Source organism: Moschus berezovskii, chromosome 13, assembly GCF_049115385.1.
Source record: "Moschus berezovskii isolate FMDL1 chromosome 13, NW_MosBer_1.0, whole genome shotgun sequence".
NCBI classification, from domain to species: domain Eukaryota; kingdom Metazoa; phylum Chordata; class Mammalia; order Artiodactyla; family Moschidae; genus Moschus; species Moschus berezovskii.
Window position 1 is genome coordinate 54,258,209 of NC_142472.1, and position 144,179 is coordinate 54,402,387.

Consider the following 144,179-nt stretch of genomic DNA (forward strand, 5'->3'; position numbering starts at 1 on the left):
CAAAGGCTTTGGCATAGTCAATAAAGTAGAAATAGATGTTTTCCTGGAATTCTCTAGCTTTTTCAATGAGCCAACAAATGTTGGCAATTTGATCTCTGGTTCCTCTGCCTTTTCTAAGACCAGCTTGAACAGCTGGAAGTTCATGGTTCATGTACTATTGAAGCCTGGCTTGGAGAATTTTGAGCATTACATTGCTAGTGTGTGAGATGAGTGCAATTGTGTGGTAGTTTGAGCATTCTTTGGCATTGCCTTTCTTTGGGATTGGAATGAAAATGGACCTTTTCCAGTCCTGTGGCCACTGCTGAGTTTTCCAAATTTGCTGGCATATTGAGTGCAGCACTTTCACAGCATCATCTTTTAGGATTTGAAATAGCTCAACTGGAATTCCATCACCTCTACTAGCTTTGTTCATTGTGATGCTTCCTAAGGCCCACTTGACTTTTCATTCTAGGATGTCTGGCTCTAGGTGAGTGATCACACCATCGTGATTATCTGGGTCATGAATATCTTTTTTGTATAGTTCTTCTGTATATTCTTGCCACGTCTTCTTAATATCTTCTGCCACATCTTCTTAATGTCTTCTGCTTCTGTTAGGTCCATGTTTCTGTCCTTTATCGAGCCCATCTTTGCATCAAATGTTCCCTTGGTATCCCTAATTTTCTTGAAGAGATCTCTAGTCTTTCCTGTTCTGTTGTTTTCCTTTATTTCTTTGCACTGATCACTGAGAAAGGCTTTCTTATCTCTCCCAGCTATTCTTTGGAACTCTGCATTCAAATAGGTATATCTTTCCTTTTCTCCTTTGCTTTTCACTTTTCTTCTTTTCACAGCTATTTGTAAGGCCTCCTCAGACAACCATCTTGCTTTTTTGCATTTCTTTTTCTTGAGGATGGTCTTGATCCCTGTTTCCTGTACAATGTCACAAACCTCCATCCATAGTTCTTCAGGCACTCTGTCTTTCAGATCTAATCCCTTGAATCTATTTCTCACTTCCACTGTAAGGGATTTGATTTAGGTCATACCTGAATGGTCTACTGGTTTTCCCTACTTTCTTCAACTTAAGCCTGAATTTGGCAATAAGGAGTTCATGATCTGAGCCACAGTCAGCTCCCAGTCTTGTTTTTGCTGACTCTATAGAGCTTCTCCATCTTTGGCTGCAAAGAATATAATCAGTCTGATTTCAGTGTTGACCATCTGGTGATGTCCATGTGTAGAGTCTTCTCTTGTGTTGTTGGAAGAGGGTGTTTGCTATGACCAGTGCGTTTTCTTGGCAAAACTCGATTAGCCTTTGCCCTGCTTCATTCTGTACTCCAAGCCCAAATTTGCCTGTTACTCCAGGTGTTTCTTAACTCCCTACTTTTACATTCCAGTCCCCTTAATGAAAAGGACATCTTTTTTGGGTGTTAAGTCTAGAAGGTTTTGTAGGTCTTCATAGAACCATTCAACTTCAGCTTCTTCAGCATTACTGGTCGGGGCATAGACTTGGATTACTGTGATACTGAATGGTTTGCCTTGGAAACGAACAGAGATCATTCTGTCGTTTTTGAGATTGCATCCACGTACTGCATTTCGGACTCTTTAGGCCTGCGCAGAACTGCAAACCTCACCTTCCAATCAGCTTTCTCCATGCCCACAGCCCCCACACCCCAGTGCCTGCCTTTCCATCCCTCTTTGTGTGAATACCTCGCCCCTCGCCTTCGCTGGAGCGGGTCTGAGGCTTTGTCTGCCATCTTCTTGCTTTGATACCTTGTGGATAACCACCCCCGCTTTGCTGCACACCCCGGTGTCCCTGTGTTGTGGCTCCCCACGTGGCAGGCACCCGGACCTGGTTCATTCCTGTAACAAGGTGAGACAGGAGCTCTTTTTACCTGAGAACATTTATAAATTACGCGCAGGCCAACTCTGCTGTTGACTGGGTCAACAGGCTGGGTCCTGGGAGCAGGAGGCTGGGAGCGTGTGGATCTGCACCAGTGGCCCCGGGAGAGACGGGGGCCAGTGACTCCACACCTCCCGTGACCTCGGACACTCTCAGGTTGGTTCTGCATCCTGGGCGACAGAGTACTGTTTTATAGAATCCAAGCAAAGTGGAGAAAAACTTTGCTTTTTAACAGCTGCCTCCACCCTTGGAGCCTCCACGTTGGGTAGTCGTTGCTTCTCTTCCATCAGAGTCTAAGCAGTAGCACTTGCCTGGCCTTTCTAGGACTGGTGATCAGTCTGCGGGCAGTGCCAGGAGGTGTGGTTGTTGGTTCACCCCCTAAACCCGAAGCTCTTGGGGAAACAGGTGATAACTGATGGAAGTTGGTAAATAGGCCAGCTTCATTACTTGCAGGTGAGGGAGGGAATAGAGCTGGGGGAGTTTCTGTGCTCACTGCGGGGTGGGGGTGTGTGCGTGCAGCACCCTCTGGGTAGGAAGTGTGCCCCGGCCCACGGGCAGGAGTGGCAAGGCCCCCACAAGCTGCTGGTCTACTCCAGCACTGAAGAAGTTTCTGCATCTCTTACTTAGCTCTGTACTGACAGACCCTGGGCCCTGAGCATCTGTACCTTACTTCCAGAGAGGTTCCGCGTTGCCATAGAAACTAATTGGTAGCTTAGTTAAATGGCACAGATTTACACTGCAAAATAGCGAAGAGCTTTTTAATAAGGACTCTGAGGAGCTGAAACCTTCCCTTCAGCAAAGAGACTGACAGGAGAAGTTCCCTTTCTGCATTCCCAGCCTGTGACTAGGCGGCAGTCTAGTGACTTGACTCCACCAAGCTGGTGGAGGCTCTAGGGCTTCATGTATCACCAAGTACAGACAAACAGAGGAGAGTCTGGGTTATGAAAGAGGAAGTCAGGTGTTCTAAAGCAGTGATCCAGACCCGTCTGTATCTCATGCACACATAGGTGCTAGATAAATTCTTTTTTTAAAAAAAAACCACGTGGAAAAGAAACTCTTCAGTCGCTTGAAGGTGCTTGGGTACTTAAGGCAATTTAACCAGTATATGTCTGCATGCAGCTTCAACATCCCGCCCTCCACTTATTTGACACCTTGACTTCACTTGGCACTTTAAGAATAATTATCTTACTTAAGCTCTAAGCTTTAATACTGTAAACTGGTTAAATCTGAATGAATGGAGTTTCACTCTACATGGTAGAGTTTACTGCACCACTAGAGTTTCAGGCAGGGTAAATGGGATGATGCGGTCTTAGAAGCTATCCAGAGTGGTTAACTTCAGATTTCATTTTAACTATCCATTTGAGAGGGCTTCCCTGGTGGTTCAGCGGTAAAGAATACACCTGCCAGTGCAGGAGATGCAGGTTCAACCCCTGGGTTGGGAAGATCCCCTGGAGAAAGGAATGGTAACCCACTGCAGTATTCTTGCCTGGAGAACCCCATGGACAGTGGAGCCTGGGAGGGCTACAGTCCACGGGGTCACAAAAAGCCAGATGCAACTGAGCACGCATGCACACATCCATTTGAGAAATCGTAAAGCAGCAGCCCACTTTAATACACAGGAGAATGGAAATCGGGAAGTTGAAGCAATAGAATTTGGAGGCACCGTGGTCTTGTAGGGCTCCGTGGTCTGAAAACCAACCCTCCAGACCTGCCTCCCGACTCTTCCTATGGGAGCTGTCTCTGGGCTTAACACAAGTTGTCCTTGCTCTGGACAAGCTACTGACATTGATCTCTGCAACTGCCCCCTCCCCTGCATCCCTGCAAATGAACAACTGCTTTAGTGACTTCAGACAGCTTGGAAGGTGGCAACAAAGTGACCACGTGCTACACCCACACTTCTTTGAAACCTCTCCTGACATCTGGGCTGTAGCACCAGCTGCCAGATCGTCTAGGTCAGCAGTCCCCAACCTTTTTGGCATCATGGACTGATTTTGTAGATGACAATTTTTTTTTTAATTTATTTCCTTTTGGCTGTCATGAGTCTTCATTGCTGTGGGTGGGTTTTCCCTAGTTGCCACAAGAAAGGTCTACTCTTGTCACTTTGGCAGCTTCTCTTGTAAAGCATGGGCTCTAGGTCCATGGGCGTTGTTTCTCTGGGGCGTGTGGAATCTTCCCGGACCAGGGATGAAACCTGTGTCCCCTGCATTGGCAGGCAGATTTCTATCCACTGTACCACCAGGGAAGTCCCATGGAGGACAATCTTTCCACGGACTGGGGTAGGGAGGTGGTTTCAGGATGATTCAAACATTTATTGTGCAATTTATTTCTGTTGTTATTACATCAGCTCCACTTCAGATCATCAGGCATTAGATGCTGGACGTTGGGGACCTCTGGGCTAGGTGAATACGTTGCCTTTAATCCCCTTCTGGCCTGTTTCCTACATGTGTTGTTCTTTTTTTTTTAAAGGTATAATTTGTCCTACAACTTTAGCTTCAGGTGTACAAGATTTGATATTTGTATACATTGCAGAATGACCACAGTAAATCTGATTAATGTAGTCACTGTGTGTGGTTAGAACATTTTTCCCCTGTGGTGAGAACTTTTAAGATCTACTTGCTCAGCAACTCTCAAATAGAGAAACAGTATTAACTATAGTCACCATGCTGCACTTTCCATCCTCGTGACTTATTTTTTAATATTTTTTAAAATTTTATTTTGGAATATAGTGGGGCTTCCCAGGTGGCGCTAGTGGTAAAGAACCCATCTGCCAATGCAGGAGACATAAGAGATGCGGGTTTGATCCCTGGGTCAGGAAGATCCCTTGAAGGAGGGCATGGCAACCCACTCCAGTATTCTTGCCTAAAGAATCCCATGGACAGAGGAGCCTGGTGGGCTACAGTCCATGGGGTCACAGAGAGTTGGCCACGACTGAAGCCACTTAGCACACACAGGTTGCTTTACAGTGTTTCTGCTGTATCAACAGTGAATCAGCTATACGTATACAAATACCCCCTCCCTCTGAAGCCTCCCTCCCCTGCACCCCCCCACTGACTTCGTTTATAACTCCAAGTTTATACCGTTTGATCCCTTTCACCTGTTTCTCCCACACCTGCACCCCAACTCGGGCAGTCTGTTTTTAACACTCCACATATGAGATGGTTTGGTGTTTGTTTTCTCTCTGACTTATCTCACTTAGCAAGATGCCCTTGGGGGTCCATCCATGCTGCCCCATATGGGAAGATCTATTTATTATGGCTGAACCGAATTTCACTGTTTACATACACCGCCTTCCTCCACTGATGGACAGGTAGGTTGTTTACAGGTCTTGGCTATTGTGAACAGTGTGGTGGTGAAGATGGGGCTGTCAATGACTGTTCTCCTCATGTTCCTTGTGGTCCATGATGGTAACAAGAACTACTACTAATGGCAGAACTACTAACAGTGCCGGTGTCAGCTTTTCTGTATTTCACGTTCAGTTCAGTTCAGTCACTCAGTCGTGTCCATAGTTAGAAACTAAATCATCTGTTCAGAACAATCATAACGACTAATCGGAGAAGACAAGGAGGGACCACAACAGTGGTCACCACGTTAGACTGCAGGGGTGACTGGAGTCGACAGTGCAGGGCGGGACAGAGCTTTGGGGTGGAGAGGGAGGGTTGGAGGGAAGAGCACTTTACTGTGAGAAGCCAGACACACTTGGGCCAGGTGGTCAAGGGCAGCAGCGGTGGTCATAAATCCTGTTGACAGCAGGCGCCTTTGACAGGACACGGGGACATGGTGCTCTTACTCCCCCAAACCATAACCCATCTAATCACGAGGAACAGCAGGCAATGCTGGTGGAGGGTGCTCTACAATGTCCCTGACCATCCTCTTCAGCACTCTCAAGATCCTCCTAAACAAGGGAAGTTGAGAGTAGCCTCACAACCAAGGAAAGCCTAAGGAGACTTGACAACTGGTGGTTCATGGGACCTTGAAGCAGAAAAGCCCCAGAGACCCACATTTTCCCTCTGGGATAATTTGGGTTCTTCAGAAGGTACAGAATCTGGTATTTAATGTCTACTTTTAAAAATTGCTTGAAACAGTGGTAATCAAACATCTGCCTGACAAGTTTTCCAGTGCACATCCATGACTGTTAAAAAGTTTTATTGTTGTTCAGTCGCTCAGTTGTGTCCAACTCTTTGTGACCCCGTGGACTGCAGCACGCCAGGCCTCCCTGTCCTTCACCATCTCCCGGAGTTTGCTCAAACTGAAGTCCATTGAGTTGGTGATGCCATCCAACCATCTCATCCTCGGTCGACCCTTTCTCCTCCTGCCCTCAATCTGTCCCAGCATCAGGGTCTTTTCCAATGGGTCGGCTAATAAAATCTTTTAGGAGAGGCGCTCACCCTGAGCGGTTGATAATTTCTCAAGTTGATGTCACTTGAGCCAGGCCAGCCACAGTGACACAGGAAGACAGGGGGTGGGGGTGGGTGGTGGGTCAGCAGTGAGGCAGAGAAGGCGGGGCCAGGTGTTGGGGAGCCTGTCACGCGGTGCTGTCATTCTGCCAACACAGAACCACCGGTCTTGTGAATGGGGTGAGGACGTGGTCAGTGATGACTGGAGTTGGGGTTTAAAGTTACACTGATGGAGGGGAGTCTGGATTGAAAGAGTGGAAGCAGGCAAATGCTTGGGAAAACACATTTCAGGTTTGGAATTTAGGGGCCCTGTAGCAGTAGGATGCTTGGTCTACAGACTATGGGAGTTACAGGGCATCAGCGTGTTCAAAATGGCAAGGTGGCGATCAAAGATGGTACTTAGAATTATGCCTGGAAGGAGGTGCAATATTGGAGTCATAATACCAACACAAAGGCCTGCTGAGAATCACATGGAGGATCATTCTCTCGAAAGTGGGGAGTGGAGATGAAAGTGGGCAGCATCCAAGCTATGCCTCCAAATATGGGACCATGTGAGCAGGCAGAGAAGGAACAGCATTACAGGGACGCAGGAGGGAAGATGACCAGCGTGCGTGAGGGTGGGACCCAGGGCACCTGCTGGAGTGACGGGGATAAGTGTGGCTGCAGAGCCAGAGAAATCCTGATTGAGGTTGGACCAGAGGCCTCGGTTTGAGCTTAACTTACTAGGAAATTGGGAACCAAATTTCAACTAAAAATAACTTTTTTTAAATGCAGGCAGTACCCAAGGTTCTTCAAGGATGGAAACCCCAGTGAGGACTGCCTGGGAGGTGCTGTGAGAGGAAGGGGTGAGGAAACCAGCATTGTGTCCAACAGAAATGCAAGGTGAGCCACCCTGGAGATTTAGTTTCCTAGTAACCACATTCAAAAACTAAAAAGTTGGTGAGGTTAATAACTTTATATAACACAATACATCCAGGGTATTAGCACTTCCGCACGTGGCACCTGCCACGTTTCTGGTGCTCAGTGGCCACCCATCCAGAGGTCTGGCACAGGCTGACAACCCGATAGTCAGTAAGGAGAGAGTGGGCTCCGCCTTCGGCAGTGATGATTAGGACAGGTGTGTGATCCCAAGGCGTCAAGCTTGGGATACTGTAGTGTGACACAATGCCACAAACAAAAATAAGGACCACACATGAGTCTGTACCTGCGGTGCAAGAAAAGACAGTGTTGCTCTTGTGGAAAGGATGATTTTTATTTCCATCCTAAATGATTATCACATTATTATTTAAACACACTTGAAAAATCCTGAAGTAATGTAAACTGAAGGCACAGAACAAATCAACACATTTAACTGAAGCTTGAGATGAGAGAATTCGAGTATTTTTTTCAGTAACAATAAATTATGAACAAGTTTCCATCAGCAAACATCATTCCGACAGAAAGCTCTAGTCTTTCGTAATAAAACCAAATTAGCTTAAGCTGATTTCAAGATTTCCATGGTAAAAATAATATTGGAAAACAGCTGCCTTTCAAAATACTCATCTGACCTCTGGGTCCGCTGTAAGCCTTTTATTTGAAACAAAGTGGCGGTCAGGATGTTTGCTGATGGACTACCACTCCTCAAGGATGAAACATTTTTACAAAATGTTTTAAAATGTTTTAAACAATAGCAAAGTGGGCTACAAAATTCTGTTTGGGGAGCAGGGGGAAAAAAAAAAAAAACTTGTTCCATGTCAATTAGAGTAACAAAGCAGAGTAACAAGTAACAATACCAGACTGCTTCAGAAGCCAAGCCCCATGGAACAGTAACACACTGCAAGGGGCATTCCACTCTGTCTTGGTTAACTACTGACCTTAGAGTGTCATAACAGTCATTGTTGCCATTTCTTATTTAGTAAAGAGATATGTTTAAAAAAACAATTAAAAAACTAACTGGAATAATCTGTGACAGGCTACAGACACGATGTGATGGCTAGGTTTTAAAGTAACATGGTCATGCTTCACAATATACTGTAGTGTTCTGAAATACATTCTCTGATCATTAACACCATTTATTACAGAGGGCACTTGTAAACTAGCTCAGATTCTGAACTAGGTTTATAAATGAAACTTTTCAAGTATGCGTAATATCCATAAGGTAGAGCCTTTCCTCTTATTCACTGCATGTGTTCTTCCAGTGGACAACTGTGATGATTAAAGGATAAACAAAATGGACTGGTCAGTTTTCAAAAACATGTCAAAAACCATGAGACAGTCTAGTGACCAAGGACTGATTGAAAATTTTTTTTAAATCTGGAGTAGGTGGTTTCAGACATTAGTATCTTTCAGACTTTTTCCTGAAACAACTAAGTGTATAATATAAGTAAAGCAATAACGGGGGGAAATAAGGGCTTCTAAAACACTCAAGAGAATAAAATAAAAAAGGCCTATCTTCTACGTAGCTGTGATATATGAGTGTGCATTTAATAGCAATATGCCTTTATTTTTATCATTTAATTGCATAAATCACAAAAACATTCCCAGCCAAGTTTGCTGATAGAAGTATAATACAAACTCTAGAAAATGATTTTTAGCAAAAACTGCTTCAAAATTTTCCTACATAACAAAACATTCCTTTGGAAATGAATCTTTTAGACTGTCAAGTAAATACAGCTTTTACCATTTCTATCACTAAACTATAATTACCTCCCAAATTCTTTTTTCACTGGATAATATTATCTTTTATTCTGCAGTATTCTAATAATGGTACATTATTTTTAAAAAATGCCTTTACTGGTCAGACTTATGTCTTCATCGATGAGTACTGAGATGAAAGTAGATACAAAATAAGCCAGAAAAATCACCTTTTGAACGGTATGATTCAAAATGTTGGCACAGATGAAAATGGGGAGAGGCTTCTCCACACTGAGCAGGCGGCCGCTCACGGCACTACCCACCCAAGTGACAGCCCACTCGGCCCGTGTCGGGCACATGGAACTCGTTTTATGACTCACTTACTGAAAACAGAGCTACTGGAAGCCACCTGATGCAGCCGGCTGGCTAACAGTTTGGGCAGACTTCATTCTTTATTACAGGTCACAATCTGACAACTGAGAACCTGGATTCTGAAAATGTGACCCCATGAGGATTAGGGGAAGACGGGTTCTGAGCTGAGAGAAATGTGACAAACTGGGGGAGAGGGGGAGGCATTTGAATATTAATAACAAAAGGACAAGCCTAGTGGGTTTGGCCCTGCAAGTCCTAGCTGTGTCAGCAGGCCCTAACAGAAACTTGACAAAACCAAAGGGGTTTGACTTAACACAAATTCAAAATCTACACCAGGCTGCCAGGCCAACAGATGACGGTCAGCGTGACTTTGTTTCTCTGCTCCTTCAGCATGGGGACCAGCGCCGAGTGGCTCATGCCCACAGTCGACAGGCCGTTCACAGCCACGATCATGTCTCCACATCTGGATAACGACAGACAGAAACAATCACTGTTTTCACAGTATCAGAAATGTTCTGAGATGTTGGCTTTCCCTTGTCAACCGGGGACACCCCCATGCCAACCTCTCCTGTAACTGGTGGATGATTTCAAAGGAAAGCAGGGTAATTGTCACAGAAGCTTAAGCAATGTATAGTTAAGAGAATAAATCTGCTGCCTCCTTTAAAAATACCACTTGATACATTTGGAGGGGGCTGCTATTTTCATTGTTGATTTTTTACAGTCCATTCATTCGACGCTTGAATTAAATGAGACCCACACCTCTTTCAGCCAAGGATGCTCACTGTCCTTCAGCTGAATTATCATAAACGGATGGTGAATCTGAAGACCTTTCTATCTTTTATAATTTTTAGTCTTTATTTTGAATATGAATATGTTACTTTTTTGTGATCTAGTTCAACTTCTCTTAGGAAGTGGAAGTTAATTAGTTTATAATTTACACGAGACCCAGATTGGTTGAACACCTGGCTAAGAGTATGGTTATTTCATCCCTGCCTCCCACTCTTTTCTCCTGAAGTGATTTTTTCATCTCTACCAGGTGATAGTGGGATCTGGAGCACATTGACCCTGATGGATTTTCCTTGATATTCTCGAGCTGTTGCTTTGTGTTTGCAAAACGTAAACTCCCCGATTTGTGCAGCACTCTGACTAGGATGTCAGCATCTACTTTTTAAGAACTGTTTCTTGCATCCAAAACTAGGTCCTAAGAACCTGTAGTCACCTGTCTCCTGTCTGTATAATCTCTTAATGGAATGCCTCCTTCTTCTCATGGTGCCTCAGCTCTAAGAAAGGGGGCACGGAGGCTGAGAGGGTACTTTTTGCCCAGTGGTGACAACAGCAGGGGCTGAATGGCCAAGACTCCTAGATTAATTGCTGTCAACGACTTCCAGCTATTTGACTATGGGCAGCTTTTTAACCTGAATCCTCAGTGTCTTGCTTATAAAATAGGAACGCCAGCAGCACTTACCTCATGGGCTGCTAAGAAGGTGCAGTAACCCATAACAAGCACCTAGCACCACGCCTGGCACGCACATCATCCATCAACACTGATGAAACCTTTACTCTGAATGCAAGGCCCCGCGATGGCTGCCAGGGATCTAACACAAAATGCAACAAAATCCCTCCCACGTGGACTTGCATGAATTGAGCGTTAGGTTGACGTAAGTGCTGTCGAGAAAAAGTCATCTACTGACAGGACTGGACTCAGGTGCTCAGGGCAGGCTTCAGGTCACGATGTGTCCGCATGACTCTGCGTTACTGTTAACCTCACAACAGGCACTGGCCTGTGGTACCGAGATGCTTCAGTCTAGATCAGGCCTGGCAGATCTGTCTCTGTAAAGGGCCACATGGTAGGTCATTCCGGGCTCTGCGAGTCACTGGGACTGGCCACTTGGCTCTGCCATCACATTTCAGAAGCAGCCCGGGCAGATAGGTAAACGAGGGAGCGTGGGTATGTTCCAGTAAAACTTTATTTACAAGGATGGACAACAGGCTGGACTTGGGAGCTGACCTTGGTCTAGACCATGTCCATCACAGTAAATGCAAACCACATCATTAAACACAACAAAACTCACTTTAATCTTCCGTCATAATAAGCAGGGGTCCCCAGGACGATGGTTTTGATGAAGAAAGGCTGATTGGTGTGGTTCTCTTCGTATCCGCCGACAATACTAAAGCCCCAGCTTCCCAAGTAGCTTCTTCGTAAGACTATGTCATGGCAGCTGTGAAGGGCACTGTCAACACAGAGACCAAGAAACATTAGTGTGAGGGCTTTTTATAGCCTGTTCATCTTTGTTGTAACTCCACACCATGGTCCGTGCATCCATTACAGATGGGGAGCAACATACAATATGCTAGAACAGAGCTGCTCACGTGCTCTGGTTTCTTAGCTCAATGAGAAGCATTTAACAGAACACTGACAGAAGTTACTTGGCAGAAAGGAACGCTTGTGGTGTCACTACGTTTCTGGTCATTAATGTGTTAAAAATAAAAAGGCTTCCAGTAGAGATGAGTCCCATGCATTGGCCTGATGTGTTAGGACAGTACAGGTTATTTTCATTATTCGGAATCTTCTGCAGAAGATAAAACAATGCAAATAAGCAGGTGTGTGTACATGCCAGCACACACAGTGGAAGGGCCCCCGCCCCCACCCCACCAGGGAAAGCAGAGCTGTTGCCCCAAATGACAGCCCTTCTGACCCACAGTCATTGAATACTGGTTTGCATACAGTAGAGACCTCTGGGAGTCCACAGAACAGTGGCTGTTTAGTGACAGGTATTCTTTTGACCTATACTAAACTAGGTTTTAGTATCCTGTGTTTCTTCTTTTACATTGGAGTGTAGTTGATTTAGCTTCCCTGGTGGCTCAGCAGTAAAGAATCTGCCTGCCAGCCCAGGAGACATGAGTTTGATTGCTAGGCTGGGAAGATCCCCTGGAGGAGGAAATGGCAATCCACTCCAGTATTCCTGCTTGGAGAATCCCACGGGAAAAGGAGCCTAGCAGGCTACAGTCCATGGAATCACAAAGAGACAGACACAACTTAGTGACCAAACACCACCACAGTTGATTTATAATGTTGTTTAGGTATACAGCTAAGAGATTCAGTTATATATATCCATTCTGTTTCAGGCTGTTTTCCCATATAGGTTATTACAGAATATTGAGTACAGTTCCCTGTGCTATACAGTAGATCTTTGATTATCTGTTTTGTATAGAGTGATGTGTATATGTTAATTCCAAACTCCTAATTTATCACTTGTTGCTATGTTTCCCCTCTGGTAACTGTAAGTTTATTTTTGAACGTCTGTGGGTCTATTTCTGTCTTGTAAATAAGCTCACTTGTATCATTTTCTTTTTAGATTCTCATATAAGTGATGTTATGTGATATTTCTCTTAGTCTGACTTCACTCAGTATGACAATCTCTAGGTCTATCCATGTTGCTGCAAATGGCATTGTGTTCTTTTTGTATGGCTGAGTAATATTCCATTGTATTGTGTGCCACATCTTCATCATCCATTCCTGTCAGTGGACATTTAAGTTGCTTCCTTGTCTTGGCTATCGTGAGAAGTGCTGTTGTCAACACAGGAATGCGTGTATCTTTCTGAATTATAGCTTTGTTTGGATATATCCCCCCAGTGGGATTGCTGGATCACATGGTAGCTGTTTCTAATTTCTCAAGGAACCTCCATACTGTTCTCCATAGGGGTTGCACCAGTTTATATTCCCACCAACAGTGTAGGAACTTCCCTTCTCTCCACACACTCTCCAGCATTTATTGGTGGACTGTTTGATGTTGGTCATTCTGACTGTGAGGTGGTACCTCACTGTATCTTTATTTGCATTTCTCTAATAATTAGTGATGTTGAATATCTTTCATGTACCTACTGGCCATCTGTTTTTCTTCTTTGGAGGAATGTCTATTTAGATCTTCTGCTCATTTTTTGATTGGGTTGTTTTCTGTTGCTGTTGTTTCAGTGTATAAGCTGCTTATATCAATATATTTTCGAAATTAAATGCTTGTTGGTCATGTTTGCAAATATTTTCTCCCATTCTGTAGGTTGTCTTTTTGTTTATGGCTTCCTTCACTATGCAAAAGCTTGTAAATTTGATTCAGTTCAGTTCAGTAGCTCAGTCGTGTCTGACTCTTTGCGACCCCATGAATCACAGCACGCCAAGCCTCCCTGTCCATCACCAACTCCCGGAGTTCACTCAAACTCATGTCCATCGAGTCGGTGATGCCATCCAGCCATCTCATTCTCTGTCGTCCCCGTCTCCTCCCACCCCCAACCTTTCCCAGCATCAGAGTCTTTTCCAGTGAGTCAACTCGTCGCATGAGGTGGCCAAAGTATTGGAGTTTCAGCTTTAGCATCAGTCCTTCTAATGAACACCCAGGATTGTTCTCCTTTAGAATGGACAGGTTGGATCTCCTTGCAGTCCAAGTGACTCTCAAGAGTCTTCTCCAACACCACAGTTCAAAAGCATCAATTCTTCAGTGATCAGCCTTCTTCACAGTCCAACTCTCACATCCATACATGACCACGGGAAAAACCATAGCCTTGACTAGATGGACCTTTGTTGGCAAAGTAATGTTTCTGCTTTTTAATATACTATCTATGTTGGTCATAACTTTCCTTCTAAGGAGTAAGCGTCTTTTAATTTCATGGCTGCAATCAGCATCCACAGTGATTCTGGAGCCCCAAAAAATAAAGTCTGACACTGTTTCCCCATCTATTTCCCATGAAGTGATGGGACCAGATGCCATGATCTTTGTTTTCTGAATGTTGAGCTTCAAGCCAACCTTTTCACTCTCCTCTTTCACGTTCATCAAGAGGCTTTTTAGTTCCTCTTCACTATCTGCCATAAGGGTGGTGTCATCTGCATATCTGAGGTTATTGATATTTCTCCCGGAAATCTTGATTCCAGCTTGTGCTTCTTCCAGCCCAGCATTCCTCATGATGTACTCTGCATATAAGTGAAATAAGCAGGGTGACAATATACAACCTCGACGAACTCCTTTTTCTATTTGGAACCAGTCTGTTGTTCTATGTCCAGTTCTAACTGTTGCTTCCTGACCTGCATACAGGTTTCTCAAGAGGCAGGTCAGGTGGTCTGGTATTCCCATCTCTTTCAGAATGTTCCACAGTTTATTGTGATCCACACAGTCAAAGGCTTTGGCATAGTCAATGAAGCAGAAATAGATGTTTTTCTGGACCTCTCTTGCTTTCTCCATGATCCAGTGGATGTTGGCGATTTGATCTCTGGTGCCTCTGCCTTTTCTAAAACCTGCTTGAACATCTGGGAGTTCACGTTTCATGTATTGCTGAAGCCTGGCTTGGAGAATTTTGAGCATGACTTTACTAGTGTGTGAGATGAGTGCAATTGTGCGGTAGTTTGAGCATTCTTTGGCATTGCCTTTCTTTGGGATTGGAATGAAGACTGACCTTTTCCAGTCCTGTGGCCACTGCTGAGTTTTCCAAATTTGCTGGCATATTGAGTGCAGCACTTTCACAGCATCATCTTTCAGGATTTGAAATAGCTCAACTGGAATTCTATCACCTCTACTAGCTTTGTTCATAGGGATGCTTTCTAAGGCCCACTTGACTTCACATTCCAAGATGTCTGGCTCTAGGTCAGTGATCACGCTATCGTGATTATCTTGGTCATGAAGATCTTTTTTGTACAGTTCTTCTGTGTATTCTTGCCACCTCTTCTTAATATCTTCTGCTTCTGTTAGGTCCATACCATTTCTGTCCTTTATCGAGCCCATCTTTGCATGAAATGTTCCCTTGGAATCTCTAATTTTCTTGAAGAGATCTTTTGTTTTTCCTAGTCTGTTGTTTTCCTCTATTTCTTTGCATTGATCGCTGAGAAAGGCTTTCTTATCTCTCCTTGCCATTCTTTGGAACTTTGCATTCAGATGCTTATATCTATGCTTTTCTCCTTTGTTTTTCGCTTCTCTTCTTTTCACAGCTATTTGTAAGGCCTCCTCCGACAGCCATTTTGCTTTTTTGCATTTCTTTTCCATGGGGATGGTCTTGGTCCCTGTCTCCTGTACAATGTCACGAACCTCCGTCCACAGTTCATCAGGCACTCTATCAGATCTAGTCCCTTAAATCTATTTCTTACTTCCACTGTATAATCATAAGGGATTTGATTTAGGTCATATCTGAATGGTCTAGTGGTTTGCCCTACTTTCTTCAATTTAAGTCTGAATTTGGCAATAAGGAGTTCATGATCTGAGCCACAGTCAGCTCCCGGTCTTGTTTTTGCTAACTGTATAGAGCATGATTGCTGCTGCTGCTGCTAAGTCACTTCAGTCGTGTCCGACTCTGTGTGACCCCACAGACGGAAGCCCACCAGGCTCCCCCGTCCCTGGGATTCTCCAGGCAAGAACACTGGAGTGGGTTGCCATTTCCTTCTCCAATGTGTGAAAGTGGAAAGTGAAAAGTGAAAGTGAAGTCGCTCAGTAGTGTCCGACCCTTAGCGACCCCACGGACTGCAGCCTACCAGGCTCCTCCATCCATGGGATTTTCTAGGCAACAGTACTGGAGTGGCTTGCCATTGCCTTCTCCGATAGAGCATGATTAGGTCCCACTTATTTTTGTTTTTATTCCTATTGCCTTGGGAGACTGACCTAAGAAAACATTGATATGATTTATGTCAAACTATGTTTTGCTTATGTTCTCTTTTGAGTTTTATGGTGTCCTGTTTTAAGTCTTCAAGCCATTTTGAGTTTGTTTTGTGTATGGTGAGTGGATGTGTTCTGACTTCACTGATTTATATGCAGCTGTCCAACCTTCCCAACAATACTTGCTGAAGAGACTTTTCCTCATTGTATTTTCTTGCCTTCTTTGTCTGAGGTTGATTGATTGTAGGTGTGTAGGTTTATTTCTGGGCTCTATTCTGTTCCATTGATCGGTGTCTGGTTTTGTACCACTACCATGTTGTTTCAAGTACTGGAGCTTTGTAGTATTGTCTGATGTCGGAAGGATTATGCCTCCTGCTTTATTATTTTTCTTCAGTATTGCTTTAGCAATTCTGGCATTTTATGGTTCTATATGAATTTTAGAATTATTTGTTCTAATCCTATTAAAAATGTCATGGGTAATTTGATAGGGATAGCATTAAATCTGTAGATTGCTTTGGGTAGTATGGCCACTTAAACACATTATTGACCAGAGACGTATTAATGTCTTTTGTCATGCAAAAGTATATTGACCAGCTGCTACTGCTGCTGCTGCTAAGTCGCTTCAGTCATCTCCGACTCTGTGCAACCCCATAGACGGCAGCCCACCAGGCTCCCCCGTCCCTGGGATCCTCCAGGCAAGAACACTGGAGTGGGTTGCCATTTCCTTCTCCAATGCATGAAAGGGAAAAGTGAAAGTGAAGTCGCTCAGTCATGTTTGACTCTTAGCGACCCCATGGACTGCAGCCTACCAGGCTCCTCCATCCATGGGATTTTCCAGGCAAGAGTACTGGAGTGGGGTGCTATCGCCTTCTCTGATATTGACCAGAGGCATTTCAATATTCACTTACGTGACAAATTCCCAGCCACAGGTGGTGGTGGTGGTAGCGGTGTTCAGTTGCCTAGCTGTGTCCAACTCTTTGAGACCCATGGACTGCAGCACGCCAGGCCTCCCTGACCCTCACCATCTCTTGAAGTTTGCCCAAGTTCATGTCCATTGCATCGGTGATGCCATCCAGCCATCTCATCCTCTGATGCCCTCTTTTTCTTTTGCCCTCAGTCTTTACCAGCATCAAGGACTTTTCCTGGAATTCCCTTGCTTTCTCTATGATCCAGCAAATTTGGCAATTTGTTTGGTTTTGGTATCAGAGTGATGGTGACTTCACAGAATGTCTTTGGGAGCGGTCCTTCCTCTTCAGTGTTTTCAGAGTTTGAGAAGGTTTGGTTTAAATTCTTCTTTGTATATTTGGTGTGAAGCCATCTGGTCCTGGACTTTTGTTTGTAGGGAGTGGATGGGAGGAGAGTTGAGGGAGAATAGATACATGCATATGTATGGCTGAGTAACTGCTGTGCACCTGTAGCTATCACAACATTCTTAACAGGTTATATACCAATATAAAGTAAAAAGTCTAAGAGAGTAAAATTACAGATTCTATTTCACTTCTAGTAATCTAAAATTACCTATTTCTTCTTGATTCAATTTTGGTGGACTGTATGTTTCTAGAAACTTATCTGTTTCTTCTAGATTGTCATATTTGTTGGCATTTAATTGTTCATCGTATTCTCTCATGTTTTTTTGTATTTCTGTGGCATTGGTTGTTATGTCTTCTTTTACATTTCTGATTTTGCTTATTCGGGTTCTCTCTCTTTTCTTCCTGGTGAGCCTGGCCAGAGATTTGTCAATCTTGTTTATCCTTTCAAAGAACCAGTTCTTCATGTTGATTTTTTCCTATTTTTTTAAATATCTATTTCTTTTATTTCCTCCTTCTGCCAAATTTAGGTTTTGTTTGTTCTTTTTCAAATGTTTTCAGGTGGTAGGTTAGGTTATTTATTTCAGATTTTTCTTGTTTTTTGAGGAAGGTCTATATTGCTTTGAACTTCCCTATAATTTTGCTGCATTCCCACAGATTTTGTATGACGTTCTTTCACTATTGTTTGTCAAGGTATTTTTTAAAATTTCCTCTTTGATCTCCTTGTTGACCCATTGATTTTTTAGTAGCATGTTTAGTTTCCATGTAACTGATTTTTCTTCTTTTTCTGTGGTTAATTTCTAGTTTTGTGCCACTGTGATCAGAAAAGATGCCTTGATATAATTTCTATTCTCTTAAATTTCTTGAGGCTTACTTTGTGCCCTTGTATGTGGTTAATTCCTAGAGAATGTGCCATGTGCACATGAAAAGAAAGTGTATTGTGGGTTTTTTTTAAATGTAATATCCTGAAAATATAAATTAAGCCTAACTGTTTTGTTGTATCATTTAGGATCTCTGTTGCCTTACTGATTTTCTGTCTAGAAGATCCGTCCATTGATGTCACTAGGGTGTCAGTCTCCTACTATTGTATACCCATCAGTTTCTCCCTTTATGTCTGCTGGTATTTGTTTTCTGTATTTGGGTGCTCCTATATTGGTGCATATATGTTGATGAGTATAAAATCCTGTTCTTGTATTGATCCTTTTATCATTATATAGTGTCCGTCTTTATCTTTCTTTATAGCCTTTAAAGTCTATTTTGTCTCAGTATTACCCCCACTTTCTTGTGATTTGTTGCATGAAATGTTTTTCCACCCCCTCACTTTTAATCTATGTGTCCTCTGCCCTAAAGTGGGTCTCTTATAGGCAGCATATTATAGGCTCTTGTTTTTTTTTTAGCCAGCTGCCACTCTGTTTTTTTGACTAGAGCATTTAGTCCACTGATGTTAAAGGTAATTTACTAAGATATGTATTTTGTTGTTGTTAAATTGCTTACTCATGTCCAACTCTTTGCTACGCCATGGACTGCAACACGCCAGGTTTCCTGTTCTTCACTATCTCCCGGAGTTTGCTCAAACTCATGTCCATTGAATCAGTGATGCTATCGAACCATCTTATCCTCTGTTGCCCCCTTCTCCTCCTGCAGTCAATCTTTCCCAGCATCAGGGCCTCTTCCAATGAGTTGGCTCTCATTGGAAATTTTACAGTTTGTTGTGATCCACACAAAGGCTTTAGCGTAGTCAGTGAAGCAGATGTTTTTCTGGAATTCCCTTGCTTTTTCTGTAATCCAACAAATGATGGCAATTTGATCTCTAGTTCCTCTGCCTTTTCTAAATCCAGCTTGTACATCTGGAAGTTCTCGGTTCACATACTGTTGAAGCCTAGCTGGAAGGATTTTGAGCATTACTTTGCTAGCATGTGAAATGAGTACAATTGTGTGGTAGTTTGAACATTCTTTGGCACTGCCCTTCTTTGGGACTGGAATGAAAATTGACCTTTTCCAGTCCTGTGGTCACTGCTGAGTTTTCCAAATTTGGTGGCATATTAAATACAGCACTTTAACAGCATCATCTTTAAGGATCTGAAATAGCTCAGCTAGAATTCCATCACCTCCACTAGCTTTATTCTTAGTAATGCTTACTAAGGCCCACTTGACTTCATACTCCAGGATGTCTGGTTCTAGGTGAGTGATCACACCATCATGGTTATCTGGGTCATTATGATCTTTTTTGTACAGTTCTTCTTTGTATTCTTGCCACCTCTTCTAGTATTTTCTGCTTCTGTTAGGTCCATACTGTTTCTGTCCTTTATTGTGCTCATCTTTGGGCAAATATTCCCTTGATAGTTCCAATATTCCTGAAGAGATCTCTAGTCTTTCCCTTTCTATTGTTTTTCTCTATTTCTTTGCAAAGTTCACTTAAGAAGACTTTATCTCTCATTATTCTCTGGAACTCTGCATTCAGATGGGTATATCTTTCCTTTTCTTTTGCCTTTCGCTTCTCTTCTTTTCTCAGCTATCTGTAAGGCCTCCTCAAACAACCATTTTACCTTTTTGCATTTCTTTTTCTTGGGAATGGTTTTGATCACTGCCTCCTATACAGTGTTATGAATCTCTGTCCATAGTTCTTCTGGCACTCTATCAGATCTAATCCCTTGAATCTATTTGTCACTTCCACTGTATAATCATAAGGGATTTGATTTAGGTCATCCCTGAATGGCCTAGTGGTTTTCCCTACTTTCTTTAATTTAAACCTGAATTGTCAATAAGGAATTTATGATCTGAGCCACAGTAAACTCCTGGTCTTGTTTTTGCTCACTTTATAGAGCTTCTCCATCTTTGGCTGCAAAGAATATAATCAATCTGATTTCAGTATTGACTATCTGGTGATGTCCATGTGTAGAGACATCTCTTGTGTAGATGGAAGAGGGTGTTTGCTATGACCAGTGCGTTCTCTTGGCAAAACTGTTAGCCTTTGCCCTACTTCATTTTTTTTACTCCAGGCATCCCTTGACTTCCTACTTTTGCATTCCAATCTCCCATGACGAAAAGGACATCATGTTGTTTTTATTCTTTTGGTATTAATTCTAAAAGGTCATCACAGAACTGTCCAAATTCAAGTTCAGCTTTTTTGACATTAGTGGTTGGGGCATAGACTGGTATTACTGTTATATTGAATGGTTTGCCTTGGAAACGAGCAGAGATCATTCTGTCATTTTTGAGATTGCACCGAAGTACTGCATTTTGGACTCTTTTGTTGACTATGACAGCTACTCCATTTCTTGTAAGGGATTCTTGTCCACAGTAGTAGACATAATATTTATTGTAGTATATATGTATTTATTGTCATTTTAAACTTTGTTTTCCCATTAATTTTATATTTCTTCTTTGTCCCTTGTTTTTTCTTCTTCCTTTTGTGGTTTTTCTTTTGTATTATACTTATGTTCTCTTCTTTCTGGTTTCTGTGAATCTATTTTATATTTTTGATTTGTGGTTATCTTGTTTTTCAAGTATGTTACCCACTTCCTATATCTATTTAGACTGGTAGTCATACAGACTCAAACACATTTTAGAGGGAAAAAAATCTACATTTACTCTCCTCCCCACATTTTATATAACTTTGATGACCTCGTTTATATCTTCATGTTCATTCTTTTGTTGTTCAGTGTGGTCGTCATCACTTTCATGGAAATATTTTTCTTTTAAACATATTATCAACTGGGGGGGCATTGAAGAAATTTAACATCTGTGCCGGCAATTTGTTATGTAAGTGAATACTGAAACACCTGCCTTTGAGTTAACTCAAATCGTACCAGCAACTTTTTTTGCACTTAAAGTATTTATTTGAAACTTTGTACATGTCTTACTGTAAAGCATTCTAGTATTTCATTAGAGCATGGCAGGCAGTGTGACAGGTTCCTCTGTTCAGGGGATCACAACATCTATTACAAAAACATAGCGTTTCACTGTGCTTTCCCCTGGAAGAGCAGACGCTACATTTTCTGGTGGCATTTTTTTTTTTTTCTCCAGTCCTATGGGTGGTATTTCCTCTAGAACATGTTCTTTTATCTTCCATGATAGTAAACAAAGTGGATCTTTGAGGGGGGTTCTTTTAGAAACACAAAATTTCATGATGCATCAGTTTTGAAAGGATCTGCCTGCCAATTCAGGAGACCTAAGAGGAGTGGGTTCGATCCTTGGGTCAGGAAGATCCCCTGGAGAAGGAAACGGCAACCCACTCCAGTAAAGTTGCCTGGAAAATTCCATGGACAGAGGAGCCTTGCAGGCTACAGTCCAGGGGGCCATAGAAAGTTGGACACAACTGAGCATGTTAATTACTCTCTAAAAACATATGTCTCTGGTCAATGATATGTTAATCTGTGTACTGGCTTATATAAGTGATTTGTTTTCCACTTATGATTTTCTTTCCTGTAGACTGTTACTTTTTTTTTTTTCCTATTTAGAGAAGATCTTTCAATCTTTCCTTTCAGATATGTTTTCAGTTCAATTCAGTCACACAGCCATGTCCAACTCTTTGCAACCCCATGGACTGCAGCACGCCAGGCTTCCCTGTCCATCACCAATTCCTGGAGCTTGCTCAAACTCATGTCCATCGAGTCAGAGATGCCACCCAATCATCTCATCCTCTGTCGTCCCGTTCTCCTCCTGCTTTCAATCTTTCCCAGCATCAGGGTCTTTTCCAATGAGTCAGTTCTTTGCATCAGGTGGCCAAAGTATTGGAGTTTCGGATATGTTTAGTATTGCCGTATTCTTTAGTTTTTTTTCTTGTATGAGAAACTCTCTCCCTCTGTTCTAAATGATAATCTTCCTGGGGAGAGCATCCTGGGTGGTATATTTTTCTCTTTTCAGGACTTTTGCATTTATCTCGCCACTCCCTTGCCCGCTGCCATTTCTGCAAAGAAGTCAGTTGATAGCCTTGTGGGGGTTCCCTTGTAATCAACTTTTTCTCCTGCTGCCTTCAGGATCCAATCTTTAACTTCCGTCATTTGTATACTATGTCTTGGTGTAGGTCTGTTTGGGTTTAGGTTGTTTGCAACACTCTGGGACCCCTGAACCTGAGTATCTGTTTCCTTCTTTAGGTTTGGGATATTTTCAGTCATAATTTCTTCAAATACATTTTGATCTCATTTTCTTTCTTCCCCTACCAGAGTCCCTATTATGAGTAGACTGGCACACTTTATATTACCCCATGGCACTCTTACATTGCTTTCACTTTTTTTTTTCCTACTTGGCTCTCTGCCATCCTGATTGGGTGATTTACATTATTCTTTCTTCCAGGTCATTTATTCATTCTTCTGCATTATTCTTTCTGCTATTCATTGTCTTCAGCTCAGCTTTTGTCTCTGCAAATGAGCTTTCTTATTTTTCTTGGTTTTTCTTTATATTTCTAGTTCATTTTTACAGTACTCTGCATTTCTGTTCATAGCCTTTCTTAATTCCTTCAATATTTTCATTATCTCCTTTTTAAAACTGGTATCTATTAGACTGAAGTGGTCTTTCATTGTTTGTTCTTTCAGGGGAATTCTTTTGGCCTTTTAACGGGAAATGGTTCCTCTGCTTTATTTTACTTCTATTTCTCTCACTCTGAGTTTAGGAGAAACTGTGGTCTTAGGGGGCTATTTATATGAGGGGGCATCCCTGTGTCACTTGTGAGGGTTTAATATATTTGGTGCGAGGGCTGTCTTTAGCGTGAATGCCTGCCGCCTCTCCTCAGTGTGTGCTAACCAGCGTGTTCCCTTGATGGGGGTGTGCAGATGTAGTGGCTGACCTGCTCCTGGAGTTTCTGGTGGCAGTGGTGGTTTGGGCTCACCCCCAGAGCACACAGTGGGCGTGGAGGCAGCTTGAGACCACTCCTGGAGTCCCAGGGGGGCAGCGATGGTAGTTTGTGACTTTCTGGCATCTGGGCAGGTGGTGGCAGCAGTGGCTCACATGATAGTGTCTCAGGACCATGCTTGGAGTCCGAGAGGGAGATGGCAGCAGCTGTGACCCTCCTGGTGTCTGGGCGGGTGGCAGTGGTGGCTCATGGAGGCTCCTGGATCCTGTGCAGGCTGTGTCCTGCCCTCTCCGAGTGTGCATATGCGGAAAACAGTGGGTCCTGCCCCTCGCCTTGCACATCCCCAGACACTGGCACCTGGTCTCAAGGGTTGCTAGTCGTCCTCCGTGTACACCCTTTGCAGTCGCAGCAGATGCCCACCACTTCCCGGCTGTTTCTGCACAGCCAACTCCAGTCCTCTCCTGGGTCTCATTTCTGAAGCCCAAGATTCTCTTGCCCTTTCAGCTGTCTGAGGTCGTCTGCCAGCGTCCAGCAGGCATTCTGTGAGACTCATTCCATGTGCAGATGCATTTTTGATGTGTTTGTGGGAGAAGGTGAGCTTCGGGTCCTTCTACTCTACCATCTTGACTACTGATCTGTTTTTCTTTCTCAGGATTGCTCTGGCTATTTAAGGCCTTTGTGTTTCCATACGAATTTTAAAACTTTCTGTTCTAGTTCTGTGAAAAATGCCATTGGTAATTTGATAAACACTGCATTGAATCTGTTGATTGCCTTGTACTATATTGTGTATTTATCACCTAAAATCTTTATTACTGTTCCTGGCACATCAGAAAATGCTCTGAACACAGGAAGAAGTGCTGACCCCAAAACGAGCCTGGGATAACAGAAAAGGAGAGCTACAAGTAGCAGGGGCGTTTCTCCAGGACTTCACTGGTCCTGTCCTGTCCAGAGGCAGAGGTGGGGGGTACCTGTGCGGAACTGCTCAGCATGAGAGCGCAACTTCACACAAAGACTTTTGGGATGAGTGTTTATTATCAGTTCGGTTCCTTCTCAGGGCCACCACCTCACAACTTAGATGGCATGTCTGTAGGAACTGAAAAATATTTATAGCTATGTTGACTTTTTAACAGAGGGAAAGATCACTTTTGGTGCTTGGAATAAACCTATGAAGCAGTTAATCATCTCTGTTGTAAAAAAAATCTCTCTCCACAAGAGCCCTAAAGGTCCCTGTAACAGTAATTCTATTACAACTTTGGGCCTTCTTTTTTTTCCCCTTCTTATCCTTTTAACCAAGAGGACAAGTCAGCAAATTAAATTAACAAACTAAATTCAATAATGTTCTTGCTTTTTTCTGTTATTCTTTATGTGAAAATACTTTATAAACCGTATAGCACCATATAAATGCTAATTATTAGTAATCTATTCCAAATGAAGTCAGATGGCTCAGAAACTCTACATTCTTACTCCTGAAAGAATCGATCATTTTCACACTGTCATAGTTCAGTTTCAGTATTCTTCTCTACAGTAAGAACCTAAACTGAGTTGGAAACGAAGATGATAATGTAATGGGCATCCTCCCTACCTCAGTACCAAACCACACAGCCATGGTCTGGAGGTCCCAAACATCTTGTGACCAGACACTAACCAGCTGCAGAATGTCCTGGCTGGTCAGCTGGTCAAAAGCCGTGACCTCTTTCTAACAGGGGTTAAGAGCACACACTCCTGAACATCAGCGATTTGGCCTACAGACTCTCTATGTCCAATAAAAACTCAGTTTTACATTCCTTTTAAGGAAGAGTTAAAAGAATTAAGAAAGGGCTTTTAGAACAGCTCTGGGACAGGAAGACACTTTGACCTGGTTTTCCCAGTGGAGAATACACCTGAGTCCCAGCATATGTCAGAGTGAAGGTAAAGGACAGTCTTCTGAGCAAGGAGAATGAACGCCTACTCTCACGGCGGCCCACATGGGAGCCTCCAGTAGCACGTGTCAGCACCTCCCAGCACGTGTCAGAGTGAAGGCTGGTAAAGGACAGTCTTCTGAGCAGGAGACTGAAGGCCCACTCTCACGGCGGCCCACTTGGGAGCCTCTAGTAGGGGTCATTTTTATAAGCATATGTAAATCTCTTCAGCTTAGTTCTTATTGTTAAATTTACCTTTTTGACTATAATAACCTAAGAAAAACTGGGGGCTTCCCAGGTGGCTCAGTGGTAAAGAATCTGCCTACCAATGCAAGAGATATGGTTTGTTCCCAGGGTCGAGAAGTTCCCCTGGAGAAGGAAACAGCAACCCACTCCATTATTCTTCCCTGGGAAATCCCATGGACAGAGGAGCCTGATCTATAGCCCATGGGGTCACAAAGTGTCAGACATAACTTAGCAACTGAGCATGAGCACGAAGAAAAACTGACCTGATTTGAAGTTGTTGCTGCTGCTACTAAGTGGCTTCAGTCATGTCCGACTCTGTGCGACCCCACAGATAGCAGCCCACCAGGTTCCTCCGTCCCTGGGATTCTCCAGGCATGAATACTGGAGTGGGTTGCCATTTCCTTCTCCAATGCATGCATGCGACCCCATAGATGGCAGCCCACCAGGCTCCGCCGTCCCTGGGATTCTCCAGGCAAAAATACTGGAGTGGGTTGCCATTTTCTTCCCCAATGCATGCATGCATGGTAAGTCGCTTCAGTTGTGTCCAACTCTGTGTGACCCCATACATGGCATCCCACCAGGCTCCTCTGTCCACAGGAGTCTCTAGACAAGAACACTGGAGTGGGTTGTTACTTTTATCTAACTAAAGACTCTTTCCTTCCTCATTAACTTACTGTGCTACACCCTGATAAAGGCTGTAATGACAATTTTCCATAAAACAACAGAAAAGCCTCAGCACCTGGGCAGCCCGAGCCACATGACCCACGACGGGGACCAGCTGGCGTCGTACTCATTCTCGCTGACAGCGCTGAGTGGCTCGTCTGGGCCCTGGGCAGCCTCCTCCACCACCTGTACCTCCAGCGCTTTCAGGGCCACTGTGGGGGATGTGGCACTGGCCTTCAGCATAGCCACAGCCTCACTGTGGCTTAAATTGGTCAAATCAATGCCATTGATGTTCAACAAGATGTCACCTGTTCAAATGAAGAAACAAGGAAAATGAGTTACCAAGTGGTTACTTCCCTATGAATCCTGTTATCTGTAAACTAATCAACAAAGGTTAGGTCCAAAATCTCCGATGAGTTAAGAGACCATTTTTCTCTTCTTTATAATTCTAGAATACTGAGGGAAAATCCAGTTCACAGAGAACACTCCCAAACAATTCAAAAAAAATTTTAAATGTAGTAATATACAGGAAAAGTTGTGGCTGTGGGATTCAGTTGGGTTCACATTGTCAGCGCTGGTGTAACAGCGGAAGGGCCCTGGACACTGTCATTTCTCTATCTACAGTTCCTTCCAATTAAGAAAATTATTTGATCTTTTGTCCTTAGAAATGGATTTTTAATACATTCTTGTTTATATTTATACAGTTTTATACATCTAGACAGCTCTACATAGCTCATGCAGTGAAAACTTATCAGAGTATGTAGAGAGGGTATCCTTGGGCCAACACAAATGAAATTCATGATTTGAACATGTCTTGCTTGAGGAAGAAAAACAGTGTCTGTTGCTATGCTGAGTAATATAATTAAAAAGAGCAATGAAGCTTATATAAAAGGTCAGGAAGGAAAGGATTCGTTTTAAAAGAAGCACAAACATTTGTACTAAGAAAGTCCACAGAAATCCTCTCCCAATTCATTTTTCAGATTATTAAAGCAAAACATTCTCTTTGTAGAAACTTATAAATATATAAACAAAATTACCTCAAATTCCACAACAGAATGAATAACTTTAAGAAAACAGCCTTATAAAGATATAATTAATATACCATTCAATTAAAGTCTGTAATTTTATGGTTTTATAGTCAGAGATGTACAACCATCACATGTCATTTTTAGAACATTTTTATTACCATCTCCAAAACCCCGTACCACTAGTCTTAAATAACTACTAATCTATTTTCTATTTCTAAAGATAGATATATAGACATATAGATATAATTTGGATATTTCATATATATGGAATCATGTAGTCTTTTGTGACTGGCTTCTTTTAATTAGCATGTTTCCAAGATTCATTTCTACTATATAATAGAACGTGGGAATACATCATTCTTTTTTATGGCTAATTAATATTCCATTGTATGGATGAATCACATTCTCTTCATCCATTCACCAGTAAATGGATATCTGGGATGTTTTTACTCTTTGGCTATTATGGAAAGTACTGCTATAAACCTTCATGTACAAGTTTTTTGTGAACATATGTTTTCATTTTTCTAGGAATGGAATTGCTGGGTCATATGATAACTGTTTAACTTTTGAAAGAACAGATAAACTGTTTTACAAAACAATCATGCCATTCTGTATTCTTGCTGGCAAATTATAAGTCAGTTTCTTTACATCCTTGCCAATGTTTGTTATTGTCTTTTTAAACTATATTCATCCTAGTGATGAATTTGCATTTCCCTAATAACTAGTGTCACTGAGCATCTTTTCAAGTGATTATTGGCCATTTGTGTATCTTCTTGGGAGTAATGACTATTCAGATCCTTTACCCATTTTAATAGTGGTTTCTCTCTTATTATTGAGTTATAAGGGTTCTATAAGTACTCTAGATATAAGCCCTTCATCAGATACATGATTTATAGATATTTTCTCCTATTCTGTGGGTTGTTTTTTCACTTTAATGATGTATCCTTTGCAGCACAAAAATCTGTGATTTTGATAAAGTTCAGTTTACTGTTTTAGATTTTTAGTTGATTTACAATGTCATGTTAGTTTCAGGTGTACAGCAGTGATTCAGTTTTATATACATATATATACATAAATACATAGATCTTGAGCATCTTTTCACATGCCTTTTGGCCACCTAATGTCTTCTTTGGAGAAATATCTGTTTAGATCGTCTGCCTGTTTTTTGATTGTTTTGTTTTTGATATCTTAGCTGTTTGCATATTTTGGAGATTAACCCCTTGTTGGCTGCAACGTTTGCAAATATTTCCTCCCATTCTATAGGTAGTCTGTTTCATTTATGATCTCCTTTGCTGTGCAAATCTTAAGTTTAATTAGATCTCATCTCAATTGTTTTTTATTACCAGGAGATGGATCCAGACATTGCTTCAGTTTTCATCAGTATTCTGCCTATGTTTTTCTCTAGAAGTTTTATAGTATCCAGTCTTACATTTAGTCTCTAACTCATTTTGAGTTTATTTCTATATATGGTGTTAGAGAATGTTCTCAATTCATTCTTTTACATGTAGCCGTCCAGTTTTCCAAGCACCATTTACTGATGAGACTGTCTTTTCTCCAGTGTATATTTTCCCCTCCTTTGTAACTGACTATAGGTATGTAAGTAATTGACTATAGCACTTATTTCTGAGCTGTCCTGTTTCATTGATCTATATTTCTCTTCTGTGCCAGTGTCATACTGTTTTGATTACTGTACCTTCGTAGTATAGTCTGAGGTCAGGGAGCCTGATTCCTCCAGCTCTGCTTTTCTTTCTCGAGGTTGCTTTAGCTATTCCAGATATTTTGGGTTTCCAAATTTTTACAGTTTTTGTTCTAGTTCTGTGAAAAATGCCATTGGTAATCTGATAGGAATTGCACTGAATCTGAAAATAAATAAACTCTGACAATATTGATTCTTCCAACCAAAGAACATGGTATCCATCTCTCCATGTGTCTCACCTTTGATTTCTGCCATCAGCATGTTATAGCTTTTAGAGTACAGGTTTTTTGCCTCCCTGAACAGTGAAAGTGTTATTCACTCAGTCGTGTCTGACTCTTTGTGATCCCACGGACTGCAGTGTGCCAGTCTTCTCTGTCCATGGGATTTCCCAAGCAAGAATACTGGAGTGGGTTGCCACTTCCTTCTCCAGGGATTGAACCCTGGCCTCCTGCATTGCAGGAAGATTCTTTACTGTCTGAGCCACCAGGGAAACTCCTTAGGTAGGTTTATTCTTGGGTATTTTATTCTTTTTGATGTGATGGTAAATGGGATTGTTCCCTCTCTTTTTTTGTCTTTCATTGTTAGTGTATAGAATTGCAACAGATTTCTATGCACTAATTTTGTATCCTGCTACTTTACTGAATTCACTGAAAACTACTCCAGTAGTTTTCTGGTAGCATGTTTAGGACTTTCTTTTTTTACTTATTGTATTGGTTTTGCCATACATTGACATGAACCTGCCCTGGGTGTACATGTGTTCCCCATCTTGAACCCCCCTCCCACCTCCATCCTCCCTCCCCATCCCATCCCTCTGGTTCATCCCAGTGCACCAGCCCCAAGCATCCTGTATCATGCATTGAACCTGGACTGGTGATTTGTTTCACATATGATAATATACATGTTTCAATGCCATTCTCCCAAATCATCCCACCCTCGCCCTCTCCCACAGAGTCCAAAAGACTGTTCTATACATCTGTATCTCTTTTGCTGTCTCAGATACAGGGTTATCATTATCATCTTTCTAAATTCCATATATATGCGTTAGTATACTCTATTGTTGTTTTTCTTTCTGGCTTCTTCACTGTGTATAATAGGCTCCAGTTTCATTCACCTCATTAGAACCAATTCAAATGTATTCTTTTTAATTAGAACTGATTCAAATGTATTCTTTTTAATTGCTGAGTAATACTCCATTGTGTATATGTGGGGGCGGGAGGAGAAGGGGACGACAGAGAATGAGATGGCTGGATGGCATCACCGACTCTGTGGACATGAGTTTGAGTGTACTCCAGGAGTTGGTGATGGACAGGGAGGCCTGGCGTGCTGTGATTCATGGGGTCGCAGAGAGTCGGACACGACTGAGCGACTGAACTGACTGACTGACTGACCACATGTTTCTTATCCATTCATCGGCAGATGGACATCTAGGTTGTTTCCATGTCCTGGCTATTATAAACAGTGCTGCGATGAACATTGGAGTACATGTGTCTGTTTCCATTCTGGTTTCCTCAGTGTGTATACCCAGTGGTGGGACTGCTGGATCGTATGGCAGTTCTATCTCCAATTAAGGAATCTCCACACAGTTCTCCATAGTGGTTGTTACTAGTTTGCATTCCCACCAACACTGTAAGAGGGTTCCCTTTTCTCCACACCCTCTCCAGCATTTATTGCTTGTAGACTTTTGGATAGGACTTTCTAAATATGTCATCTGCAAAGAGTGACAGTTTTACTTCTTTTCCAATTTAGAGTCCTTCTCTCAGGCTGTTGTAGTTTGGACTTTCAAAACTATATTCAATAAAAATGGTAAGAGTGGACAATCATGTCTTGTTCCTAATTTTAGACAGAATGCTTCCAGCTTTTCACCATTGAATCTGTTAGCTCTGGGTCTGTCACATATGGTCTTTATTATGTTAAGGTAAGTTCCCTCTATGCAGATTTTCTGGAAAGTTTTTTAATCATAAATGGATGCTGAATTTTGGCAAAAGTTTGTTCTACGTTTACTGAGATGATCATATAGCTTTTATCCTTCAATTTGTTAATGTGTATCACCCTGATTGATTTGTGGATATTGAAAAATCCTTGTACCCCTGGGATAAATCTCACTTGGTCATGGCATATGATCCTTTAAATGTATTGTTGGGTTCAGTTTGCTAGTATTTTGTTGAGGACTTTTGAGTCTATGTTCATTAGTGATACTGGCCTATTTTTATTTTTGTGTGGTATTTTTGTCTGGTTTTGGTATCAGGGTGACAGTGGCTACACAGAATGAGTTTGGGAGTGTTTCTTCCTCTACAGTTTTTCTGTAATAGTTTCTGAAGAACAGGTGCTAACTCTTGTCTAAATGTTTGACAAGATTCTCCTATGAAGTCACTTGGTAATAGACTTTTATTTATTGGGAGTTTTTTTTCTGACATTCAATTTCAGTACCTATAATCAGTCTGTTCATATTTTCTATATCATCCTGGTTCAGTCTTAGGAAATTGTACTTAAGAATGTGTCCATTTCTCCTAGGTTGTCCATCTTATTGGCTTATAGCTTCTAGTGTAGTCTCTACAGTCCTTTGTATTTGTATATCTGTGGTGTTGGCTGTTAACGTCTTTCTCATTTCTAATTCTACTGATTTAGGCCCTCTCCATTTTTTCCTGCTGAGCCTAGAAAAAAGTTTATCAATTTTGTTCATATTTTCAAAGAACAAGCTTTTAGTTTCATTGATCTTTTCTATTGTTTTTGTTTTTACTGCTTGTGTTTTTCGTGTCATATCTAAGATAACCATTGATTAACCTATTGCTTAATCAAAGCCATGAGGGTTTACATTTGGTTTTCTTCTAAAAGTTTTACTTCTTACATTTAGGTCTTGGATCAGTTAATTTTTATATACGGTATAAGGTAGGGCTCCAACTTCACTTTTGGAAAACAGCTTTTAAGACTCACTTTTCCATATGAAATGAACCAAATATATTGAGAATGCTATTTTTACAACTACCACCCCCCCATACAAATTATATAGTACTGACTGTTGTTGAGTTGCTAAGTCATGTTGAAATCTTGTGACCCCCATAGGCTCCTTCTGTCTATGGGATTTCCCAGGCAAGAATACTGGAGTGGGTTGCCATTTCCTTCTTTAGTAATATTGATGGGGGTTGTGAAATTGTGAATGAATTAATCCCTAAAACGACTACCTTTTTATTAATTTATCTTCTGCTCCACCTCTTCTGTGAGCTTCCTCCCACTCAGACACTTTAACAGTCAGCAAGTGTATTTCTCCTGGCAGTTAGTAAAATCAAGAGAGATGATCTTTCCAAGTATCTAGTCTGCCATAATGCTTGGAACATAAATCTCTTAGAGGATCTTTTCCAACATAAAGTAACCCAACAGTCTGGGTAACTGTTAGAAAGTAATAGAACCATTATTAAGCTCCAGCAATTTCCCTTTACATTAGGAATTTTTCTAACCTTATAGAGGCTTTATGCTTCCATATGTAAAGCAGTGGTCCCCAGTCTTTCTGGCACCAGAGACCAGTTTCACACAAGAGTTTTTCCACTGGGACTGGGGGCAGGGGATGGTTTGGGATGATTCAAGCACATTACATTTATTATGCACTTTATTTCTATTATTACATCAGTTTCATCTCAGATCATCAGGCATTAGATCCCAGAGGCCAGGGATTCTTGATGCAAGGGATATTTTAAGAAGCCATGCTTAATAGGAAACTTTGTTAGATATTCTTTATTTGTAAGAATGCGAGCTGAATTTGAGAGATGTGGTGAAACTATCCAAGCCCCTAGCTTACCTCTCTTGATTCTGCCATCACGTGCAAGGCAGCCATGAGGTGGCACACTGGTCACAAAGATGGGCAGTTCCCCACTCTTACTTCCTCGGCCTCCAGCTACTGTCATCCCAAGGGACTCATGTGGTTCTTTCTTTATAGTAATGTGTTTTTCTTGGCATGTAACACACTGGGCAAGATCCTAAATGTGAGAGGAAAAAATTATTGGATAATGAATAATGTATATAGGCAAAGTAAAGACAGCTGAAGTAAAAACTTACGTGGCAATTACAAAGGCATTTAAAAATAATCGCTATAGAATTGAAAGTAATACATAGTTCTTCACAGGCACAGGAACCCTGTGGATCACAATGGCAAACTCTGGACTACTGTCTCTTCACATGACTGTACATGGGACTGAAACACTCAGGGCTGCTGACACAGGAAAGACCAAGTAAAACAAACTCGTCATTTGTATATAGTTACCATGAGCTCCCAGGTCAGATCAATCTACAAAAGTAAATAATGCACTTTAATTTTAAGATCCTGAAGAGAAGCCAATTTTACTTCCATTTTTCTCTTATATTCTTTGAGAGAAAAGTTGACAGTAGTATTAAAGTGTGGATTTTACTAACTGCCAAAAACAAAAAAGCTACATACTTATCTTCTGATTCTGACTAACAAAGGTTATCAGAGCACTCAGTCATAAAGCAGATGCAAATCTACCTTCAATCCTTTTATGAAAAGCTAAAAGGATATAAAATAATTGAATTTTTGAAGTTAATGACAGGGAAATAAATCCCCAACGAACTATATTCTCAAGGAAAAGCTATTTTTATTGACATCTGTTACTGTTACTCATTACTGAGATACTCTTGATAACCAGTTTTCTTTTGAAAATAGAATTCAATAAAATCAAGGTCAATACTGAAGGCTTACTATGTGCAAAGCTCATGGCTTTTATGCATTATTTTTTTGAGTTTACTTGTTTGCGGCTGTGCTGGGTCCTCACTGCCTCACAGGCTTTTCTTTAGTTGTGGCCAGTGGGGGCTACTCTTCACTGAGGCGCAGGAGCGTCTCATTGTGGTGGTTTCTCTCTTTGCAGAGCACAGGCCCTAGAGCACAGGCTCAACGGTTGTGGCGCACAGGCTTAGTGGCACATGGGATCTTCTCAGATCAGGGAGCAAACCCGTGTCTCCTGCATTAGCAGGCGGATTCTTTACCACTGAGCCACCAGGGAAGCGCTATATACATTATTTAATTTAATCATCACTGTGGTCTTCAAAGTAAGTGTACTATTGCCCCCCACCCCCCTTTAATGGATGAGGAAACAGCTCAGCTCTTGTAACTTGTCCCAAATCATACAGCTCTTTAAGTCCCTGCACAGGGATTTGAGCAGATGTAAATATATGAACATGTACACATAGTATGATGCACTCCGTATACATATATTTGTGTGCACCCACACCACACCACTACTAACCCACAGGGAAAGGTAATGTCAGAAGGTTTCCAACATTTATCAACTATGAGAAAATGCAGCTAAGAATTAACATTATTAACAATATCAACAATAGAAATATGAGTTTATGGTTACAGAATTGTAGCATTCCTTTAATGACATGATTTGAAAGCACTGACATACCTATCTGTTAATCCAGCCCCTGAAACTGCAGGGCCATCTCCCTTTCTCTGATCCTAGAACACATATAACTCTTGAAATTTTATTTAAGGGAGCTACTTGCAAGAACTGCCTAGCACTCCTAGAAAATGTTATGACCTAGTAGAAAACTTGGAAATGTTTTAAGCCTGTTTAAAGGTATGAAATCTTAGTATCCTTCAAAAATGGACAAAACCCACTTTATTAAGACAACTCCTGTAAATTCAGTAGTCTTGAGTATATTTACAAGCAATTTTGGCTTTCAGGTATTTAATCAATTAAAGATGGTTGTTTTATTTGTCCAGAGGGGTCAGATATACAATTTCTCCTTGGGAAGAGAATCAAACCAAACTTTAAAGATTATACTCAGTATACTTCAATTAAAGTACTAAATCATACAAATGTTTATCTAAGCAGCTACTTAGAGGCCTAGTAGCAGGCTCATGTATGCTGTGATTTTTACAATGATTATAATCATCTGAACGGGGTTTTTTGGGTGAATTTGTGTTTGTTTTCCCTAGGAGACCCTTTTTCCAAATCAGGATTTTATACAACAAATGCAGTATTTTAGTAGTAAATAGCTAACACTTAAAAGTATATTTCATGTGGTTGTTCTAACCAATCAGATTTGCAGAGTATACAGTAATGCTAAACTTATTCTATTTAAAATGTTGTTATGTAAGTTCAGTTCAGTTGCTCAGTCATGTCTCTTTGCGACCCCATGGACCATAGCACGCCAGGCCTCCCTGTCCATCACTAACTCCCAGAGTTTACTCAAACTCTTGTCCATTGAGTCAGTGATGCCATCCATCTCATCCTCTGTCATCCCCTTCTCCACCCGCCTTCAATTTTTCTCAGCATCAGGGTCTTTTCAAATGTGTCTGTCAGTTGTCATATAACATTAAAAACAGCAAGAGTTAGCAGGAGAGTTAAGAGAAAAAAAATATTTGCCCCAAATAGGTTTTCTATATGAATGTTGGAATGACCAAGTACAGTTTTTTAAAAGTGTCTAAAAATTATGTACAGACACTCATATCTCAAATTACCGTGAAACTCGATGTAAAATTCAAAAATAGATTCAGTAATCTATTTTTGCCTTATGATTCTTTAGGAATATATATTATATGCATAAAGCAAGGATGAGCCATATGAAACAACTATTTGAAATTCCTATTAAAAACAGTAAGTCCTTTTTCATGGTCATCATCATGAAGGTGAAATTACAGGTTTCCTTCATATACTTCAATTTCAGTTCAGAAATGAGAACAAGTCTGTGGGTACAATTTCTTACAAGTATTAACTAAACCAGAAAACAGTGACAAGTCTGTACCTAGGCTAGGAAACCAGATACCCCTGACAGGCCAAAAATTCTTCTGCTGTTAAGGGGTGCTTTTCTCAGGGTCCCTGTGACATTCCGAAGGTAAGTATTCTCTCAAATACTCTCCTTACACTAAGAAGTCATTTGAACACACAGGGAACTTCCTGTGGTTTTAAGCAGACCAACAGATGTTTTTGTTTAGTAAAGAAATTTAATTTTACTCAAAGAGATTGACTGTGGAAGCTCATTTAGCAAGAAGGAACTACAAACCCTCTTGTAAATTTATGCAACTTAAGTGAGACAGTATCAAAATTCTCAGCACAAGACCCTGGAATATGTTACAAAACCAGTGAAATACTTAAGAAGCAGGGATAAAACATACAGGAATTTTAAAAGATTTAGGGTAGTCTTCCTATTCTAGAATAGTCTTCCTATTCTAGAAGATAAAATCATATGCTGTACATGTAGCTGTCAAAATTTATAAGTTATGTGTTTAATATTCACATGTCTAATTCTGTCTTACCAGAATGTTGGACTGAACTGAACCTACAATTGCTAAGTACAGGCTGTCAATCATTGTCTTCATTATGCCTTTTCAATTATGTAAACTGTACATTTAAATGAGCAAGTTAAGTCCCACTTTCAAACAGAACTAAACAAATCAAAGATTCTTCTGGACAATTACTTCTCATTAATCACCTGGCAGGAGGCCTTCCCCACCAAGAAACTACCGACTGAGGGACTGAGACAGGCACTCTCCAGGTGGCAGGATGCACACACTGCACAAACACTCCTGTGCGCCTCTCCAGGAGTGAACGGCCCTCAGTAAAGTCTCACCAGCTTGTAATGACTTATCCTCGGAGGGTGGATGAATTCAGAACCATGAGCAGGTGCTCACCTTATGCGAACTGGGTCTGTTGTAAGGCAGCATCTGTGCGTGGTGCTGGCTGCTGCTCTGAGTTCCTGCCTCTCGGACGGTGCTTCCAGGCTGGGGTTTCCCTGGTCTGGCAATTGTTAAACTCACCCTCTCCCCGCTGGCCTGGAGGAAATACAGACACAGCCGCCAGTCATTACCAATGTTTCTCATTTCACAGAGCACGGGTACTTCCCATCACTGCGCCAGCGCCTTGCCTGGGGGGGCTGCAAGTGCCTGGTGGTAGGAGGAAAGGCAGCTGGTCTTGTGAGCTTGTGGTTCAAGGTGTCTGCCACTGAATACACACACAGCTCGTGGACAGACCTTCCCCTGACCCCCCTCCCCAACAACCCAGGCAGAGCAGTCCACCTCCTCAAGGAGGTGATCTTCCTCCCCAGGACTTCTTGAAGAGTTCACTTCAGTTGCTCAGTCATGTCCGACTCTTTGCGACTTTCTTTTAAAATGAAAACAAAACATGCAAGTCTGTCAACAGGAGATGACTGAGTCAATCAGATGGTGAAGATCAGGACATGGTTCTACACTCACTTTCATAGTTAAGATGTTCACAACATACTGCAGACACAAAGCTGAGAATTCAGAACTTACAAGGTAAATGCATGTGTTATATAAATGTGTGTCTATCTGTGGACATTACAGACTCAGGAGTTTGTAAGGATGTTCTCCAAACAATGTTGACATCGCTTGCCGTGTTTAGTGCAAATTCAATTTTAACATATTTTCAATATTTTATCTTCGGTATTTTATTTCCATTTTAGACATAGAATCTGTTATTTTTACAATCCTCAATAAGATTATTGAAAGTGAAAGTTGCTCAGTGGTGTCTGACTCTTTGTGACCACACGAACTGTAGCCTCCCAGGCTCCTCTGTCCATGGAATTCTCCAGGGGATCTTGCCAACCCAGGGATCAAACGCATTCATTTTTCTCAAAAAGAAACTTAAATTGAGCAACCTGAGTTTTCTATGCCTTCGGGAAAAAATCACAACACAAAATATAACTATTTAACTATTTGAATTATAAAAATCCAAATAAATTACTGATGAAAAATTTTAAGTGTGTTTCTACTTGTGTATATTTTCCACATTTTGGTTAGAAATTTAGAACACTGCCTGAGACACAGTCAATATATATTGCTCTCTTCCTGAACTGACTTCTCACTTCAAAAAGCCCATCCAACTCACTCATTTCCTTTAACAAATTCCCAAACTGGGTTAACTGCCCCCCCATAAGATAAACTGTTCTCAGGAATGCAGCAGCTGATGCGACCCACAGGTAAAGACCCTGGTGCCCTGAGTGCTACCTCTGATGTGAGGGAATGTCAAGGCATTCGATTTCTTTAAGCTTGAAGTCTATGAAATAAGACCAATGCCTGAACCTCCTCTCAATTCAGTATGGCTATGAGTGTGTTTCCTGAAGGCTGCTGCTGCTGCTGCTGCTGCTAAGTCACTTCAGTCGTGTCCGACTCTGTGTGACCCCATAGACAGAAGCCCACCAGGCTCCCCCATCCCTGGGATTCTCCAGGCAAGAACACTGGAGTTGGTTGCCATTTCCTTCTCCAATGTGTGAAAGTGAAAAGTGAAAGTGAAGTTGCTCAGTCGTGTCCAACCCTTAGTGACCACCAAAAAGTGAAAAAAAAAAAGGGAGTAGGTTAAAGGGAGAGTGAAACCTGGGTTTTCTTAGTCTTAAAACCTCACTGTTATTTGATTCTATATACATATTTCAAGACTATCAACCTACCTTATTTCAGATATTCAATTAACAGATGCTTGGTTTCCACTGTAATATGTGTTGTGACTGCTTAAAAAAAACCCTTTTGCTTTACCTTCCTGTAAGGCTGTGGGAAGCCCCCCCTCTCCCCACTCCCCCTTAGATGCCATGGCATCCTAGAACCTAAAGGTCTTCTCTGGTTTTTAGCTCATCTGTTTTGATGCTGTTACTGAAAACACATTTCTTTTCTCTAATAATGACAACCTACTTCCAGGGAATATTATATTTAAAAAAAAAAAAGCACTACAGAGATACTCTGAATAGTAAGTTACCTTCCCATATTTTTATGGACTGAGAAGTGCAGGGGCGCGGAGAGACCAGGTGAGTCGCACCCTGGGTGACTACAGCCCCTGGGGTCTTGCAACTCCCACAAGTCCACATGTGAAGTGTGGACACCACCACTGGCCACGTGACACCAAAGGGCCTTAGAAACAGCCCACCTGGAGGGTCACAGGGGTGCAGATCAGCTGGGAAGAGGCAGGACTAGTGTGCATTAGACAGTGTGGAAGAATTCAGGTGGCCCAGCTGAATGGTGAGGTGACATTGCACCACCCCGGACCGATAGCTATTCCCTGCTGGTGAGAAGGCGCATTGAGTTCCGAGGAGAGACTGGGCAAACGCAGTGTGCGCGGGCGGGGCTCACCTGGATGATCTGGGCGGCCAGCTCGGGCGTCCCGTGCTTCAGGTCGTGGCCATTGATAGCCAGTACCCGGTCGTTGCTGCTCAGCCGGCCATCCTGGGCCGCCAGACCCCCTTCCAACAGGTCAAGGATGAAGACGCCTGGCTCGTCAGTTCTGCGCACGAGTTTGATGCCGAGCTGCTCAGCAGAGTCCCGCTTGTGCAGCACCACTGGGAAGACCTCCTCCCGGGGTGAGCCGCCCTCAGGGTGGCCGTGCACGCGGCTCCCGAAGCGCCTCTCGCGAAGCACGGTGAGCTGCAGAGTGCTGCAGGGCTGCGACAGCACGGCCCGGGCGTAGTTGTGTGACACGCTGCTGATGTTGTAGTTGTTGACCTGGAAAGAAAGCATTAGGACAACTCTTATTTTCCCAAGTTGTGGAAATGTTTAACATATCTAAAGGAGACCAACCTTGTGAAAAACATATACAGTCATTATTTACAAAGAACGTTTTACAAAGACATTCTGAAAGACAGACTTCCTAAAATTAACTTAAACTGAAGAGACTGGTAGTTCAGATCACAGCCTTTAATGACAGCTGGGTAAACCTGTGGTGGATTTCAGAGCTTGTGCGAGTGTCTCATGTGTACAATGTGTTTACCACTATCCACTCCACCGAGTCAGGATGAGCCTAACTGGTCAACATCAGGTATGGCAAGGGGTGATGAAAAGACTAGCTTTAGTGGAACAGAAATGGAAGGTCTACTGGATTACAAGTTTGCTTGATCAAATGAAATCCATTAAGTTAGAGAAAATAAACTTAAGGAAACTGGCGCATTCCAAATGTATCTTATTTCAAATGAGTGACTTTTAATTTAAAGCAGATAATCATCAGTTCACTCTAATTCTTTGGCTCACAAGTGTAACATATCTAACAAATATAAGCATAATTTAGTACTCACAGAACACTTATTAAACTTTGTAACACTGAAATAAGTACAGTGACTGATCTTTGGACATGTAACATCACTAAGAAAATACACCCAGCTCCAGTTGTTTACCCAATGAGAGGAGATTAGCACAGCTCTTGTATTTTTCACAGTGAGAGCTGCTCCCAACCCAACGTGACAGCAAGGGGGACAAGGCTCTGAACAGCAGTGACAGGCTCTGGCTGAGGAAGGTATGATCACCTGAACTCCTTACATTTTTTTCATGTTAATCTACATGAAGCAAGGCCTCCCCACTTCCTGTTAATCTAGGGTTGATAGTTCTGAACACTATTACCACCTTAAAATTTTGTTGATTTTGGCCTGTTGACGTCTCTAAAACTTCAATCAAATTCATAGGTATCGTACACAAACTTGCTATTCTCCCAAATCTGAGACTTCTGTGCCTTTGGTAGCCACCCAAGCCCTCAATAAGAACACTTTATAACACGGGATCAAGTACATAATTAAAGCAGTGTCTAAAAAGACTAGTCGGCCATGACTCCATGAATCAAAAACCATCCTTTCTGTCTATTCAGCTAAGAGGCACCTAGCTCTCAGGTCACATTTGTCCTTCTTGCATTCAGATATCACATGACTCTGGCCGAAACCCAGTCGTAGCCATGCAAAAGCATATAGCCTCTTAACTAGCTTTGAGCAGTAGGTGTGGAATATCCCACACGGGAAAAAGGTTTTCCCCCTCATGAATGTGTGGTTGCTGGAAAAATGCAGAGAAAGAAGAGACCAAATAAATTATTGTTTCTAGGCTTTGTAAAAGCAGTGCCAGAAGAGTAAACTCTACCATTTTGGTTAAATGTGCTTTGTACCAGTGTAATCAACACATGGGGCTTCCCTGGTGGCTCAGACAGTAAAGACTCTGCCTGTAGTGCAAGAGACCCAGGTTTGATCCCTGGGTCGTGAAGATCCCCTGGAGAAGGTCATGGCAACCCACTCCAGTATTCTTTCTGGAGAACCCAATGGACAGAGGAGCCAGGCGGGCTACAGTCCATGGGATCACAAAGAGTCGGACATAACTGAGCGATTCACACTTTCACTTCAGTTTCAATCAACACATGATTGTGGTTATTTTCCTTTAAAACTGAATATGCCTCAAACATTGATGATAGCTCCAACTGAGAACACTCATTCTTCATAATGCTCTAAAAGTTGTATTATCTTTAATTGTGACACTGATGTAATTTATACCAGCAGTATTTTTTTCTTCCAACTGCTTAAAAGGCTGTATCACAAAAGGCCCTGAAGGTATATGGGTCTCCTCGTCAAAGAGCCTATTTAGCAGAAGAAGGTGTGTGTTTAATGTGGGAAAACCAAAGCCACACCTGTTACTGCAAATAGTTTGCTAAAATAAAAGCACAGGCTTGGAGCTCTTTGCTCTATAAATATATCATCTTCACAACTCTCGGGTATTTTCAAATTGGGCTCTCTGTATTATTTATGTAGCTCATACAAAGATGGAGATAACCAGATAGTAACAAATTCCAAGCAGCCTTCTTTCCCAGTATTCACTTCTGAGTGACCATAAATATTCCACATTTGGGTGAGGGGTGTGGCTTTACTTACTGGCTCCAGCACAACCAGTCAAGAGGCCAAGCAGAAGTCAGGGCCCACTGTAGCAGAGATCCTTTTGAATTCATTAATCAGGTTATGTGTTCATACTTTTGTTACCAATTTGAATCATTAAACTGGATTTCAGATGACTATTACTAGAGTTATCAGTATTATGCCTCCATAAACAACAGTGCCTTGGAATTTCTACAATGTAAATGTATATAGCTTTGAGTCAATTTTCAAAAAATATAGTCAATAATTTCAGATAACTGTAATGTTGAGTTATAAGGATTCAGTTATATTCAGTTCAGTCGCTCAGTTGTGTTCGACTCTTTGCGACCCCATGAATCACAGCACACTAGGCCTCCCTGTCCATCACCAATTCCTGGAGTTCACTCAAACTCATGTCCATCGAGTCGGTGATGCCATCCAACCATCTCATTCTCTGTCATCCCCTTCTCCTCTTCTCTAAAACAGAGGAGTAAAAAGTCCACTGCCCAACTATATTAGCTCAGTTCAGTTCAGTCGCTCAGTCGTGTCCAACTCTTTGCGACCCCATGAATCACAGCACGCCAGGCCTCCCTGTCCATCACCAATTCCCGGAGTTTACTCAAACTCATGTCCATCGAGTCGGTGATGCCATCCAGCCATCTCATTCTCTGTCGTCCCCTTCTCCTCCCGCCCCCAACCTCTCCCAGCATCAGAGTCTTTTCCAGTGAGTCAACTCGTCACATGAGGTGGCCAAAGTATTGGAGTTTCAGCTTTAGCATCAGTCCTTCCAATGAACACCCAGGATTGATCTCCTTTAGAATGGACTGGTTGGATCTCCTTGCAGTATAAGGGACTCTCAAGAGTCTTCTCCAACACCACAGTTCAAAAGCATCAATTCTTCGGCGATCAGCTTTCTTCACAGTCCAACTCTCACATCCATACATGACCAAAGGAAAAACCACAGCCTTGACTAGACAGACCTTTGTTGTTAGCTAACAAAGCCTAAAAAACTATTTAACCTCAGTTATAGTCAAACAAATGCAAATGAAAACAAAGTATTTATTTTTACCTTTAAAATTTAGAAAAAGAAAACCTAATGCTAATACATCACTGTTGGCAAAAAAGAAAACAGAAAAACCCACATACACTTATTAACAGAATGGCTGGCAGTCGGAGAAAATGGGGCAAAGAAAGGACACTGTATGAGCTGCAGAAAAGGGCAGCTGTGCTCTTTTCCTGAACCACCCGCGTGTCAGGATGTGGGGGCAGTCCGCGGACCCAGCCTCAGGGCTGGGAGGACAGGTGAGGTGCCCACAGGCTTTGCCAGCCTCGTACAGCTAGAGACTGATGTCATAAGGTGAGAGCAATCACAGCTGTGCAGTGAAGAGTGAGCTTACTGGTAAACACTGCACAGTCAAGAAGCTGTTTACATAAGCAGGACAGGTGACACTTCCTGTACCCTGTTTCTTCTTAGTATTTCTAAACAAAACCCTGCTGGAAAGTTCCGTCTGCATCAGCCGTGCTAAGGGTTTGGGGTCCAAGTGTTACAGTGGGGATGACATACCTGAGGGGCAGCATGCACCTAGGGTGGGGAAATTCCTAGCGGTTCCAGGTTGACTTCAGTAAAGGAGGTAGTTACGCCTGGCAGGGTGCTGGAGCCACATCCACTCCATCAGGGTGGCTGCAGCCACACAGAAAGACAAATCCACATACACCGTGCACTGTCCTGACATGCCCAGTGATGAACGGAGCAGTGAAGGCGGTCAGCGGCTCACATAAGGAGAGGGGAGACGGGCTAAGCAGAACTGGAAGGACGAAGGTGGACAAGCCAGCACAGTGGGCCAGGCTAGAACTGCATCCCACACGGAAGCCTCACCTCCCTCTCCCCTCAGCCTTAAGGCTAAGAAAACACCACCTGGCCCGAGCCAGCTCTTAGGGAAGGGGAGAAATTGCAAACAAATTCTGACGTGCTTTGCATATAAAAACAGCAAAACTCACCTACATACAACACAGGTCCTACAGCATCACAATGTTGTTCTAATCTCATGAGTAAGAACGAGAAAGCGCCAAGTGACAGAGGAATTAAAACGAGTACCTGAAGAATCTGGTCCCCAGCAAGGAGGCGTCCGTCTTTGGCGATCACCCCATCACGGTAGACTTCCTGGATGACAATGTTAATCAGTGGCGTTTCGTTGCCACCCACAATACTAATTCCTAGCCGAATAAAAGGATTAGACCGGTGGATTTCGATGGTGGTGATTTCACCTTCTGGTAAGCTAAGTGGTTGTGGTGTGGCTGCCAAGTTAAAAGTGAGAGAAAGATAGATGGAAAGAGAAACATTTTATATCTTGATTATCTTCAGGCAAAGAAGTCATATTACATTAACAGCTATGCAATACCACTTGATAAGAAAACAGAACGACAAACAATATCTGTGTGTTAAGATTATCTAAACATTTCTTCTCCTAAAGGTGATCAGTAACTTATTGCAGCCAGCTACTACGTATCAGATCATGAGGGGTGACAGAGAGATCTGAAAGTTGTATTAAGAGAACATCACCTCATCCTAAACGATGAGACAGTCTGGAGGGTGGTATGTGTGAAAGTCGTTCAGTCATGTCTGACTCTTTGCGACCCCATGGACTGTACAGTCCATGGAATTCTCCAGGCCAGAATACTAGAGTGGGTTGCCTTTCCCTTCTCCAGGGAATCTTCCCAACCCAGGGATCGAAGTCAGGTCTCCTGCATTGCAGGCAGATTCTTTACCAGCTAAGCCACAAGAGAAGCCCAAGAATATTGGAGTGGGTAGCCTATCCCTTTTCCAGCAGATCTTCCTGACCCAGGAATTGAACTGGGGTATCCTGCATTGTAGGCAGATTCTTTACCAACTGAGCTATGAAGGAAGCCCCTGGAGGGTGGAACAAATGTCAACAATGCACAGCAATATAAAGACAGTTCTGGTATGTGGTCACCACAGGGGTGAGAGGAAAGTCACACAGGCTCTGAGAAAGGGAGCATTTTAAAAAGGGGTTATGGCTGTGGTGGGCAAAATCTGAATTTGTAGGAACTTCTTCAAGAAAAGTAATTTAAATATTTAAAAGTAAATACCCAGGGCCAACCACCAAGCTATGCCCAAGAGCCATGACTGTAGGCTTTCCTAGCGGGCAGGAGTCAAGGGGGCCACCAGAGCACTGCAGCAGTCAGAGGAGTGGCCTCAGCATCAGAGACACACCCAGTCCTTCTCTGGCTGCACATGCTGACCGACCAGTCTCTCCCCGATACAACCTCCTCACGGCACTGACACAGGTTTTGCGTCAGTTAGTGGATGGAGAGGGTCTGGCACAGAGCCTGACACAAGAGGCACTTAATTGGGGTCATCGTTGCTGTTGATATTGTTGTTTTCTTAGTCAAGAAGTGACAAGCAAACGTTTGAACACAAACACAATAAGAAGCAGTTTAAAGACCAGTGAATCTTGGACTGAATATAAGAGGGAGTGGAAAGGTCCCCTTCCTCAGGCTAAGTTCCGTGTTCTGCTTCTAAGCTGCAAACTGTTAGAACTGTACCCCTTAAAGGGTGACTTCTGTGGTATGTGAACCATATCTCCAAGTTAACTGTTTAAAGAGGAAAACAACACATGTGGGAGGGCAGTGGGGAGAGGCGGGAAGGAAGGAAAGAACGCCTGATTTGAGACAAGGTGGAGAACAGAGGCGGGGGTGGCACGTACTGTCCCCAGCCGGGCTCTCCTCAAAGGCGGGGTTGTCCAGGCCGGGCTCCTCCGTCCAGGAGGGAAGGGATGCCGACGTCAGAGTCCGCCCTGAGCAGTCCGTTTCAGGTGATAAAGCAGCTGGAAGGTCTATGACAGTGGTCCCATTTTCATTCTCAATCTCCATCTGAGTCTTACTAGTTTTCCGTTTCTCTAGGGCAGCTCTCCGATGAGAAGCTCCAGGGCATCTAGAAAGACAATACCAGGTGGTTTCCAGACGGTGTGAAAGGCAAAGAAAAAGTGACTAATAGTTTGTACCACAACTAAACAACAGCAAAGGTTTCTATGGAAAAAGCACCTAGAAGTTCCCACAAGCAGTACATTTCTGATCTTTTAAGCACCTAGAAGTTCCCACAAGCAGTACATTTCTGATCTTAATTTCCACAGAAACTAAGTTCTTACCACTCCATGCAGCAAATTTAAAACACAGCATCTGCACAAACAAGGGTGTGGTATAATATCTCAAAGAATACTTCAGGAAGAAGCTGTGTTTAGGACTATATTAGTACCAGAAATACATACACGGTATACAGCAGTACAGTAGTCTCTGCCCTGGGAGGGTTGTCCTGAGGCTCCAGTTAATCCCCCTTTTCACAGGGTAGATGGCTGAACCGCAGTAGTGGGAACAAGCGCCTTTCTCCACATGCCGCCAGCGCCCTGCCTCAGACCCTGAGTACTGCTGGCCTCTCTGCTCTTGCAGCCAACATTGCAACTCAACTGCTAGGAGCAGATCCACATGAAGCTTCACCAGCTGCAGGAAGCTCAGCCAAGGCTCAGACTACCTACTTTATGACAGACATGGAAGCATGTGAAAACATACCTCCTGGTTTGTAAAAGCAGAGCTGCAACAGGGGAATTACAGGTACACTTTGAAACTTAAAGAATGTATTTCTAAGTTCTGGGGAAACTTCCATGCTGCTGCTGCTGCTAAGTCACTTCAGTTGTGTCCGACTCTGTGTGACTCCATAGACGGAAGCCCACCAGGCTCCCCTGTCCCTCTTGTTTTGACTTATATAGGCAAACAAAGGGGGCAGATACATGCTTGTTTAAACATGTAAAGAAAGTCTATACACACGTTGGAAATGCTGCAAGGTGCCAGCTCTTTTCCACCTGATGCCTCGACAAGACACAGGATGAATAATGAATACCATCTGAGGAGTGAGCGGGAGAAGGGGTCAGGCATCTGTGAAGGAGAGAGCCAGGCACACCCCAGACCCTGACAGGACTCCTCAGACCCCACCGACTCTCCTGCTGGGGGAAGGAGTTTAGAAAAGGTGGGGCAGGGTAGACGACAGTCTTGTGTTCAGGACTGCAGCCCTTCATTCAATGACAGCATTCTTAAAAAATCTAAAATGTCAAACAAATTAAGTACAGAATTAATTCAATTAAAGTACAGAATTCAATTAAAATTAGAAGCTATTTTTTAAGGGTATGAGTAATACAATTTCCCACATGAACCAAAGATTTATTTTAGGTCCTGGATTTCAAGGTTTGAGAAGGTCATTATGAAAGTCTCTCTATTCAGCACTCTCCCCTGACTTGCTTTCACCTTGCTAAGAAGGGGGACAATGGATGTTTCACGCTGCACTGCGGGGCAGCGCTCCACGGAGTGTTTCTGTAAGGGTCTGGCGAATATTTTTGAAAATTATATCACTGAAAAGATTAATTCTGTTGAGAAGTAATTAGAATTTAATTAGAAATTCATTTTTAAAATATTTTACTCAATAAAAAATTGACAAAAAACTGAATCATAAAAATACTTACAACTAAGACAGGTAAAGATTTAGTTCTCAAAATATATCATACACAAATATCTACACAGACTAGAAAAAAAGACTAGGAACAGGAATTGAAGAGGAAATACAAACAATATGAACACCTGGGAATTAGCCTAACAAATGACTAAAAAATCCTACAAACTAAATAATCATAAGGGCTAAGAAACAGTTATTAAACATGGAAAAACAAATTTAAAAAGCAAAACAAAGTTGCTAGAGAGATTAAAAAACAGGTATATATAAGTTCCCAGTAGGAGAGCAAATCGGTAACAGGAATTAAAGACATTAAAAATGATGCCATACAAACATACAAAAGAATAAGCCTGCCTAGCATCAGAGGCAGAGAAGGCAATGGCAAGCCACTCCAGTACTCTTGCCTAGAAAATCCCATGGATGGAGGAGCCTGGTAGGCTGCAGTCCATGGGGTCGCTAGGGGTCGGACACGACTGAGCGACTTCACTTTCACACATTGGAGAAGGAAATGGCAACCCACTCCAGTGCTCTTGCCTGGAGAATCCCAGGGACAGGGGAGCCTGGTGGGCTTCCGTCTATGGGGTCACACAGAGTCGGACACGACTGAAGTGACTTAGCAGCAGCAGCAGCAGCAGAGGAAAGTAAGAGAGGGGACCTTTGGGAAAACCCATGTTTAAATACGACAGACCAGCTGAGTAGATGGAGACAGAACAACCGCACAAAAGCATCAACAAAGAAAAAGCAGTCAACTGTGTCAATGCCGTGAAGGGGCAAACAAGATAAGGGCCACAGCACTGGTTTGAGCTGGAAATGAGAAGGTCATGGTGACCTTAGAACACTTTCAGGGATGAGGGCAGAAGCTCAGACCAAACACATGCAGCTCTGTTAACAAAATACACGCATTTCACAAAATCTGCACAGAGCTTAGGGAAAAAGGGCTGGGGCAGACCATCCAAAACCAGGGTTTCTAGGGATGGGGATGGTTGCTAGTGGGTACAGGGCTGGCTTCTTTCTGGGGTGTTGACACGTTCCAAAAATTAGACTGTGATGATGGTTACACAGTTCTGTGAATATACTAAAAATCACTCAATTGTACACTTCAAAAATAGCTGAAGTTTATGGTAGATGAAATATATCTCAATAAAACTAATTTTTAAACAAAAATTAGACCAGAGCAAAGCTCTGACACAGGTGGCCAGAGTCAGTGTCCCTCCCATCTGTAAACATCCGGACCTGAAAGAGAAAGGAAGACACCAGCATGTGTTGGGTATCTAAGCTGTGCCTGCTGCTGTGTAGACATTATGGACAGTATTTCACTGAACCCTCACAACCGCTCTATTATCCCCATTTTACAAATGGGAAATTTGAACCAACTAAGCCAATACCACAGAGCTTTCAAATTACAGACTCAAAACCCAAACAAACTCACATCTGACTTCAAAGATACCTGCTCTTTTTAATGGATCATACTAAGTTCATTCTTAAGGAGTCCCATCTCTGTGCCTTAAGAAAACATAAATTGCGTTCCTTTCACAAACTTGTACCTAGAAACACAGTCATAGAACGTGTCAGAGTAAGAAAGGCCTTGGTAACACAAAACTCACAAGCAAAAACAAAACCTCTGTTTTTTAAATGGCGCGTTTAACAATAACAACACAAACTGCAACTGGCACCAGGGGGCAGGTAACTGAGGGTACTGGGAGGCTAGTGTGGACGTGATTGCACATGATTAAAAACAGCAGAAAACAAGTGCACACTGAGCCAAGTTATATGCCCTGAACAAGATCGGGGTAGGTATGCACTCAGCGTGGGTGGAAGGGGAACCCTGAGGCAGTGGGGGGCCCTCACCAAGGGCACTGGACGCAATGTGATGGGCTACAGGCCAAGCACTTGTCACTCCCTAGGGAGGCGCCTCTACATGCAGGTGTGTCTTTAAATTTTTCCTAAATAAATCCCAAAGGCTCTTGCAGCAGCCAGAGCAAACTGAGGGACTTCTTTCCTACTGAAGGTTGTAATTTCACTCCCCTATTCTGGCTCTCCTTATGGAGGAAAATCACATATGAACTAGCTTGATTTATTGCATAGTGGCACCATTCCCTGATATACGATGACTCACATTAGGAGATGCAGAGTGTAGCAGAACACACTGTATTATTAGTAGCAGTGTTAGTGGCGGTGGGGGTGGAGGGATGGCAGCGGCAGGAACAGTAGACGTAAGATAAAATAGCTCATGATTAAGTGCAGCACAATGCCAGGCACTTAACAAAGCTCAATGAATATGAGCATCTTAGAACCAAGAAAAATGGTAAAAATAGTTATGGATTATAGCATGCAAAAATCAATTTAAATGGCATTAGTAAAAATGTTAGACTGAGGTATCCGAAAAGCCTCTCCTCCATAAAGCCATGCAAACATTGGGAAAAACTGTCAGTACCAACTACTACTGAACTCTGGAAATAAGCCAGGGTTCAGTAGCAATCTGGAATGCATTTATTTAAGAAAAATGACTGAGTTCAGAAGGTACATGTGAGCTAAATTTTTGTGTACCAGTGAAATCAAGTCCGTACTAATCTGGACTGTTAAAGTTAATACATTAATTATAAACCCCTAGGCAACAACTAAGAAAATAATTCAAAAAATAAGTATGAACAGAAATGACAAAGGAATTAAAATGGCATTCTTGGAAATATCTATTTAACAAGAACAGGGGAAGAAGTAGATGAACCTTTACAGAAACTGAAAAGAAATGATATTATAAACAGTAAAATAAAAAAGACATAAATTATACCTTGTCAGTAATTACATCAAATATAAATGAATTAAACACTCCAAGCAAAAACCAGTAATTGGCAGGATGGATTTAAAAGACAAACAGGATCCAACTATATACTGTCTCCAAGAGACACATTTCAAAGATACAAATAGGTTTAAATCAGGAGAGTAAAAAATATACAAGCAAACAACATAAAGAGTTGAATGGGTATACTAATTTCAGACAACAGAGATTTTAAGACAAAAATACTTTCTAGTGACAAAGAACATTCTACAATAATGAAAAGGATTTATCACAAAACTATAACAATTATAAACATAAACACAACAGCAGGCCCTCAAAGTATTTACATGAAGTTTAAAATGACAGAATTAGAGGAAAAAGATAATAGTCTTTAAAAAAAAAAAGAAAAAAAAGTCTAAGACTCCTCTCTCCCACTTTCAATAATGAATAGATTATACATAAGGAAAAGAGAGACTTTTAACAATGTCATACATCAACTAGACCTAAGATAAACCTACAGAACATCCCACCCATCAACAGTAGAACACACCTTGTATACAAATGGAATATTTTCCAAGATAGACTGTGTGCTAGGCCACTAAAAAAAAAAGCCTCAATAAAATTTAAAGTATTAAATCATACACATGTTCTCCAATGACAATTCAAATCGGATCAAAGACCCAAATATAAGAGATAAAAGCGTAAAAGTCTTAGAAGAAAACATAGACACAAATCTTCATTACCTGGGATTAGGCAGTGGTTTCTTAGCTATGACACCAAAAGCACAAGCAAAGAAAGAAAAGATAAAATGGACTTCATAAAAATTAAACTTGTTTGTCCTTCAAAGGGTACAGGAAAATGAAAAGACAACTGACAGAATAAGAGAAAATACTTGCAAATCCTATTCAATAAGGGTCAGAATATATAAAGACTGCTTAAAACTTACAAAAAGACAATCCACTTTTAAAATGGACTAGTGACGTTAAGCATTTATTCACGAGCTTACGGGCCATTCTCTGGAGAAATATCTACCTAAATCCTTTGACCATTTAAAACTGTACTGAGTTTTTGTTCAGTTGTAAGAACTCTTTATGTATTCTGGACACTAGACCCTTACTGGATACGATTTACAAATACATACCTGTTTTATACATTATGCAGGATGAAAAAATGCTGGTGAGCATGTGCCAGACACAAACTTCTCTCCAATTTACAAAGTGAATTTAAAAGATCTATCTTCTTGCAGCCTATCCTGACCCTTAAAGGCTCAAAACCATGTTAACTAGAGAAGCTCTCAGCATAGAAAGACTTCTTTGAAGTTTTTCTCTGTATTGGACGTTCTTTTAGAATACTGTTAAACTCAAGTTCTAAGAGGAAAAGAAAAAACGGTTCTGAATTTTGCCATAAAATATGGCACAAATGATCAATTTAATTTAAAAAAAATTAGCACTTACAATTACCATAAGCTTTAAATGTTAAATTGCTGAGGATAAGGCAGGATGGGGTTGAGAAGGGAAGAGGAATTCTCATAGTTGATGGTGCTTGGCAGAACTTCATAAAGCAATTACTAAAATGTTACATGTGTCACACAGTATATGGAATATTTCTTGAGGGCTTTAGTTCTCCCTTCAAAGATGAGCACTTTTCCTTGTCTTTTAAAATTCTTCATTGTTTTCCTAATATATAATCAGTTAATAACTAGTAATTTTATTTAAAAACAGTCATCTTTCACAAATGTTTTCCTCTTAGCCCTAGGACAAAATGTCAGCTGTTCTCAAACTGAAGCTGACTTCTTAAGAGTAGAATTTTGTTCAAATAGGGAAGGTAATTTTGTACTCAAAACTACCAGATTTAACAAACTATTTCTATTAATAAAGTTATCATAATTCTGTGTCTCATGACATCACCCTTATGGCTAGTTTGTGCTGGTTTTACACGACTGCACATTTTTTGTTCTCTCCCCACAAAGGGAAGTTTATGCCTCAAATCTGGGCAGTCTTATGACTGACAGCATAAAGGATGCTATGTGACTTGAAGGCTAGACCATACAAGGCCATGTAGCTTCTCCATATTTATTGGAACCCATGTAAGAACTTAAAGTAGCCAGAGGCCACTGTGCTGGAGAGGCACCTGGAGGTTCTCCTGTGTACAAGTCCTGCCTGAGCCCATGCCTCCTGTGACCTCCATCAATGTGCCAGACATGTGAATGAAGCTTCGGTCCTGGATGTAAACACTCCAGTGCCAATGGCTGCAGTCCTGGAGTTTCAGTTCTTAGCTGTGGCCCAGAGTGGACAGAGCAGAGACAAGCCAGGCCTGCTATGCCCTGAGTGCCTGGGACTCACCAAATCCACGAGTGGAATATGTTTCCATGTGCTCACTGTTTTTATGTGGTTATATTTGCAGTGGTTGGTTTCTCACCAATACTGTCATTTAACATATGTGAGGTCAGTCAGGCAATAGATAAGTGAAGTCAGGGTCTTCCCTAGTGGCTCAGTGGTAAACAATCTGCCTGCCAATGCTAGAGATGCTGGTTTGATCCCTGGGTTGGGAAGATCTCTGGAGAAGGAAATGACAACCCACTCCAGTATTCTTGCTTGGGAAATCCCATGGACAGAGGAGCTTGGTGGACATGGGGTTGCAAGAGTCACATATGACTTAGCAACCAAACAACAACAAACAATAGATAACCAGAACACAGATTAACAACTTAACCGAACAAACGCTGGTTCTAATTGTGATAATCAATAGTCACTCTTAGCTCTTTACATCAAGCAAGTCACCTCACCTTTTCAAATCATTCACCTTTTTCAGTGTTCTCTTTCAAAACGCAGGCCTAACACACTTTGGAAATGATTAAATTAGTAGCTCAAATATTAATAAGCACACTTGGAAAATGGAACTTTCAATGAGACATAACTGCTTAGCTTTTAGTAACCTAGAAGTGAAGGGATAGCTTGCAGTTCCCACGTTTTTACATCATCAACATAACAGTTTGGTAGAAAAAATTCATGATACTTCAACTACCTATTAAATTCTTATATGCATTTTAAGTAAACATTCCTACAATAATTGCATAATTTTTATCTCACCGCTATCAAAATAATTAACTAAACTGAGACTCTGTTCAGTTCCTCTTATATCTCAAAACTGATGTTCATAAAAGCCAGAAAAAAAACATTTCCTAAAAAGAATACTTCTATTGAGAGAAAAAGGAAAAGCCTAAAATCTTCAACCTCAGCCACAACTAGGCCTGAACCAGACAGTAGACTCAAGTGTGGGGTCAGTTTCCAGGAAGTCTCTGTTGTTGTGTTCAGATTCTATGCCTGCTGGTGATCAAAGATAAACAAAAACCTAACACCACATGCATTTTCAAAAGTGTATACATTTATCCCACTCTTAGTTCAGTGGAGCTTAAGTTTAAGCAATTCCTTTGTAAATCTTCTCATTCTTTCTCATAAATGTAAATTATTTCTAATGAGTACACTCATTGTGTAACACTGATATTTAGGACCAGAATGAACACATATTCACATATGTATCAAATGTTTACTATCACACAGCAGAGAATGGGATTCACCCTGCGTAAGGCCAGCATGGTATGGCAGAACAGTAAGCAGGAACACTGAAGTTTCACCATGCTTTTTTCAGTTCAGTTCAGTCGCTCAGTCATGTCCGACTCTCCGCGACCCCATGAATCACAGCACGCCAGGCCTCCCTGTCCATCACCAACTCCCGGAGTACACTCAAACCCATGTCCACAGAGTCGGTGATGCCATCCAGCCATCTCATTCTCAGTCGTCCCCTTCTCCTCCTGCCCCCAACCTTTCCCAGCATCAGAGTCTTTTCCAGTGAGTCAACCCGTCGCATGAGGTGGCCAAAGTATTGCAGTTTCAGCTTCAGCATCAGTCCCTCCAATGAACATGCAGGACCATGCTTTTACCTATCTCCAAATCTGTGACTCAGTTTCCTGATTTGTAAAGTGAGGGGATGAGCTTAGATTCAACTCTATGAGTTCAAGTGTGAGTATAATGACAAGCTGTTCTATACTAGACTTATACTATATTATTTCTAAATCCAGTATCTTACACTAAACCTTGTTATTCACAATTACTGCAGATTTACAATGTACAAGTGGTTTAACTATGAAATTTAGACATCAATACATTTATTTTGGTCATTTTATATGATTCTAAGAAAAGGTAAGTTTTAATCCTTCACAAAGTTTATAAACAATTTTAAAGAACAAGTCTTTTATTAAGGTCAAATGATAAAAACTCACTAAACGATCAGCTGAACAGATTATTTCACCCTTTAAAAAGCCTTCGTTAGTAGAACAAAAACCCCTACTAAAATGTTTCCAACCTCTAGTTCTTGTTCAGTCTAGTTCCTAAACGTAGGATTTTATAAGATTTTAAAGAATGAAATCATGGATACAGGCAGACCTCATTTTATCGCATGTCCTTTACTGTGCTTCAGAGATACTCCATGTTTTACAAATTGTGGCAGTCCTGTGTGTCATCAGATGATGGCTATTTCTTTCCTAGCAGTAAAGGATTTTCAATCAAGGTGGGTATATTTTTACCTAATGCTGTTGAACCCTTCCTAGAGCACAGCACAGTGTAAACCTAACTTTCATAAGCACTTAGAAACCAAAAAGTTCCTGTGACCCACTGTGTTATGCTCCCTGATGTTCGATTTACAGCGGTGGTCCAGAACCCAACCCGCAACATCTCTGAGGTGTGCCTGTGCCCATTTCCATGTTGTAGCAATGCTGTCATTTTTAACAGCTGCATAGTATCCCGATGCACTGATGTACCACTGTTAAGTAATTAGCTTGACCCCAATTTACTGAACTCTGCACAAGGTTGCAATGAACATCTTTATATACAATGTTCCCTCCTTTTGGATTATGTCCTTAGGATGAAAAGCTAGGTAAGATGATACTGACAGTTCCCAGTTTTGAAACAAACTGTAAAACTGCCTTGCATGTCCTGCTACCCATGTGAACATAACAACTTCATATTATACCACCAAAAACACTGATGGGGGACTTCCCTGGTGGTTCAGTGGCTAAGACTCTGAGCTCCCAATGCAGGGGGGTCTGGGTTTGATCCCTGGTCAGGGAACTAGATCCCACATGCTGCAACTAAGAGTTGCAATGGATACAACATGGCCACAACTAAGGTCCCACACAGCCAAATAAATAAGTAAATATTAAAAAAAAAAAAACTGATAGGTATAAAATGGTACTTTCTGTCTGTAGGTTTTATATTCATGTTTCTGATTTCTGTCTGCTTGAGCAGCCTTTCCACAAAGCCTAGAGTCGTGCTCTCCCTTTCTCTCGCTCACCTGTTCTTAAGATGGCCTTCCAGGTCACAGCGCTGCATCACATCATGGCACACTGAAGAAAATGGACATGAAACCAACAATTTGTCCAGGAGTTTATGAACTAGAATGCTAGACTTCTTACACGACTTAAAGTGGAGTCTCTTCCGGTCCAGTGGACAGAAATCCTTCTCCTGTAGGAAGTTTCTGAGGCACTTGCAGCAGAAGGTATGTCCGCAGGGGGTGTCCAGCGGCTGCAGCAGAGGCTGAAGGCAGATATGGCAGACCAGGTCGTCATCCACTTCATCCTGGTAATTGTACAGGTGGTTTTCCCGCGTCCAGTGCTGCTGGCCACATTCGAAACACAAAGGGTTGAAGGAGGAGGATGAGGTCTGTTCCACAGACCCCATCTCGTCACTTGTGGTTCCCATTGTGAATCAACTGAAGCAGTTTCTGTATCTTCATATGCTGGACTTCCACCAAAGGTTTGGTTTCCTTTACAAGTCAGTGATGCTGTCCGTTAAAACCCAGGCCTGGTTTTCTAGACTAGACAAAGCAAAATAACCAAAAAAGTAATTAATATCAATCAAGAGAGGTTAAAAGGATCAACATAATATTAGCAGTTAACATTTTAATAAAAATTTTACTAACAAATTTTTTAGTAAGAAATTAAAATTTAGGTCATGTAATAAGTTAGCCATAAAAACATTAAAAAAAATGAAATTAACTAGTTTGCTTGTTGGCTAAGAAGAATGACTTACCATGCCAAGTTATTGTTAAGAAAAGAATTTAGGATTAAAAGCAGAGAAGTCATATTTATATATGGTGTAATACAGGAATCACATGTTCTACTGACTGAAATCTCTCAAGACTTCACTGTTTAATGGTAGTTTCAATGCCAATTAATCTGTACAGTATGCTAACAGTGCAAATTGAGGTATATTATATGTAACATGTTTGCATTTGCTATCCCAGTCATGGCTCCCTGCTTCTGATGGATTTTTACACATTTACAGTGCCATCCCAAAGATGGTGTCTTTGGAAGGATAAGTCAGTATCTGTGAAAAAATGACCTTTGCTCTACACTGTTTAGGAAAAAATGGATTTCAAAGAACGTATGTACGATTAGAATATTCTCTAATATAGATTTTGTCTGTATTGGTAGACATGGCATATATGAATGACATCCCAGCAAACTCCATAAACTTGAATTCTATTATATGCCATTAGGAGAAAAAAACCTGCTATAATTCAATTACAGAGATAAGCCATGTTATAAATGTCAATCTCAGCTCATATTATTCCACACACCCACTGGTTCTGGCTTACTCAGCGCAGGGGTGTGTGTGTGTACACGTATGTGTCTCCTCTGAGACTGCAGCCCACTCCAGTGCAGGGCCAGCAGGGAAGGTTCCATACCTCTTGCTACTGCAAGACCAGTGGTTAAAAGCTCACCTCCAAAGGCAGCAGCTATGTTACTCTGAATATTTACAGACCCTGGTAGGTGCCAAACATCGAACAGGAAGAGAGGGGATGTAGGGAGAGGATGGTTAAGAAAGCCCAGTGTGAAAACTAAAGGCACTAAAACTTCTAAGGAAGTTGTGCACAGGATGCTGTGGGAACACAGAGAAAGTGAAGGAGAACTGGCATCTAACTCAGTTTGGTTTTGTGGCTGCTAGGCAGTGGCAGGAATCAGTGGCCAGAGGAGAAAACGGACAAGGGCAGCTCAACTAAGTCACACCTGAACTGGCACAGTAATTTGGGCATGTGAGCAGGTGAAATGGCGAAGACAAGAAAGGAACTCAGGGTGGAGTGGTCCTGAAACCTGGGGTTCGGTACCAGATGAGAAAGCAGACAGCATGTTAATGCTGCTGGCATTTGTCTCTGTGATAATTCTCCCCTGATCATCCATACATATGTATATATTAATATATATATATATATGCTATTGTATTTCTTTGTGGAGTGTTTACCAGAAAAACAATATTAACTTAAGAGATTTAACAAGAACGGCCATGAACTATGAGGGGGTGGAACAAGATTCAGTTGGCATAGCTGACTCAGATCAGCTGTGCTTTCAAAAGCAATTTAATAAAATAATAATAGTAGCCTGTGATCTTAAACAACCAGGACAGCATTAAGAGAGCAAACACTTCTCATCTTCTGTAACTCATGGGCCTTACTCTGTGCACCATAACTTTTGTCAGTATGAGGTATGTGAGATTGTGGAGAGAAACAAAATTTATCTCAGGCAAACAGACTACTTCAATGTAGGCATTTTAATACAGGATGTCCACAGACTCTTTTTTCCTACTCAATTAGCAAGAAAATTCATATATCCCTTGCTCTTCTTGGTTTGTGATAGCATTCACGCTAATTTTTTCTCAAGAAAATATACTGCAATTCTGACTTCCCACATAATGACTAAGGAAGCATTTCTCTTAAGACACACTTAAATTTTAGTTATTTGTTAAATCTCTAAATAACTTTTAGTTCTTTATTTTTATTTTATCACAAAACCTTTTCATGAGGAAAAAATAACACACTCCCACTTAAAATTGCAAATAACAATTGCATCATCACAGCCAGCCCCGAAATGCCTCCCTGGTACCATGACACGAATGTTAATTGAAAATTTATCACAGGTAAATCACTAACATGTTCATATAAATATGGATTAGAGAGTGTCAAGACCATAGACCCTAGAAAGTTAAGAGTACATATACCCTGGAGCCAGTCTGCAAGGGGTTCAAACCCTTGTTCAGTCACTTACCAGCCCTGTGGCCTGACTGGATTCCTCTGTGGCTGTTTCCTGCTCACAAGTAAAATGAGGTAAGTGACGGTGCCGATCTCAGAGGGGTGATACACAGAACAAACAGGCACATAATAGGTGCTGTAGGGATATGAGCTCCTACTACTATTATTAAAGATAAAGGAATAAACGTTCAGACAGATTTTATTATTTGCTCAAAGTAACACAACTTACAATTACTTAGTAAGAGAGAAGGAAAATAAATCCCGTTCCTTCTTGTTTCAAAATAACCCAAGAATAATTGGTTACCACCGGTGGCTCAGTGGTAAAGAATCTGCCTGCAATGCAGGAGAAGTGGGTTCAAGCCCTGAGCGGGAAGATTCCCTGGAAGAGGAAATGGCTGCCCACTCCAGTCTTTTTGCCTGGAGAATCCCATGGACAGAGGAGCCTGGTGGGCTACAGTCCATAGCACTGTGAAGAGATGGACACGACTTAGCGACTGAACGTTAAGTAATTACATGAAAGAGGAAAGGTATCTCATGAAAGTCTTAGTGTATGAATTTTGTGAAGACCAGGGAGCCTGAGCCTGCTTTTCCAACCCCCAGCCCAACTCCTCTCCTTGCAGCCCAGGACTTAATTCTACTTTGGGAGCAAGTCCATGATAATGGCTCTTCCTTGTTTCACACTGCCTTCCCTCACTAACTGTGAGCTCCTCACGACCTGGGCCTCCCACAGGGGTGAAGCTCCGTAAATGTGGAGTGACCAACTGAGTAACAAAATGTCTGCTCACTCCTGCTAGTTATAGTTAGGTGGCTATAAATACACTTATACATACAGGAGCATACACCCATGTTTAATTTTGATTTCAGATATCCTATGATCACAATCTGAAATATTAAAATACAAGTTAAATACTAGTTTTAAACACTCTCCAAAATATAAAGACAAACTGTTGCAAAATGTGTATCTTCACAGGCTACATTACTTGTATCTAGTGTTCCAGGAACACAGTATACAGATGAGTCAGTTCAGTTCAGTTGCTCAGTCGTGTCTGACTCTTTGCAACCCCATGAACCGCAGCACACCAGGCCTCCCTGTCCATCACCAACTCCCGGAGTTCACCCAAACTCATGTCTACTGAGTCGGTGATGCCATCCAGCCATCTCATTCTCTGTCGTCCCCTTCTCCTCCTGCCCTCAATCTTTCCCAGCATCAGGGTCTTTTCAAATGAGTCAGCTCTTCGCATCAGGTGGCCAAAGTATTGGAGTCTCAGCTTCAGCATCAGTCCTTCCAATGAATACCCAGGATTGATCTCCTTTAGAATTGACTGGTTGGATATCCCTGCACTCCACAGGACTCTTGAGAGTCTTCTCCAACACCACAGTTCAAAAGCATCAATTCTTCGGTGGTCAGCTTTTTTTATAGTCCAACTCTCACATCCATACATGACCACTGGAAAAACCATAGCTTTGACTAGATGGACCTTTGTTGGCAAAGTAATGTCTCTGCTTTTTAATATGCTGTCTAGGTTGGTCATAACTTTGCTTCCAAAGAGTAAGCATCTTTTAATTTCATGGCTGCAATCAGCATCTGCAGTGATTTTGGAGCCCCCCAAAATAAAGTCAGCCACTGTTTCCACTGTTTCCCATGAAGTGATGGGACCAGATGCCATGATCTTAGTTTTCTGAATGTTGAGCTTTAAGCCAACCTTTTCACTCTCCTCTTTCACTTTCATCAAGAAGCTCTTTAGTTCTTCTTCACTTTCTGCCATAAGGGTGGTGTCATCTGCATATCTGAGGTATTGATATTTCTCCCGGCAATCTTGATTCCAACTTGTGCTTCTTCCAGCCCAGCATTTCTCATGGTGTACTCTGCATATAAGTTAAATAAGCAGGGTGACAATATACAGCCTTGATGTACTCCTTTTCCTATCTGGAACCAGTCTGTTGTTCCATGTCCAGTTCTAACTGTTGTTTCCTGACCTGCATACAGGTTTCTCAAGAGGCAGGTCAGGTGGTCTGGTATGCCCATCTCTTTCAGATTTTCCACAGTTTATTGTGATCCACACAGTCAAAGGCTCTGGCATAGTCAATAAAGCAGAAATAGAGGTTTTTCTGGAATTCTCTTGCTTTTTTGATGATTCAGCGGATGTTGGCAATTTGATCTATGAACAGTATGAAAAGGCAAAAAGATAGGACACTGAAAGATGAACTCCCCAGGTCGATAGGTGTCCAATATGCTACTGGGGATCAGTGGCGAAATAACTCCAGAAAGAATGAAGGGATGGAGCCAGAGCAAAAACAACACCCTTTGTGGATGTGACTGGTGATAGAAGCAAGGTCTGATGCTGGAAAGAGCCATATGCATAGGAACCTGGAATGTTATGTCAATGAATCAAGGCAAATTGGAAGTGGTCAAACAGGAGATGGCAAGAGTGAACATTGATATTCTAGGAATCAGTGAACTAATAGACTGGAATGGGTGAATTTAACTCAGATGACCATTATATCTACTACTGTGGGCAGGAATCCCTTAGAAGAAATGGAGTAGTCATCATAGTCAACAAAAGAATCCAGAATGCAGTACTTGGATGCAATCTCAAAAACGACAGAATGATCTCTGTTCGTTTCCAAGGCAAACCATTCAATATCACAGTAATCCAAGTCTATGCCCCGACCAGTAATGCTGAAGAAGCTGAACAGTTCTATGAAGACCTACAAGACCTTTTAGAACTAACACCCTAAAAAGATGTGCTTTTCATTATAGGGGACTGGAATGCAAAAGTAGGAAGTCAAGAAACACCTGGAGTAACAGGCAAATTTGGCCTTGGAGCACGGAATGAAGCAGGACAAAGTTTAATAGAGTTCTGCCAAGAGAACGCACTGGTCATAGCAAACACCCTCTTCCAACAACACAAGAGAAGACTCTACACGTGGACATTACCAGATGGCCAACACTGAAATCAGATTGATTATATTCTTTGCAATAAACAGATGGATGCTATTAAACTGGCTGGGAATATTACAACACATTTAAATAGCAGTGGAGAGGGAGTTATAAGACTGTTTACCACTGATTTCCAGTCACTATTAATATGCTTGCTCTTCCTGGTTTATGAGACAAGACTATCCTGGTACATCTTAGAAACTCAGATGGAGGATAGTTTTCAGTTAACCTGCACACTCCCAAACTATGTTATTCAGATAATTTCTCTTACTGTTACTTTTCATTTAGGTTGAAAGGGTCCTCATTGGCCCTAACCTGGAAGATCCAGCCCAGGATAAAAGATGATAAGCTAAGGGTTAGCACCAAAGTATGGTTCGGGTGGGTGGGGGTGGGGGGATGGGACAGGACACAACACATCACTGGTTTCTCTGACACATCTGAGAAAACCTCTCCTCTCTCAAGTCTTAGCTCTGCCTCCACCTCCCATCATATCCCATCAGGCTCCTTCCTGCTCTCAGGACCAGGGCCTTCCCTCCTGTTCCTGCTACTCCATACACACACCTTCCTCTTAGCAGTTACTACCTTTGCACGCTTGTTTATCTGTCTTTGGGCTTCCCTGGTGACTCAGATGGTAAAGAATCTGCCTGCAATGCAGGAGACCAGAGTCAGGAAGATCCCCTGGAGGAGGAAATGACAACCCACTCCAGTATTCTTGCCTGGAAAATCCCATGGACAGAGGAGCCCAGCAGGCTACAGTCCATGGGGTCGCAAACAGTCAGACACGACTAAGTATCTAACATTTTCACACTTTTAGCTGTCTTCTCACCTCTTGGAGAGTAAAGACAGTATCTGCTTTCTCTCTTGTATTCCCACGTGTTAGCACATACCATGCAATAAAAAAACTGAGACTGAGCCTGAAGTACAGTCCTGAAACATATTACATAGCTATGTAAATATATGAGAAAATCTTGTACATTAACCTGTGGTACTGCAGGCAGTCAACACACTGGGCCCTGCACTATGACCATAAACATACTAGGAATAAGGTATTACTTCCTTTAATCTTCAAAAGTCTGAGGAAAAATTGCCTCTTTTTTTTGGCTTGATGATATCAATGCCACAAAATTTTCTTGTATTGTATTACATATCAGCTTGCACAGCTACCTTTGTATAAAGCAGCAGTTGTCAACCTTTTACACCTAAGGATCCCTTTATCCACCCTGGACAAGTCTGGCTAATTCCAAAAAAAAACCAAAACTACCATGCAACCCAGCAACTGCACTCCTGGGCGTTTATCTCAAAGAAACGAAAACTTATGTTTGCACAAAAACGGGTTCAGCCTTATCTGTAATAGACTCAATTCAGAAACAACCCAGGTGCTCTTCAACAGGTGACACGCCACATGACACGGCTCAGCAGTAAAGAAGAATGAACTACTGACGTGCACACCAGTCTGGATGGACCTTAGAGAATTATGCTGAGTGAGGAAGCTGATCTGAAAAGGTTGCATACTGTATTATTCCATGTATATAACATTCTTGAAATGACAATGCAACTAATTAAAATGTTTATGTTTATTCATCTGTTAATAAAACAATAAAGCCCATTTTTACACATTAACATTTTTATGAAAAATAACTTTTTAAAAAAATTAAAGAACACAGTGAGGGGAGTCCCTGTTTATGAAGCATGTATTCTGCAGATCTGGAGTCTTGGGTCTGTTTCTTTCAATCTGCTGTGAGCTCACTTGTCAAGTTTCCTCTGGAAACTCTACTGGACCCTCACGAGAGACAGTGAGAGTGAAAAGGGAAGGAAACATCTTAGTGTTTCTGGGAAAATAGTTTTGACCTTGTAGACCCGCTGAACACAGGGTGTCCTGGGTCACACGTGGACACGTGGCACAGAGTACTGAAGAGTTCTGACATCCTCTTCCACAAGAAGAGGTCCCAGTCAGCAACCAACACAACTTTTTAAAAAGACAAAAACCAAAAAAGGCAAGATGTGGAGGTTGAGCGCATGTTGGAGAAGTCTGCCTGTCCTAGAATGAAGCTCTCTCCCCAGAGCCTTCTACCCTAAATATGTCTGGGTATTTCTCTGTATGTACAGAGTACTTAGCATATTCTATGAGACCCTTACAGAAAGTCTATTCTTCAATTAATTAAAATTTATTTCCTACTGCAAGACATGAGGAAAACCCCAAATACCAGTTTCCAACAATTCCACATCTATAATTTATAATTCTCTCACTGTCAACATAAAAGCGATATGCCTCAGTGATATGCCTCCTTTTTCCTTTTTGTGAAGTAGAAATGTCTGAAAAACCATTTTAAAATTCTTAAGATGCTACTTGTAGTTAGATGTACCCTATTTAGTAAGCTAGAAAATTAATAGGCTAAGAAAAAAATGCTGGAGGCTATGAAACTTAGGCTCTGAATTCCATGCCAGCTGGGTAATTAGGTCACTACACAATTCATTTTCATTCACCACATGTTTATCCAGAGTCTCCTAGATGCTGGCATTACAGAGATATTCTGGTATCTTGGCTTCTTGTCTGTGTACTACCAGCTATGCTTAAAGAGTAACTGACCATACACATACACACATGCATGGAGTTTAAATCTAGCTCCATCATTCTCATGATTTTATATCTTTTTATACACAAAAAATACTTACTGATATGTTGCATTTATCTTCTGATCCTGACAACTGTTATTGTTCTTTGATAACTTTAATAGTCTCCTAAGTATTTTTAAAAAAGGAGGTTAAATTGTGGCTGCCAAAGACTTTGCAAATTTCAAACATCCTTCTGCCTTTAGTTCTTCTAATTTTGAACCACTAAGCTACAATGAAAACTTTTTTTTCTAATGCAAACACCAAACGAACTACCTACACAATTCCTGTAGGCTCAGAGAGTTATACTTCTAAAAATTATACTAAATGATGTTACCTTAGAATAATTTTAAAACAGAATTGATATAAAACTATTTCAAAAAGGAAACACACTATATGGAACACTAAACATTTCCATACAGGTAAGACACACTCCCACAACAGTCGACGGCTTCGCAGCAGAGCTCAGCACAGCACCAGCATGGTCACCTAACATCTTAAAGACATCACAAATTCAGGAGAGTCGCACACTACAGAAATGATGCGGTGGGGGTGTATGAGGGGAAGCAGTTTGCATAGGTTTAGCTTTATTGTATGTGATGTTTACCAGCTGGATATAGTTTTATACTTATTTGTTATGACATTCAAAATCACTGTGGATGGTGACTATAGTCACCAAATTAAAAGATGCTTGCTCCTAGGATACGACAAATCTAGACAGCGCATTAAAAAAGAGAGATATCACTTTGCTGATAAAGGTCCATAAAGTCAAAGCTATGGTTCTTCCAGTAATCATGTCTGGATATTAGAGTTAGACCATAAAGAAGGCTGAGCATTGAAGAACTGATGCTTTAAAACTGTGGTGTTGGAGAAGACTCTTTAGAGTCCCTTCGACTGCAAGATCAAACCAGTCAATCCTAAAGGAAATCAACCCTGAATATTCATTGAAAGGACTGATGATGAAGCTTGAGCTTCAATACTTTGGCCACCTGATGTGAAAAGCTGACTCACTGAAAAGACCCTGAGGCTGGGAAAGACTGAGGGCAGGAAGAGAAGGGGACGACAGAGGATAAAATGGTCAGATAGTATCACTGACTCAATGGACATGAATTTGAGCAAAGTCCAGGAGGTAGTGAAGGACAGGAAGCCTGGTGTGCTGCAGTCCATGGGGTCGCAAAGAGTCAGACATGACTGACCGACTGAACAACAACAATACGACATTCAAAGGAAAATGTTCTGATTTTAATAAATTAAATGATTGATTTTCTTCTAAAGGGTGAAAACTTTCAAACATTTATCTTCTTGTACTTAGTTTAGAAAACATTTGTTTTCAAGTGATTGATAAAATTCTTATTTTCCAGGTCTTTTCAGTCTCTAATTTGTATAAGTGTGGATCAGAATTCCTCCACTAACTGCATGATCCAAGGAAGTCAAGGGCATCAGAAAGAGCACTGCTGTAGGTTCGAAATCTGGCTCCACCCACCAGTCACTAGCAAAGTGACAGCATAACGTGGCACAGCAATGAGAAGTTTATAAACCTCAACTCCCTCATGTTGGAAATAGTATCTTGCTTACAGCACAGGATTACTGTGAGGCTAAAAATGTTATACTGCCAGAAAACCCTCTCACAGACCACAGGGCACTGTAACACAAACTTCCGAGTAGATTAAGGCACGTAAGAGACAAGGCAGATAAGAGCAGACAGCTGGCTGCTGGGCGGCCTGGGCTCCTTCCACTAGACTGGTCACGGGCAGAAAGCATCTGACGCTCGGCTCTGAGACCAGCAACCAGGCTGTCCCACTCAGCCCTCCGCCTCTCTAGGCTTCCCCTCTCTCTCCCTACAGACCAGTGGGCCACACCAAACAGACTCTAAGTTACCTACAGGTCCCTCATTCCATGATTCTAGAAATGTGCTTGAGCACACATTTGTTCCCAAAGGACAAACATTTTTCTTTACTGCTGCTGCTGCTACTGCTAAGTCACTTCAGTAGTGTCCGACTCTGTGTGACCCCATAGACGGAAGCCCACCAGGCTCCCCCGTCCCTGGGATTCTCCAGGCAAGAACACTGGAGCGGGTTGCCATTTCCTTCTCCAATGTGAAAGTGAAAAGTGAAAGTGAAGTTGCTCAGTCATGTCTGACTTGTAGCGACCTCATGGACTTCAGCCTACCAGGCTCCTCCGTCCATGGGATTTTCCAGGCAAGAGTACTAGAGTGGGGTGCCATTGCCTTCTCTCTTTACTGTTACCCAGCCGTAATTACTATAAAGATGACCTAAATCCAAAGCTTATCAGGAGAGGTTTTTTTGAGTTTCTTTTTTGACTTTGATTTTTATAGTACCAGACACTTATCTCATGACCTGAGAGTTTCTCTTTTTGCAGACAAGTCTATGTACAAGACAGGAGGCTAGACACAGAGCTGGACATCTCTCTGTGTTTATTATGGTGCTTCAACGTCAAATGCCACAGTGCTGTAAGACAAAAATAACTTCTTCCTGACTCCCAGAAAAACGCCAGTTAGGAGATGCAGGTACATCTATCTGAAGGACTAATATGCTTAGCTTGTCTTTTTTTTTTTTTAAAGACAAGTGTAGGTAATTGTCAGTAGTATAAACAGAAGGTTTTAGATGGCAGATTTTGCTCCAGAGATAATCTTGTATTTTCTCATTAAAGAAACATCCGAAGCTACAGAAAAAGGACAAACTCTTCAGCCTTACTTTCTTCAAAAAATGCAAAGAAATCAGCAGGACACTTACTCCTCTGTGATCAAGCCCACACAATAAAATAAATGAAGTGGAACTAAATCACAGCCAGGATAGGTTTTATGGTGGTGGTATTACTAATAATTAAGATTCCCAGGCTTCATTATCTTAACTGTGAGCAAGATATAAGAAATTTAAATGCTCCAGCTTTCTAAGCTCATTTAGGGACATTGATAATTAAAAGAATAGATACTATTTAAGATCCTCAGTTTGTCCCTGTTATCCAGTTATAATTCAATACATACAAGAATGATCAGCTCAAGACCAGACTGGTCCAGACTCTGGACCACACTCAAAGGACCATCACTGAGTGGCCAGATCTGGGACTTTCTCAGGACCAGGTGACATGCCATGGTGTCTGGTGCAGGGACCACAGCCTTGCTGCCCTTGGTGTGTATCCAGAATGACTCTCGTGTGTTCCCAGAGGTTGTTCTAAATGATTAAAATGAGTTCTTTGAGTTAAACACAGTTCTAATACTGACAAAAATCAAAAGGGATATCTTCATGTGATGAGACTCATGGTCCAGGCTCAGTTGTGTCACAGATAAAACCACCCTCCAAAGTACAACTGCCTACGTCACATGATGGGAAATGTCTATACTATAAAGCCAGAAACTGTTAAGGGGCTGTGCTGTGTTAGGAGAACAATGCAGCCTGAATTACATCAGTTTCCCAAGTTTCAGAAACGGAGTCAAACAAAATCCCAGGTTTTACATGCTATGTAGTTATTATCTGCCTTTATGACATTCCCACTAGGAAACTTTAACAAACAAAATATTCAAAAGCAAACTAATTACTCATCTCCACCTCCCTAACCTTCAATCCCAGCCTCCTTTTCAATCTCCCATTGTCCCTCCATCCATCTGTCTATCTGTCCAGGAGTTACTAAGAATCTTTTATGAGCCAGGCACTGTTCTAGGGCCAGGCATTCAGCCCTGAACAAAAACAAAAATCCCTTCCCTTGTGAAATTTACATTCTGGGTGGGGAATGAGGAGAAGATAGACAACACACACACAAAATGAATAAAATACTGGGAGGAGGAAGGCTTTTTAAACAGGGTGATCAGGGGAAAGCTCACTATGAAGGTGACACCTGAGTTAACGCCTCAAGGACGTAACTAGAAAGCCACATAGTTAATATCTGGTATAGAACGTTTATTACAGACATAAGCATTCTATACCAGATATTAACTACGTGGCTTGTTAATAGTAAGGATAAAGGCCCCGAGCCGACAAGGAGACTGGTATGTCCAGGGAATAGTCAGGAGGCCCGTGTGGATGAGACACACAAGCAGAGAGAAGGAAACGCAGCAGACCCCAACAGAGGCTCACTTTTCCTCTTCCTTTGGGTTAGAATCCTCACAGGATCGCTCTGGCTGCTACACTGAGAATAATCTGAAAGGACCAGAGGCAGCAGCAAGCAGGAACCTACTAAAATACTCTAAGCGAGAGATGATAGTGGACTGAACCAGGGTGCACACAGTAGAGAGTGGGAAGTGACCCAATTCTGGATCTACTTTGAGGGCAGATTGTTATGATTTGCTGATGAATCAAATGTGTGTGGGGGCTGCTGGAAGCAGAAGCCAAGGATGATTCCAAGGCTTTTGGTCTGAACTGGAAAGACAGAATTAATACATCTGACATGGGAAAGTCTGTAAGAGAGTGGGTTTAATGGGTATGGCCAAATTCAAACAGGTTCTATTGGAAATGCCTGTTAGACCTCTAAGCAGACACACAGAGTAGGCAGTTAAGTATACAAGTCCAGTTCAAGCGAGAGGACTGGGCTGATGATATAAATTTAGGAAGCACCAGTGTGTAGATGGTACGGAAAGCCATTCAACTGGGAAAGATCACCAAAGAGGAGTGGATTAGTGTAAGTAGAAGAGAAGGGGTCTGAGGGCTGGGCCATGGGCATGTTCAGTATGGCAAGGCCTAGGAGAGAAGGAGGAAACAAACTGAGCTGGAGTGGTCAGTGCAGAAGATTGGGAAAGCGTGGTGCCGACCAAATGTACAAAGTATTTCAAGGAGGACGAAAAGATTAGCTGTGTCAGATGTGGGAGGCAAGTAAAATAAGATTAGGACTGAGAATTAATCAAGCATGGGATTTAGCAACACAGCATTCACCAGTGACCTCGATAGGGGTTTGGTGGACCAAGTATTTCCCAGAAATGCTTCCTGGGAGAGAGTTCAAGAGACCACCTGGAAGAGAGGGATGAGAGCACTGACAATCTTTTTGAGAAACTGTGCAATATGGAAAGGGAAAGTCTGTCTTCTGGGAGAAACTGAGACTCTACTGGGATCCCCTCAACAGTTAACAAAGACATATAAGTTCATTATTTGCATCTATACATCCCTAGTTACTTCCTTCTTGGGTCAGACTTCTCCCTCTGCTGTCTAAAGGCTAATTTCTCATACACTTGGGCTCAATATTCCATTCTTTTTGGCAATCTTTGTCACTTATTTCATCTTTCTTCAACCTCCTCTAATTTTTTCCCTTCCACATAAAAGAAGTTTACGTTTCAATAACTTGAACAATGAAAACAAAATATTCTCCTACAGTTACTACCCTTTCTCCCATCTTCATTTCATCTCCAATATTTCTGAAGTACACGACCATGCTTGCAGTCTCCATTTCCTGATCCAAAGGGCCTCACCCACTCCAATTGCTGAGGCTGGTTCCACGCATGGTCGTTGTGACTGGCTGCCAACTCCAATGGTCACCTCCCAGTTCTGAATCATACTTGCTCTCTCTGCACCATCACTGATTTCCCTCTCTTTGAAACTCTTTGCTCCGCTGTCTGAATTACGCCACTCTGCTGAGGTTTTCTTACTACATAGCACTTTTATGACAGCTGTCCGATTTTTTTTCTTTTAGGCAAACTCTAAAAAATTTAAATTGTTGGGCCAAGAGAAAAAGTCTTCTGATTCACTTCACTAAACTTCTCTCCAACATGGTGAACAAAATTTTGATTCCTACTAGCAGTGCTACTATGCTAACTTCTCCCAAACTCTTTTCAGTTTTCAGTTCAGTCGCTCAGTTGTGTCCAACTCTTTGTGACCCCATGAACCACAGCAAACCAGGCCTCCCTGTCCATCACTAACTCCCAACTCCCAGAGCTTACCCAAACTCATGTCCATTGAGTCGGTGATGCCATCCAACCATCTCATCCTCTGTCGTCCCCTTCTCCTCCTGCCCTCAATCTTTCCCAGCATCAGAGTCTTTTCCAATGAGTCAACTCTTCGCATGAGGTGGCCAGAGTATTGGAGTTTCAGCTTTAGCATCAGTCCTTCCAAAGAACACCCAGGACTGATCTCCTTTAGGATGGGCTGGTTGGATCTCCTTGCAGTCCAAGGGACTCTCAAGAGTCTTCTAATCCTGGTTAATTTTATTTTTTAAACGTTTATAAATCCGACAGTTGAAAATACACCATAACACCGAATTTTTTCTTTAATTAGCATCTCTTTGAGTCTAGTTAAATTTATGATTATTATACTTATTTCTCTATGAAGTGCCTCTATATCCTTGGCCTCATTTTTTTCCTATTGAATAGTGGTGTTTTTCTCAATTGATATGAACAATATATTAAGATAGCAATCCTTTATCACATTATTATAACTACCTTTACTCCTGTTTGCTTTTAGTTGTCTACAGGCATAAAGAAGTTGTCAATTTTAATGTAATTGAATGCATTCATTTTCCTCTTTAAAAATTCCTCCACTACTCTTAACCCCTCCTCTATAACAAGATGAGGGCTTCCCTGGGCTCAGTGGAAAGGCATCTGCCTGTCAGTGCAGGAGATGCAGGACACACAGGTTTGATCCCAGGGTCAGGAAGATTCCCTGGAGGAGGAAATGGCAACCCACTCCAGTATTCTTGCCCGGGAAATCCCACGGACAGAGGAACCTGACGGGCTACAGTTCATGAGGTCACAGAATTGGACACAACTGAGTGAGTGAGCACACATGCACACATAACGAGATGAGATGAAGATCTGCCTCTACATTCTTCATTTGCAGAGTTTATTTAAAAACATAACACTCAATTCAACTGGAATGCAGTATGGAAACATATTTTTCTCTCCCAATAGATAAGTAACTGTCCTAATTCTAGTATATCTAAGTCACGCTTATGTTCAAAAGCCATATCATTACTTCTCCCTAGTCGATCCTATTACCGTGGTTGCTAACAACCCTCCTAGACTCCTAGTGTCCTGTAACTGGGGCCAGGGAATCCGGGGTCTCTCTCACCCACTGCCTCATCCCGTCCCTCTGCCAACCCCGCTGGTCACCAGGTTCCTATCGAGTCCACCTCCAGAATGCGTTACCCCTGCCTCCTCTCCCCTGGTCCCCACCACTGCTCTGTTATCCACTGCACCGGCTCCCTGAGCCATCACTCAAGCTTTTGCAGGCTTCTTCCTCTCCCATCATCCTTTACGACACTGGCATCCAAGCACCAGTGATATTACTGTCCCTGCTGAGTACTCTTTTGGATCCCCAACTGCTTCCACAAAACGGAAGCTGAAGTTTCAACCTGGTGCCTACGCCCTCGGGATCTGGCTCCTGTAGTTTCATCTCGTGACACAATTCCACACGTTCTGTGCAGGGCTGAACCAAATGACCCCTGTTCTCAGCATGTTCTCTTCTGGAATGTCCCTGCCTACCTTACTGGTCTGCAGAACTCCATGCATTTAAGGGCCAGCTCAACAGACCCTTGGCTATGAAGCTCTTCCTGATCCACCAGAACATAATTACGCACCCTGTCCCTTACGTCAGTGTGTCATTACTACAGTCACCGTGTTCTTCCTTACTGCTGGGGTGAGCAAGCACTTGCTTGCATGGGTCTTCCCTACAGACCAAGTGTCCCTTTAAAGACAGCAATCAGACATGTATATACGGCTGTATTTAAAACACATTACCAACGAGGACCTACTATACAGCACAAGGAACTCTGCCCAGTATCCTGTAATAACCTAAATGGGAAAAGAATTAGAAAAAGAATAGATACACATATAGATATAAGTGAATCACTATGCTGTACACCCCAAACTAACACAACATTGTTAAACAACTACACTCCAATATAACATAAAAATTAAAAACAACAACAACAACACGAATCAAGCCTCATCTCTATAACCCTGGCATTTGGAGCACTTCTGACATAGTATGTGGTTAAGCTCAAGAAACGCAGAGGGGATGAAGGAACAAATTTCCTCAAATGTCGCCTGCCCCACCAAATCCTGATTCTTCTCTAGCATTTTTATTCCCACTGTGTCTGTCCTAATTCAGGTTCCTATGACTTCTCGACTATTTCCTGCCTGCCTGCCTGCCCTTTCACCTCTCCATCAAAGGTGATCTCTTACACAACTAGGATTCTATCATTCCCCTCCAGAAAAAAATTCTGATTCTAAGACAGAGATCAGGGCTTCCCTCATAGCTCAGTTGGTAAAGAATCCGCCTGCAATGCAGGAGACCCTGGTTCAATTCCTGGATGGGGAAGATCCACTGGAGAAGGGATAGGCTACCCACTCCAGTATTTCTGGGCGTCCCTGATGGCTCAGCTGGTCAAGAATCTGACTGCAATGTGGGAGACCTGGATTTGATCCCTGGGTTGGGAAGATCCCCTGGAGAAGGGAACAGCTACCCACTCCAGTATTCTGGCCTGGAGAATTCCATGGACTATACAGTCCATGGGGTTGCAAAGAGTCGGACACAACTGAGCAACTTTCACTTTCAGGAGAGCGATCAGGCATCTTAACAGGACCTGTCTCTGTTACCCTACCTGTGTGCTCTAGCTGGATGCTGCTGCAAACCATTCCGTGATCACATGCCTCACCCCATCATGCTCCCAGCAACTGCAGAGCTGGGAGCTCCTCTCTGACAGGACAGGTTCTTCCTGCTGTGGTTCCTTCCTGTCTCCCTCAAGCCCCTCCTCTCCAACTGTGGCCCTCTCCACGCCCCACACCACACTCCCCTCACCAATTTCTCAAGGCCTCCTTTGTCTTACATGCATTCTTCCTTATCTTCTTAAATAGAAAAGAGTAGACATAACTTTTTATCTAACAATTCATTACCATAAACGGTGCTATAAGTCAATTTTAGTTTTTCATTTTTCTGCCATGCCCCTCAATGCTTGTCCTCACACAAATACACCCCCCAAACTCTCCATCTGTTGCTGCTAATCTATTCTAGGCCGGGCATTCAGATGCCCCAACCCATCAGGAACCATGCGTTAAAAAGCAGCCAGTGGTGAGGTCCGGGAAAGGAACAGAGTTGGTGGCTTCAGGGCCGCAAGCAGGACACGCACCTCAATCTATGGTTCTGCTCAGTCTCTTCCCTCACTCTGTCCACGGCATAAGTGAGTCACTCACAGACCAAGATGCCAACTTTCAAACTTACTGTGAGACATGTAAATGCCAAACCAAGAGGCTGAACAAATCACGTTCTCACTTGTTCGTGAGCCCCTTACTCTCAATTATATCTATAACTGTTTGATGGTCTTTGCCACTGCAAAGTCACCATTCATTGCCTCAACCTACTTTTATAGTATTTTACACTTTACAGATTTTACCTATGAGATTTACCATTTCAGATACAACGTAAGGCGAGAGATTACAGGAAGAGGAAACTCGCTGCAAATCATACTGCAAAAAAGGGTTACAGAAAATGTTCCTATACAACATCTATTTTAAAATACAAGATGTAGATTCTTGTTAGGTTTCTCAAAGACAGTTCTCGAACTTGTCCTTAAGTATTGTGCTTTGTTGTCCTGATAAGGGCCTCCAACTTTTAAGAAATGATAATAATTATCATTAAATATTTCAGTGGTTTTATCACTAACATTGAGACATTTAAACAAGGACAACTAAGAAACAAGAGATTCCATAATTCTTGACTGTTCTTAAATCTTAGCTCTAAATAAAACAAAATCTAATGGTCTTGTTGAAAGAACACTTCTTGAAATTTTAGAATTAAATTGTACATATAAAATAGCTATCTGACATAGTCACTTACCATTCCTCCAAAATTTAAATATTGTTGCTTCTTTCTTCAAATTTCTCTATTTAGAGAACTGAGTTAGCATTTTAACTTTAAAATATCTGTTGCTTAGCAGTCCAATATGACAAACTCTTCTGTTTCTAGAAACAATCTGACTGAATCTGGATTAATTTATAAACAATTACACAGACACACACACACACTTTAACACTTTTGGGGAAAAAAACTAACTTAGGATAGGTGTTCAACATAAGCTACTAAAACACAAATTAAGCAGAACATTTTTCTGTAATTACTGGAACCTTATATCATTTCCCCTATGTACTAAATATATTCAGGATTCATTATAACACTTAAGAATGTATCTTCACCCTTAAGAATGCCTATAGTCTTGACCAGCAGGAAATCTAGTTTGCAAAAAACAAAAATTATCCATATTTCCTAGATCTTTACTTAAGAAATACAGAAGTTCAAAAATTGTACTTTCCTTAAAAAAAAAAAAAAAAAAAATCAAGCAATGGATTCACCTAAACACTTACTTCATACTACAAACCATCTCATATTCAGATCATTTCCTGTTATTAAGCATGTCCCAACATGGTACAAATAGCTCAATACCATATGCTTATTGCTTTCCTAGATGCTGACTGTGTCCTTTCAGCTATATTTTGCAGTGGCTGGAGAAGTACAAAAATACCCATGATAAAGCACTGTGTGGTGGATATATACGGCTGGGCCGATGTGGGGGAGTACAGTGCACCATATGTAAAATATTATTTAATTATATAATAGTTCGTAGTTAGGCTGTGTACTATTTTTAAAGTAGATGAAATGCTATTAACTACTCAAATGTAAATAGAAAATACTAGCTGTAGTGTGCTTAATAATTGAAAAGGGCAATAGATGAATCAGTCTTTACACAATATAATTCACAGTGCTTGGACTATGAATATCAAATTTCAAAGTTAGAGGAGAAAATAAAAAGGTATAGCAATGATATTACTGAGTAGTGAATTACTGATTTTGTAGAACATTTTCCCTCAAACACCATCATCTTCTACTAGCTACTCAGGCAACTGCCCCCCTTTTAAGGGGGTGGTGGTGGTTTAGTCGCTAAGTCATGTCCAACTCTTATGACCCCATGGACTGGGAACCTACCAAGCTCCTTTGTCCATGGGATTCTCCAGGCAAGAATACTGGAGTGGGTTGCATTTCCTTCTTCAGGGGATCCTCCTGACCCAGGAATCAAACCCGGGTCTCCTGCACTGCAAGCAGATTCTTTACCGAGAGCTAGAATAGTGAATGATTATGTTTATTGCTTAAAAATATTTACTTTAAGATTTTAAAGCCATCTATTATACCCATTTACATCAGTTAACTATAAATCATTGGCCAACTGGTCAAAAAAAATTAACTATGTTAGACTTTAATATATCCTTTTTATAATTTAAAACTCAGCATGTAGAACATTAAAAGCAGTACTGACTGAGATGTACATCACAGGCGACTGACTTTATGTTTACCTATACATATTTTCAAAGTTTTCTAAGATGGCCATGTGTAACTTGTACAATAAAAACTGTTTATTTAAGAAGCAATGCCTACTCTTCAAATTAAAAAAAAAAAAAAAAACAAGTGTGAAACTGGTCAATGAAAAAAGGGAAAGAAAGAACACCTGCACAGAGACAGGGGCAGACAGGTGTCCCTGGTTTCCCAGCAAGTGTGCAGCACCCTGCAAGCCAACGGCAGGGGCACGATGTGGCTGGGGCAGACGGGTGTTCACAGTCTCTTCGGCAGGGTTATTTCCTTCAAATGCAAACAGAAAATGTCTGCATTTAAACTCTCTCCAAAGCGGTAGATTTCAGTAACATATCACATGAGGTGTTTGTTACAAGAGGATGGGTTAGACCACAAAGACGATCTCAGAGGAAGGAAATCACAGAAAATGGCCCTTTCCGACTCCAGGAAGCTCCCTATTCCCATAAGTGCTTTGTCTAGAAGTCCACGCACTTGGAGGACACCACCCAAGTAGCCGGGCATGTGACTGTGACCAGGAGCCCCCCCCCGCCCACTTCTCCAGGAGAAGTAACTGTGGAAGTCCAGAATTAGGCCAAATGCCCAAGGCTGCTGTGACAAGAGCTCATTCAGTAATATCTAACCTTTTTACATAGAAAGGATTCACCAGGTTTGTGGGATTCTATCTGTGAAGACGTCTCTACTGAGAACTAAGGGTCCAATTTTGACCCTCTCCATGCCAATGAAAAGCATAATAGTCAAAAGAACACCTTTGATCAACTCAAAAGGGTCGAGCCCAGTTATCCTATACCCTTAAGATCTTATCCTCCAAACACTAACTTTTGAGCCTCTTTACTTCTCAGATATAACTGCAACCACCTACTGTTACTATTCTTGGACCATTCCAGTCCACTCAGCACTAACCCCAATCACCAACGGCCCAATGACATTAATTCACACCCTCACCAAAATTTCCACATTTCCAATAATGTTGCCTAACTACTTCTATTCATATTCATTGGAAGGACTGATGCTTTGGCCACCTGATGGGAAGAGCTGACTCACTGGAAAAGACCCTGATGCTAGAAAACAGTGAGGGCAGGAGGAGAAGAGGGTGGCAGAAGATGAGATGGTTAGACAGCATCACTGACTCAGTAGACACGACTTTGAGCAAACTCTGGGAGATAGTGAAGGACAAGAAAGCCTGGTGTGCTGCAGTCCACAAAGTTGCAGAGAGTCAGACATGACCTAGCGACTGAACTACTTCTATTAAAAATATATATTACATTACAATGATAACTTCTGTTAAGCATAAGAAAACCAGGTTTTCAAAGGTAAAGGTGTTAAAATGGTAGATGTCTATTTTATTTCAAGTTAAATCATTCTACCCATATACAGAAACAAGAAGGAAATTTCTGGCTTCTGAGAAATGTATGAGTCTTTCAAATTATCATCTCAGGATATTGCTTCTGAATGGATTGAGCATTTTGTGGCCACTGATGTTATACTTTAGTCAATTAAACTGCACCTAACAAATATTTACTGAGTGCCCACTCCGTGCTAGGCTGGGTACTTTGCAAATAAAATTGAATATCTATCTGTGATTCTATTAATCAGTTTTTTAAGTCTCTATTTTCAACATATTGTGTATGTTTTACAGTAGTTTTCAAGAAAACTAACAGAATTGATCAAAATTGGAAATAACAAAAGAAAAGCTTCAGATTTATTTGTGGTTCTTGCCAGATAAACTGTTTTCCATGTATACCCTTTTCATTTGAATTCATTTCACTGGAGTATGGAAAATAGACACTCAAGTTAAAATGGCTATAAAAAGAAAACCTTTGGTTTACAGAACAATCTTAGAACAAAAGTAAATATTCGTTAAATGAAAATATATTTTCAATTATATACTATTGACTTATTTTTACTTATAAATTGTGAGGATGCCTCAATCTACATGACTGAAGTCCTAGCACACAGAATCAAAGATTCGTTATCATTACACAACTCTCTACTGTTAACAAAGCTCGATCAACTATTTCTAAAAACAAACTCTAAAGGAAAAGATGGTGAGATGGAAAGGACCCTATGAAGGTACATGAGACATACACGTGGTTAATTCTGTCTCATACATTTTATTTTCTTAACCATTTTTTTCCTTTTCGATGTCCTTTCCTTCCTCCATTTCAATATTACCTTTTCCACCCTTACCTATTTCCTTTTGAAACAAAACCTCTTTAAGGAAATAAATCTCTATCAAGTGATATAGAACAGTCAAAGGAAAAGTGGATTTGCGCAGCATTTTAGGATGTGGAACTAAAAGAGGGGCAACAGGGTAAAAGAAGCGGTTCACAAACCAAAACCATCACAGACGTATCCAAGAAAAGACTTGTAAGTGAACTTTTCTCCTATTTTCCATCAAACTATACGTACATTCCCTATAATTCAGGTGAGTTTCTCAGTCATAAATCTAAGAATTTCCTACTATCTCCCCAATTTACAAGTCCATTTACTGTTTTAGTCTGTGAATTATACTCTGTTGAAAATAAAAGGTCTTTCAAGATTTTTTAAAAATGTCCATTCTCACCAGGAGTGTGGTCTGAAGCCCCAGCCTTCTGCTTTGAACAACCAGGGCTCTGGGCTGGACAATCCATTAAGCTTCTTTCAGCTCAAACACTCTGGGATGCACAGTGAGGGGGGTGCGGACTGTTCAGAGGAGAGGAGTCACAGCATTGTTTAAAACCAAAAGGCAAACACTGTGCTCAACACCCAGGGACCATATACCTGAGTGAAAGGTCAATCAATGCCCGATCACCTCAAAGAAAACACAGTGTAGTCAGAAAAAGACTGAGAAGCAAGCAACTAAAATGAGAATGAGTGAAAGTAACTAGAACATGCGATGGGACAGAATTATTAGGATTTCTGCTGTTAGACAAAAGGGATATGACTCATGTCATAGAGAAACACACAGTCTAAATTAAATCGGGATTAACTCATGAGGGCAATTTTGACATCTAGAAGGAATGGGTTTCACGAGATAATTGTAAGAGCTAATATTTATTTACCCTCTATCAGGCATGGCATTAACTAAATTGGGGAATTAACAGATTCAATCCTCATGATAACCCTGAGTTTGATATCATCAGCATCCCCATTTCTCAGATGAGGAAACTGAAAATAAGAAACATTAAGTTGCCCAAGAGCCCAAAGCTAGTAACTGATGCAACCACGATTCAAATCAGGCACTCTGACTCCAGAGCTATAATTTTAAAAGTACATACTGTACTTAAGTACAAAGTAAATATGTAGACGTGGCACACACTGTCTGGTGTATACACACACATAAATGTATACACACACATACATATGTTCATGGGTTTCCCTGGTGGCTCAGTGGTAAAAGAATCTGCCTGCAATGCAGGAGATGCATGTTTGATCCCTGGGTCAGAAGATCCTCTGGAGGAGGAAATGGCAACCCACTCCAGCATTCTTCACTGGAAAATTTTATGGACAGAGGAGCCTGATGGGCTATAGTCCATGGGGTCACAAAGAAAGGGACACAACTGAGCAACTGAGCACACACGCACGCACATGAAGTCATACAAATAAATGGATGATAGACCTACAGGAAAATAATTTATCTTCTGTTGTTCGCATCTGGGAGGCTTGTTTCCAGAAGAAAACACATGTTGCTATTTATAGAACGGCCAGAATGCTGGATGGACCTGATTTCTTAATCGCACAGGAATTTTCCACAATTTTATATTTTAATTTTTACTATAATAAAATAAAACTTTCAAAATCGACATTCCTTTTTACAACCACAAAATTAAAATACCTTTGTGCTTTTGCATTCAGATAACAAAATCAATCTGAATAAATATAACTATAGAGCATCTCCATTTTTGAGCTGTTCATCAATCTTTCTAAACACTTTCTGGAAAACATTCACTTGCATTTGCAGTGGAGCACAAAGCTCTGAATGCCTTCTTAAATAAAAGGGTGGCCAGTCAGCCCTCTGTATAGGTAGGTTCTGCATCTGCAGATTCACTGAAACCAATCAATGTCAGGTGGAAAATATCCAAGAAAACAAATTCCAGAAAGTCCCCAAAAGGAAAACCTGTATTTACTGCAATACAGCTTTTTCATTGTATTTATAACTATTCATATACCATTATACCTTGCATTAGGTATTACAAGTAATCTGGAAATGATGTGAGGTATATGAGAGAATGCGTATAGTATTATATGCAAATACTATGCCATTTTATATCAGGGACTTGAGAAACTCTGTATTTTGGTGATCTTGAGGGTCCTGGAACCAGTCCTCATGGGTACTAAGAGAGTACTGTGTAAGGGTTTTAACTATGTTTAGAGCTTTCTTCCTATGCCTTTATGGTACAAAAGGAGGCTTTATGCTTCCTCATTGCAACGACATTGCCATCCAAGGCCATCTACTACTACTGCGTATATTAATGTGTCAAAATCTATATTTCCACCTTTTTTTTTTTTTGCCAATAGCTCTGGGTTACATAATTTGAGATATAACTATCTCTATTCCCTACTAGCATCCTCAGTGCAATCTGACCTTAAGATTCCCAGTAAGAAAGGTTCACTTATTTTACAGACAATATAATTCTGTTCTAACAATGTAAATGTCAACTGAAACTCTTATTTACAAAGCATTAAGAAAGAAAACAAAAAAAAAAAAAAAGAAAGAAAACAAGTGACAAACAATACAAATGAAAGCAAACAACAAAGGTATCTAGTCAGAACATCCTTGTGTTTTAGCAACTCTTTGCTCTCTGGCAAGCTATTTTAATAAAGAAAATACCAGGGGAAAAAAGTGAACAGTTGACAACTTTCCTCAAATTTTTTACACTTGGGATGGTAAACTTGAGAAAAGATCTAAATATTTAAGTTTCTCGGTGTCGGTTAACAATGGCAGCAAACATCACTCGGAGACTATTACAGCAGCCCAATCTTTTGCTTCCTGTTTCCATGGAAACCGACTGAAGGCAAAGAACATAACAGTAAAACATAATGCATTATTTTTCAGTTCACCTTGTTGACCCCTTTTACTTTACTAAACATGGCACATAAAAGGTACAGAAACTGAGTACCAGAAAATTCACAATTCATTCAACCCATATTTGTCAATCATGCTGGCTGCCAGGCACCATGTGACTGTGGAGCACTCACAGCACCTGCCCTCACAGAGCTTCTCCAGTGCAGACACTAAGCAGCCAGGGACACAGATGTATAAGAGCCATGAAGAGTAGATAATGTGTTATTAGGAAAGCATGACAAGGAGGCTCACAGTAGTTGAATGTCAAGTAAACAGAAATAAAGCTCATTAGAGGGTGTGAGGAAAGCTGGGGAGTCTGTGGGGACATGAGTAACTCACGAAGCGCCATGGACAATGTTAAGGATTCGGGTCTTTATCCTATAAACAGAAAGCAGCAACTGAAGGGTTATTTATGGAGACTGACACGATGAGATCTGCATTCTGGATATACTAAAGGATGGGGGACTCTGGTTAAAAAGCCAGCAGAGTAGTCCAAGGGGAAAAAAAGCCAATTTGAACTCATATTATGGGGGTGTAAAGGGAGCAGTCTGAGAGATTTAGAAGGTTAGATGGATGAATTAGATATTGGGGGGCAGGGTTGAGGGTGAGAGAAGACGACGTCTGGGTCACTTTTAACACAGAGAGTGGGCAGTGCCATTCCCTAGAGTCTGATGGAGGAGAGGGTGTGACATAGTGTGACATGACTGTGAGAGACGGCCATCCCAACGGGGTCCCAGGTCCAGCAGACAGGCAAGAGGACAGGTCTGCACAAGGGACGTACGGAGTTTTTAGTGTATGGAGGCACTGAAGCCATGGAAAGTAGGTACGAGGTCACGGAAGACAGAGGATAGTGTGAGAACAGGAAAAGGACCAGTAAACCTCAATACTTACTAATGTCACTTTCTGACTTGTGTTTCGTAACAAACATCCACTGTGGACTGTTAAGTACACCTCAAGAGCAACATAAAAGAATATAATTGATCTTGAGCTTATTCAACCTGTCCATCTAAATTATTTGGTAGAGAAACAGGATCAGGAAGATCATCAGGCAGACAAGGACCAGAGACACCTAAACCATACTACACTTACAGGACTGAGAAAACAAATAGGAGTCACAAAACAAAACTATGTGGGGGGAGGTGTCTTCCTTCATAGTTTGATAAAACAAAATACATACCTAGTTGTCTCAGAGATAGCATAACATGTTCAGAATCAAACCCAAGATCATTTCCACCAAAACTTAGTCCCCCTCTAGTGAATAAGCTCCCCGGCACTGGTTATGTGGTCATGGAGAGTGTCTGTCACTCAATTGCGTCAGACTCTTTGAGACCTCATGGACTGTAGCCCGCCAGGCTCCTCTGTCCATGGGATTCTCCAGGCAAAGATACTGGAGTAGGTAGCTATTTCCTTCTCTAGGGGATCTTCCTGACCCACGGATAGAACCCAAGTCTCCTGCATTGCAGGCAGATTCTCTACCCTCTGAAACACCAAGGAATCCAGATAGTTAGAGGTTGTCTGTGATGCAGCCCTCACCCTCACCTCCCACAACTGGCCCATTATAAAGTCCTACCATTTTCACTCTGCATAATTTTGTTCTGGTGTAACTTCCTAACTTTTATATCTTACAATCCTCACTGATTTCACTTTTCCAATCCACAGATTTTCTCACTTCCATTAAAGTGTCATGCACTATATACTATACAGCGTCATGTGTATCCATGTACTATAGGAGGATAAAAAGTGTATCCAATAGATTAAGAAGGGCCATCCCTCAGAGCTGCTGCTGCTGCTGCTAAGTCACTTCAGTCGTGTCCGACTCTGTGTGACCCCATAGACGGAAGCCCACCAGGCTCCCCCATCCGTGGGATTCTCTAGGCAAGAACACTGGAGTGGGTTGCCATTTCCTTCTCCAATGTATGAAAGTGAAAAGTGAAAGTGAAGTCGCTCAGTCGTGTCCGACCCATAGCGACCCCCCGGACTGGAGCCTACCAGGCTCCTCCATCCATGGGATTTTCTAGGCAAGGGTACTGGAGTGGCTTGCCATTGCCTTGTCTGATCCCTCAGAGCACTGACCACCTAACCAGCAGATAACCATTACATAACGACACAGAATCACAGAAGCCTAGCTGCAAACTCACTCAGGCAGGAAAGAAGCCCCAAAGCAAGGGCTGTACATGCCGGGGGTGCACGTGGGTGGGCGTCTCCATGCAGGGTGCTTCAGGCTCCCAGCTGGGTAACAACCAGAGTTGTCATTCAAACGGCAGTTATTGCAATGATTCATATTTGCAGTTCTACAGTTCTGCCCAATAACATCTCACAACCTAAAAGAAGGCTGTATACAGTGAAAATATTAAAGCCTAGGGTGATAGTCTTAAATCACTGAAACAATGTACTTTTCTCCCCTCCACATCTAACACTGTATTCTAATTGAATTCAAGGAGAAGATTGCTTTTCCCCTCTGCTTTTAGAATAAAATCAATGTACTCAACACTTCTCAAACTGAAAAGTATCCTAAAAGTGCCCACTACAAATGTTAATGCTGTAAAGATACAACCTATAGAACTGATGAACACTGTAAGATGCACCAAGACATTTCAAATCAGCAAGGAAATTTGATAAACTAGTAGTTTTAATTCATCATAATTTTTACCGAGCAGTCTAATAACCAAGTTTTTTAGCAAAATATAAAATGTACCAAACAGCTACTCTTCCATGGAACCAGCAAAAGGTCCATTTTCTCTTACATCGTCATAATTAAATTTTTATTATGTTCAGCATACCCTTTAAAAAGGAATAAGCAACAGGGCATGATTTATAGTTTAAAAAAAGTTCAAATCTTTCCTTTTCTAGAATCATAATCAGCAGAGAAAACCTCTGCATGGTAATGTTTACATGTTTCTCAAGAGAAACAATTTTTCTTAAGGTAATATAATTCAGGTGAGACCAACAAACGATTAAATTTCAAAAAGACTAGCAACTTAACAACTTTGGAGCTGATTTAAATCAAGGTAAAGAACAGTATGTGTTTTAAAATGTCTGTATAGGTACACACATGGGTTTATAGGCGTAAAGCATGGCTAGAGAGAAAAAACTCGTGATAGTCAACTTTGGAGGAGCTGGGTTGCTGGAAAAAAGAAGTTCAAGTATCACTTTCATTAAGTATCTATTTGTACAGACTGACTTTTACGTGTGTGGGGGTATGCCACGGCAGGAGCACTTACAAAAAGAAATAAAGTCAGAGGTAGGGCTTCCCAGGAGGCTCAGGGGTAAAGAATCCTCCTGCAATGCAGGAGAAGAGGGTTCGATCCCTGGATCAGGAAGATCCCCTGCAGAAGGAAATGGCAACCCACTACAGAATTCTTGCCTGGGAAATCCCATGGACAGAGGAGCCTGGCAGGCTTCAGTCCATGGGATCGCAAAGAGTCGGACACGACTGAGTGACTCAGTTCAGTTCAGTTCAGTCGCTCAGTCATGTCCGACTCTTTGTGACCCCATGAATCACAGCACGCCAGGCCTCCCTGTCCATCACCAACTCCCGGAGTTCACTCAAACTCATGTCCATAGAGTCAGTGATGCCATCCAGTCATCTCATTCTCTGTCGTCCCCTTCTCCCGCCCCCAATCCCTCCCAGCATCAGAGTCTTTTCCAGTGAGTCAACTCTTCGCATGAGGTGGCCAAAGTATTGGAGTTTCAGCTTTAGACTGAGTGACTAAACAACAACAATAAATTCTAGCAGCCACGCTTGGTTCTCACATACGTGAAATTAAAAAGCTAAGTGAACAAACAAGATGTCCACATCAAAAATAAAAACAATTTTATGAAGCACTAAAAATGAAGTAGTATCCCCAAGATAATGCCTTTTCTTCACTGCTTCATCTGTTTCAAAAATAAGTAAAACACAAGCCTAATATTAAAGTACTGTATTTATCTACAAAGTGACTTTATATCCTAAGAAAGGGAGAAATGCAGTGACTGCTGCATAGTAAGAATCTTTTTCAGGATCCACAACATAGTTTATACCTATTCTACTTAAGCTCTTTGAAATGTCCAGGGTTATAACACTTTTCTAAGAATCAACATACAGCTGTAATAACACCAGGAGATACAGACGACTTTGTGTTTTCTTGTATTTACTTGAATTAGTGCTGCTCAGGGGAAATCTGCTATTGCATTCTTTGCTTCTAAAAATGCTCTGCAACGTCAACTGATGAGTCATGGGTCACACTGAAAACTCTTCTGTACCAAAAAAAGCAGGGCATGAACGTCTTACACATCAACTGTAAAGACAGTCTCACCAGCTGATATATAAAGTGACACAGACGAAGGATTTTATAAATGATGTGAGAAACTTTAAAATAAAACTGCAAGGATTGATAAAATCATTTTCCCTTGGTCCCTTTCCTAATAACTGGCAGGGCTCTGTTTTTCTTAATTCAGAACCTACAAACAGTAAATGCTGTTGAGAGACTGACAGGTACAAACTCAACAAAGCCTCAGCTCCACGCAGAGCCAGATTATCTGAGACACAGTTTTCCAGATGCCCTGCTTCTCCTCTTCCTTCCTTCCCACTTCTGCATTGTAGTCATTCGACCGGGTAAAAAACCTCCAGGAGAGGGTACGAAAGGGCAAGAAACAGATGGGACTACTGGTGTCCTTTGGGCAGTGTTAGCAAGAAGTTTTCCTGGTGAAGAAGATAACTAATAGCTGGAATATTAACAGCTGAACCTGAAGACCAGCTGTAGATTTTAGCCACCGGTGTAACAGATAGCTGAGATCTGACCACACTGGTTTTCTTCCCAGCATTTGTCACTGTGCTTCTCATTAATCTGCCTGCCCCCCTGCATGTAAACTCTGTAACAACGTGGATCCCACTTTGTCTTGTTCACTGAATTGTCTTACCACCTAGAACAGTGCCTAGCGTGTAACAGACATTCAATAAATGGTCAGCAGGAGAAAAGACACCTCCGCTGTCTCGGGACCGACAGTCACAAAAACACTGAAATTTGCTTGAGACCACTCTCTACCTTTGTTGCTATTTAGTCGCTCAGTCATGTCCGACTCTTTGCAGCCCTCGGGACTGCAGCCCGCCAGGCTCCTCTGTCCATGGGATTTCCCAGGCAAGAATGCTGGACTGCACTGCCATGCCCTCCTCCAGGGGATCTTCCGGACCCAGGATTGAACCTGCATCTCCTGCATTAGCAGGTGGGTTCTTTCCCACTGAGCCACCCACTCTTTACCTACAATTTATAACTGTAATTATCAACTTTCACCTGGCCGCAATATTCTCTATGCTTATGTTTTACCATTTAAAAACCATATTTGCATCAAAATATAGTAACTGTAATAAAACTGTAATCTGATTCATCTCAATTTCTGATTTTTTTCAATTCTCTTTTAAGAAAACAGACATTCTTTAAGATGGTGATGTTACTACTTTAATATAGAACTACAAATATTATCAAGAACATCAAGCTTTATCTCCCACATAGATTCAGTTCAGTTTCCTTAAATCCTAGTATGCTGTGAGAGCAATCTGTTTTCTATTAACAGAGCAATTTTGTTTTCGAGAAGCTCAAGTAACCAAGAGTAATTCTTTATGGACACATAAAGCACGTTGTACTACGAATAAGCATTTTCAGAACTACTTAATGGTCTATTTTGCTTTCTTCCAGGATCAGGTTTGATTTACCGCCTCTGAATCCCAACTATAAAGAAGGAAAATTAAGTCACACTGTCACAGACTAAAATCACACTGAGCAACTTTATAACATGTAAATCTTTTATAAGAAAAAGCTAATATACATTAAGTATAAGCTGAGATTTTATCATCCTTCTGTATCCTACAGAATGGTTTCATTAAAAAAAATTTTTAGTCTTCTGTGTAAATAGCTACCATATATTAAAACTCACCATTCAGATTTTCAGAATAAGTCCTGAAAGTTTTCTTAATGTTATTATATACCTTCAAAGGGCTTCCCTGGTGGCTCAGTGGTAAAAAACTTGCCTGCCAATGCAAGAGACTCAAGAGACACAGGTTCGATCCCTGGGTTGGGAAGATCCTCTGGAGTAGGAAGTGACAACCGACTACAGTATTCTTGCCTGGGAAATTCCATGGACAGATGAGCCTGGGGGTCTACAGTCCACAGGGCCACAACAGTCAGACACAAATTATTAAACAACAACAAAACCTTCAAAGGCAGACAAATCATTCAAAGATGCTGACTAATATACTCCATATACCTGGAAAAAGAACAGGTGAGAGACCCAGAAAAACTATATCTATTTTTAACAAACTCTGAAATTAGTCTATTGAAGTATCAATTAATGTATCTCATCTATAATGAAAGCACAGAGCCTAAAATTAGAGAAATTAATGAGATTAATAAATATTTCATATGAGATTTAATTGCGATAGATACTTCTGAAATTTTACTAAAGGGCCCCTGACAGAATGATCTTAAAAAGCAGACTACTGACCTTACATAGAGTAGGAAAGACACAGAAAGCAACCACACGCAGTCCAATACCTGACTCCTTCCCAATTACCTTATTTTTTAGCTTCAGCAAGCCCTAGACTGCTGTTTCCATACTGGTGTCTCACAAGTATAAGATACAAAAAGGAAAGAGAAATTCCAGTTGAAAATCCATTAAACTTTGCAGCAGGCCCTTGGCATCTGTGGTCCACTCCAGTACTCTTGCCTAGAAAATCCCATGGATGGAGGAGCCTGGTAGGCTGCGGTCCGTGGGGTCGCTGGGGGTCGGACACGACTGAGCGACTTCACTTTCACACAATGGAGAGGGAAATGGCAACCCACTCCAGTGTTCTTGCCTGGAGAATCCCAGGGAAGGGGAAGCCTGGTGGGCTTCCGTCTATGGGGTCACACAGAGTCGGACACGACTGAAGTGACTTAGCAGCAGCAGCAGCAGCCTCAGGCCGGGTAGTACTGCAGCACTATTTATTGAGAAGAAAAATCCACAAATAAGTTGGCCCACACAGCTCAAACCCCTCTTGTTCAAGGGCCACCTGTAGTAAGTACCATTTGAGAACTGTGTCCTTCATCAATGACATCCATTTCCTCCTCCCACTAAAACTACTCCATGTATTTCAGACCTTTGCTTTTACATACAGTCTCAAAAATATGTTCAGAATATTTTGTTTGGATCCTTACACCATATCCAAAATATGATTCATCTGGATTTTAAAAATTATGAAACTGCTAGAACAAAATATAGGGAGAATGTTCCATGATATCAGATTTGGTAGAGATTTCTTGACTAGGACCCCAAAAGCACAGGAAATAAAAGCAAAATTTGATAAATAGGATTATATCAAACTTTAAAACAGAAGACACACCAATGAATTAAAAAGGCATTCACAAATTTATATTTGATAAAGTGTTAATATACAAACACAGAAAGAATGCCTGCTGCTGCTAAGTCACTTCAGTCGTGTCCAACTCTGTGTGACCCCATAGACGGAAGCCCACCAGGCTCCCCCATCCCTGGGATTCTCCAGGCAAGAACACTGGAGTGGGTTGCCATTTCCCTCTCCAATATGTGAAAGTGAAAGTGAAGTCGCTCAGTTGTGTCTGACTCGTAGCTACCCCATGGACTGCAGCCTACCAGGCTCCTCCATCCATGGGATTTTCCAGGCAAGAGTACCGGAGTGGCTTGCCATTGCCTTCTCCGGAAAGAATGCCTGCTGCTGCTAAGTCACTTCAGTCGTGTCTGACTCTGTGTGACCCCATAGACAAATCAACAAAAATAAAATAACACAATAATGGGTCAAAGACTTGAATAGACAATTCCCCAAAGATGATCTACAAGTGGTCAACAAGCATAATGAGAAGATGCTCAACAACACTAATCAGAGAAATGCAAATGAAAACCACAATGAGATATCTCTACAGACCAGTTAAGATAGTTACTACTGAAAAAATAAGGATGCAGAGAAAGTGAAACTCTTGAGTACTGTTGTTGAGATTTTAAAACCGTATAGCAGCTATGGAAAACTACTTAAAAAAAAATTAAAAGTAGAACTACCACATGATCCAGCAAATCCACGTCTAGGATTGAAAGAACTGGGATTCAAAAGAACTGAAAGCAGGGTCTCAAAGAGAGATCTGTACACTCATGTTCACTGCAGCACTGATCACAACAGCCAAGAGATGGAAGCAACCCCAATGTCAATCAACAGAGGAAGGGTATAGACATACAGAGGAATAGTCAACCTTCCGAAGGAAGAAAATACTATCATACACTACATCATGGATGAATTGTGAGGTCATTATGCTATATGAAGTGAAGGAAGCCAGTTTCAAAAAGACAAATACTATATTATTCTAATTACATGAGGTATCTAAAGTAATCAAATCCATGTAAATGGAAAATAGAATGATGGTTACCAGGGACAAAGGGGGAGGTGGAAACAGGTATCTGTAGTTATGAGTCCAGAGTTTCAGTTCTGCAAAATGAGAATGTTCTGGAAACATGCTGTACAACAGTGTGAACACACCTCAGACTTCTGACCTATGCACTTAGTGGTCAAGATGGTCAATTTTATGTGACATGGTTTTTTTATCACAATAAAAACTGAAGCAGTGTTAGATTATTACTATCTTGATAAGATTCCTTTTACTTTCAGTTCAGTTCAGTTCAGTCGCTCAGTCGTGTCCGACTCTCCGCGACCCCATGAATCACAGCACGCCAGGCCTCCCTGTCCATCACCAACTCCTGGAGTTCACTCAAACTCATGTCCATCGAGTCGGTGATGCCATCCAGCCATCTCATTCTCTGTCGTCCCCTTCTCCTCCCGCCCCCAACCTTTCCTAGCATCAGAGTCGTTTCCAGTGAGTCAACTCGTCGCATGAGGTGGCCAAAGTATTGCAGTCCTTTTACTTTACACACTGAAAATTTAGTATCTGCACTAAGATCAGTCACTCATTCATGTCCAACTCTTTGCGACCCCACAGACTGCAGCGCACCAGGCCTCCCTATCCATCAGCAACTCCTGAAGTTTGCTCAAACTCACATCCATTGAGTCAGTGATGGCATCCAACCATCTCATCCTCTGTCATCCCATTCTCCTCCTGCCTTCAATCCTTCCCATCATCAAAGTCTTTTCCACTGAGTCAGTTCTTCGCATCAGGTGGCCAAAGTATTGGAGTTTCAGTTTCAGCATCAGTCCTTCTAATGAATATTCCGGACTGATTTCCTTTAGGATGGATTGGTTGGATCTCCTTGCAGGTCAAGGGACTCTCAAGAGTCTTCTCCAACACCACAGTTCAAAAGCATCAGTTCTTTGTTGCTCAGCTTTTTTTATAATCCAACACTCACATCCATTCATGACTACTGGAAAAACCATAGCTTTGACTATACAGACCTTTGTCAGCAAAGTAACATCTCTGATATGCTGTCTAAATTGGTCATAGCTTTTCTCCCAAGGAGCAAGCGTCTTTTAATTTCATGGCTGCAGTCATCATTTACAGTGATTTTGGAGCTCCCAAAAAGAGTCTCTCACTGTGTCCATTGTTTCCCTATCTACTTGCCATGAAGTGATGGGACCGAATGTCATGATCCTAGTTTTTTGAATGTTGAGTTTTAAGCCAACTTTTTCACTCTCCTCTTTCACTTTCATCAAGAGGCTGTTTAGTTCTTCACTTTCTGCCATAAGGGTGGTGTCATCTGCATATCTAAGGTTATTGAAAGTTCTCCTAGCAATCTTGATTCCAGCCTGTGCTTCATCCAGCCCAGCATTTCACATAATATAATCAGCACAGAAATTAAATTAGCAGGGTGACAATATACAATCTTGATGTACTCCTTTCCCGATTTGGAACTGTCTGTTGTTCCATGTCGAGTTCTAACTGTTGCTTCTTGACAACAGCTGAGAAACCTGTATACAGATTTCTCAGAAGGCAGGCAAGGTGGTCTGGTAGTCCCATCTCTTGAAGAATTTTCCATAGCTTGTTGTGATCCACCAGTCAAAGGCTTTGGCATAGTCAATAAAACAGAAGTAGATGTTGTTCTGGAACTCTCTCTTGCTTTTTTGATGATACAACAGATGTTGACAATGTTATCTCTGGTTCCTCTGACTTTTCTAAATCCAGCTTGAACATCTGGAAGTTCACAGTTCACATACTGTTGAAGCCTGGCTTGGAGAATTTTGAGCATTACTTTGCTAAAAAGCAGAGACATTACTTTGCCAACAAAGGTCCGTCTAGTCAAGGCTATGGTTTTTCCCGTGGTCATGTATGGATGTGAGAGTTGGACTGTGAAGAAAGCTGATTGCCGAAGAATTGATGCTTTTGAACTGTGGTGCTGGAGAAGACTCTTGAGAATCCCTTGGACTGCAAGGAGATCCAACCAGTCCATTCTAGAGGAGATCAGTCCTGGGTGTTCATTGGAAGGACTGATGCTAAAACTGAAACTCCAATACTTTGGCCACCTCATGTGACGAGTTGACTCACTGGAAAAGACTCTGATGCTGGGAGGGATTGGGGGCGGGAGGAGACGGGGACGACAGAGAATGAGATGGCTGGATGACATCACCAGCTCGATGGACATGAATTTGAGTGAACTCCGGGAGTTGGTGATGGACAGGGAGGCCTGGTGTGCTGTGATTCATGGGGTCGCAGAGAGTCGGACACGACTGAGTGACTGAACTGAACTGAACTTGCTAGTGTGTGAGATGAGTGCAATTGTAAAGCAGTTTGAATATTCTTTGGCATTGCCTTTCTTTGGGATTGGAATGAAAACTGTCGTTTTCCAGTCCTGTGGCCAGTGCTGAGTTTTCCAAATTTGCTGGCATATTGAGTGCAACACTATAACAGCATCATCTTTTAGGATTTGAAATAGCTCAACTGGAATTCCATCACCTCCACTAGCTTTGTTCATAGTGATGCCTCCTAAGGCCCACTTGACTTCACATTCCAGGATGTCTGGCTCTAGGTGAGTGATCACACCATTATTGTTATCTGGGTCATGAAGATCTTTTTTGTATAGTTCTTCCGTATATTCTTGCCACCTCTTCTTAATACCTTTTGCTTCTTAGGCCCATACCATTTCTGTCCTTTATCGTGCCCATCTTTGCAAGAAGTGTTCCCTTTGTATGACTAATTTTCTTGAAGAGACAGGCTATGCCTGTAAAATATAGTGGAGCCTTAAACAACAAAAGCTTGAACTACACGGGTCCACTTACACACAGCTTGTTTTCAACAATAAACACTACAGTACTGCATGGCCTGCTCTTGAAATCATCAGATACAGAGCACTGTGGACAGGGAGGGCTGACCATAAGCTATACATGGACTTTCAACTGCCTGGGAGCATCAGTGCCCTTCATCCCCACGTTGTTCAAGGGACAATCAACCGTATAACCATAGTTCAAATACATAATGTGAAAAAGTCAAATCTTATTAATTATATATATTAATATAATTATATTGACATGTTAACACATTATGCATTTTAAATATTAAATTGTAAAATATTTTGTTACTTTTTAGGAACAATAACTAGAGGAGATGTGAGGTCAATGGTGCTTTGTTTTACAAGTTTGGAACTGGAGTATATTTGAAAAAGCCATCAGGGAGAGAGAGAGACTCAGTACAGAAGGGGGTTAACTGATGAAGCTCTCCTAAAAGAGACTTTGAGGGATGGGATCACGAGCACATGGAAAAATGAGCCTTTAACACAACTGAGACTTATCCAGACAAGCTGGAAAAGGGAGGGACAGAAATCTGCTAAATCAAACCAGGTCCTCAAGAACTGACCAGATTATCTGCAGGCTGCAAAAGAGAGGTTTGTTTGATAGAAGGTTTCTGAATGAGTCTAGAATCACTCATGAGAAAGGAAGAACAAGAGCCTGATTGTGGCCAACAGGGCCCACATGACCCGGCCCTACCTACCTCCCAGGCCCTATCTCCCATCACACTTTCCCAACTGTCTGCTACCCACCTCCTCACCCTCCTGCAAAGTGCCACCCGCCTCTGCTGCTTGCTCTGAGAAGACTTTACCTGTAACATCTACGCAACCAGGTATCAGTTCAAAGACAACTTACTCGGGGTGGTTCCAGGGACAGCCAGCTCCCCAGAGACTAGGTTAGTTTCCCGTGTTATATCCCTGACAACACCCCATGCCACAGCTACCCAACCGAAGGTGAACCACACCTGCCATATTAAATGTTCTAGCAGCCAAGTGAATGAACTAGTTTGAATATTTTATTTGACCCAATATATCCAGGATATCATTTCAACCTGTATTCAATACAAAACTTACTGAGCTATTTTACCATTTTGGGTACTAAGTCTTCAAAATCGTGAAGGGTGCAGTGACAGCACATCTCAATTCAGATCAGGAACATTTCAGGAGCTGCATGTGCAGGTGACTACCGTGCTGGACAGCACAGCTCTCTGTCTCATCAAAGCACTTACCATACTTGTGACTATGTGTGCCATTTGCCGAATGTCCATCTCCCCTAGAATGTAAGCTCTGTGAGATACTCTGGCCTGCTGAACTCTGAGCTCAGTGTCACAGCACTCAGTAGGTGCCAAATAAAGGGAACTGCCTGAGGGGAATGCAGGGGAGGGGCTATTTGAGAGGTGATTCCCTGCGCCTGGCCTTCTAACAAGGTTGCCAAAATAACTCAGGGAGAAGCAGAGGTAATGAAGCAGGCACAGAACAAAAGCAAGTTCAAGCGAAGCTAAGGTGCCAGGGAGGCATATTCCAGGTGCTTATATATAGATCCCACAGATGTTAATACAACAGGATGGTAGGTGGGATAAACAGGATGGCAGGCAAACTGTCCCTGCCCAAAGGGCACCGAAGAGCAACTGTGGGTGTGATACAGCTGGAAGGACAGGCTCAGAGGCTGCGGTCAGAGGACAGGATACAGAAACGTAAGGTCTAAAGTGGAGAACCGGGGAATGTCCAAGGACAGTGAAAGTGAAGGTCAAGGAGAAGAGGAGACAAGGTACTTAAAGTCAGAGGTGTTCGTCATCCTCTGAGATGATGTGGGGTGGCCACAGAGGGTGGAGGCTTGAAGTGGGATCTCAGTTCCCTGAACAGGAATCAAACCCAGACTGTGGCAGTGAAAGCGCCAAATCGCCACCACTAGACCACCAGGGACTAGTAGCCAGAAGCAGGGTCCTGGCTCTTGCCTTCTTTGCAAAAGGAATTTTAGCAAAAAGACCGAAAACAGAGAAACTGATAAAATGTTTATTAGAAAAATACATGCAGGTGAGTTCAGAGAAAGAGTCAGGTGTTTCTGGGGTGGCTTCTTATTGTTTAGTCACATCAGAGTCCTTTCCAATGAGTTGGCTCTTCACTTTGGCCAGGTGATGTGAAGAGCTGACTCATTAGAAAAGACCCTGATGCTGGGAAAGACTGAAGGCAGGAGGAGAAGGGGACGACAGAGGATGAGACGGTTGGATGGCATCACCAACTCAACAGATATGAGTTTGAGCAAACTCTGGGAGATGGTGAAAGACAGGGAAGCCTGGAGTGCTGCAGTCCATAGCTGCAAAGAGTAGGACATGAACTCAGTGACCGAACCACAAGTCATGTCCAACTTTTTTGTGACCCCATGGATTGTAGCCGACCAAGCTCCTCTATTTATTGGATTTCCCAGGCGGGATTTCCCAGACAAGATTTCCCACTAGAGTGGGTAGCCATTCCCTTCTCCGGGGGATCTTCCCGACTCAGGGCTTGAACCTGCGCCTCCTGCATTGCAGGCAGATCCTTTACCTCTGAGCCACCTGGGAAGCCCTGGTTGCTGTATGGAGGCAGTTTTCTGGGTCTCTGTTTCCCTCCGGCCAATTACCTTGCTTTAACCCCACACTTGGTCTGACTCATGGCCCTCCCCTGTGTGTCTGTGTATCTTTTAGCCAAGATGGATTCCAGCGTGAAGGTCTCTGGGAGGTTGACTGGACATATTATGGGCTAGTGTCCCCTCCCTTGAGGACCCTTTCTGAGCATGTGTAGCCTGGGAGACTGCCTTGACCCCAAGAATGAGGAATGTGAGACCTCCTTACCTAGGCAGGGCTCAGCCCTTCTCTGCTCTTGCCACCACTGTTATCTTAGCGTCCACATGAGACTAAATCCAGCTGCTTATCCTGTTCCTGTTATTATCTTTGTCTCAAAGCATAAACAGAAGGCTAGCTGTAAATGTCTAACCCAGGGTCCATCTATCTTCTGCCTCAGAATGATTAACTCTGACTTAACATCTTTTAAGATTTTAACCTTTCCAAGGGCAGAGAATGTTTTGCGTCCCACACAGCCCAGTGTCGATCCCATCATGTATGCTACTTGTTGCATACAATTGGAAGTCTACAAACATTAAAATCATGTGGAAGAAAAGTGGAAATGGTTAGAATAAAACAATGAAATAAGACATAAGGACTTCAATTTATTTGCTCAATAATTAGATAGTTCAATTGAACAGGATTAAGAACTCTGATACAGGATTAATTTTTAATTTTGGTAGCCAAAATCCCAATCTGAGGGGTAAAGGGGGCACGGGGTACAAATGTATACCAGACTTACTTTACTTTTATCAGTAAAACAAAGTGATAACCAACAGAGCCTTTGGGAGCTTTACTAAAGCCAAGGAGACACCTGTTAATAGTTGGTAAAGAAACTGCTGCAATGCAGGAGACCCAAGTTCAATCCCTGCGTCGGAAAGATCGCCTAGAGAAGAAAAAGGCAAACTACTCCAGTATTCTTGCCTGGAGAATCCCATGGACAAAGGAGCCTGGCAGGCTACAGTCCATGGAGTTGCAAGAGTCAGACACTACTTAGCTACTAAACCACCACCACCTGACACCTATTTTACATAAGATACCGGTCCTCATAGTTTGTTTATAAACATTTTTTACAATGCCCCCTATTATACACTTTAGGGAAATTTGCTATTTAAAAGAACTCTAAGATTACTCTTTCAATAGAGGAAACAAAACCTAATTTGTTTACATAAAAGTGGTATGCTTTTTAAGTGGACACATGATAGTTTATGCTTATATATATATAGATAAGCACATAAATATACGATATACATAATTCCTATAGTATACTTAAGCATATATATTCTGTGTAGGTAAAGTTTTAGTTGCCTATCGTCTATTTTCTGCACTTGTTTCTAATTCTCATTTTGCCTTCCCAGTCCAATTTGGAGAAACAAAATTCTCCTACATAATTACTCTGATGAGGGACTCTGATTATCAGAAAGAGTAGAAGGAGACCCCAAGGGTGGGGAAATTAAGGTGTAAACTGTGCTTGGCCGTCTCTACCCACAACACTTCTGCTCCTTTTCTCATCTCTTATCTGGTATGGAATTTTACTAATAAGAGGACAAAATGACGATACAGGTGTCGTCAGTTTAGCTCTGAACAAGGCAATACCCCTACAGAAACCTTTCTTCCCAACTACACCCTACAACAATCACAGTAAAAGGGGAGAAAAAGGGAATTATGCTAATAAATTACAGCAGCTGGCACTAAAATCACTGAATCATAATGGCCATAAATTCTGTTCCGGTGTCTTCTATAAGAACATAGAGTACTTTAAGCAGCTTGGCTGGCTCAAATGCCTCTTTTGTTTTCTGTCTGACCAATGACTGTTCCAAAGATTTCAGTATGTCTGTGGGCCAAGACAGATCAAAGTCAATGGATCCAATTCATTTATTCATGCATATGTTAGTATCTTTGGTTCTGGGACTTGGGGACTCTACTGCAGTGAGCAAGTCAGGATCCCTGCTCTTATGAAGTGTGCATTCTGAGGACAGAGCCTACATATCTGCCTCTTTAAAAACACATCGACTGGATGCTTCTATCGTCGTCACCATAATGTACATCACCAGCATTTGCTTCTTAAAAAATTCCTCTTAACAACTTCTCACACGTGAATACACAAAACAGCCGTTTCTTCTAACTCGACTGACCAAAAAACTTATGTAACCACAGATTTTTCCAGTTTTGTACTTTCTGAGGAAGAGAGATGTATGACAGGAAAGCTGAAGAGGACTGAGTTTGTCAATCTCCCAGGCCCCTTAACAAAATCATTTTAGGCCTAAGTCTTCTACAACTGTACCTGAATATGCAAGATATACACAGATATGTATTTAAAATATGCTTATATACATCTATTTTTAGAACCAACATTACTTCCTAAGTAAACCTATTAGATGAGACCTCTGATTCTTCTAGAAACCTTGGATTTTGATATAGGAAGGTAGGCCTAAAGTGTTAGCCCCAGGAAAAATTAAATGGCTCTGCATAATAAAATTTAAAAATACCGGGATTTTGAGGGGAGCAATCAAAAAGGAGAAGAGGCAGCAGAGGAGGAGGGCAAAGGGCCCACCAGGTTACAGGAGCCTTGAGTTCCCTTGTGATGGTGACCAAAACGCGTTTTAAGGCTAGAGATGCCCAGCATGTGACAGCAACACTCCTGGCACTGCAATAATGTAAACTACCCCCTCCTACCTCCGTTCCGTTGCTCAGTCGTGTCCGACTCTATGCGACCCCGTGGACTGTAGCCTCCCAGGCTTCTCCGTCCATGGGATTCTCCAGGCAAGAATACTGGAGTGGGTTACTGTTTCCTTCTCCAGGGGATCTTCCCAACCCAGGGATCGAACCTGGGTCTCCCGCATTGGAGGCAGACACTTTAACCTCTGAGCCACCAGGGAATAAAGCTGACCACATCCACAAAGGCTTTATGTGAGCTCTTGATCTCTTTATCGTCCATTCTTCCCTAGCTCCTGCCTGACACATCTATCTAACAACAGCATCGCAGATTCAACCACCCATGTGCACCTCAATGGGTTGGTTCCGAACTATCTTCCTATCCCCACCCCTACCACGGACTGTTCTTAACTGTTCCTTCTCGTAACTTCCAGCATTCCACTAGCTCTTTAATGTCATAACCACTTGAGGAACAACCAATATTTATTGAGCACTTGTAATGTGCTAGGTACTTACTCTGCCAAGGGCATTAATGCATAATTTCATTGGATCCTCAAACCCCAATTAGACAGGTATACTTCATTTCCTAAATGTTAGGAAACCAAAGTTCAGTGAGGACAAAAGTAGTGCTCAGAGTAAGTGATGGAATTCAACCCCATTCTGACTCCACAGCCAGCTTAACCAGTATACTCCAATGCCCCCAAGTCAAAAGCCCTCCGAACCATCCCTCTCTCATTAATCATTCGTAGTCACCTATCTGGTTGGACCAATTATACCTCCTGGATGCCACATCATCTCTACTTCCACTGCCTTCACAGAGAACAAAAAACAGCATCTACCACGTCCTTCTTATGTGCCAAGCACTATTCTAAGTAACATACATGTTTTTCAAGCTTTATCCCCCAAATCCTATGAAGTGAAGACCCTAAAGAAGAAAGAGGTTACGAAATGAGTGACAGAGCCATATTCAAACCCAGACAATGTGAACTGAGAAGTGCTGAGCACTTAAACCCTCCAGGATTTAAGAGGCCCTGCACCGTCTCCCTACCTCCCATCTGGACCCCCACCAACCTTCAGCCTGTCGAAGACATCCTTTTGGAAGGCAAATGTTATCATAACATTCTTCTGCTTAAACTTGGCAGCTCTATATAGCTGACTGGATCAAGTCCAAATTTCTTAATTTGGCATACAAAACCCTTTATGTTCCTGTTCAACTCAGTTCAATAAATATTTGAGTGCCCACTGTAAGCAAGGCCAAGCGCTAAGTGCTCCGAAATGAATAACACATCCCAGGCTCTGACCACGACTCCAACTGCAGACACCATGTTCTTCAGCCAGAGTAACCAGATGCGGCTCTCATAAAGCAACGTCCTACACGCTAGTCCCTTTGCAGAGAATGAAAATCCCCCAGCCACCTGAAGAGTAAGTGCAGGTGTGAGGCCTTCCCTAACAAACTCCAGGCAGAAATTCTCCCTCTTTTAAGGTCCCTCAACACCCGCTCAAATCACTTTCAGGTGGCTGGTTGAAGAGAGGCATATATCGGCTTCCAAACAGCACTGTGAGCCAGTTCAGGACAAGAGCTGACCCTTGCCAAGCATGTCTGGTTTGCAGAAGACATTCATTTGCTGAATGAACAAATAATGGAAAAAGTATAACCTGATGAGAAAAGGAGAGAAACAAGATACAGAATTAGGAATGCTAACACACAGGTGGGCCACATTAAAAGCAGCAGCAGTTACTTTGCCTGGGTTACAAACAGGCCTACATTTTTACTCCTATGGGAAAACTCATGTGCAGGACTTAAAGGGCACAACTTTTGTTATTCGTGGCTCCAGAAAGCTCGGACAGGCCAAAAAGGATACAAGATGAAAGTCCACTGTCTAAAGGGGTGAGGAGATGGGAATCAAATCGATCCAAGTAAATAATATTGATCTACTGGGATGAACTCACCAGGGCTACGTCACGGTATGGTGCAAGGAGGAAAGAAAAAAAAATCAAAATCAAAATCTGTCCTGAGACCAATTTAGAAATTAGTATGACTGCGGCCAGAATGAGAAATTTTGAAAGCGAAGACAGTTGCAATAAACCGAAGCTCACAACTGTTTCCCCCTTCTGAATGGCCACTGCTTTTCGCTCAACTTCATTTCTGTAATTTAAAAAGCAACCATCTACCAGAGTTAAGCCCAGGCATGAGCGTACTGCAGCTCCTGGCATATACTGAACGTCTTGATTTGATTCATAACCGTAAACGCACACAGAAACCTCCGAAGAAACGCTACATCTAAGCCGCAAGTCCTTCGTCTAGATCTGGGCATGAGGTTCTGAAAAGCGTTGAGGTCCTTTCTGAACGGTGCTTTGTGTGCGGCTGTTTCCAAGTCAAGGGCCGTGTTTTGAAATTACCCCCGTCGAGGGTGTCACGTCTCTCTCCCACCCTCTCCAGCCTCCAGAGAAAGGTGAGAATTTGCGAGCAACAGGCTGGGACGGAGCGTACGACCTCGCCCGCTCCTTTCAAACGGGAACAAGACAGGGTAAGGCAGCCGGTGGCTCTCTCACCCACGGCCACAGACACTCAGGGGACCAAAATCTCACCCTACCTCTCCCCTCCCTAAAACCGGAGCAAACGACGCAAAAAGCTCGGCCACCCGGCGGCGGGGACCCCCCAGGTTGTCAGAGCCGAGGCCGCCCGCCCCCGCCGGCGCCCGGCAGCCTCGCGCCCTCCTCCCCGGACCCCGTGTCCCCGCAGCCCAGCCGGGCCCGGCCAGGAGAGCGCGAAGGACGCCGCGGCCGCCCGCCTCCGCCGCCTCCCGGGCGCCGCGACGCCCCACACCCCGCCCGCACCTGAGGCGCGGCCGGACCGCGAGCGGGCGCCGAGCGCGGCGGGCAGGGCAAAGTTACTCACCGGGTGAGCCCGGCTCCCGCGCCTCAGCCGAGCGTCGGCTCCGCTTCCGCGGCCCCGCTGAGGGAGCGCGGGGGCCCGCCGGCCTCCGCTCCGCCGGGACCTGCCGCCGCCGCCGCCACCGATTTCCTGGCAAGGAGCAAACTCTAGTCAAGACTTCGCTCCTCAACCGCCCCTGCTGCCTTCCCGCGGGCGAACGCTAGGGCCGAGCCACGCAAGCCGACACGCACCCCGGCCAATTGGCAGCGGCACAGGGCGGGGAGGGGGCGGGCCAGAGGGCGGCTCCCCCTATCCGAGAGCGCGGGGGGCGGGCCGGGCCCGGGCCGTCACTCCGGGTTAGAGTGAGCCCGCTCCGCTCCCAGAGCCGCGCGCCCTCCCTCCGCCCCCCGCCCCCAGCCGTCCCCTGGGCTGTCCGCCTGGGAGCCCCCGGCGCGGGGCCCGTGCTGCCTGTGCGCTCACGGCCTACCGCGCGAGGACAGGGGAACAGCTGGGGGAGGCGGGGAAGATCTAGGGGGTCGGGGTGGGGTAAGGAGAACAGGTGGCGCCGGAAAGCTGGGCTGAGGGCGTGTCGGGCGAGAGGACAGCCGGGGTCGGGGTGGGGGGAAGGGACGGGAGCTGGCGGGGGTGAGGGGGGACAGGAAGGGAGAAGCGGGGCTTTTGGTAAAGAACACCTGAGGGGTCGGGGCGCGGAGAGCGAGTCTGGGTGGTGAAAGGCTGCCGAGGCGGTCGCACGAGCACCTGGGAACGAAGGTGAGAGGGAGGTTCCGCGGGTGAGGAGGTTGAAGAGGCCAAAAGGGTGAAGAGGAAAGGACGTGTCCAAAGCAAGGCAGGACGTACTCCAGGAAGAGAAAAAGATCCCAGGAAGGAAAGGAAGGGGATGCGAGATGCGGACGGTTTACTTCCAAACTCGCTCATCCTCACCCCCCACTGCCGCCCCCGCCCCGGCAAAAATAAACAAACGCTTGTCCTTTGACCCAGTTGAGCTGTGAAACCATTCAAGATCGCGAATGAGACAAGTACCGTTTTACACGTGCATCTTGTTCTGTTGTGAAATTCATCAAAATGTATCGATCAACTATAGCTGTCCGTTGTCTCCGGAAAGGCCTCCCGGGACGGGCGGGGTCCAGCCTGGGATTAATCCCGTCCCCCACGGGGCCAAGATCTTCCCCGGTGGCCCAGATGGCAAAGAATCCGCCTGCAATGCAGGAGACCTGGGTTCGATCCCTGGGTCGGGAAGATTCCCCGGAGAAAGGTATGGCAATACTCCACTCCAGTATTCTTGCCTGGAGAACCCCATGGACAGAGAAGCCTGGCCTGCTACAGTTCGTGGGGCGCAAAGAGCCGGACATGACTGAAGCGACTGACACTGCTACACTGCCAGGGGGCCAGCAGCAAGTCTGAAAGAGGCTTGATCCTGGCCCCAGGGGAAAAAAAGGGATCTGAGGGAGTCAGGTAAGGCCCCGCCCCTTCTGCCATCACCTTGGCGAGGAGGTGCCAAGGGCCGAGCTCTGGCGCCCACAGGCAGGTCTCGGCCTCGGGGCGGGGCAGGAGCCCGGCTCCACCTGTCTGACACCACCGGGTCGGGGGGCGGGCTCACTCAGCAGCTCAGGTGAGCGACTCAGGCTCGGCCACCGCCCTCCTCGCGCCGGGGGCGGGGCCGGGGCGGAGCCTCCACGCCCCGCCCAGCGGCCGGGCCCTGCCGCGCCGCTGCGGCTCCTCCCCCCTCCTTCCGTCCGCACGCCTTCCGTCGGTCCTTCCTTCCTGCCTGCCTTCCGCGCCCGCAAGCTTCGAGGCATGGGGCAGAGCCTCCGGCCAGCCCGCGCCACCTGAGGATCCCGGAAGCCGCCCCCGCCATGGAAGAGGACCAAGAGCTGGAGAGGTAACGGTCGAGGGGGTGGCGGGGGCGGGAGGAGCGGGCCGCGCCGGGCCCCGGGAGCCGGCGGCCGGCCGGGGCCTCCGCCTCCGCGGCCCGGCCTGGCAGCGAGGGCCTGACCGGGAGGACGGGCGAGGAGGGGGCGCGGTAGGCGCGCCAGGGCGAGGAACGGGGCCCCGGATTGGGAAGGGGTTGGGGGGGAGCTGGATTGCTTGAGTGGAGACGCTCAGTACACTAGATACCAAGGAGGGAAGACGGGTTGAGGAACTAGATACCAAGGAGGGAAGACGGGAGGGAAGAGCGGAGTTCAGTCCCCAACGGCCCATCACCGTTAGGAACAGCCAGAGCCAGTAAAAGATAACGTGCACCCGGCCACCGTTCCCCGAGTGGTGGGCTTGGCCTGTGAGCCAGGCCCAGGCCACTCCTCTGGGCCGAGCGCTAATTGGTCGTCTCTGTGTGCCGAGTGCTCTTTTTTTCCCCGTGCTTGGAGACTCTTCTCAGACTTTCTAGTTTCCGTACCTCCTGTAAACGGAAACCGTAGTTGGAAAACTGCACGTTGATGAACTTTAGTTTCTATTTTTATCATCTGCGTTTTCCCTCACGCCTTTCAACTCCCCTTTTCATCCTTTAGCAGGACCCACCCTATTCTAATCCTGCCCCTTTCTTTGTGACTCTACCAAAAGAATATTTTAGCGAACTTTTTGTTGAAGGACACTCCCTTTGGTCGCCATGTGGATGGCCAAATGGAGTAGGGAGAAACTGGAGGCAGTAAATTACTTAGTGGTAGAATAGGTGGAGGCAGGAGAAGATAATAATAGGGGTTAATGCTAATAGTTCTGTGTAACTGGATGCATTAGAGCAGTAACCTGTTGCAATTGTGATAGATTTAAAAAAAAAAAAAAAGCTAGTTTCAAAACCGTACTCAGTATAATCTCATTTTTATAAAAACTATGTGTGTAGAAAAATGTCTGGAGTGAAGACCTCAATGGCTGAAGGCGAGAGGAAGACAGCCCTGGAGATGGTCCAGGCGGCTGGGACAGATAGACACTGTGTGACATTTGTGTTGCACGAGGAGGACCATACCCTAGGAAATTCTCTCCGGTACATGATCATGAAGAACCCGGAAGTGGAATTCTGTGGTTACACTACAACCCATCCTTCAGAGAGCAAAATTAACTTGCGCATACAGACCCGAGGTGCCCTCCCCGCGGTTGAGTCCTTTCAGAGAGGCCTGACTGAGCTCATGAATGTCTGCCAGCATGTGCTTGACAAGTTCGAGGCCAGCATAAAGGAATATAAAGATCAAAAGGCCAGCAGAAACGAAGCCACATTCTAGTCCCTCACGCACCATACAGGGAGAACTGACCTCTAGGATATTCTGTATGTGCTCTTGGCAAAACCCAGAAGTAAAAGATTGTGGTGACAGCACGATGTGACCTGCAGAAGGGCCTGCTTCTAGCTCTCTAGAGTCCCTGCGAGAAACTGTATTCTTCTAATAAATACCCTCTTGTACTTAAACTGATTTGAGTGGTTTCTGTTCCTTTGTTCTGGAGGTGGACTCAGGATTTTGTGGGTTTTTTCCCTTTAATTGAACCAAGGTTGAAAGTGAGGAAACAACCTGGCACCTAGAGAAAGACCTTGATGGAGGAAATTAAAAGGATTTCCCTCCCCTAGTCACAGGAGAGGGAAAGATGCCGTAGAGCAGTGGTCCCAACCTTTTGGGTACCAGGGACCGATTTTGTGGAAGACAAATTTTTCCACAGACTGGAGATGGAAGGATGGTCTGAGGATGATTCGAGAGCATTGCATTATTGTGCACTTTATTTCTAATCTAATGCTGCTGCTGATCTGATAGGAGGTACCCGCCTGAGGCGGGGAGGTTCGAGATCCTATGCTATAGAGCATGATCCTGCGTAGGCTGTGGATGGTTTAGAAAAGAAAGGTGGGAGTGAGGGGAAGACTTGGCCTCTTTCTAGATATTTTTTAGTAATTTATGAGAATTGCATCCTTTGCTATGATTGGCAGATTGTGCAAGGGAGGAAAATAATTTGAGAGAATTCTGGTTTCATGTGAGAGAAGTTAAGTGGTCTCAGGCTTCATCTTTATGGTAGTGTTTGGAGGACAGATTCCAGTTTAGTGCTGTAATTTCAGGACCCTAATATAGGAGAAGACATCTGGGATGACCAGGTAACATTTTCAGTTCTGGGGTAGGTATCTCAGTACAGCCCAAGGTTCCGTGAAAAGAAACAGTATTTGAGAGAAAGTAAAGACAGGAGGAAAATTGAATGTGCAGAAAATGATTTTTGGGGAAACCTAAAATACTGGTGAATCACACTTAAGAGCTGCCCTACTTACCTCTTCAACCTTGTGTCTTATACCTGTCCTACCCCAATTTGACTGATAATTCACCCTACATATCTGTCAACCTTAGAACTTCAGCCCCACCCTAGTACTCTGAGAGGGGAATCTGCTTTAGGTATGGAAGTCAGAGAGGATCTCCCAGAGATCACAGGAAGAGAAGGAGCTGGCCATGCAAAAAAGAAAAGCATTCTGGGGGAGTAGCACTTGCAGAAGCCCTGAAGCAGAACACCAGTGGTCTGAGGAATCAAAGGCCTTGAAAGGAGATCTGCATGTCTAGAGCAGGGCAAGCAGGGAGGACAAAGGCCTGTGATAGGCTCCAGGGGAAGAGCTCTGGGGCAGGGACTTTGGAAAGTAGAAGGGGAAGGCATCTGGGAATCTGATGACAGTGTGGTGGAATGGACTGTGGAGAGACCAGAGTAGAAGCAGGCGAACTGTAAGAGCTGGAAGGGCCATAAGCTAGTGATGGAGACAAGAGTGGATTTGAGATATTTGCGAGCCAAATGGTACAGAATTGGTAGACCTCAGGAAGTGCGTATAGAAGATGAGGAAAGAGAAGGATGATCTCCACCTAGATTTGGGGCTAAATTTACTGAAATGGCAAGTCTAGAGGGGAAGATTCGTTGGGAGGTGGAGTGATCGAAAACTTGGGTTGCCGGGAGGGATTGGTTGGGAGGTGGAGAATCAGAAGTTCCATGTTGAATGAGGTAGTTAGTAGATATGAGTTGAAGGTCATCAAAGAGATTCAAGTAGAGATCAACTTTGTTAGTTCTTGCCACAAAGATGAGGTAAATGCATAAAAGCTGGAGTGATGAAGAGAGTCCAAGCCAAGCCTTGGGCAAGCTCAATATTTAAAGGTTGGTAGAAGAGCAACCAGTGAGGTGGTGGGGAAGGCTGTAGAAAGTCAAGTTGTGGAAGACAGAGCTTTCAAAGAGAACAGTGATGAATGAGTCACATGAGGACAGAAAAAAATGTCAGCTGAAATTAACAGGGAAGTCACTGGGCAGCTGGCAGCATTAATTTAGTGCCTACAAAGGTTAAATATTAACTCTGGTACAGAAGAATGGCTTCGTTTGGGTTTTCCAATGAAGAAAATACACTAGGACATTAGAGGCTAAATTTAAGTGGGAGCAGGAGTGGGTGGGGAAAGATCAAAAGTTCCAGGGCAAGGACAGGGAAAGTTCTCCTAGGGTGACAGACGGTAAAAGACAATTAACAGAAAGCCAATGTCAGCATAAGGAACTCAGCACTTGAAGATGCAGGGAAGTCCTAAAGGGATCAGTGGGAAATGATCAAACACTTGTTTGCCTCTTCTAAAGTTCTGCCTATGAGTAGCTCAGTGGGTACTGGAAATAGGGTAACTTAAATGAAGTTTAATACCTATGAGCCAAGACCTGTCAGGAGATGAAGGCCAACTTTAATTAGTGGACACAGCAGTGCAGAATGGTGACAGTAGACTGAAGTAATCAGTAACAGTACCCATGGGGGATGCACCCACTGATGGCCACCCACCACATCTCATGGCCTCTTTGCTCCTAAAAGGGCTCATCATCACTCATGATTTGGCATGGAGTCTTGAATCTGTTGTTGAGTCGCTTCAGTCATGTCCAATTCTGCAACCCCATGGACTGTAGCCCACCAGGCTCCTCTGTCCATGGGATTTCCCAGGCAAGAATACTGGAGAGGATTTCCTCCTCCAGGGGATCTTCCTGACCCAGGGATCAAACCTGCATCTTCTGCATTGGCAGGCAGATTCTTTTACCACTGAGCCACCAGAGAAACTGAAGTGAAGGTGAAAGTTGCTCAGTTATGTCTGACTTTGCAACCCCATGGACACAGTCCATGGAATTCTCTAGGCCAGATTACAGGAGTGGATAGCCTTTTCCTTCTCCAGGGGATCTTCCCAACTCAGGGATCGAACCCCAGATCTCCTGCATTGCAGGTGGATTCTTTACCAGCTGAACCACCAGGCAAGCCCAGCCCTAAACATAGGTTCTTACAAAAACACCTTCACAAGGCAGATGTGTGGAAGGAAAAAACAGGGCAGGGCAGGCAGGATAACCAAGAGTCCTGGAGACCAGAGAAGAATCTTTGCAAAAAGTTTGTCAGAACCTAAGGGAAGACAGAATTGGTCTATGAGAAAGTGAGGGAGATTGATATGAATCATGTATTTACTTAAATAAACTGAAAAAACTTACTCAGTATTTCTGATTTTATTAACAGCAATAATATCAATGGTTCAAGCTCAGAAATTCTGTTCAGCTATAAAATATCTACGCCTTTTAAAGAGGCAATTATTAAAATGATTATATGCTAAAGGCTTTTTTAATATATAACAACTTGAATACTTGCCTAGCACTTCCCATTTTCAAAGCACTTTACAAACTATAAACTGCATACAGTTGCAACATCTAAGTGTTCTAATTGGTCATTATAAGGCATAGGTGCCTATAGAACCTCTGTGGAGATGAAAAGGTGTCTACCTAGAAAGTGGACCAATCAGTGTCATTCTGAACCAGCATCTCACATTTTTAGAAATAATGAAAGCACACCAAGTTCTGTGGCCACCATTCCCCATCCTTTTTGTTTCACTTAAACATGTTAAGACTATAGATAGTCTCCAGATCACTAGACAAAAGTCATCTTTTCCGATAAGCAAAATTTAGAACCAGAGACAACGTTTGTACTAGCCCTCAAACTGGGCTTCCAGGAAATTTGCCCAAATCCACCGGTCTGCTTTCAAGTAATTATGACCCTAGATCCAGCCCTTCTGTGCTCAATTTCTTAATGCTGGTTTTTCTTTTGCCATTTGAAAGTGTATAACCCAGGTGGTACTAGTGGTAAAGAACCCACCTGCCAGTGCAGGAGACATAAGAAATGTGGGTTCAATCCCTGGGTCAGGAAAATTTCCCTGAAAGAGGGCATGGCAACCCACTCCAGTATTCTTACCTGGAGAATCCCATGGGCAGAGGAGCCTGGTGAGCTACAGTCCATGGGGTTGCAGAGTCGTACAGGACTGAGCAAGTCAACAACAGCAAGTATGTACCTAGTAGTGGTATCAGTCCTGAGAAATGGTAGAAATAAAAGAGAACATGAGTCTGTCCTCCAAAGCCCCCTGATTTTGAAGAGGACAGATAAGAGCCATACACGTGAAAAAGGTAGGCAACTGCATTTACAATGAAGTGCCTCATGTGCAGTGTAGGGCATTACCTGCTGAACACAGAAAGGAACTGGTGAGGGACACTCTTGTAGCAGAGATCCTTCCATGCGCACCCAATCTGCCAACCACTGCCCTGGGCCCTGCAGAAATTAAACCACACAGGCAGTGTGCCTTCCAATAACTGAAGCAGGCAAACCTGTGAAAGAAATAGTGCTCCAGATAAACGGTTTCCTTTTTCCCAGTGTAAAGAAGCCATTACAGATCCTCAAGCTAGGGAATGCCCATGCAGGATGGACGAGTGGGAGGAAATGTGGGAAGACAGCGTGGGTCAGGGGGCATTTGTACCAGTCCAGGTGTAATGTAAGGAGGGTACCATTGTAGGCATGGAGGTAAAAAGGATACCAGAAAGCTGCTGGAAAAAAATAACGTGGAGCCAGAGTCCTCCAGGGGAGCAGGTGAGAGAGGCTGTGCACAGCCCCGGTCCTTCAGCCCAGCGTTTTGCTACCACTCCCTCCCAACCAAAACCAGCACGGCGGGATTCGTGAGCTCCTCTCCCACCTGTCCTTGCTGACAAGAGTTCACCCTTAACCTCCTTCCATGCCTGTCAGAAGAACCGCCTTTAACAAGGTCGAGACTCCAGGGCTACAGATGTGGACACTGAGGGTGGGGAGAGGAAGTCAGGTAGTGAGCTCACCAGCCCTAGCTGCCCTCTGCCCATACCACGTGGCTCTCCTCAAGGGGAGCATCACCATTCATTCATTCATTTGTTCGTTTGGCAAAATGAGCACAGTTTAGACGCAGACATGGTTTAGGTACCAGATGCACAGCCGGGAACAAGCTGCCCCACGTACAGTCTGTTTTCTGGTGGCAGAAGTAGAAAATAAAAAAACTAGTGCATCCATATATGTATAAAGTAATTAAGGTAGAGATGTAAACGGGAAGCAAAGGAATCATGGGCTTGGAGGAGAAGGCACTGAGAGTCTGAATATCTAAGAAAGGCTTTTCTGAGGAGGTGACCTGAGCAGAGACCAGGAGAGACCAAGGAAAAATGAGAATATGCTCGGAATTTCCTGAACGATAAATTTAAGTTATTCAGCCAAGAAAAAGCAAAATGATGAACCTTTTCAAAGGAATAAACTGTCAGCATTGGATGTGTGTGTAGTTTTTATTAGTACCCAAATTCATATCATTTATCTTTAATCTGTATATTAACTACTAATAGTGAAAGTAAAGAATTTGAGTTACTGTGTGGGGCAGTAGGATATGGTGGAAGTTTGGGATCTGCTGATAGGTGTATGTGTATTAGGAGAGTTGATCTTAATTTCGGTTTTGGCATTTTTGAGAGAAGCACATCTTTCTTAGAAGCAGAAGTGGACGTGCTTGGAATCCTGCACCCCTTTTCAGGCTAAATAACTGTGAGTTAAGAGCTCACACTGTTGGAATCACGCTGCCTGAGTCTTGGTCTTGGTGCTAGACTTTTTAGCTGTGTTAGCCCAGACAAGCTGTTTGACCTCTCTGCCTGAGTTTCTTCACCTGTAAGACTGGGATAACTACTTACCATACAGGGATATTATAAATATTAATTTAGATAATAGAGTCAAAGTGCTTAGGATAGTATCTGGCCCATATAGCATGCTTTCAATTAGTGTTAGCTGTTGATATTATTGTAATACCAGTTGTGTCAAACAAACTGGTTTCGTTCATATTTCTTCTGGGTGAAAGCCTGAAAACAAAAACCCTAGTGCCCTCTGTTATTTTTGTTTGTCTGTTTCCTCTGGCTCAATACAAAACTAATAGAAATTTGTGGACCCCTGTGTGGACGATTATTAGTCGGCTAAGGCCATTGCTTTTTTAAAAGAGATAGTTTAAATAAAATAGCACTCCTAATATAGGTGAAAATCAAAGATAAGTGGATTGTTTCTTCTTTTCATGAAGAAATTAAGATCCTAATGGAACATGCACAGTCTTCCTTAAGCTGTAAGACAGAGGTTAAGCAGGAAGGAAAAGTAAGTTCCATACCAGATGGATTCCTGGTTTGGTGCCAGCTGTGTGAATACTGATGGGGAATCAGGGTTCAAGCTATGCCAGCCAAGCATCGAATTGCATAAAATGTAATATATTGGTATTTTATCTGCCAGTGCTCCATAGATTCCATGTTTGCTATGTAAGACTCTTAATAAATGTCAAAAAGAAAAGCTGCCACCCATGTGCTCTTCTTAGTTTACATGCTGACTTGGGTCAGATGTCAGAGCAAGTGCAGATAAAGCCCAGAACAGTTCTGTCCAAAGGGCTTCTGGAGAAGATGAAGCTGCCGGGAGCATCTAGTCAGACAGGGGCTAGACAGGCTGGCTTTTAACAACAGTTTGTGGTCTGGAGATTTGGGTTTTTTTTTTTCTTTTTTAAGGGTGAAAGAGGCTTTCTTCCTAGAGGCCTCTTTGGACAGGACTGTGTAGGGGTGAAGTGTAAGGACTCTGAAGGCAGGGCCTGGTTGGCATCTCTGCTTCACCGCTTTCTAACTTGCAAACGTGTGGGAGAACAGCCTAGCCTTTTGGAGCCTCAATCCCCTCATCTGTTAAATGGAGCTAGTAATAATACCTACTTTACAGGGTTATGGTGAAGTGTAAATGCCCTAAAGGACTCAGCACTGTTCCTCATAGACTTAAGCACTCAGTCATTAGCCATTACTGTTAATGTTGTCGTGTCTGCCGCATTGAAGACAGACAGTGGTGGCTAGAACAGCAGCCTTCTAGAACTGGGCATGCCTCTCTCCGCGGAGTCCCTGCCTGTTTCTTCTCAGCACATGGCCAGCTGGGACCGCAGGCCATGCTGGCCTTCCCGTTTCTTTCAGATTTGCCTGGAGTGTTCCCTCTCGGGGCCTTGGTGCTTGCCCTGTCTTCCCCAGCCCCTCCTCCCCAGGTCTTCACTTGGATGTGTCTTTCCAGAGTACTTGCTCAAGCCATCCTTGACCACTGTGTCAGTTACCCATTGCTTTGTAACAGACTGTCCTAAAACTCAGCCACTGAGGAATCTAATTGGAGCTAAAGTAGAAGAATCTGACTCAGGACTTCCTGCAAGGCTGCAATCAAGGCATCATCTGGGCTGCAGCTTCTCAAGGCCTGAACAGGGGTGATTAATTTCCAAGCTCGCTCACGTGGGACAGCCTTGCTCCAGGGCAGCTGGCTTCCCCCAGAGCAAGAGATCTGGGAAAGAGAGAGAATGCAAGATGGAAGCTGAGTCTTCATACCCCATCTCAGCAGCGACAGCCCACCACGTCCACCCTGTTCTGTCTGAGAGAAGTGGGTCCAGCTCCCACCGGGGGGAGGGGATTGCACACAGGCAGGAATGCCAGGAGGTGAGAATCCCCAAGACCATCTCAGAGGCCACCGACCCACAGCTGCCTTCTCCAGGATAACACGTGCGCACCATCCAGACCACCCTCACTGTCTGTCCCCTGACCCGGCTTCATTCCTCCCTGGTCCTCACATTAGCTGAGGTTATATTCTGTATATCTATCTGTTTATCGTCTAATTCCAATTGAACATCGACTTCCAGAAGGCAAGGGCTCTTTCCCTGTTTGCCTTTGTGTCCCCAGCACTTGAAACCAGGCCAGGCAGGCACCATGCTTTCATTCATGCTAGGCCAGTGAACGAATGACTGTGCGCACGTGACTTGAGTGTGAGTGTCTGAGCACGACTGCCCCGGCAGGGAGGGAAAGCTGTGATTTCTCTGACATGACCGTGTACGCTCACGAGCTAACACTTGCAAACTCAGCCAGGACAGTGACAAGTTCCAAGAAGGAAAGGAATTCTCAACAAACAAGGAAGCAGGCCTATCCTGTGGCTTCCAAGGGAGGAAGGGCTGAGGCGTGAGCATCACGGAGCAGCTCAGTGAAGGTGGCCATGCCTGGTGACCCCGCTCTCTGATGTCTTCTCCGTGAGAGCCTTAGGTACTGACCTCCCTCACCACCTCTCGCCTGGCGCGTTTGGTACCTTTCCTCCTGTTGGTAGAAAACATTAATAACAAGAACGAATAGAAGATGGGCATCCTGCACTTTTAATTGCGCTGAATCTGAATTTGTGAGGCTGAGATAACTATAAGCTCAGGGATTGCAAACCACCAGTTGGTAGTTGATTGTCTTTAGCGTCCTCTGTCCACATGCTGGGATGGGTGGGAGGAGTTCATTAGGCAGAAGGTGGTCATGACGGGAGCAGGTGGAGACAGAGGTGCTCCCAGTGGAGCAGCCTGCACAGGAGGAACCAAGCGGATCTCACACACACGCTGACAGTGGCGGAGGAGTGCAGAGAGCGCACCTGAGCTGAGCCAAGTGGGCTCTGTTGTTTTCTCTGGGTCTGGAAAGGAAAGGAGATGGTTCTTACTGAGTGCATCTCACAGTCGTGCGCACTGACCCCCAAGGCAGTGGCAGCTGCCTCTGCGAGTGCCTGCTTTACACTTTACACACCTACTGCAGGGAACCGGATTTGGGGAGTTCACTGATCAGTGACACTTCAAAGAATAAAACCGAACAGGGTGAATTGTTGTAGAGTTGCATAGTTTTATTTTGCCGTTGAAAATCAACTTTGTTTTGGTTGGAAATTGTCAGAAATCCCAGTCGTTATGTGGCCCGATAGCACGTAGAGGCCTCCAGGGTGTGTTTTCACTCCCTCTGACAGTTGGTCAGGCAGTTCGGTTCTGACACGGTCTGCCTGGAGATGGTATCAGATTGCACTCAGTCCCACAAGGCTCTCCTGCCCACCCCCGCTTCAGACACTGGTTGCAAATCCAGGTTATTACTCGTGCTTCTGACCTACTGGCTGGAAGTTCTCATGACCCTTTCCCTGGGCTCAGTTAATTTGTTTGAGTGGGTCACAGATTTCAGAGAAACATTTACTCACTTTTATCGGTTTACTATAAAGGCTACAGATGAAGAAGGACATGGGGCAAGGCCTGTGGGAAGGGGTGGGAGTTTCCCTGCCCTTCCTGGGCACTCTACCTCTCCTCAAATCTCCATGCAGTCATCAACCGGAAGTTGGAGAATCGAAAGAGAACCAGAAGTTCTCCACACCCTGTCCTTTTGGGGTTTCACTGAGGCTTCACTGTACAGGCATGACTGATTAAATCATTGGCCCTTGGTGGCTGAACTTCATCTCTAGCCCCTCTCTCCTTCCCAGAGGCCTGTGAATGGGACTGACAGTTCCCACTCTCTAATCACTTAGTTGGTTATCCTGGGTGACCAGACCCCATCCTTAGGTGGTTCAGTCACAAAGTCGTGTCCTGCTCTTTGCGGCTCCATGGACTGCAGCACACCAGGTGCCTCTGTCCTCCACTATCTCCTGGAGTTTGCTCAAACTCGCGTCCATTGAGTCAGCAATGCTATCCTACTATCTCATCCTCTGCCATGCCCCCTTCTCCTCCTGCCCTCAGGAATGGGAGGAATACCAAACATATACTTCTTTCAGTAAATCAGCATACCATAAGACCAAAACAGAATTAAATCAAGCATTCTGTAATTTGACATCTGTTATGCCATTTTCCTCACATTGGCTCCACACTGAGACAACAGAGTCTTCAGTTTTCTCTTGGATCTTCAAAGGACTTGGTCCACAATGCTTAATGTCTCACCACCATACTTGGTAGATTATGTGGGATCTCAGAATGAATTTTAATTGGAGCTTAGATTTCAAGCTAAGGGTCACATATCATAGAGATGCCTGATCTAAAATTATTTCAGATCCTGGTTTGCTTGCTTACTGTGTTCTGCATACTTAAGCATAAATCCTGGTGCTTGGAATACTTAACAGGGTTTTTATTCAGAAGTGATTAATATACAGTTGGGGAAATAAGTATCAATTATCATCTCATTCCGTGAAGATGAAGAAAGGTGACTATTCTCATCTAGTTCAGTGCCCATCAAAGTAAAAGAGTCCAACTTAGGTTCTCCATCAGAGCTTGTAATCTAAGTCTTCAGAACTTGGTTCTATGATTGTTTTCCTGGTTTTTTGTTTGTCTACATGGCAAACAGAGTACTTTGCATTAAATGGATGAGAAAAAAATGGGGATTCTAGGGCCTTATGATTAGAAACTATTCTGCTGCTGGCACATCACTGAACATCCAGGAAATGCAAACTAAAACCACGTGAGATACTGCCTCCCACCCATCAGAATGGCTGTTTTCAGAAGACAAGAAATAACAAGTGCTGGTTGAGGGTGTGTGAAGAGAGAACCCTCCTACACGGCTCGTGGCAATATAAATCAGTGCAGCCACCATGGAAAACGGTATGAAGTTTCTTCAAAAAAAGAAAAGAACTACCATCGGCCCAGCAATTCCAGTCCTAGATATTTATCCAAAGAAAACAAAAAGATTGACTCAAAAAGATATATGCACCCCTATTTCATTGCAACATTATTTACAATAGCCAAGATACAGAAGCAACCTAAGTGCCCACTGATAGATGACTGGGTAAAGAAGATGTGTGTGTGTGTGTGTGTGTACACACACACAATGGAATATTATTCAGCCATAAAAAGAATGAAGTCTTGGCATTTGCAACAACATGCATGGATCTAGAAGGTAATATGAAATAAGTCAGAGAAAGACAAATATTGTGTGATTTCATTCATATGCAATCTAAAACACAGAACAAACGAACAAACATAACTAAACAGAATCGGAGTCGTGGATACAGAGTCAAAACAAGTAGTTGCCAGAGAGGAGGGATCTGGGGAAAGGAGAGAAAATAGGTGAAGGCTATCAGGAGGTGTAAACTTTTAGTTACAAGATGAATGAGTCACATTATGAAATGAACAGTATGGAAATACAGTGAGTAATTATGTACTCTCTTTAGGACAGATGACAACTAGGCTTATTGTGGTGATCGTTTTGAAATGTTTAAAAACTGTGTTTATGCCAGGAACTAACATAGTGTTGTAGGTCAATCCTACTTCAAAAACAAACTCAGAAAAAAATGATCAGATGTGTGGTTTCCAGAGGCAGGAGGTGAAGGGAGGAGAATTGGATGAAGGCAGTGAAGGTACAAAATTCTAGTTATAAGATAAATAAGAACTAGGGATGTAAATACAGCATGACAACGATAATTAACAATGCTGTGTTATATATGAAAGTTGCTAAGAGTAAATCCTAAGAGTTATCATCACAAGAAAAAGAAAAAAATTTTTTTCCATTTTTTTTTAACATTGCCTCTGTATGAGATGATGGATGTTCACTGAATTTATGGTCATCATTTCATGATGATGTGTGTGAGTCAGGTCAGTACATTGTATATCTTAAATTTATATGGTGCTGCATGTCAATTATATCTTAATAAAACTAGAAAAGAACCTATTCTACTGAAAATGTCAGTCTTTAAAAGTGTCAGCTTACAGGTGTGTCACCGCCTGCTGCCCATACTTGTAGCAGTCAGGGGTTCCCTTTCTGTTTTCTTGTTGTAATAAGTTGGTCCCCATCAGTGAGCAGTGTGCTTCAGAGCAAGCCAGGACATGAAGAATCCAGCTAGGCTTATTTCTAGCCAAAAGCAGACACGTAACAGTGACTGTAAAGTAAGAAGACCAGCCAGGTGGAAAAACCAGTTTAAATCTCCTTCAAGGTAGATGGTGTTTTTCCCATTTATAGAAAAAGAAACTGAGGCCTGGAGAAGTTAAGTAACCGGGCTGAGTCTGTGCCGCTAGTAAGTGGATATGAATGCAGGGCAGCCCAAGCCCTGAGGTCCAGCTGTCTGTGGCCACAGTGTTTCCTGCATACCTCCCACAGGTTCACAGGAAGACAGCAAAGCTCTGCTAGAGCGTATGTTCCAAGAGGTCAGTTTGAGAGATGTCACTGTTGACAAGTAACCCTTGTTTACTTCTAAGTTCAAGCTGAAATATGTTGGAAATGGGGCTGTTTTCTATTAACTTTAACCGTGAAAAGAGTCACTGAGTTACAGACTATCTGGTCAAGAACCTAGCTTCCCAGATGGCACAATGGTGAAGAACCCGCCTGCCAATGTAGGAGATGGAAGAGACGCGGGTTCGATCCCTGGGTTGGGAACATCCCCTGGAGGAGGAAATGGCAACACCCTCCAGAATTCTTGCATGGGAAATCCCATGATCAGAGGAGCCTGGTGGGCTACGGTCCATGGGGTCACAGAGTCGGACATGACTGACAGACTGAACGCACAAAACTTGGTTCATGAAAACATCATTTTCCTCACTATTAAACTTTATGGGTATCATCTTTAAATACATTAACTTGTAATCAATGTTACACCAAAGCAGCACTTCAGTTGAGTCACTCAGGTCATGTCTGACAAAGCAGCACTTGATCATCTTCAAATGTAGAAAACATCTTCATGGATGGGATAAAATCAGGGTGTGTGTGAGCTGAAGGCTGTCTGGATGTGGAGTCAGAGATGTCCAGGTCAGACCAGGTGTTCCCTGACCCGCTGACCCCGGACAAGGCAGCCTCCCTGAGCCTTCCTGGTCTAACGGATACAAAGGGAACAATAGCTTTTAAAAGGTTCTTCTGAGGGTCAGTGAGATAATATGTTCTGCTATTAATCACTATGTACCTGATAGATGCTATTATATAGTATTTTTGTGTTTTAGTTAACAGTTTAATGTAACAGTCAATACTGTTGACCCACACTTAAAATTATTCTTAAACCTAACATTTGTTCAGTTCTTTATAGTTACAAAGTTATTATTTAACTTAACTGTATTTGATCCCCATATAAACTCTGGAAGGGTAGTAGAAATATCTGCATTTTATAGATGACGTAACCAAGATGACAAGGTCACAGAGTCAGTGAGGGCAGCAGTGGAATGACCCTCTCTCCACGCATTGTGGCTGCTTCCTCATTTTTTTTTAAGGTGACCCGAACATGTCCTTGATTCAGACCTAAGAAGAGGGAACTGCTGACGCCCTCTTCTAAGAGCGTCGAGAGATGTGGTAGAGAACGTATCAAGGTAACCCTACTCAGTCTGAACTTTCCAGGTGAGAGGCTCTGCTCGGAAGGACATGTCCAGAGCATGTCCCCGTGTTGGTCACGTCCTCCGGGAAGTTGTCCAGCTCCCAGCTTTGCACAGAGCAGACGTAGTTCCCAAACGGACACACTGAACTGTTGGAAAGGCTGAAGAACCAGGACCCCCAGCTTTCTTTTTGTACACATGGGATAGGACATTTTCATATTATCTGCTTCTGGTCATGGAGTTCATGGCAGTGTGAGGGTTTTCTGTGCCCACTGGGTCTCTGCCCATCTCCCTTTTGGCCCCTTAAAATCTCACTCAGTGTCATGAGGGGATTTGGGGAGCTCTGTCAAACAGGCTGGTGATATTGTTATCAGGTACACTGTACACAGGAAATCTCCTCCCTCTTCATTAACCACAGGAAGATAGAATTTCCTTCATATTCTTTGCATTGATAAATAATCCCTCAGCTTCTTATCAAAACAGAATTATGTTCCCTGGAAATCCAGTGGTCAAGAATCCACCTGGGAATGCAGGGGACACAGGTTCGAACTCTGGTTGGGGAGCTAAAATTCCACAGGCCCAGGAGCAACTAAGACCCAACGCAGCAGAATAAATAAATATTTAAAAACAAAACAAAAAGCCAGAATTGTGCAGCAGATAAAAATTAACATTCTGGAAGTTTTTCTTTACAGAGAATAAATGGAAGGAGATAATTGAGATTAAAAAAATGTTTTGGCAAATTCAGATACCTAAGTGAACCCTGTCCCTCCCAAGGAACATCAGTACAAAGAAAGTCCTTTACATGTCTCATCTCTTGAGTTCTCCTAACGCCTCCGTGAGCTGGGCTTAGTCTCCTTTCATGGAGAGGAAAGGTGCTCAGAGAATGTCCTCAACTGGCCCAGAGTGCCCGGCGGCTGGTGGGGCTAGCTCCCACTGTACCACACTGTACTCCAAGATAAAACAGTTTCCACAGTAAAAGCTTTTGATTTGTCATGCTTTGAAGTTATTAATTTAGGTCATTTTATATAGGTTTCCATTTTTATATGACTATGCAATCATAGCAGATTACTTCAAGTAACATTTTCCAGGCTAGGTGAGTTTCAGTCAGAACTACACCTGAGTAGCAGCCAGGACTGCTCCCTGTGAAACCATCGCTGGGTGGGCTCTCCCTGTGGGATTCACACAGTTGTAGACACTGCAGTGCTGGTTCTCTCAGTGATACACTCTAAAGGTAATGACCTTGGACTTATGGTCTGTCTTGTCCTGATTTCTCCCCAGGATGACTGAAACATGCCATCTAGCTTCTAGGGAGAAGACAATGATTGTGAATCAAATAATTGTGAATTAAACCCCCCCCCAAAAAAATATCAGGTAACTAGGTTTTAGGCAAGTTCTTAACCTCTAAAGCATAATCTCCTTGACTTTATCTAGTAAGCCATCTAAGTTAAGTAGTACACTGAACTTTAATAAACATTTTCCTCAACAAGACACTACTGCCCAAGTTAGGTCTGTGTGTCTAACTACTCAATTCCATGAACTATATTATAGAACTCTATAGAGTTTTCCCCCAAAGCACTTGTATGTATATTAACTAAGTTTTGGGTTTTGTTTTTTTTTTTTTTTTGGAAAATGGGCTTTAAAATTGTCTTGTCCTACTTAAATACATTGTTAGATACATTAGCCCCTGAAAGTCAACTTGAAAACTTGACACTAGAGGGTTTACAAGAACATACTGGTTGTTTTCAATAAGCTATTTTGTACCATAGATCCTCGCATTTAGTTGCTGATTTAGGAAATGTCTGTGTGCGTGTGTACTGTTCGTTTTCAGAGACTCTCCCTGCCAGTTTTGTAGGGTGAAGCGCCATCTCAACGTTCTCCTCATCCCTGGAGTGTGAAAGACAGTGCGCTCCAGGAGATGGCGGGGTGTGGAGGTCCACACGGCGGGGTTCGCTCACTGCCCTGGAGTGGGCCGCACCCTCTGTCTCTTCATCTCTTGCCTTGTCCTGAAAGGCCCCAGGCAGCTGTTGAGCCTGAGCTGGTGCCTGAAAAACACAGGCTTTCTCTCCCTCCCATCTCATCATGCACTGCGGGACTTCTAAGAACTAGAAGCATCAGTATGTTTTCTTCCTGGGTTCCACATTGCTTAATTCCACTGTAATGAAAACAGTTTTTAAAGAGCGGGCATTGAGTAGAATCCTACACATTCTGGAACATTCTCTGTGTCTTCTCCAGTCCTTGGCTCTTAGCTCCAAGGATAGCTTATAATCATTTGATGAATCAGACATCCAAAAGGGGTGGACAGCTCGTCTTCATCAGGCTGCTGCAGCCTTGACACCGCTCAAGGAAACAGCTTCCGCGGACTGACCAGGCTTTCCGCTGCATAGGCCACATTCGGGTTTGAGAGCCAGGGCTTTCTAAGGTAGTTCAGCCAGGACTGAAGCACTATCCAGGACAGTCTGCAAGAGCCTTAGCCTCTGGTGTGAAACGAAGCACTTTTAGGATTAAGAGTAATTTATAGACCACACTTTGGGTGAGGTGGTGTTTCTGGTATGCGGTATGTTTATCAAAGGACAGCATGCCAAATGTCAACCCTTGTTAAAGAAAACTCTGTAGAGGCAAATCTTTGAGGCTTTATACTGGCATATTTTCTTTTGTATCAACTGTTATGATTTTTTTTCCTTTTTGCATTTGAAATAGCTATTTGGTGAGAGATGACAAAAATTTTTGTCATTGAGTAAGAGACCTCAATAATTATTTTGACTTTTATGTCCTTTGACCAAGTTTATTTCTCCCAACTAGTCTTTTTGTGGAAGGTGTATATACTTTTAAGCTTAACTGACCTATTGAACAGGCACGTTGTTCCTGGCACGGTGTGATTCATGGGCTTTTCTAGTCAGAACTGACTATTTTCTAAGGTAGTTCTCTGCCATCCCCGTCCCATCTCCACAGAGTTTTTCCAGTAAGAGCTGCTTTTCTTCATAACACACACGATTTGTTGTTGTTTAGTCGCTCAGTCATATCCCACTCTTTTTCGACCCCATGGCCTATAGCCCACCAAGCTCCTCTGTCCATGCAATTTCCCAGGCAAGAAAACTAGAGTGGGTTACCATTCCCTTCTCCAGGGGATCTTCCGATCCAAGGATCGAACCCCAGTCTCCTACATTGGCAGGCGGATTCTTTACCGCTGAGCTACTGGGGAAACCCCATACACAGCTTACCATGGCACATTTAACTAAGTCTTATAATTGGAACTGAAAATGAGTCACTGTATTTTCAGTGTGTTTTCACTATATTTTCTTAATCAGGACTTAAGAATAGATATTTGTAGAAATGCTACTTTGACAATGAGGTGATTCCTGTGGTGTGAGATGTTTTATGAACTGAGAAATCAGGTTGCCCTCTAAAAAAATAAACTGTTAGGAATTGGTCCCCATGTCACCTGAAGAAGTCATCTCGCAGTAATAACACCTCACCCTCAGAGGTCACCTCGGACGGGGAGGTGTGGATGTTTGAGAAGGTCCAGGTGAAGGGCCGGGAGCTCGTCCTCACGGCAGCAGTGCTTGTCATGAGCACAGAACACATGTGGCCACCCCCTCCTTACTTCTTGCTCAGCTGAGCTGCGTGAGGCTGGGGTCTCGCCTTCGCACACCTCAGCTAGCGTTGGAGTCAGCTAAGAGTCAGCTGCCTGGGTTCACATCCCAGCACGTTTCTCCAGTTTTTCTTATCTTCCCCTTATCACTGAAATAGTAGTCTCTTAGAGGAGTCGTGAGGGTGAAGTGTAGATACATGGTCCACTGTCAGTTTTCATCATATTCCTGGGGTGCATGTTAAGAGCTTATCTGATATGTTGATATTCAAAGGAGAGTCTCCTTGAACCTGCACAGCCCCAAGCATGACAGACACATGCGAGTCCCCTGCTGGGGCAGCTCCCAGCCCAGGAAACACCCTCCTTGTGTTCCGACATGTGTCCTCGAGTGAAGAAACAATGGGGTCTGTGGCGATGGGGGGCTGTGCCCTGTTGACCTCAGAGCGGATACTGCCTCAGAGTCCAGGAAGGATTTGAGCCACAAATGATCCAAAGAGAAAAGACACATGAACATGTCAAGATCTTCTTATCAGCATGAATGCAGTAGGTTTTGCCATAAGGAAATATCGTTTCCCAGTTGAGCCAAGTTTCCATTTGCTTGCTTGTCTCAGGATTTTAGGTCTGGAGGTTCTCATGACTTGACTTTGTTCAGTATGAGGAATAGTTATACTTGGAGACTAACTAGTATTTGTAATGTTAAATCAGATTACTCAAGCATTTGTCTGAGTCCATAACACTTTCTTTTACCATTTCTCAAGAAAGTGTGTACACCTGTCTTTTTTGAGCAATTACTTGATATTTAGCTTCTCTGGTTTTTTTTTTTTAATCTCATTTTCTTGTGTTCATTATTTAATTTCTGTTGTGTCCTTGTAGCTGCCTTGAATATCTCGCTACCCTTCGTCTATACTGACACAGTTAACATTCAGTCAAGTTATGTGAGTAAAAAGGAACACAGACCCAGATAAAACTCAAAACTAATTTGTTTGACTTTGGACTTTAAGATGATTTTGCACCAGATTTGCGTCCCCACTTGGATTTTATTTAAGCTGCTGTTATGATAAGTTTACATTCCGTAAGCATGTACCAGCTGGCTAATGGAACGAACAGGCAGGCCTGAGGAAGCTGCACTCGGATGGAAATTGGCCATGGATGATACACACATGGATCATCGAAAATTGACTGCAGTTTGTTCCTCTGCCCAGAAAACTATCTGCTTAGTGATTTGGCTTCCTTGGACTTCTTGTCTCCATTGCACTGTCTGTTCTAATACAATGAATTTGTTTTACAAAGAAACCTTTAGGATGTATAAACGATCTAAGTATAAAAATTACAGCACTTAAATTTGTGTCTGAAATTTCATTGTTCAAGTCCTCCTTGTACTTAGTTCTTGGATAGTCTCCCAACTGTTTGCTTTTCCAATATTTTAATTGCAGTTTATAACTCCTGCTTCACGATCTCATTAAAAATTATCTTGTTTCATGATGCCGATGCTTCATCATCTTTGATCATTTAAGTATCTGGCCTCTGTGATAATGTGCGGTAGGAACTGACTTTGTTATTTCCTTACCCAGGAATTCATTAGTCAAGAGTTCCAGGGGAAACAGTAGAGGCTACAGTAGTGAGGAAAAATACTTGACTTTTTTTTTCCTCCTTGATTTTGAAGGTGATGTTGTTATTTCAAGGACAAAACACAGGACAGCTGGAAGCTGTCGTTTTCCTGTTTGGAAAGAAAGCCCCTCCGCAGGAGCGTGTGAGGAGTCGGGTGTGAGGCAGTGGAAGGCCCGCGTTCCCAGGACCAAGCCTGAGCCCCCTGGGCCCCTCCTCCCCCTCTCCAGCTCTCTGAATGAGTGTGAAGCAGCGGCAGCTCTGTCAGATCCCTTTTCTTCTTTTCCATTTATTTTGTGCCTTTTGATGATAAAGAGAAAACGGCTTCTCCAGGTCTTGCCATGCCAGTGTTTGTGGAAGAAACAGGAAGTACAAGAAGATGGAGGCAGACAGCCTTAAACACGCTGCTCCTTTTGTTCTGCTCCTCTTCCTCCTGCTCTCCGTGTCCCCGCTACCTCCTTCCTCGACTGAAAACTGGTATTGATAACTACATAGTCATGTTCAGATAGGGCTGCTGCTGCTGCTAAGTCACTTTAGTCGTGTCCGACTCTATGTGACCCCATAGACAGCAGCCCACCAGGCTCCCCCGTCCCTGGGATTCTCCAGGCAAGAACACTGGAGTGGGTTGCCATTTCCTTCTCCAGATAGGGCAGTACTTGGTAAACTGTAGAGCTCATAGCAACATGAGTTATTGCATGTTGCAGTTACTGGGTCCACTCCAGTCACAAGCAGCCTGCTGGGCCTGCGTTGCGGCCCACCTGTTACCATCTCCCTATCACTCGTGAGCTGGTACGTGCCAGGCAGTCCTTCTCATACTCATAGCTTCTTTTCTCTTGGACTGTTATCATAAATCAGAAGGTATCCTTAGCTGTGGCAGATCAAGTTAACAGCAGCACTGGAGACAGTTTTAAGAGGAATGACAACTTCAGAAGAATCACATCCAACCGCATCCTTTTGAAAGTGCCTGGATAGGCCTTCAGGATTTGGGCAAGGGTCCTGACTGAGTATTGTCTCCTGCAGATGGATGGCACTTCAACTGTATCACCACACAAAGTGGCTTTCATAGGCGCGTATAGAAAGCCAGGCGGACATTTTAACAGTTTTTATGGGAGAATGCATCCTGGTTCGTTTGTTCATGACTGGGGACCTGCGCAAGCAAGTTCTCCCTGACGATTTTCAATGTTTCTGCTGTCAGGAGGGAGGACGTATGTGGATCCAAGGATGATTGACTTCCTAGTTGTTTTTGTTTGTTGGTTTTTTGAAAACTACTGCTCTAATCGATGGGAAGGTACGGATGTATTTGGAAAATTTTTACCCTTTGATTATTATTTTTTGTTTACATATATAACGGTGAAGTAGAGGTCTCTGTTTTGGACCCAGACAGGATAAATTTTTCCTGAAATGCCCTATGAGGCAAAGCCCTCAGATCACATTTGTAGGATATATTATTATTTTAAGGAGACGGAAGAAGGCTGTGTGGTGACCAGCTGCACTTAGTATTCCCGACACTGGGGGGCTGAGCTGTGACCCCTGGTCTGAGTCCAGGGGTGAGAAGTGGGCAAGTTGGTCAGTGTTTCTGTTTTTCATTAGCCCATCAGTGGGCCCTCCCAGGATGGACCAGAAAGCATGGCTGCTGAGTTAGCTGAAATGACGTTTTTTGAAGATCTCATTATTAATAGGAGTGTATTAAAACATATGTAAGTTAATAAAAAAATAGCCAGATATATCTGCTGAGGACTAAGAGGGTGGTGAAACAGTTTGAAAGGATACTGTTAGAAACCTGGAGGTAAACACAAGAGAAACAGATAAAAAGGAGTTGAAGTTTTCGGTGGGTAGGAAAGGGTGATGCCTTTAATTTTTTCTTCATTGTTTTTCCTCTTTATGGAAAGGGTTCTTTTTAATTTTTATGTATTTAAAACTATCAACCATTTAACAACATTTTTAAAATTTGTCCCCCAATTTTGAAGTTTTATGCCTCGAAAGCTGTTCCTTTCCCAGAGTCACATATGTGGGATATATAGATTTTCAGAATATAGTGGGGTGACTACCTCTCAAATTTCTTCCTTTTTTTTCCCCACCAGGAAAGCAATAGAAGAGCTGCTGAAAGAGGCAAAACGTGGGAAAACAAGAGCAGAAACAATGGGACCAATGGGCTGGTAAGTACCTGAGTCATCGTCCTAAAAAGAGAAAAGTTTGCATTAGCATGCCGAGGGAACGTAGAACCATGGGTGTGAAGGAGATCACCAGAGACAGGTGGCGCAGGAAGAGCACTGCTGAGGGCCGCGGCCATGGGACAGCGGGCAGGGGGTGTGGACTGAGAGCACCTGCCATGGAGTCAGCGCCCTCTGGTCCACAGGTCCCCGAGAGAGGGGTCGGCCCTGCTGTGCCTGAGGCCACCAGAGTGCAAGTAATATTACATCAGTGTTTGTTGTTTACGAATTTCTGACTTAATTATAGTCCTCAAAAAATTTACTTGTAAAATTCTAAGTATTTTGGTTTTGTGACAATTCAGCTGTGTAGAACAAAAGTTTAACCTTTGTGTGTGTGTGTGTTTTTTTTTTTACTAAACAGAGCTTGTTAAAACTTAAGATTAAGAACCACAGCTACTCTTCTAAGTGTTATTTTAGCAATAGCATTTGCATCCAATAAATATGCTGACTTAGCTCTTTTATCTACAATTTAAAATTCACTCTAATGGAGTACTTTGGGCTGTTAAACATTGTAAAATGTAAAAATGGGATGGGAGTACAAGCTAGGTCTCTATGGGTTTGACTCGTACAAGAACAGGGCCTACATCAAATACAAACCAAGGTTAAAGTCAAAGAAACAGAGAAAAGGCAATTCCTAAAAATCAAGCAACATAAAATAAATGGACCTAAATGTGCCATATAGTAGACAGCTTAGCCACCCATAGAGGAACTATTTCAGGTGATCTGTGCAACTTGACTGTATTTCCAAAAGACAGACAGGAACTAGAAAGAAACTTTAAATTGTTTCTCCAGTCATCACATTGTTAGTAATAATCTTGATACTGTTATCCTGAAAATATTATATAGTAGGATAAAGTGAGTAAGTAAATATGTGTGTTATAGATACTAAGGTTTTTAGTATAAAAGCTACAAATATAAAATTAAAGACATAAAAATCCATAACCCTAAATTTTAATTGGTAATACCATTATGAAGTTGTGCTAGATTTTCAGTTTAGAAGAGAAAGAAAGGGCTTCCCTGATGGCCCAGTGGTGAAGAATCCACCTGCCAATGCAGAGGACATGGATTCGATCCCAGGTCCAGGAAGATCCCACATGCCATGGGGTAGCTAAGCTGGTGCACTGTAGCTCTGAGCCCACTCCTTGGAGCCCAGGAGCCACAACTACTGAAGCCCATCCCCCTGGAACCTGAGTTCCACAACAGGAGAAGCCACGGCAATGAGGAGCCCATGCACTGCACCTCAAGGGTAGCCTCTTTTCACCACAACTGGAGAAAACCCACACGTAGCAACAAACACCCAACTCAGCCATAAATAAATTATTTAAAAAAGAGAGAGAGGAATAAGCTTTTCTAACTCTGTCCACAGAAAAGCCCTAGAAACAATGACCTTCTACTTAGTAGCAGTGAGCACCCCCCAGCACCCGGGGATGGCATATAATACTATAGTGGTGTATACAAGGCCGTCTCTCACTGACCAGAGCCAGAGAGCCTTAGAGAAATAACTGGCTGCAGATCTGAGGCTGTGCCTTGAGTCAGCCGAGCTGCACGCTAGCTGTCACTGCCTCCTCACAGCCTCCAGCACCGCCTGCACTTCTGTGCCAACTGCACATTCAGGGAGTTCCCAGAGCAACCCTCAGCCTCTGTAATCTGCTAGAAAAACTCATGTAATTCACAGAAAGCTATTAGACTTACGGTTACAGTTTATTACAGGGAAAGGATACAGATTAGAATCTGCCAAAGTAAGAAATGCAAAGGCCATGGTCTGGGGAGGTTCCAGACACAGAGTGGCTATTGCCCGCCCCCTGTGGAGTCAGGACAGTTGCTGCGACCCCCCAACCCCACGACCAGCATCAACCTATGACAATGTACTTGGCATTATGCCAACCAGGGAAGCGACCCTGAGCCTCAGGTGTCCACAGTTTTTACTGGAGTTCCTGTCTGTAGGGTGATTGCTAGATTGCTCACATAACTGGCCTCAATCTCTGGCCCACCAGTGCCCCAGAAACCCAGATCCCCACCCTGAATCATGTGGACTGTCTCTCTGGCATGGGCAGCCCTCGCAGTCAGTGTGGCCAGATCCACCCCAAGCAGAGACGATTCTATCAGGTATAACGTTGCCTCCCAGAACTGATTACCTCCCAGAAGCCAGGGCAAAGTCCAGACCACTCTGTGGGCAAGACTACTGTTTACTATGCAGTCAGGACACATATAAAGCCGAGCCAGAAAACCTTATCATATCAGAAAGTAAAACTCTCAAAGACTACAGTAGTCACGTCAGAAAGACTGGGAACCAACTTGAAAGGCCTCCCGCTAACTGAATCATCAAAAAAATAAAGCTGTAGTGGCAGAGATACCTAAAACATGTCACAATCCATAAGGTCATAACAATAATCACATCAGGAAACTCACTGGTCCCTTTTGGATGATGCTAAGGAACCAAATCATTGTTTGTAAAACTGGTAAGCAATGAGAAAGAACCAAGTATTTATCCTGCTGCTTGTACAAATTATACATCACAGTTATATAACAACTGATGAAAGAAAACTTCTTTATAGAATTGCAACTGTTAAATGTAGGACTGCAGAGTAAGATTATCCTCATTTGTATTCTTAATAACTCCATCATAAGACAGTCTAATTTAAGAATAGACAAAAGATTTGAATAAACACTTCACCAAAAATGATATCAAATTGGGCAATATCTTCATTGGCATATGAAAAGATGCTCAAATCAGTTACTAGGAAAATGCAAATTAAAACCACAGGTTTTCACTACAAATGCACTAGACTAACTAAAATTTAAAAAGACGGACAGCAGCAGATAAAGAGGAGAACCTGGAACAACTAGAATGCTCACACATTGTTGGCAGAAATGTAAAGTCATACAGCCACTTGGAAAACAATTGGCAGTTTCTTACAATATGCACTCACAGAATTATTCTTCTAACCGCTGACCAGAGGATTGACAATGTAAGCCCACACTCAAATCTGTCCAGTAATGTCCATGGCAGTTTTCCTCATGATAGCTCAAAACTGGAAACAGCCCAAATGCCTGTCAGCTGATGTGTGGACACACCCTGGTGGTGCCCGTACGTCCCATACTAGTCAGTAAGACAAAGGAGCAGAGCTGCTGACTCACACTGCAAGGATGAGTCTCAGGTGCATGCGCCCATGAAAGAAACCAGACTCAACACGTGACACCATGTAAGAGTCCACTTACATGACCCGGAGAGAAGCCAGAAAAAGCCAGACCTGGAGGGAGAGAACACCACTCATCACTTGCCAAGAGGTGGGGGCCAAAGGGCTGCACTTACTGCCCAGCTTTTCTGGTGACGGAAGTGTTCTGCATCTTGATTGTTGTGATTATAACATGACTACACACATTCGTCAAGACTCACCACGCTGTTTACTTAAAATGATAAATGTGATTCTGTGTGAGCAGACAGTAAATATGTCTACTTATACAGAAGACTGGAGAAGGAAATGGCAACCCACTCCAGTGTTCTTGCCTGGAGAATCCCAGGGACGGGGGAGCCTGGTGGGCTGCCATCTATGGGGTCGCACAGAGTCGGACACGACTGAAGTGACTTAGCAGTAGCAGGATACAGAAGACATATGTATAAATTTATTATTTTAAAATCTGATTTTTTAAATCTGATTTAAAAATAAAAAGAATGTCATTATTCTACAATCCTTAATGATAGACTGAATCTAGGCAAAGCTCTGTCTCTGACTTGCTAAATCTATCAGATGAGAAGCTGATGGGAACCTTCTGATGAGTGGGTCAGGCTGATGACACTGGACTCATCCATCAATCCTTATACAACAGAAAGGTGCAATAGGAAGAGAGTACCACCACTTACAGGACATCCTTGTGAAGAACCTGCACCTGAACCTGACCAAGTCTCTAGTGAGAACTACTAGTTGGCAGGAAATAGAGGTCAGAGGAACACACTCAATGACTATAGAGATAAAATGACAGAAATGAAAAATCTGAGGAATTCTGCAGGACAAACAAACCAGTTTCTTTAACAAATGAATTCCACGGCAAAAAAGGGAGGAGGAGTACCCCATGAATTAATAGATCTGAGACAACTCTAAGTGTAACCTTGTCCCCGTTCTTATCCAGACTCATTGATGTAATGATACAAGGAATGAATGTTGACTTCTGTTTAGCTGTGATAATAGTACTGCTATTATTTTTTTAAGCTGTTATCTTTCAGAAATTCATTCTTACGTTTTTATGGATGCAGTGATATAATGAAATGCAAAGATCCAGTGTGGATCAATCTGTATGTATGTAATCATTTTAGCAGATACCCAAAGGTCAACTACTGGTGTGTGGTGGTCTGCTTTTCTAAGCATCTAGAAGGTTTTTACATTTGCTCTAAAATTTAAAATAGAACTAGAGCAAGTGACACTCTTTTTTTCCTCTTGGATATTCCATAAGAGAGATCTCAAGTGAGGCAGTTGAGCTGTTGCCAGAAAGAGACTGCTGAACTAGAGAAAATGCAAGTGGGACGAACTTTTTTTATATCATAAAGAAAGAAACCATTTGGTACTATGTACTTCCTTGGACATATTTCAGCAAAAAGAATCTCTTGAGAAGCTATTCTTGACAGACGCCTTAGAGAAGCTGAAGTATTGGCCCGTGTGGCTTCCTTTCAGTCAACATAAAGGAATTTATAAGCACAAATTTCAGAAATTTGCTCAGCTTCATGGTCTACAAAGCTGTATTTATTCAGTCACATTCACTTCAGCTGATCTTAGCCCACTATAATAATCAAGTCCAGTGCCCGGGTAACTTCCACCTTAGACATGGAGAGGCTTGTACTTGGTACAAAAAGTCCCAAAGGTTGGATTTGACAGAAAACGATTCTCCAGTTTTCATAACGCAGTTGTTTTAAGGTGAATGACATTTTGGGTGCTTTTCTTTTGGCTTGGGGTCAATCTGGTGACATGGGTGAGCACTCCTACGTTTTCTGATATCTTCTGTCAGCAGCAAATCATTTCCCCGGCCTTGAGCCAGTCGTGCTGTGTCTTTATTCATTTAAACGTCCTAGGGGACCAGCACTACCCCTCCTTGTGCCAGGCCCAGTGGTTGTTGTCTGTTAGCACACAGGACGCTGGGCACCCCGCCCCTGCCTCCCGCGTTCACCCCCCTTTCCTGCCTGGTTAGGAAGGTGGGTGGGGAGCCCCAAAGGAGCGACCGTCAGCTCACACAGTGGCGGAGACGACCTGTGTGGCTGAGGGAGCAGGGGCCCAGGGGCCATGCCCCGCCGTATGTTCCAGAGCCCCCGCTCCTCACACTGCTGCTCTGACCTCTCCTTGTCCCACCTTCTGTCCCTCCTGGCCATCGCCTCAAACACAGGTAGCCTGGGATGTATTTTTGCTGCAGGACCTAGCATAATGCCTTACACATGAAAGAGCCTCAGATTTTTAGAAATAAATATTGCAGATACAGATGTACATATGTGTCGGCTAGTCTTCATTACTTTTAGGTGTAGTGTTGGAGGCGGAGCATATTGAAAACCTACCTCATTACAGAAAAGCTGTTGGCACACTGGTCGCCAGGGCTGCTTCCTTCGGGACAGATGCACGGAAGCAGATGGTACGTGGCGTCGGGTGGGCTCGGAACACCGGCCCTCCAGGAGCCCAGGTGAGTCTGACACAGACAAGAACGGGGCACAGAACACCCTGGACACACGTGACTTGGAGATCTGTGAAGTGCATCAGGCCATGGGAGATGATGGTGGCTCTTCTTCTGTTTAGGGAAGCAGAACCTTGGGGTCAGGGAAGTGGGCTCCATGCATTGTACCCTTATCCAGTCCTTTGTTTTGCTGCCAAAGCCCTTCCCATACAGCATTTTATTTTCCATTCTGCACGCTCCTTTGCACGCTCTCAGATGTATGTCAACCACAGAAAGAAGCCCAGCTATAGTCCCCACAGCCCAAGGAGTCAGGTGATCCTGGATCTTGAGACTGTGGTTGGTGACAACTCAGCTCGTCTAAGGTACCACAGTCACCATAACCGCCCACGGTGCCACAGGTGCTAATCTGGCAATCAAATGCCTCAGCTGCCTGAGAAGTTCTTGTAGAGTATTATAATCCCTATAGCTGCACTGCTCATCCTTAATTATTCTGCATTACTCGCAAGCATACAAAGAAAAGTGCAGAATGGAAGATAAAATGCTGTGTGCCTGCATGGGAAGGGCTTTGGCAGCAAAACAAAGGACTGGATCAGGGTACAATGCATGGAGCCTGCCTCCCTGACCCCAAGGCTCTGCTTCCCTAAACAGAGGAAGAACCAGCATCATCTCCCACAGCCTGACGCATCCACAGATCTCCAAGTCACGTGTGTCCAGGGCCTTCTGTGCCCCTGTCCTTGTCTGTGTCAGACTCACCTGGGCTCCCACATGGCCGGTGTCCCAAGCCCACCGGATGCCACATACTATCTGCTTCTATGCATCTGTCCCGAAGGGAGGGCACCCCTGGCTACCAACTGGGGTCGTGCAGGGAGGACAGACTCTAGAGTCAGAGCCCTGGTTCCCGTCCCGGCTCCATGCCCTCCCAGCTCGGGACCCACAAGCAAGCAGCCTCCTGTGCATCTGTCAGAGGGGCGATGTGGGGAGAGATGGAGGGAGGCGACGCTGGTGACAGGAATTGTCCGTCAGCGTGGTCGCCACACTCCTGGTTCTCACTGGTGAGTGGTCACGTACCACTTATTTGATGGGTCACATTCATGAAAATGTTTTAGAAATTGACGTGGCGGCTCTGCATCTGCAGAATGTTAGATATTACTGCCTCTGTCCAAAGTATGAAAATCAGAAAGGGAAAAAAAACTACATTTATCTTCCCCCTGCTGTTCTCTGTGCTTGCTTGAAATAAACCGGTCATAAAAAACAAAACAAAACAATCATGAAATACAGTTGACTGTCTTTCCACAGTTGAGTGGAGTCTGATAACTGCCAGGAGAAAGTGCCTCATTTTTGTGAAGGACGTTACACAGCACGCCTACTCGGGAAATGGTGCGAGAATGCTGAAGAGCTGACACTCCTCGGTCCATCTCAGTCTCTGCCAGGGCAGGCGAGACCCCTCCTCTCAGGCTCTGCGTCAACAGCTTTGAAAGCGGAAGGAAGTTGCTTCACTTTTTGGTTTAACATGGATAGAACGCCAGGTCTTGAGTCTGATGCTGCTGTCATGGGTACTTTCTAAAGCAGTTTTAACGCATCTCTTATTTATAGAATTTCATATCCATTTATGTTGTTAGCACCTTAAATCTGGCTCTCCCCACATGAGCTAGTATAACTTTCTAAAATAAAAAATGAACCAAAAATAAGAGTAACAAGCCAGGGTGAGAAGGTTGACATGCGTGTGGGTCAGAGCTCCTCAGGAAAGCAGCTGCACACCCCGCAGCCCCCACCCCTAGTCCCCAGCACAGCCAGTGACAGAGCCACTGCAGATGCGCCCAGCAGCTAGGCCTGTGCCCAAGCCCCAGGGCTCACGCTTTCCCCACAATGCTGACATGGAAGAGGCTTCAGGAGAGTTGAGGATCTAGGACTAGCTTATCGTATCATTTCAAATACAGAAAAAAGTGGCACTAAAAGAGAGCTGAGAGACAAGAAGTCAGAGAGCAATGAAATAATTTCCTAATGTGGTGAAGGAGAGAAGGGTCATTTTCCAAAGGGTCAGCAAACGTAGAGAACATCGGACACTCCACACAGGAAGGGCCCTTTGAGATCACACATCACTCCAGCCTCCGGTGTTATTGTATCTGGGGAGCACCTGCAGACAGAGGTTACGGGTCATTCGGAAATGCAGACAATAAGCTCAGAGGTCATGCCCACTAGCCCACTGGCTCTGACGTCAGTGGAGAATTGAAGTGTCCTGGAGAGTGAAGCTTGCAGATATAGACGCTTAACCATTTTAAGCACCAAAACTTTAAAACTGTAACCATTTTTATGAACATTTCTGTAAAATATCTTATTTTTTTCTTGATGGCTCAGGGTTTTTGTTTTATTTTTAATAATTTTTTTTCATTGAGAGACATCAGATATTCTGCTATGTTCTTGATTAACTTACTATCTCAGGTGATTTGAGACTTAGTGGTCTTGAGTTTCCATCCTGGACAAATCCTGAATATATGAACTTGAATGCTATATATATTCTCTTTCATGAAAGGAGAATGGACAGTAATAACATTACTTTACATTATTACTATAATGAATAGTAATAAGAAAGGTCCACAGTCCCTTGTTTAAAGCCCTCGGATCCAGATAAGCTTCTTAGAAAGGTGCCATAGCACAGACAGCGTGCACAAGAAGTACCCCTGCGGTATGTGTTCAGCACACAGTCATCTCCCCAGCAAAGCATATGAATGTTACCCCAAAGGGGACGCAGACTAGAAATAAGTGCCCAGCGTCAGATTAGGTCAGGTCTGGCTGCCAAACAAGTTGTGTCCAAAAAAGGAACTTGGTCTTCAGATTTTGGATTCATGCATAAGAAATCATAGACCCACAGGTACCATTTATCAGGAATTGCTCTATGCCGGGCACTATGCTAAGTGCTTCCTGGGTTATCTCATTCAACTCCTGCAGTAGATGGATAATTCTGTTAACAAATAGAAAACTGAAGCACAGAGGCATCGGGTAACTCTCAGGATCCCAAAGCCAGTGAAGCCGAAGGGCTACGGTATGCACCAGAGCAAACCTCTACTGAGTGCCTGTTACCTGCCAGGCATTGTTGCGAGCGCACATTCAGCCTCCATCAACCTGCCCTCTAACTTGGTCTCTATGATGGTCCCCACTGAACAGAGGATGGGCAGCAGGGAGATGATCTGACATGCCCACGGTCCAGTCTGGTAGACAGTGTGACCCCAGAGCACATGTGTGCACCGCGTTGTATGAGTTCGTTGCAGAAGAAAAACTGGCGATGAGATTCAGCAAAATTAATTACGTTACAGACCAGAGCTCAAGGCCGAGAGAGAGAGTCAAGTTTTCACTGTGTGCGGTTTTCGTTTGTGTAGCCAAATGAAAGATTGGCTACACCTGAAAAGCAAATACTGCATATATAAATATGTGTCAACATGTAAATTAACGATCTGATCAGTGACATCCTTCCTCCTGGGTGAACTTGAATCGTGAAGCCCCTGAAATGTACATGGTCCAGAAATTCGCCTGGAGGGGAGATGTGTGGCCAGAGCTCCCTAGCAGAGCAGGGCTCTGAAACAGAAAGTCCTCAATTAGAAACTGAGTTTTTCAGAGGGTAAAAGGTGGTTATTGTATTTTAATAGACTCTTTAGATTATACTATATTTTTTTTTATCTCTAGAGTAGATCATGTAGGTCCAGTATTCAGGGTATAGCAGGAGAGACATTTTTGTTCCTCAGGGAGGGACTTGCCCTTATTCTTTGCTATTTAAAATCGGGCCACCATAAACATAAATCTGCATTTTGAGTTAACGCCTAGTCAAATCAGGCGTTTATGGTAAAGGGGAGAAATAACTCAGGAATTAAAAAAGGAATTAAATGACTCAGGTGATGTGTGTTGTGGTAGTGCCTGTGTGTGTACTCCTTGGCTTAATTAGTCCCAGCCAGGAAGAAAGGGTCAAGGTCTTCAGACAGGGTCCAGCCAGTCTGTCTGGGAATTCTCAGTGTCCTGGGTTTTCCCCCTTGTACTCGGAGTTTACACTAGGTGGCATGCAAGGAAAGCTGAACAAATTCAGAAACTTGACTCCGGGGAAGCAAGATTCTTTGGCACAGGCCCTGATGGGAGGGTTCGGCTCTGGAGTCCACATTTGATTTGTGGTTGTTCTCTCTTTGCCCCCAGGATGAAGTGTCCTCTTGCCGGGACAAATAAAAGATTTCTAATTAACACAATTAAGAACACACTGCCCTCCCACAAAGAGCAAGACCAGGAACAAAAAGAGGGCAGCAAGGAACCGGCGAAAAGCCAGAGCCAGAAAGAGGAAGGGCGCCAGAAGCACCGGTCTCACCCGTACAAGCACAGCGTCCACGCCCGGCGCTCACCACCCGGGAAGCGGGGCAAGCGGGGCGGCCATGAGAAGTCGCAGACGCGGTCCAGCAAGCGGTGAGGTGGGGGCCCGGGGCCCAGCGAGACCCTCCCAGCGCCCGGGCCTGGGGTGGTGCGGAGACACCAGGACGGGTTTACAGCAGGGCCTCCATCCTGACGGCGGACAGTCACCGAGGCTCCACGAAGGGAGGAGCACAGCGACGTCCCGGCCGGTGTAAGCGGCTTCGGCGGTATAATACACATTCGTCTGGGTTTTCTTCTGTCTTGTTTGTAAGTTGGTTTCAAAATAAATCTAGAATTTACAAGTTTTCGGAGATTATTAAAACTAGTTCCAGTTTTGTGTTTTGTTTTTTGTTTTTTGATGTGCTGCACTTGTGGTCTTTTCTCAGAATTTCTCAAAACAGATACTTGTCAGTCCTATACTTTTTGGGGGTGATGATTTTAGAAACCTGGCCAGTGACCATATTTATGAAAAGCTGTAGCCCTTTACCCAGAAATTCTTGAGAGTTCTGTGCCCGTTGACCTTTAAATGAACAACGCAGGAAAATCTCAAAATCCTTTTGAATTTAGCGCCTGCCTCCCATCAATAACCAGGGGTTAAAAAACTGTCTCTCTTCTTTCCTTGTGCATTCTCAAACTCATTCCTGAGATAGAACAATTTTTCTGTATTTCATTTTGGGGGGAATATGTACGTTTTAAGTGGTGCTTTTAAAAGAACCTTCAAAAGTTAAAATTACTATTATTTTCATGCTATGTCTTATTTAGCTAAAGACCTGCGATGCCATTCCTAGGTGTTGTACAGTTGTTTTCAGAAATCTGAATTTTAAATAAAAGTGTGTTTACAATTCCTTTTTTCTGTTTTTTCAGTACCAGTGTGGCTCTGTTTTTAACATACAGTTATCATTACTCACACCTGTATTCTTCCTTTCATACTCAGAAGAATGTCACCAAGCACGCTCTTCCCCCATCCACGAAAGGAAGAAGAATCTCTGTTCACATCACCCCCCACCTCCCAAAGCATCCGAGCTTATGCCTGGCTGCTCCCAGATAATCACTTGACGCAGCCCTGCTCCCTGCTTCCCAGCAGCAGAGAAAAACCCTTTCTAAGTGCTAGAAAGGAGACCGTCCGCAAAGTCAGCTTCGGGCTGTTGAACGGACCCACTCTGCCCCCACCGCAGAGCCGCCTGCCACACCTGTTCACTGCTCTGAGCCCAAAGCTTGGGGCTCAGACCCAAAGCTTCTTCACAGCCCTGTTCCCCTAGAACCCAGCCTCACCCCCATGACTGTACAAACACCCTTTCCTCGCAAACACTAAAAAGGGACCATTTGGTTCATATGACTTTATCCAAGTCTGGTTACACGTTAGCCTATATCATTTGTGCTAAATTTGAAATGCTTTGTATTTAAACATCTATTAGAGACAGCACAGAGTTGTGGTTTTTAAACACTTCTAATAAAGTAAAAGTTGAACTCTATCATTTGTCTGTGTGCCCTGAATTTAGAGCACACTGGCAAGCTCATTATTCTGAAAAAGGTGATGATCATGATAAGCATGTTCTTCCCCTCGACAATAAAGGAAGTGCTTTAGCCTCATCACACTTAGCTTTCTCAGACAACTGTGTTAAAGGACAAGCATTCCTCAAAACCATTTTCCCCTTAAAAACCTCCACCCAACTTCTGAAATTTTTATTAGAGGCTTTAAAACTTTCATCAGGGCTTTCCAGGTGGCTCAGTGGGTAAAGAATCCACCTGCAATGCAGGAGATGCAGGTTTGATCCCTGGGTTGGGAAGATCCCCTGGAGAAGGGCATGGCAACCCACTCCAGTGTTCTTTCCTGGAGAATCCCATGGACAGAGGAGCCTGAAGGGCTACAGTCCATGGGGTCGAAAAAGAGCCAGACACAACTGAGTGATTAACGCTTTCACTTTTCACTTTCCTCTGTCTGAAAAACCTATACACCTATGCTTTGACCTCTGATGGGCAAAATAGATCTCAGAGCTGAGAGGTTGTTCCTGGGTTATAATCCTTAATTTGGCTTGAATAAAATTTTTCATTTCTAGATTGATTTTTTAATTTTTCTAAAATTTATTTTTAATTGGAGGATAATGCTTACAATACTGTGTTGGCTTCTGCCATACAATGACATTAATCAGCATATACGTATGTCCCCTCCCTCTTGAAACTTCCTGTAACCCCCTACACCATCCCAGATTGTTGAAAATAGGCATACAATCCAATTTAACCACAATTTTAAAACCTAGCAAGTTTTAACAAGTTTCCTCTAAAATTTAGATGGGACTGCAAAGGACCTAGAGTAACCAAAACCATTTTGAAAAAAAAAACAACGCTGGAGGACTTGCTCTATCTTCCTTTGAGGCTTATTATAAATTTACAGTAATTTGGAGAATGTGGCATTGGCATCAAGATGGACAGACAGATCACTGGAACAGACGGAGAGTCCAGAAACCAACTGTACGTATATGTTACAATGACTTGACAAAAGCGAAAAAGCACGTTGGTAGGGGGTGGACCTCCAGGATGACAGGATGAGGACTTCTGCAGAGGGGCTCCCAGTGAAAACTAAGAAACAATTATTTAAAGCCTTCAGAAATGATACTAAGGGCACTGCAGCACATACGTATTTTTTTATAAGTCAACAAAGATATAGTAGCAGTGATAGTCTGGTTTTTTAATGACACCTGCTCCCTCCCCGCTCCCAGCTCAGTGGCACAGAAACCCCACTCCAGACTTGTGCAGCCCGAACACAAATCTCGCTCTGACCCCAGCATGTAGGCTGTTCTCCCAGAGGGCAGGATGCCAGCATTTCTCATCATGTCCCCAGACACCCGTTGTTGAGACTAAGTTCTGAGCAATAGTGGCCAGGAGATGAGACTGCCTCCTCCCATCTGGTTCCCACTAGAACACAGGCTCTATCTTGGTCACAAAGCCACTGGGAGCTCTGAATCCCTGATCACCCTCGCTCCGGCTCATGAGACAGTGGTTCCACACCAAAAAGACCTGAAGCCACTGCACCCACCTCCGCCTCCTGCTCAGTTCCTAAGGTGGGGGTATAACTCAGATAGAAGCACATCACTGTCCATATACCACTTCCCAATTCCAGAGCCCTGGCTCAGAAATTTTTCTGGAGGAGGAAGCAGGCTATAAAACAGCTCCGAGTCTCTTCCCAAAGAAACTGACTTTGTTTGCCAAAGAACATGGAGAAGTTCGCACATAATGGTGCATTCAAAAACAGTGGAGATTGCGGTGAGAAATAAGAGGATATTAGTAGATTTGTTAAAGACAGAGGCTAAACTGAAGACTGTTAGTTTGCAGTAGACAACTTGGGGTGGGAGCAGGGCACGGGAGTAGCTCTCCTAGGATAATAACAAATATCAAACACTGATTTCAGGAACTGTTCCTCCAAGGAAGCTAGAATTTGATTGGTTTAGTCTCTGGAACAACTGATGCCCTAGAGCATTGTTGAAAACAATAGAGCAATTATCCTACAAGTTGTGGAGCTTAACAGCTAGGTGTGATCAGGGGAAAAGACAGCCAAAAAGAAGCCCTGCCAATGCACTGTCATCTAGGGCAGCTGGGCACACTCAAGGCTGCACGCCATTGGTCAAGAAGCAACATCAAAGGTTTAACACGCCATGTGTTTGTGTAAAATAGACTTCACTGAAATAAAAGTCACTAAACAAGCAATCAGGTAAGTGGAAGGGGGGACCAGAACCCAGAATTTCTATCCTAAACTATCTAAAATGTCCAGTTTTCAACAAAATGTATGAGACATACAGAGAAACAGAAAAACATGACTTACACACTGGGGCGGGGGGAGCCGGCAACACAAATTGCCTGTGAGAGTGACCAAATGTTGCATTTAACAATTAATGGAGATTTCAAGTAATAAATACAGTATGTTCAAATAGCTAGTTGTTTTAGGTCAGTCTAGCTTTGTGCTCAGGCAATGGCAAGCCACTCCAGTACTCTTGGCTAGAAAATCCCATGGACGGAGGAGCCTGGTAGGCTGCAGTCCATGGGGTCGCTAGGAGGAAACCATGGTTTACAAAAGGAAGGTATGCTGACAATGTTACATCAAGTAGCTAGTATCAATAAAGAGATACAGACTTTTAAAGAACCAAATAAAAATTCTGGACTTAAAAAGTACAATGGAAAAATTAACTAGAGAAGCCCAACTTCTTGCAGAACAATTTACAAACCTGAAGTTGACAGAGACTTTGCAAGCCGAAGAACAAAGAGAAAAAACAGAATGAAGAAAAGTAAACAGCCTCAAGAAATGTGGAATGCCATTAAGTACATCAAGATACATGCAAGAGAAATATTAGAAAAGAAGGCAAAGAAAAAATATGTGAAGATATAATGGCTGAAATCATTCCTAATTTATTGAAAACACTAATCTACACATTCAGGAAGCTCCACAAATTCCACAAAGAAATCCACAAATAGATATGTGACAGTGTGAAAAAAAAGGCTGAAAGGCAAATACAAGGTGAAAATCTTGAAGTGGCAAGAGAAAAAAGACTTGCCATTTGTGAGAAAGTCAATAAAGATTAGCAATTTACTTCTCATCAGCAACAGTGGAGGGCAAAAAGCAGTGAGATAACATAATCCAAAGGAAGGAAAAAAACCTGTCAGTCAAGAATCTGATATAGCAAAGCTATCTTTAAAAAAAAAAAAAAAGACAAAACAAAGACATTACCCAATAAACAAAAACTTAGGATGGTCAGAGGATATAAATGTTGGCCAAAATAAAAATTTTCAAGTAACTCAAAAAAAATTGAGAGAGTTTGTTTTTGGTACACACACCTTAATTTTTTCACCAAAAGCAGTGACCCCAGAGGGTAATTTGAATTCACATAAATAAACGAGCACTGGTAATGTCACATAAACCAAGTAGAGAGTGCTTCACCTATTTTAACTAAAAAGTCTCAGAAAAATGAAGGTTCAGTTCAGTCCAGTCACTCAGTCGTGTCCGACTCTTTGCGACACCATGAATCACAGCACGCCAGGCCTCCCTGTCCATCACCAACTCCCGGAGTTCACCCAAACTCATGTCCATAGAGTCGGTGATGCCATCCAGCCATCTCATTGTCGTCCCCGTCTCCTCCCACCCCCAATCCCTCCCAGCATCAGACTCTTTTCCAGTGCATCTCAAATGGAAAAGTTACGAAACTAATACATGACACATGAAAAAATGTGCTATTTTTATAAATCCAATGTTAAAACTTTTGTTGGGCTGCTGCTGCTGCTGCTAAGTCACTTCAGTCGTATCCGACTCTGTGTGACCCCATAGACGGAAGCCCACCAGGCTCCCCCATCCCTGGGATTCTCCAGGCAAGAACACTGGAGTGGGTTGCCATTTCCTTCTCCATTTGTTGGGCTGGGGAGGGGTTATTTCAGATATCTGAGAATTAGATGCATACTTTGTAATAGAGTGAATACTTTCCTATTCTGAGAATTGTTACATTTTTAAATGGTTTGAAAAAATAAGACAAAGAATATGCAAGAGAGACCATGTGTGGCCTAGAGTCTAAAACATTTATATAGCTCTTTACAGAAACCATTTGCCAACCTCCATTTAAACATTTCAACTGAAAATATATATATACACATTTATTCACTAATACATATATAAGGGGGCTTCTCAGGTGGCTCAGTGGTAAAGCATATGCCTTCAGTGTAGGAGACATGGGTTTGATTTGTGGATTGGGAAGATTCCCTGGAGAAGGAAATGGCAACCCACTTCAGTATTCTTGCCTGGGAAATCCCATGGACAGAGGAGCCTGGCAGGCTACAGTCCATGGGGTCACAAAAGAGATACAACTTTATGTAATTATAAAATATAGTAAAAAATACATCTTTATGCTCCTTTCTTTTCTTAAATTATTTGAAAAGCAATTGTATGAAACTATGTATTTTTTGATCCTGTAACATATAGAAGTGTAATAATTTTGCCAATTATCAACATAGAGGGCTTCCCTGGTGGCTCAGAGGTTAAAGTGTCTGCCTCCAATGCGGGAGACCCGGGTTCGATCCCTGGGTCAGGAAGATCCCCTGGAGAAGGAAATGGTAACCCACTCCAGTATTCTTGCCTGGAGAATCCCACGGACGGAGGAGCCTGGTAGGCTACAGTCCACGGGGTCGCAAAGAGTCGGACACGACTGAGCGACTGAACGGAACGGATCAACATAGAGGAGGTGAGTGAGCACAAAGCTGCTGCTGCTGCTGCTGAGTTGCTTCAGTCGTGTCCGACTCTGTGTGACCCCATAGACGGAAGCCCACCAGGCTCCCCTGTCCCTGGGATTCTCCAGGCAAGAACACTGGAGTGGGTTGCCATTTCCTTCTCCAATGCGTGAAAGTGAAAAGTGAAAGTGAAGTCGCTCAGTCGTGTCTGACTCCTAGTGACCCCACGGACTGCAGCCTACCAGGCTCCTCCGTCCATGGGATTTTCTAGCCAAGAGTACTGGAGTGGCTTGCCATTGCCTGAGCACAAAGCTGCTGCTGCTGCTGCTAATTCACTTCAGTCGTGTCTGACTCTGTGTGACCCTACAGACGGAAGCCCACCAGGCTCCCCCGTCCCTGGGATTCTCCAGGCAAGAACACTGGAGTGGGTTGCCATTTCCTTCTCCAATGTGTGAAAGTGAAAAGTGAAAGTGAAGTTGCTCAGTCGTGTCCGACCCTCAGCGACCCCATGGACTGCAGCCTACCAGGCTCCTCCATCCATGGGATTTTCTAGGCAAGAGTACTGGAGTGGTTCGTCATTAGACTGACCTAAAACAACTCCATAAGAGTTGTTCTTGAATTCATATATAGCAAAAGCTATAAATATACTTTCAGTTGGCACCAGTGCCACTTGCTCAGTTCTGAGCACCAGACCAGGCATACTTGGTCCCAAGAGCCATAAAATGATGGGGCATCAGGGGAGGCCTGAGAATGGGCCTTTGTAGCCACTCAAAGGTAAAGTGGACCAGCACACACTCACCCATTTTCATTCCTGCAGGTCCCTGAATGCCCTGTACCCCTCCTGGGAAGAGATATCTTACATAAACTGGGGGCTACTCTCCACAATGGGAGACAAGCTAGAGTCTGGGGTCCCCATAGCCAAGGGGCACAAGATAATGACATTGATGGCTGAGGACAAACCTCCCCAGACAGAGTGAGTCCACCCCGCTGAAGTGAAGCTCAAGGTCTGGGACCAGGGACGGATGGGATGAGCTGTCAGAGCATGTCCGGTAATAGTCCATCTAAAACCCAGACACACATGGCCCAAGAGAAAACAGTACCCTCACTATCAGGGGGCCTTGTTGGGCACTGACTGCCTCTGTGATATAAGACCTGATTGGCTAGGGCCTTATTCGACCATCCAGTCGGCCTGTAATAACCCCACTCTTCGCATAAAGAAACCCAGTGGGGAATGCAGGATGGTACAGATTGTTTTGTTGTTGTTTAGTTGTTAAGTCATGCCCAACTCTTTGTGACCCCATAGACTGTAGCCCACCAGGCTCCTCTGTCCATGAAATTTGCCAGGCAAGAATACTGGAATGGGTTGCCATTTCCTTCTCTGGGGAATCTTTCTGACCCAAGGATTGAACCTGAGTCTCCTGGATCTCCTGCATTGGCAGGCGGGTTCTTTATCACTGCACCACCAGGGAATCCCCACAGGACCTCAGGGCAGTAATGAAGCCCCTGAAGATACACATCCAACAGTCCCTAATCCCTACACCCTACTGGCCACTCTCCATCCACCAGGACCTGGTATTCTGTGTTATGATTAAGAAGATGCCTTCTGGGGCTTCCCTGGCAGTCCAGTGGTTAAAACTTTGCCTTCAGATGCAGGGGTTCCCAAGTTTGATCCCTGGCCGGGTAACTAAGATCCCAAAATGCCTCTCAAACAATTAAAAAAAAAAAAAACTGAAAAAAAAAAACAGATGCAATATTGTAACAAATTCAATAAAGACTTTAAAGATGATCCACATCCCCACCAAAAATATCTTTTTAAAAATCACTTAAAAGAAAAAAAAGACACACCTCCTATATTCCATTTGCCCCAAAGTCACATGGAATTTTTGCTTTTGAGTGGCAGGACCCAAAGACACCACAAAAACAATACTTCCAGACAGTACTGCTCTAAGAATTCAAAAATTCCCCCATCATCTTTGGGGAAATAGCTAAAGGCCTAAAAGATCTACATCTGAAGGAGGGATCCCCTCCTCCAAAATGGAGACAACAGTCTGATCGCCAGGCCTAAGGAGGCTTCCAATAAAAAATACTGTAACCACCCCCAAACCACGTAGCCAGTAAAGTGTATCCGAAGTGTCCAAGAAAAGGGTTCAGATTTCACAAACCAGGATCAGCTACCTGGCAGCATTCTCAACAGAAGGTCAGGGAAGCCCACCTTAGGAGACGGGAGATACATATGCAGCCTTGCCCCTTCTAGAATTAGAAGACATCCTGGGGGTCTCTTGCGGGTAGCGGCACCCGGATCCCCAGCCCTAGTCTAGTAGCTAAGCCTCTACTTGAAATGTTGAAAGGATGATGATCCTTCTAAATGGAAACCAGAATTCAAAGGGGCCTTTTGAGAATTGAAATAGCAATTCCTTCAGGCCCCTGTCCTGGCCCTCCCAGACTGAGCTACTTCAACAGAGATCCAGGAGGCCAGCAGCGGCCAGTTAATGACCACGGGCGATACTTCTTTCCCCAACTGCAGCTTGTCAAGCATAAGGGAGGCTCATCAAAGAACTCACTCCAGGAGGGAAGCCCTATATCATTGGTTAGCAGGGTCACGGTAACTCCTGGCATGAAAGATATAATTAGTGGGATTGTCAAAACATGCCTGACTCTCCCTTCTCCACCAAAGCCCCCAGATAAGGACCATTCAGATCAGGGGGACATATCCTGGAGAAGACTGACATACTGATCTCATGCTGAGGGCAGCTGGCAACTTCAGGTATCTCTTGGTGCTAGCAAACACATTTTTTGAGTGGATAGAAGAATTCCCCACTAGAACTGAAACAGCAGCTGAAGCAGCTAAGACAGCAGTAAGAGAGATAATCCCTGCGTTTGGGCTCCCAGGATCCCTACAACAAAAGATGGTCCAGGATTTGTATCTCAAGTGACAAAGGGAATGACTGGACCTTACTTTCCGCCCAGAGACCTCAATCAACAGAGAAAATAGATCAAATCAGATCTGGAAACAGGTGTTAGCCAAGCTATGTCAGGAAACTCTGACTGCCCTACTCCACATGCGGTCAGCTCCAGGTTAAAGTGCCCTTGAACTTAATGGGAAATGAACTCCCATTTCCACAGCTGGAGAGAAAAGACACCTCAGTCCCCTTGAAATGGAACAACTCAAGTGTGCCCTCCAGTTAGGAGAAACCAGGAAAGCTCTCATGGAATATGGGACCCAGTTGCTGCTTGCACTCACTGACCCAGCCCCGGCCTTCCAGCCAGGAGCCTAGGCACTTCTGAAAACCTGGAAAACCAGCAGCCCGCAAGCCCTGCTCACTCCTAAGTGGAGCAGATGCCACTCGGTGACCCTCACCACCCTCTCCGCTCTGAAGTCACAGGGGCCAGTCCATGGGGACACTATACTCTAGTGAAGAGGCCCCCAAGCCCCAACCTCCGGAGAAACAACCCAGGGCCACAGGCCCCTTGACCACTGGAATGAACCATGCTCTGATCTGGAGCTTCGTTTCCAGAAAACCACCAAAATGGGCCAGGGACAGTCTGGAGCATCCGGCCCAAAGACCTGGAATCCTGCCTTTTCAGAAGAATGTGAACAGGTAACCACTGTTCTCTTGTTGATATCTGAGCGTGTATCTTAAACCATCTCCTTTGTCTCCAAGAGGTTAGACAAATAGGAGCGGAGGGATTCATCACCAGCAAAGTCCATGCACAATTCCAGGAGAATAAAAGCAGAATCTGGGTAATAAAATCAAGTCTGACCTTTTCTTCTTTTCCTCGGTGCTGAGTCTAGTGTCGCTGGCTCACAGGCAGCTGCGACAGAGACCTCAAACCCGGCACTTCAGACCAGGGTTCCTGATGGGTAGTGGCTGCACTTACACCCGGGCTCAGGGCTGTGTGCAGAGAGCCCCGCCCCCTCCCTGCTGACCGGGACCCTATAAAGCAGCCCTGTCCACAGCCTACAGGAGAGCCTGTTCTCTGGACCAGGAGCTCACACCTCTCTGTTCTCTGATCAGGGAATAAAGCTTTCCTTTGCTTCTGAATCTAACTCAGTCTCGTTCTGTTCACTCAAACAACACCAGGCAGGTGGGCTCCTTGGGGCCAACTCAGAACGGTCAGTAACATGTGGACTGTTCTTCCCACCTGGCAGCAGAGAGGAAGCGCCCTCCCTTCCGCTTCTGGGGTGGTGTGAGGTGAAGCCAGCTAAAACAGAAAATTTAAATAAGTACCAAAGCCTCATAATATAATACCACAAAGTTCCAGGTTGCAGTAATAAATTACTCATTATATCAAGAACCAGGAAGATCTCAAATTGAATGAAAAAGACAATCAATAGAGGACAATATCAAGATACCATCGGTAGTAGAATTCTCACAAAGACGTGAAGCCAACATCGTAAAAATGCCTCAGTGATTATAAGCACTCTGATAGCGAATAAGAAAATAGAGCGGCTCAGCAGAGAAATAGAATGGATAAGCAAGAACCAAATAGAAATTACAGTAACCAAATTAAAAACTCAATAGAAGGGCTCGACAGCTGAGTGGAGAACCCAGATTAAAGAATCAGTGAACTGATAGAAATTACCCAAATGGAACAACAGAGAGAAAATTCTGAGGTGAAGAAATGAATTACCAACATATTGCTTGTGGGAATGAAGAATGATTTGGCATTTATATATAAAAATATATTTATATATATATATTACATGCATCTACCATATAACCCAGTGATTGCATTTCTAGGTATTTAGCCTAGAGAAATGAAAACTTATGTTCTCACAAAAACCTGTACAAAAATATTTATAGCAGCTTTATTTATAATAGGGGCTTCCCTGGTGGCTCAGATGGTAAATAATTTGACTTCATTGTGGGAGACCCAGGTTCGATCCCTGGGTTGGAAAGATCCCCTGGAGAAGGGAATAGCAGAATTCTTGCTTGAAGAAGCCCATGGACAGAGGACCCTGGCAGGCTGAAGTCTATAGGGTCGCAAAGAGTCAGACACGACTGAACAGCTTTCACTTCACTTATTCATAATAAGCAACAATAAGACCAGATGTCCTTCAATGAGTGAATAGTCAAAAGGCAGTATATCCACACAACGAAACACTACCCAGCAATGAACAAGAGCCAACTACAGACACACACCCTGGTTGAATCTCCAAGGAATTATGAATGGAAAGTCCAGTCCTGAAAGGCTGCATATGATGCCACTTATATGACATTCTTGAAATGACAAATTATAGGAATGGAGAATAGGTTAGTGGTTGGCAGCAGTTTTAAGGAAAGAACGAGAGTGAGAAGGATAAAAGAGCAACGAGATACCCTTGTCGTGGTGATGGAAATGTCCTGTGTCTTCACTGGATGGATGCGCACGTCCTAGTGGTGATACTGTCCTAGAGTTTTGAAAGATGTCACCATTGGGAGAAACTGGGCAAAGGGTACAATAGAACCTCTCTGTATGAG

General features: G+C 43.2%; 3 protein-coding genes across 4 annotated transcripts; 2 read left to right on the forward strand and 1 right to left on the reverse strand.

Moving 5' to 3' along the window:
* Window positions 1-7,286: 7,286 nt before the first annotated feature.
* Window positions 7,287-100,316, reverse strand: LNX2 (ligand of numb-protein X 2). 2 transcript variants are annotated; one of them, XM_055426334.2, is made up of 11 exons: window positions 99,752-100,316; window positions 98,735-98,860; window positions 54,754-55,275; window positions 44,839-45,065; window positions 43,209-43,408; window positions 38,595-38,963; window positions 36,150-36,290; window positions 32,298-32,475; window positions 25,860-26,091; window positions 11,325-11,483; window positions 7,287-9,715 (listed from the first exon to the last, which is right to left on the reverse strand). In XM_055426334.2, the coding sequence occupies exons 3-11, from the start codon at window positions 55,158-55,160 to the stop codon at window positions 9,580-9,582; spliced, it is 2,049 nt and encodes a 682-aa protein (XP_055282309.1). In that variant the 5' UTR covers window positions 55,161-55,275; window positions 98,735-98,860; window positions 99,752-100,316; the 3' UTR covers window positions 7,287-9,579. The 2 variants fall into 2 exon arrangements, with proteins under 2 accessions (XP_055282309.1, XP_055282307.1); XM_055426332.2 differs by lacking the exon at window positions 99,752-100,316 and having other exon boundaries at window positions 98,735-98,938.
* A 137-nt stretch (window positions 100,317-100,453) lies between these two features.
* Window positions 100,454-102,126, forward strand: LOC129556367 (DNA-directed RNA polymerases I and III subunit RPAC2). The gene is made up of 2 exons (XM_055426336.2): window positions 100,454-100,610; window positions 101,565-102,126. Exons 1-2 carry the CDS (start codon window positions 100,585-100,587, stop codon window positions 101,938-101,940), a joined length of 402 nt encoding a protein of 133 aa, XP_055282311.1. The 5' UTR covers window positions 100,454-100,584; the 3' UTR covers window positions 101,941-102,126.
* A 20,232-nt stretch (window positions 102,127-122,358) lies between these two features.
* Window positions 122,359-133,361, forward strand: LOC148775839 (protein POLR1D-like). The gene is made up of 2 exons (XM_055426337.2): window positions 122,359-122,430; window positions 132,310-133,361. Exons 1-2 carry the CDS (start codon window positions 122,414-122,416, stop codon window positions 132,572-132,574), a joined length of 282 nt encoding a protein of 93 aa, XP_055282312.2. The 5' UTR covers window positions 122,359-122,413; the 3' UTR covers window positions 132,575-133,361.
* The last annotated feature ends 10,818 nt before the right edge of the window (window positions 133,362-144,179 follow it).

Excerpts from the sequence above, each read along its gene's own strand:
- LOC129556367 (XM_055426336.2), top strand. The coding sequence starts at position 100,585 with ATGGAAGAGGACCAAGAGCTGGAGAG. Across the intron at positions 100,611-101,564 it reads GAGGACCAAGAGCTGGAGAG|AAAAATGTCTGGAGTGAAGA; the intron begins GTAACGGTCGAG and ends CTATGTGTGTAG.
- LNX2 (XM_055426334.2), bottom strand. The coding sequence starts at position 55,160 with ATGGGAACCACAAGTGACGAGATGGGGTCTGTGGAACAGACCTCATCC. Across the intron at positions 43,409-44,838 it reads GGAGAGCCCGGCTGGGGACA|CCACACCACAACCACTTAGC; the intron begins GTACGTGCCACC and ends TTAACTTGGCAG. Across the intron at positions 11,484-25,859 it reads ATGTGGCTCGGGCTGCCCAG|TGCCCTTCACAGCTGCCATG; the intron begins GTGCTGAGGCTT and ends CTGTGTTGACAG.